The 131,660-nt window shown below is 40.0% G+C and overlaps 1 protein-coding gene across 4 annotated transcripts; it reads right to left on the bottom strand.

Moving 5' to 3' along the window:
* Positions 1 to 23,810: 23,810 nt before the first annotated feature.
* Positions 23,811 to 83,409, bottom strand: LOC131223612 (uncharacterized). Of its 4 annotated transcripts, none has more exons than XM_058219058.1 (12): positions 83,139 to 83,409; positions 76,384 to 76,648; positions 65,694 to 68,474; positions 62,438 to 62,567; positions 62,262 to 62,350; positions 39,985 to 40,229; positions 28,582 to 28,668; positions 28,013 to 28,112; positions 27,370 to 27,577; positions 25,848 to 26,109; positions 24,773 to 24,836; positions 23,811 to 24,677 (listed from the first exon to the last, which is right to left on the bottom strand). In XM_058219058.1, exons 2-12 carry the CDS (start codon positions 76,390 to 76,392, stop codon positions 24,612 to 24,614), a joined length of 4,041 nt encoding a protein of 1,346 aa, XP_058075041.1. In that variant the 5' UTR covers positions 76,393 to 76,648; positions 83,139 to 83,409; the 3' UTR covers positions 23,811 to 24,611. The 4 variants fall into 4 exon arrangements, with proteins under 4 accessions (XP_058075041.1, XP_058075042.1, XP_058075040.1 ...); XM_058219059.1 differs by having other exon boundaries at positions 76,384 to 76,549; XM_058219057.1 differs by lacking the exon at positions 76,384 to 76,648.
* Between the last annotated feature and the right edge of the window lie 48,251 nt (positions 83,410 to 131,660).

Genomic DNA, 131,660 nt, shown 5'->3' with positions numbered 1-131,660 from the left:
ATATATATATATATATATATATCTAGCATCCAACGTCCAAGTACGCTGGACGGACGGCCTGGATGAAAAATATACCCCATGAGGGTCCCACAGATGGACGGTGTGTATATAACACATCCGTCAGGGTCCCCTACCGTCCAGGCTATCTGGACGGTATGGATATAACATATACATGACGGGTGGGTCCACATGGTGTGGCCCACCAGAGATTTGGATCAACTGAAATTTGTGTTTTTCCTACGTCCAGCAACGCTTGCTGCTGGATGGTGCACATACAACACATATGTATATGGTGGGGTCCACATCTGTGGGCCACCCCACTGATCAAGCTGATATTTGAATTTTCCCTTCATTTGGACCTCTTCAGACGAATAGGTCAGCAGGCCTGCCGCTGGACAGTCTAGCAAGGTGGGTCCAACATATGGACGGCATGGATATAATACATGCTTCATGGTGGGTTCCATCTGGGTGGGCCACACGGCCTCTACATCACCATAAAATGAAAGAGAGAGAGAGAGAGAGAGAGAGAGAGAGAGAGAGAGAGAAGACATAATAGAGGGACCTCGCCACTATGGGCCCCCATTTGATTACAACACATACATAAAAATGGGTCCCATCACAAGTGGGCCCTCAAATGAAGATCAACAATGGAAATTCTAGGATCACATACTTATATCACTCCTTCTTTTGCTCCTTGGACTCCTTGGCTCCTAAGCTAACTCTTTAAGGGTGGACGATGAAGTTTGAAGGGTTAGATGGTGAGATGAGGGGGTAGGAAGTGGGCCTTGATCTTTTCTATTATTAGAGCTTTTCTCTCATGGAAGCTTGGGAAAGGGTGGAGAGAATGAGAGAGGAGAGTGTGTTGTAAGAGAGATGGGATGGGAGGATTGGATGTTGTAAGAAAGGGATGGGTGGAGAGAGAGAGAGAGAGAGAGAGAGAGAGAGAGAGAGAGAGAGAGTTGACTTTGGGAATGGGAGAGAGATGGGTAGAATATGGGTTGGTACTTAACTTGTGATGGGATGTGTACTTGATTGATTGATGTGATGAGTTGTAGAGATTCTCTTGGAATTTGTAACGCATAGCGTTTTCTTCGAAATAAATGTGAGCCCATAACTCCTAGCCTAGGTATCACATTGGATGCGAGATGCGGCGTTGGAACTGCGGTGACAGCGTGGTCGCTAGGGTATAAGTTTTGAGTTGAGCTGATTTAGGTTGACAGGGTGCAACTCAGGGTCGCGTGCAAATGCTATCTACATGTCGCAGGTTGCCGGAATTCGACCGGGAGGACCGTGGGATCCTAAGGAATAGTATAGACAATGTTACAGGCCTTACATATGTCCTAGATTTAATATGGATAGTTAGATTTGGTTTGGATGGATCTCATTAGTGCGAGATTGGATTGGGATGAAACTTGACGTATAACTCAATGATGATGTGTTGAGCGCATCCAATGGTTCAGATTGGTTCGTAAGAGGCCACATGATTGTGCATATAGTGATGTTTGTGAGATCATTGTGACCTTGCATGTTTAACCCCATGAATGTAATTCAAGTTATATCTAGAGGCCTCATAAATGTCAAAGGTGCCCTGGTTACATACATGGATGTACTATGGAATGCATGAGGGAGGACAAGACAGTCTAAACAAATGTCTTGCAATTTGTGCATAAGATTATGATACATGCAAGATGTAATTATGGTGCGAGTGTGAGTCTCTCCTGTGATGGGTGTTGTATTAGCACTCACATCTATAATATACAACTATCACCTGTACCCCATGATGTGAGGCTATGCCTATTATTATTTGCATCTTGTTAGCAGTGAGAGTGGACACTTTGGGAGGCTCTTAATGCCTAGCTTCAATACCGAGATTGCCTAAAAATTACTTATCCCTAGTATGAGTTACAATATGTCCACACATTAACTAGCACTCATATGCATGCAGATAAGCTGAGAAAGTAAAGCCCATTTAGTTGGCTCTAGCACCATGAGCTGTCTGTTAGACATTACACCGATGTTAGATTGCAGAAATTATGATCTAAGGATCAGCTCTAAGCCTATATTGTTACATGATTTTTACTTGACCCCTGATAATGACTTGTTTGTATGTGCGATAAACTATGTCTCCATATAATTAGATACCTAGTGCATAAATATTGTGATAACTGTATATATATGCAATACTTTTCCATTCTTGACTGAGATGTATCATGGGAGGATAAAATATATGTCTAAATGGATTCAGAAAGTAGAATTCGGGTGGAGGCGGTGGATAGGATGGTGTTGAACTTTGGCATAAGAAATATGATCATTCTTCATAATTATCTGTATAGCACTACAATCAAGAGAAATCTCATCTCCACATTTAGATTGTCAAAGCAGGGTTATTCCTTCACATTTGAGGAATCCGTTCAAATCAAATGTGAGAATACAGTCTTGGCAATTACTAGGCTCTTAAATGGGTTGTATCTTATTTATGGCCGCCCTAACACCTCCTGGCAGTTGGAGGCTTTACTTCGACAACAAAAATTGAGGAGAGAGCAAGGAAAGATGATAAATCTCTCTACCTTTGGTACTTGCAGCTGGGGTCATTCTAATGAGGACAAATTGAAGAGATTAGTGAATGACGAGATTATCTTTGATGTTCAAAGTAATCTCTATTAACTTGTGGGTCGACTTATCTACTTGGGAAGATCACTAGACAACCCATTCCCTAAGGATTAAGGACAGAGCTACTTAACCTCTTATGATAGTACAAACTGATATACATATATATATATATATATATCCCACTTAATGTAAAAGTAAGAGGTGGTTATGAATATTATGTCATTTTCATCAACAATGACTCCAGATTTAGTTTCCCACACTTGATACAGAATAAATAAAATGTCTTTTAGACATTAAAAAAAATAAGGCCCAAGTTTAAAAACAACGTAACAAGTGTTGTAAGACATTGAGATTGGATCAAGCCGGGAACATCGTTTGAAGGAATTCTAAGTGTTTTTAAATAAAGATGACATTATTATTTAATAGACTATACCTCACATTTCTTTATCAAGAGGAAAAGGCATACGTTGTTAGATATAGTAAGGTAGTAAGGTCCATGTTGAGGTTTGCTATATTTCATGTTTCCTTATGGAGATATGTCATAGAGATAGCCATGTACTTATTAAATAAGGTTCTAATAAAAGTGACACTCAGAACGCAATATGAGATTGGATATGCTGTCAACCTATCTCGACATATTTGGCAATATGGGATGTCCTGTAATCATAAAAATTTTGATGGTAGAAAGTTGGTCTTAGTTCACTGATTTGTGCATCTTATTTGTCAATCACGTGAGTCCTTGTGCCGTGTAGTTAGTTGAGCCTTTGGAAGCCGAAGACCAAAACCATAAGAGTACAAGAGCATCAAGGAGCAAAAAATAAGTAAATAAGGTGCCTTGATGACCCTAATCCTTGACCTAAAACAACTCTTGAACCTTTAGATGATCTTGGTCTAATAGGTATACTATATTGATCATCCCTTAGCCTTAAGAACTTATTTGGAAGATCATAAGTAAGGCTACAAATGCGAAGTTGTTGTGAAAATATATGCTTAAAACAACAGTTTTTTTGGGCTGCTCGATCCCATCGTGCAGACCTCGATGGGTCTTCGATGATATCAAAGACCCCTATGACGGCATCGATTGAGAATCAGATATGTCAAGCAAGAATTCACATTTTATCTAATTTTCTTGATGGCATCGAGGCATCCTTCGTGACATCAAATTTCATCTCGATGGCATCGAAGACCACTCGATGACATCGAATGGGTAACTCAAATATGTCTAACATGAAAATCTGATTTTTTCAATGGCATCGAGGTACCCTTCGATAGCATTGAAGGTATCCTTAATGACATCGAAACTCATTTGATGACATTAATAGATTTATCATTTGTCCATTTTTTTACCGTCGGAACTTGAACTTATTATAAAAGGCATTCAATTATTGGGTATGAGGATGAATTTTTGGTGCAATAGAAGCTTAGGTGAATTCATTTTTATATCCATCATCCTAAGCCTCTAAACCAAAGAGTTATAGGTCATCTTCCTTGAAATTAATACTCTAATGAGGATTCTAACCCCCACTTTCAAGATATGCTTGAACTCCTCCATTTTTTATATATTAGACTCAGCCTCTATAGTAGGCATATAATTGTCTAAACCCTTTAGAAGACCCATCTAGGTGAATTCCCTAAGAAATACAACTTCCCATTAGTTGTAGGAGATTCAACTAACCTTCCATTACTTTGGTCACCTCAAAGGAGCACTACATGTAAGGTGTTTAATTTTGGAGTTACAACATTGGCAAAACATCAACATCATGATCAGGGGAGGAAAAATGGAGTTGATTGAAGCATGGGAGAGCATTAATCAAGCTACCTAAGAAGGCACCACAAAAGGGGGTCAATTCGATAAGTTGTCAAGTGTAAGAGTTTGTGTACTCTCTTTCCTTGTGTAGTATTGATGGTAAGAGTTTGTGTGCTCTTTTTCCTTGTGTAGGATTGATGGTAAGAGTTTGTGACCCAAACTCGACTAAGTTCTTGTGTAGAATATTGGCTCTTATGAAGGGCCTAAATCAAGTCCTTGTGTAGGCCACTGGACACGAGTGCATACATGTTAGTCTCTGTGGGAGCCTCCAGTGGGAGTAAACATAGGTCCTTGGACTAGGACCGTGGTTGTTGGTTAGCCTACGAAAAATCAACTAAAATCTCTTGTGGGAGCCTCCGACATGAGTGTACGTCAGTAGGTTCTTGTGTAGGACCGAGGTTTGTGGCGAGCCTATAAAAAACCACATAAAGTCTTTTATGGGAGCCTTTCCTTGTGTAGGATTGTAAAGTTTCGAGGTTAACCTAATTTAAAACTTCCAATAGTGAAATCTGGTACACTCATGGATTAAGTGTGTCCGCCGGGAGTGGAGTATAGAAATTGAACCACTATACATGCTTATATTTGGAATTGTCATCTACGCACTTATTTAATTATACTTATGTGATTCAATGCTTAATTATTTGTATGTATGAGATGAATGTTAAGACTTAATAGTTAGCACATTCCACGCACACATGTACACTATCATGTTATAGACAGTTGCTGATGCAGGATAATTAACCAGTTGCTCTAAAAGATCGAACTATTAGAGCATGGCGAATTAATCCCTTTATTTCATAGCCCAGGCCCCACATCTCATAGGTTAAGACCTTGACCAAACCCCTCTCGTGGGCCCCAAATCACATGGGTACCACCTCACACGGGCGGCCCACCTTGAGTGTGTCCCCGCATCTCACAGGCTACCCCACTCGAGTCTGGTATGAAATACACATTAATCATCTCTGGTGAGGAGTCTCGAACACGAGACCTCCCTCGTGGGCCCGACCTACCTCGAGTGTGCCCTCGCAACCCACAAGCGACCCTACTAGAGCCCGGTGTGAAAATGCCCCTGCATTAGTTGCTTAATTAATTGACATATTATTTGTAGTCTATGTGATTGGACCCTCTATTGGCTTGGAAGCCTTAGAGTTAATTACCTCGTTTAACTTAATTGGTATATTAGCTTAAGTAGGCAATTGTGCTTTAAAATATGAATTTTTTATTTGGTCCTAATTAACCCCCTCTAAGGACATAGCCTTCATTTCTTAGCTCTGCCAAGCTTCCACACTTACAACCATGGTAATCTCATTACACCATAAGTGAATTTTCAGTTGAAACCATAGGCATAAGGTGTCTCTTTATTAGATATTCCAAGGAGTTGAAAGGTTATAAATTCCATGACACCATGGAAAAATGAGTTTGATAAGTAGAGATAGTCTTCCTAGAAGAGAACATCATGCGAGATAACAAATGTGACTTCATGGTAGAGCTTTTTATAATATTAAAGGAGACACCATCGAATACTCCTGAGATGCCTTATTTAGAGGACTTGACCTTGAGATTCTGATGACACCTGTCTTACACTGTAGTCATAGACAATGTTGGGAGTCTAGTTGCTTCGTTTATTTTAGGGAGACATTCCTAGCAGTGTTTGGTTCTCTTCTGCTCAGCTTGTCTTCTCACAAGGAAGCCATGGTGGATGTAGATGCATGACACTAGGTGGTGGTCCTAAACATTGAAATAAATATGTCTTTTAACCATGTTTAGACGCTTGTAGACTGACTTTAAAGGGTTAAGTTGATCAAATGCAAATGAATCTATAAGAAAAAGAGTAATGTGGAAGGAAATGAGGATACTTATAAGGCCATGCTCATTGTAAAAGAATACACCCAAAATAAAGGAATTAACTATGAAACATTTGCACATGTGGTTATGATGACATTTATCAGCATTCTACTACCAATTGTTGCCAAACTAGTTAACGAAATTTAGCAGATGGATGTGAAAATTGCCTTCCTCAATAGTTACACTGAGGAAGAAATCTTTACAGAGTAACTAAAAGGATATCGCTAACCTGAAAAAGTGTCAAAGGTATACAAACTCCATAGATTGATATATGGCCTCATGCAAGCATTTAAGAGTTGGAATCATAGATTTGACATGGCAATGTGCTCTTATGGCTTCGTGAAGAATCCAAAGGGACCTAGTGTTTATTTTAGATCCACTGGAGTGATGTTGTGCTCCCTTGTTTTATACGTGGATGACATCTTTGATATGGGAAATGACACTAGATTTATGGCAAAGGCTAGGGTTTTACTTTCCACCACTTCTAACATGAAGGACTTTGGGAGGGGTGTCTTACATCCTAACCATTAGATTCAATTGGAATTGAGCTAGGAGGACCCTAAGACTCTTGGAGGTAGCTTACGTAGGCAAGATTTTAGAGATATTCTCCACGGCCAGTGCTAAGATCAATCATCTACCATTTAGGCACAACATTAGTCCATCTGGGAATGATTGTTCCAAGAATCAAGAGAAAATATATGTGATAGAGAATATTCCTTATATATTTGCCATCAGAAGCATTACATGTGTGATACTATATATGATCCCAATATTGCCTTCTCAGTGGTAACGGTAATCAGATACCAAAGAAATCCTAGCTTGAATCATTGAATGGTTGTGAAACATATATTAAAGTACTTAAAGAAGACCGAGGACTTGATCTTGGTTTATGGGCATGAGAATTTGTCTATAATTGGGTACACTGATATAGACTTTCAGATAGGTCCTAATGCGAGATGATTGATGGGTGGGTACGTATTTTCTATGACGAGTGGAGTTGTTAATTGGTGTAGTGCTAAGCATAAGTGCATTACCAATTCGATTATGGAGGCATGAGTATGTGGCCGCTAGTGAAGCGCTCAATGAAGCAGTTTGGGTCATGAAGTTTGCCTTGAGTTGAGTGTTGTTCCTGGAGTGAATATATCATTGCCCATTTATTATAATGACATTCTAGTAGTTGCATAGTGCAAAGAGTCTCATTATCATGGTAACGACAAGCACATTAGCAGAAAATATCATATCGTCCGGGAGTATTTTGAGTGTAGGGTGATCGAGGTACTACGAGTTGCTTCAGCTGGGAATGTAGTGGATCCTTTCACCAAGTCTTTGCCGATTCATCTTTTTAATGAAATATTCTTAGTATTAGGTTGCATGTAGAGCTTGATTGGTTTTAGAGTAAGTGGGAGATTACTGGGATTGTGCCCTAAAAAATCAATTTTCAGTTCCTCCTTTTGGACCGTAGTTCCATTGACCTGCTTTGTGCATTAATTATTCATGTGGCAGGGTTATTGTGTATGTATTCTATTAAAAATGAGCTTATAAAGTTTAACCTCTAAGCACTTAACACTTTAAAGATTGGACACATCGACCGTAATCTTATGGAGAGTTGTCGTCCATGGATACCAAAACTTTTGTCATGGCCATAAAGGTACCAAGACGTACCTTTAATTGATAATAAATGGTCATCTAATGTAAGGAGACTGACATTGTAAGCCCCGTATCCTAGATCGTACTATTTCATAGACTTTTGCGGTCCTCCCGGTCAAATTTTGGCAACCTTCGACCCTTAACCGGTATTTGCGCACGACCCTGCGTAACACGCCGTCAACCTGAGTTGACTCAACCCGAGACTTGTACCCTAGCGACCGCACCGTTGTCGCGATTCCGATGCTGCGACTCGCGCGCCGATGCGATAATCTAGCCAGGAGATGTGGGCCAGCGTTTGGTGCGAGGAAAACGCCGCGCGTGCGAATTCCGAGAGAATCTTTACGAGATGTCACATCAATCCATCAACCCATCAATTCCATCATGTTAAGTACATGTCAAGTACATATCACCTTTCACCCATTCCCAAGCAACAACAAAAGTCAAAAAAGTTCTTACAAGCCCATACCTTTCTTACACCAAAAACCCCAAAAGTCAAAAATCTTTTGCACACCCATCACTCACCACATCCATCACACCATCACCCATCACTCTCTCTCCCTTTACAAGTCTCTCTCTCTCTCTCTCTCTCATTTTCAAACTCATTCCCAAGCAAGAGAGAAAGCACCATACGTATGAACCTTTCCAAGCATTCCCAAGCAACAAAGGTGGCCCACTTTCCTACCCCTTCATCTCCCATCTCAACCATCCAAACCTCATCTCCTTCGTTGGAATCGAAGCTAAGGAGCTAAGGAAGCCAAGGGAGCAAGAAGATCAAGCGGTGGGTGCTTTGATAGAGTAGTTTTAATATTTTTAAGATGGGCCAAGTGAGGCCAACCGACTAATGGTTTGGATCTCACTTAGGACCCTAATATGTGGCCGATGGCCCACTTTGATCATCATGATCTTTCTATGATGGGGCCATTCTCCATGGATCCCATTATGATGTTTATTTTTCTTGTATACCTAGGGTCATCTAGACCGTCTATTTTAATGGAGAAGGGATTTCCACCGTTAGATTTTAATTCAATGGGCCCATGTGTAATGGGACCCACTTGATGTATGATTGGTTGCAAGAGAGGGCCCATAGTGTCGGGGTCCCTCCATCATGCGTGTCCCACTCTCTATCCCTCTCTCTCCCTCTCTATTTCATTTTCTTTTATGAGATCATGATATGGTTGTGTGGCCCACTTGAATGGACCCCACCATGAGGTAGGTATTTTATCCAAGTCATTTATACGAGGGGCCCACTTTAAATGTGTTATACCCACACCATACTCCATTTGGTGGCCCACCTAAGCAGGGCCCACCTCAATGCTTGTGCAAGGCCAAACCGTCTAGCGTCTCTGGACGCTGGACAAAAGGGAAGACATAAATACCAGCTTGTTTTCAAGCTTATGGGGTGACCCACTTATATAGGCCCCACCTTGATGTATGTGTTCAATCCACACCGTCCATTCCTTTCCCGACCTCATTTTAGGAGTTGAACCGAAAAACGGAGTCAATCCGAGGTTCTGGCGGGCCATACCATGGCAAATGGCGATTTTCACCATTGAAATCTTCCTTGGCATTCCTATATATTGAAAAATACTCAATATTAGGCTCGTTGGATCTGTTATTAGTGGTAGAATCCAATGGCTGGAATGGATTCACTTGGAGTGGGCCCCACATATGAAAAACCTTGAATTTTCAGTTTTCAAAAAAAAATACAAACTACAGCAGCGTTGCTGCCGCTGCTGACAAAGAAAGGACGTCGCAGGCGTCCTGCGCTGCTGGCTCTGCGGGCGGACGGACCAGGGACCCATGGTCCCAGCCGTGGGCCCCACCATGATGCATGTTTACCATCCACTCCGTTCATTAGGTGGGCCACTTCCTTAAGTGGGCCCCCCTCCAAATTTCAGCCACGCCCAGCACTCAGGTGGCCCACATCACAGGAAACAGTGATGATGAACGTCTGCCGTTGAAACTTTTTTGGGTCCACAGAAGTTTTGGATTAGGATGAAATTTATTTTTTACTCTTCATCTAGGTCTACGTGACCTTATCAATGAGTTGGATGGTGTATAAACATTATGGTGGCCCCACATGGAGCCCACAGTGATACTTGTGTTTTACTCCCACCGTCCAGGCGGACGGTGGAGCCCTCTGTGATATATGTATTCTATCCCCATCGTCCAGGGGACGGTGGGTGTGTTCGTGGGCGTGTGTGTGTGGGTGTGTGTGTGTGTGTGTGTGTGTGTGTATAAATAAAATATTATATTATATATAATATTGTATATACTATATATAAATTATATATTATATTATATATAATATACTGGGTGGTGGGCCTTCATGTGGAACCCCCCCCCCCCCCCCCAACCATGATGAAAGTGTTGCATCCAAAACCGTCCAACCATCTTAAAAGCTCATTTTATGGCATGAGCTAAGGAATGAGTCAAATCTTTAGATCAAGGGGACCCTACCTTGTTATATGTATGGGGCCCATATTGAGTTAATTGTGGCCACCCATTGAGACCCCACCTTGATATATGTATGAGGCCCATCTCAGTTTGTTTGTGGCCCATTGGACTTGCATGTGGCCTAATTGGTGTGGTCCATTTGGTATACTTAAGGCCCATGTGATTATGCCCATTGTGATGTATTTTAAGGCCCATGGGCTATGGCTCATTGCGATGTACATAAGGCCCGTTGGTGAGGCCCATTAATGCGGCCCATTTGACGAATGTAAGGCCCATGTGATACGACCCATTTGATATATTGAAGGCCCAATGGGATGTACCTAAGGTCCATTACAATGTGTGATCCCAACATGGTTTATGTAATGATGTTTACGATGGACGATGCCTTGGGAGTAATGATGGTTTGACGTCCACATTGCAAGTATAATGTTGATTAAATGTCCAACATTACAACTCTCCCTAGGGCCCATTGTTAGGCTCATACTTGTTGTGTGTAGGCCATCTAGTCCATCTGCGTTGTAAGGATAGTACATTACTTTATAGCATGTTTAGTATAGTTCCATAATTCATGATCATATGCATCATATGTATGCTTGATATGAGAAGTGACTGATTATAGCATATGCCTTCAGGCAGATTGTTTAGGGGCTCCCGAATGAGTGGTGTTGCCCTACATGAGCGCACGATACGCGCAGGATTACTGCATGACTGGGTAGTGTGATTCATGCATTCGCATCGTGTGATATGGTACTGTATGCCTTAGCGACATCAGGGCCGTAGCCTCCACAGGCATATCATGGTTGGCAGGATTAGATACCGAAAATCTTATTCTACATGGGGTGCTATAGATATCCCTGAGTGAAAGTCCCCAAACCCTTATGGTACCAAGATGTTGCTCTAACGTCTAGACCAAGTGGGTGCATGAGCGTCGAGTGCCGATTACCAGATGGTTGTGCTTTTCACTGTGTCGTGGTCGGTTGGAAGGAGGTGCGGCCTTATCCGCCCGAGAGGAGGGGGCAAAGCTAGGCTGAGTCTGACCAGCTCGAGGAATGGGTTCGCTATTAACGAGCCGAGCTCGATATTGGCAGGCGGATAGTGAGGTCTTTTCCACTCACCTTATTGCGCGCGATGGGACGACAATCTGGCTTGGAGTGTACTAGACCCCGGTGATATCCCAGAGTTGAGCTATATTGATATGTGGACTTAGATGAGGATACGCATGCTTGAGTTACATTTTGCACCGCATGGCCTTGGTACGGCTAATAGCATTCATGGATTTATCAGCATATTTCGCATTACTCTGATACTGCATAACTACTACCTTGTGTACACACTTTCACCGCCCTCTAAGCTTTCCATAAGCTTATGCACGACCGTTGCGTGCAGGTGACGTTGGAGTGCAGCAGCGCTGAGGCAGGACCGCTTTGCAGATCATCTTGGAGCTTTTTGCTTATTATCATTGTATTTCCCTTTATGCTCATTGTACTTTTAAAGTTTTTTATCATAGTGAAAATGTGATGGAATTTTTGGTTGTTGTTTGTGGGTTATACCTCTAGTTATGCTTATTACGAATCAAACTGGTGTTGAAAATACTCCTCGTAGCATCTCAGGATTGGAACCTAGCGAATGGGCGCTAGGAGCCGAGAATGGGGTTTTAAGGAGGCTGTCGGCGCCGGATTTGGCGATCGGGAATTTTGTGAGCCCGGTTTCCGAGTTTTGGGCGTGGTAGACATTATGATAGATAGTTTATATAATTGAGCTTGACTTGGTATCAATGTGCTTTCATCCTACCTTGTATAAGAGTGTATTTGTGCCATGGATGATACCCTGGCATGGGACCTTGGTCACTTACATTGCCAGGATCAAGTGCAAGTTATTTAGACTAGAAGGCTCATCATATCTGGATTGGGCATTATGCTTATTATTTGCACTGGCTCCATCATATCCTTAGACCTGAGAATATGTGGGCTGGGATGGGTTGATTATAAGTGTTTTGTCCACTTTACAAGGTTACTATATAGCTACTAAAAGTTGGTGATTATGGGCATCGTCATCAAGTCATCAAGGACAACCTGATTCAACATGAGAACCACTTGGTTTGCATAGGACTCTATAAAGTTAGCTTATCTTATGGTTTTAACTGTCCATACAAGCTTCTCCAACACTTCTATGGTTTCCAATCAATCAATCATTTTTTCAATCATTAACTTTTCATTTTAAACATGAACTTTATTTATTTATTTATTTTATTTTTAAAATAAGGTCTGATGGAGATTCAGTGGTCAATATGTAATGGTCCAACTTTTAGATACCACAGATAGTGGAAGGAACTAGACAACCAGGTTGTGTGGATCAAGAAGGTACAAAAGGCTTCCTTCTCAAAAGGGTACATAAAAGTCCCATAGAGTGGCGAGTCACCATAATATGGTCCTTCGCTAAAACCTTAGCCTCCTCCTATTTAAGATCATATTGTAGTAGGGAGAAAAATAGAAACAAAGGAACACACAAGCCCCTTTGGACGTCCAAGCTATAGAGAAGAGAGGATTGTTAAAGAGAGAGAGAGAGAGAATAGAAGCCCCACCTTATCTCCTCATATGTGCATGCCCTCACATGTGTGGTCTACCTCTTTAACAATTGTAGTTGATCATTGGCCCCTATAAGAGGAATCAACATGGTTTCTCCATCATCTAATCCCGTGATAGATCTGAGAGAGACTGTTTACATTGAGAGATCATCGTCTAACGGATCCGTCTGCACTCTAGTATCCATCTTATGGATGAATGCTTATGCTTTTGAACATGGATTAATAATAAATCGAGATCTTAGAATCTAAACGCTGATTTTTTTTTTTCAAAAACTTTAATTTCATTGCATTTATTATCATTAAAAACTAACATATAAATTAGGACTAATAATTCCATCTTGTATGAGGAATCATTTTATTTAGTTTTAACTTTTAATCAAAGGTTTTTCCTAGGGATGTAATTAAGTGTAATGCCCCAAAATTTGACACCCAAGTATCGGTGACTCAGATCTCAAAATTGAGGGTGTTAGCTAAATAATTGATGAATGCTTCACAAGTACACATTTTTTTTTTATCAAAACACTTCACATTTGCATGGTATACATTGCACAAAAGTAAAATAAATCTAACTTTGTAAAATAGAGTTTCAAACATCACCATAATCAATTATTTGTCCACTCAGCTAGGGACTTATTGCAATTTGAAATAATCTATAAAACTCAAAGTTCTACTAAAAAAAGAACTTCTCTATTGATTAAGTTTTAAAAGTTTTACCGCTCTCATGTAAAACATCTCGCCTACTGGATCCTCAAACTGCTCCTTGGGTGTGTCTAAAACTTTCAATCATGCATCATCTGGTTAGTGTTTTAGAACATCGAAAGAATGAGTGACCAACTCAATAAAGACTCCCCTCCAAGATTACACATCCATCAACACAGTCAAGTATGATTGATAAACATAAGACAAACAAATAACACATTTACATCACAATGCGAATCTTAATTAATGCATGGATGCATGAATGCACATTAGTTTGGGGATGCACATCTAGCTACAACTTACAAGTAAAACCCACGATGCAAACGAACGGTCGTACAATGACCCGAATATTTACGCCATCCGACAAAGTTCAAAAAGTGAATGTCCGCACAATGAGACAGAAATCACAAAGTGACATATAATGGCATCATCGGGTAAGTTCAAAAAAAATGGACATTTGCATAATGACCTGAAATCACAGTAACATACATCGAAGACATCTGGTAAATTCAAAAAATGAACATTCACACAATGACCCTGTTGTGTAGATGCTTTTCATTGTGGAGTTCATGGTCGACCTTGAGAATCCACGGTCGACTATGACTCACTGTGATGTTCACGGTTGACTGTAGAATGGTCGACTGTGACTCGTTGTGATGTTCATGGTTGACCGTGGTGCAACTGTAAAGTTTTATGATTTTGCGCGAAATAGGGTATTTAAGTTCGATTTTTCATTAGGGCTTCATTCTATACGGGTGTTTTCTTTCTAGAAGCTAAGGTTGGCCAAGAGAGAGGGTTTACTACACTCATAAAGGGTGTTAGTGCACTAATTTGTGCATCTTGTTTTTCAATCACGTTAGTCTGTGTGTCATGTAGTCAGTTGAGCCCTTAAAACCTGAAGACTGAATACACAAGAGGACAGGGACATCAAGGAACAAAAACTAGGTAAATGAGGTGCCTTAGTGACCCTAACCCTTAGCCCCAAAATAACCTATCGAACGTCTAGATGATCTTGACCTAATAAGTAAACCTTGTTGATCATCTCTTCGCCTTAGGAGCCTAATTAGAACATGATAAGTAAGACTATAAGAGTGCAAAACTGTTGTGAAATCTTATGCCCAAAACAACAGACTTTTGAGTGGTACTCAATCTAATCAAGCAAATCTCGAGGGGCCTTCGATGGCATCGACCACTTAGTAGAATCGAGTAGGTAACTCATATATGTTTAGTGAGTTATTAATATTTTGATTTAAGTTTTTCAATGGAATTGAGTAACCCTTCGATGCCATCGAATGGTCTCGTCGATCCCATTGAATACCACTCGATGGCATCCGATAGTAGTGTGAAAATTGTCCAACAATAATTTTGTTAAAAATCTAATTTTCTCGATGCGAACGAAAGCACGTTTGATGCCATTGATAGAGCCGCTATCTTTTATTGTTGGAGCTCAATCTCCTTATAAAGGGCATTCGGTTCTTAGGCATTTGGATGCGATTTTTTGTGCAATAAAAGCTTAGGTGATTCTATGATCATATCCCTCATTCTAAGCATATAAACTAATGAGTTGTAAGTCATCTTCCTTGAGATTAATATTCTAATGAGGGTTTCAACCTCCACCTTGAAGATGAGCTTGAACTCCATCATTTTGTAGATATTAAACTTGAATCTGTAGTCAAAGCCTTATTTAAATCCTCTAGAAGACTCATTAGGTGAATCCCCCTAGGATTATAATCTTCCATTAGTTGTAGGAGATTCACCCAAACTCCCGCCACCTTGGTCACCTAAAAGGAGCATCACATGTAAAGTGGTTAATCTTGGAGCTTAAGCATTGACAACACATCGACATCAAGATCGTGAGAGCAAAGGGGAGCTGATGGAAGTACGAGAGAGCATTGATGAGACGGTGCTACAAAAGGGGCTCAATCTTGAATAAAGGTATATGTGTAGGGTGTTTGCGCAACTACCATATTTTTCTTAGATTTAGAAACTGTATGATTAATAAGATTCCTTTTGGATGATTGGTAATCTCCAGAAATTGATCAAGACATGTCCTGACATGAATTATAAACCAGTAGATTCGTTAGGGATCCTATATGGATTGCAAAGATGGTTATTGCACGATTTTTCGAGCGGCTCATTCAACGGATATGCTGGTGAGTCGGGTCCCAAAATTGATTATGTATGGTTCACTCAAACTAACTAAGCATTGTGTGAAATTGCATTGCGATCGGGTTCTTAGAAATCACTTTTCTGAGATCCAATGTTGGGTATGGAACATTTATACCGTATAAAGTAATGGACGATCAATGGTGTGTTTCTACCCATTAGAATTGAATTTCCACGGTAGGGAATACTCAATTATTTATATCAGGATCATGATCTAATATTCAGATTCATTGATGAGTGGGTCTTGAGACTTAAATTGCGACGAAGGTTAATTGCAGTATGATGTTATAGTTCATTTTAAGAATCAATGGTTGGATGGCTTAATCTATAAATGAAGAGTATTTCTAATAGTTATATTCAAGTTAGAGTGTAGAAGGATGGTTAAAGTAAGCTAGATTAATGGACGTGCAGGTTGTGTGTATTCTCACACACAAATATACTTCAAATTTTCATGGTAACACCCAAGGACTTTTAATACCCAAGTATTGAAATGTTCATAGTGTTACAGCATACCCCCTTAAAAGGGATTTCATTCTCGAAATTCAACACTTTTACTATGCACGCGAATGAGGATAATCTGTTTTACGGTGTTTCTAAATGTTCGCTATGTTCCTTGCGAGTTAGAATTGTGCGTACAAGTGTGTATATAAGTACTTATAACTGACTACATAAATTCGTGGTGTTACATTAAGGGCCTATACCATACCATACCATGAAATGTAATCTATTCATAGAAATTAATAAAAGTCACTTAATATGATTGTTTCTTATGCGCACAATATGCATATAATATTTGCCTTGGCGAAAGAATAATAAACACTTGAACTCCATAACTCAAATGCTCACGTACTCTAAAGAACATTGGCTACCTGACACCTTGTAGGCTAAAATGTTATTTGACCCTTGCAGGCTATACGACTATCAAACGCTATAAACTCTTATGGGCAAACTCATAACAGCAACTCCAACTATATGAAATGCCTAACGCTCTACAACTATAGATGATATCTAACGCCTAATGGCTAAAGAGATGCCACGATACCCATAGACAACCTTGATTAACAAATACTCATTTTGTTTTGAACACACATTTTCTCATTGATTAGTGAGTATTAGTGTTTTTTAGGAACTTATGTGTGCCTAGCAGATACCACCTTGCATTTGTGTTATAGTATGGGCATCCAATAGGCACACCCATTGGCCACACCAGAGGGTGTTTTAGACGATGGGGTATATTGTCAAGGGAACACCATTTGTGAACTTGAAAAACCCCTGAATTCATGAGAGTAAGCACGAGGGGCATGATGCATCATTGTTGCAGAGTCGGTTGTGCGATTGTCCTGATGGAGTTTTTAATAACATGGTTGTTGTGGGGGATTAAAAAACATTTCGATTACGGCTTATTGAGAAGGAGACTGGTGCATAGTCTTATTCAAATCCAACAAATGATGAATATAACGCATCCACAATGTGTTGGTGGTGTACCGCCATCCTTCTTCATCCCTCACTGTAAGAATACTCCTTCAAGTGAAACTTTTAAATCAGAAAATATTTTTGACTAAATGGAAATTATGATGGGACAAATTATGGTCTCAAATATCGATTTGGCTGCAACTGTTTTGAAGGATCAAGCCTCACAAATGGTTCACAGAGCGCCTCCATGAGAGTTTTGAAGTATTCCATCAACATTCCGACCTAAACCTTTAGCCCATGCATGACAACGATATTAGGGCATAAATCATTATGAGGAGAAAATGAATCCGGATGGTCACACACACGATGCACATATAACAAGTGTTGGATTAAAAAGGCTTTTAAATTAGATTTGAAAATTCTAAAAAAAATTGATTTTTCCCTTTGCCTTTGTTAACCAACTTGCTTTCATTGTATTTAGTTTTGTCCACACGATAGAAATTTGTTAGGAAAATGAAGCATTCATATTAAAATGTATCACTTATCCTTTGTATTGAAAAACAAAGATATGCTATGGGAGCAATCTTGCACGCATGCGTGGCTGTGGTCGTGGACGTGGCATGACGCGATGTGGTGTGTCTTTGATTAGACACTTGATTTTCTTGGCATATGTTTTGCACACACGCACATGAAGACAAAGAGTCGTTGCACACTTACCTAATAACTAATGAGCCGGCATGCGCTGACTTGTATTTATTGCACCGTTCACATGCACCTTGAGCTCCAACGACTATCTACTTTTCCTTTATAAATGCATCTCAACTCCCTTACAAAATTATCCAAAAAATCTATATTCTCTCTGGTTTTTTCTTCAAGTTCTCTATGGGCAAGTCAGTTCAAGCTTTCTTGAGTTCGTGACAACGATAGTAACATCCCTCAGCTCTCCAGATCTTTTTATTATTATTTTTTTATTTTTTATTTTTTGTTTTCATTTTTTGCTATATCTATGCATATTAAGACCAACAACATGTATCATGGAATCATCGGTTAATAAGGCTCTATGTCTTAAAAGAAAATCTGAGAGCCAAGTCCCTTCATTTAAAGGTAGGTATCCTTTCCCCATGCCAATGTATTGGAGAATTTATTATTGCTGGGTCTTGAGAAATTCCATGGACAAATCATGTCCCATTTTCCACCTATGTGTGTGCATTGTATTGAATTAGCCAATTACCTTGATTATAAGGCCATTCTAGTTCGCTTATTTAAGTCTTAAACAGTTTGTCTTAAGGATTTGACACCATTAATATCTTTGAGAAAATTGACTTAACTTTTCTTGGATCAATTTACCCATAATATTTATATGGGACCCAAGAGATCCGATTTATTGTTCTGAAAATAACATGATGATGAGAGTTTCCCGCATATGTTAGAAGGTGGAGGTTGATGGCCTCTGAAATGCAAGAAAAGAAGGCTGATGAGGAACAAGTACGATATATTGTCGAATCAATCCATCCTAGTTTGGTTGGGTAGCTTATGAGTTATTAATACTCAAATGTGCAATCGTCATTCTTGGAATATTTCTAAAAATCTAAAAAAAATCCCCATAATGATCCTATATATATATATATATATATATAGAGAGAGAGAGAGAGAGAGAGAGAGAGAGAGAGAGAGAGAGAGAGAGGAATGCTCACCTACGCACCTTCTTACATGAGCACTCGTACGCAACTTTGCACATTTGTGACGGGCATAGAATTTGAACGGTCCACGTGATCCGGCACCCCTTGAACCTCTATGGGCCCAATTTTTAGCTTGATCCAAAACTCTAGTGTGCCATAGCAAAGAGAAATGCAAATCAAGGGAGGAAACTATTTCCTTTTGCCATGGCCCACCGGAGTTTTGTATCGGACTGAAAGTTGGGCTTGTGAGGTTTCAAGGGGTGCCACATCACATGGACCGTTCAAATTTTATGCCCATGACACGTGTGCAAAGATTTGCATGGGTGCTCATGTAAGAAGAGCCCCCCCTGTGTGAGTGTATTAGGGCTGTACATTGAGCCGAGTCAAGTCGAGGTAAGCCAAGATTGGCTTGACTCATCCATGCTCTACTCTAGTTCAAGCTCGGCCTCGAGCTTGGCTTATTTGCCAAATCTTTCAAGTCGAGCTCGAGGCGAGCTAGTGGATTGAGTCAAGGCGAGCTTACCTCAAATCGAGTCGAGCCAGGTCGCAACTCGACCCCACCCAACACCCAATCCGCACCAAACCTGCACCCAACTCAACCCAGCAACTCGACCTAACCCACACCCGATTCAACCCAGCCACCCAACCTAATTGACCCAACTCACACCCAACCCAACTCCCAAATCAAATATTTAATATATATATATATATATATATATATATATATATATAGTCCCAGTCTCCTGCGCACCATGCCGCACGGTGCTTAAGTACGAGCTCCGTTAGGAGCCGTTAGATATAAAACAACGGCTGGGATGAAGTAGCCGTGCAGCAGGAGACTCTCTCTGTGGAGAAGACTCGCGCGGCTGTTTTTTCGGATGCACACCCAGCCTTCTGAAGTGACGTCTACAAGTTCTGTGGGCCACACCGTGATGTGTGCTTTGTATCTACACCGTCCATCCATTTAGACAGACTATATTACGGCATGGTGCAAAAAAAGAATCAGATGCAAAGCTCGAGAGGACCCCACCACAAAAAATAGAGGGGAGAATGATGTCACTGTTAAAAGTTTATGAGGGCCACGACAGGGTTTGTTCTAGCAAATATTTAACATTTAAGTTTTTCATGTCTGTTTTAACACATGATCCGGCTGGAATCTCAAATAAACATCACGGTGGAACTTTAGAAGGTTTCAACAGCGGGCATTACTCTCATCACTGTTTTCTATGGTGGGGTCCACCCTAGCCTTGGATCTGCCTCGTTCTTTGGACCATGCTCTAAAATGATCTCTCCAAATGTATGGACGGTGTTGATACAACACATACATCATGGTGGGCCCATAAAAGTTGGTGACGCCACAGCCTGGCCGTATCCAACCCCCGTGTCACGCACGAATCCTTCCCGGATTCGGATTATGTCCTAACCGCGCCCGGACGGTAGGGCTCTGTGGGGCCCACTGTGATGTAAGTGTTTTATCCACGCCGTTCATCACTTTTTTCATATCATTTTAAGGCATGATCGTTAAAATAAAGCAAGTCCACAACTGCAGTGGAGCACAAAGTGGGGATTGAATGTCCATCTTTAAAAACTTAATGTGAGTCCTACGGTCAGGATTGCATCTTTAAAAACATTATCTGAAAAAAAAAAGAAGGAATTGCATAAATATATAATACATAATCAATGTGAGTCCTACGGTGAGGATTGCACCGTGTTGTGTGGGTCGGGGCCTCACCTAATCCACTCTGGGGAAGACAGCCTTTCGTGTCATGAAACGTCAGTTCCTCTGTTAGACAGTCTGGCCACGTTACCAATGGAGGCGGATTGCATCTTACCCTCTCTAGGGCCCACTGTGATGTAAGTTTTTTATCCACGCCGTTAATCTTCTCTCAGATCATTTTAAGGTATGAGATAAAAAATGAATTAGGTTCACAGCTCCAGTGGACCACACCAGAGGAAGCTGCAATGATATGACACTCACCGTTGAAACATTTCTAAGGGACACCGTGATGTTTTTTTTTACTATACAACCTATTCATAGGGTCACGTAAACGTGGATGAAGCAAAAACATAAATATCTGCTTGATCCGAAACTTCTCCAGATCCTAAAAAGTTTTTAATGGTGAACGTTTAATCCCCAATTTGTGGTCCATTTAAGCCTTTTACGTGCCTATTTTTTTTATGTCATGGCTTAAAATGATTTGAGAGAAAATCTCAACGGCATGGATAAAATTATTACATCATGGTGGGTCCTATAGAGCCCTGCCCGGATGGTAACGCCATCCTCGTCCCGTTACCAATAATGGCAGATAAGCTTACCGACAGGGATTCCAAAGGAACTTCCTGTCATGGTAAGTTAGGTGGGGTCCACCGTGATGTTTAGGGAAGATCCACCACGTTCATCGGTTTTGAAAGATCAATTTAGACGATGGGCCAAAAAATGATATAAATCCAGAGCTTAAGTATGCCGTAGGTTAGTAAAAAGTGTGTAGGTAAATTCTTACCATTGAAATTTCTTTGGGTCCACCATAATGTTTATATCTCATCCATACCGTTCATAATGTCATTCCTACTAAGATAAACTTAAATGTTAAATATTTGCCAGAACAAACCCTGTCGTGGCCCTCATAAACTTTTAACAGTGACGTCACTCTCCCCTCTGTTTTTTGTGGTGGGGTCCTCTCTAGCTTTGCATCTGATTTATTTTTTGCATCATGCCGAATTATGGTCTGTCCAAATGGATGGACGATGTAGATACAAAGCACACATCACGGTGTGGCCCACAGAACTTGTAGACGTCACTTCAGAAGGCTGGGCGTGCGTCCGAAAAAACAGTCGCGCGAGTCTTCTCCACAGAGAGAGTCTCCTGCTGCACGGCTGCTTCATCCCAGCCGCTGTTTTATATCCAACGGCTCCTAACGGAGCTCGTACTTAAGCACCGTGCAGCACGGTGCGCAGGAGACCGGGACTTTCTCTCTCTCTCTCTCTCTCTCTCTCTCTCTATATATATATATATATATATGATAAAGCAATAGATGTACCTTGTTGTTGGTGCTGAGAGAGAGAGAGAGAGAGATACTGTGGAGCTCGGGTGTGGCGAGTTGGGTAAGGAAGGGAAAGGGTAAAAAAGGGACGGACGGGTAAGGTTTAAGTTTCAAATTTTTTACGTTTAAATTATATATATAGGAATGCTAACCTACGCACCGGTGTGTATATATAGGAATGCTCACCTGCGCACCGGTTTGCACGACCTTAAGTGTGAACCTCAACATCATTGGATCCACCAAACGGTTGAGATTAAAACACTTTTGGTGGGCGTGCCTGCTCTCTCCCAATTCAGTTGCCGGATTTCTCAGTATCTCTCTAGCTTTCCCTCCTCGCCTCCACTCTAAAAATGAACTTGATCGTGGTGATGTGAACGGTGATTGCATAGTTATGTATTATATCCACTTTAAAATTGAAATTGAGAGGCCTCAATCATCTATGACAGGACCATATTCTGGGTGATCATGCCCAGCCATTTTCGCATGCCACTGGCTGGACAATTCGAAAAATACAATCAGTTTGATTTTTTATTTTATTTTTGGGCAGAGAGGGTCGACCCAATCAGACCGTACAGATTGAATATACGAATTGTCCATTTCTCACTATGCAACTTTTAAAAATGGTGGTGACTCATTCTTCATACGTAGCAATCATGTACAGCTAAACGGACCATCCAAATCATGGGGCATGACATGGAGCATATCTTTAAAACCACACGGATTTGGAAAAAAAATAAAAATCCTAACCACCCAATTGATTTTATCAAATGAACGGTTAAAATGGAAAAAGAAAAAGTGGATAATCCACATTACAAGGCACAATCCGATGGTTTCTACGATATTGTTCTTGTAATTTTGGGCCATGAATAATCCAATATGGGTTCAGAGATTTGGGTAGGGCTGTCAACAGGCCGGCTGGCTTGGGTTTGGTTTCAGCCCATATTTTGAACTGTTCGGGCAGACATGATGGGCTGGGCCTACTAAAAAAATTGATCTCGCCAGGCCCAAGACTGACAGTGGACGATTGAAGAGTCACCGCCATTTTTAAAATGAAGCTGCAAGACCGTTGCAGCATCTTTTGATTTTGTTGGTGAAGTTGAGTACTTCTCTACAAGTTAGATAAGGGCTGTCACTGGATCAGGCTGGCCTGTTGGCCTTTTGAGATTGGCCTGAAATACTAGGCCAAAGGCCACACATGGGTCTAAAACTTATGCCTGTTCAGTGCATCTAAAAGCCTATCAGGCAGAACCCAAACATCCCAGCCCGTTTAAGGTTTCAAGGGCATTCTGTCAATACCAAGCAGGATTGGGCACATGCGAAACGAACAGCCTAGATCGTGCACAATAGAGGGTGGCTGGATTTGAGCTTGGGCCAGACTCAGGCCCAGGCCATGCATAATCACCATGGCTGGGAACAGACCTGTTTGTCATCGCCTATCACATGCCCAGCCAAACTTGGGCCTGAGTTTGACCCTGCAAGCCAGGCTTGGACATACTTCAACACGCCCGGACAACCCTAGGTTACCAGTTCATTGGCTTTGTGAAAATATCAAAACTATCCTTTTAGCTCTTATATATATTCAGATAAAGAGAGCAAATCTTAATCAGTAGGCTTGGGCTTGAGCAGCTCCTTTGTCAGCACTGTGCATTTGTAACCCTCTTTCGAGTTTGTGCCGAGGTGGGAGATCAATCATATCCATATTCAGAACCAGCAGCCTGAAGGAAGCAGGTAAATGATAAGCAATTACAAGGACCCAATGCATTATTGACAAAAAAAAAAAAGTATGGAGAAAGTGAAATGACTAACCTCTAATGTCAATGATTTTTTTGAAACCTATGACGAGTCTCATCAAATCAGTGGTCTAGATCAACAAATCATAACCCACTTGTATATAATTGGCACGCCTCGTGGTCCAATGCAATGATGTCACAATAGAAATTAAATAAGCATATCCTTACAGATTGCTGGCTCAAATCAATCACCCTTATGCAAATCCAGAAGGATTGCATGAAGCCATGGGTTTGCTCAAATGAAAGCTTTCTTATGCCTAGTAATAAATTCAACAAGAAGGAAACTAGAAAAACAGATGAAGAGAGGCCACGCTACCATAACATAAAATACCGCCGTGCTTCCTGTCCAAGAAACAAATAGTACTTCATACACTTGAGATTTAACAAACTCTAGCATGTACCATCCTCGTACTAAAATACACTATTCATGTACTATATGTATACTACACGGTACTATCGCGACCCTTTTTTCTCCTTGTGCTTCTCTTTCTATAAAGAAAGTGAAAGGACTAAGATGTAACATGGTACCAGAGCCAGGTGAAGAGTGCATACGGCTGTCAACAGGTTGGATCTTAGGCTTGGATTTGAACTATTTGAGCCACGCCTATTCAAAATTCCTAGTTTGCTAGGCCCAGGATTATGGACAGCTGCAACAGTAGTGTAGTATGCATAGAGTCTAGCATAGTATATCTATTAGTACAAGGATAGTACAAGCTATAGTATGCTACACCTCAAGTGTACTGAATCCTAGAGTTTCTTTTGGACAAGCTTCATCGATTGCTCCCAATCAATTCAATTCTTCCACACAATCTCTCTCTCTCTCTCTCTGAGTCTACTCCAGTCATGTTACTTGAGAGAGTCTTCAAAGGCTCCCTATCTTCTTGCCACTGCCCTTGTAACATAGGGCTCGAATCCTATAGCTGTCGTCTTTTTCTCGTTCTGCCAATGGACATGAAAAGAGAATAAACTGCCCTGAAGCTAACCAGTGAGGATAGGTAACAGTAAGCTCTCCAAAAGGAAAAGGGCGAAGATACCTTGACAACTGGAGGTGCCATCTCAATGAAACCACAGATATTGCTTCCCTCACTTGCACCAACACTGTCCAGGGCACCATGCTCATTAATAAGGACCCCAAATCTCAAAGGACTCAGTACTAGAAAAGAAGACATGCTGCCCAGTTATATATGGAGGAAATGAAGTGTTTTTCTTCCTTCGATAGGTAGGCATGTGGCTTTAACCAGAGTGACAAAAATCGCCAAGATTTTCATATTCTAGTGAAAATACTAATGGAAGGGTATTATCAAAATAATATTGCAAGATTTTCAAAATATTGCCAGTTATCAAAATTTGCAATTTTATTGTGGAAAAATCTGGATATTAACGTGAAAATTATTTAAAGTTCTAACTGAAATTTTTTTCATGGTCAAAGTTTTAACTACTTAATGATTATGTATTTAAAAACTTATCTATTTATCATTTTATAATAAAGATTTTTAAAGCAAGATTTTCCAGATAATATCCAGAGAAACACCTCAATTTTGAAAATCTCCTGATAAATTCCAGGGAACAAACTTGTCACTATGGTTTAACCCCTGACCGAACATTGCATGCTTGAGGTGTCCCAACGAGGACAAAGGCACAAGTTTGGGAAATACACAATGTTCAACCAAGAGATTCGCTGGCTCAGCAAACTATACATGTGTGGGACCACTCCTTGGAGTGAAACAAGGTTCGGAAACATCCAGAGCACATCACCCATCAGACAATCCTAACCATTTGATGGGGCCCATAACTTTCCCTTTGTTAAACATATTGTTGGTTGACACTGTTGATTTGCAAAACACCAGTCAGATGGGAGCAGCACATCCCATGATTGGGCCACCAAATGAATGGCTTAGGTAATCAAGGTGGTTCCCCTGAACCATTGGCTAGATCATCATCTAGGGGTTATACATCCCAGAATTGGCCTTCTAGATGAATGGCTTAGGATGTCAAGGTGGTTTCCCTGCACCACAAATGCTGGGCCAAACAAAAATGTAATTTTCTTTCGATTGGGCATCATTTATTACCTCTCTTACATCAGTACTTGTGAAAGAGGGAAAAACATACCCTATTGATACTGGTTGCATCGTTTTGCTCTGCTCAATTTGTTCTGCTTCTTGAATAAGCACTGCAGGGCCTGGGCAATAGTCACTGCCCAGAGAAGAATACGTGCTAAGCTCTTCGCATGTACCAGCTTCACCATGCAAAAGATATACCTGGACATCCTCCGAGGGTAATATTGGCTCGATTACTTCAGAAATGCTATTGCATCCTTCATGATCCATTTCTTCATTGCTTTTGCTGGACGACCCATCTTGGGATTTATCTTCTGCAACACGGGCATAACTATACTAACCATAAATCAAATGAATTGTACAGTGAAATGGAGAAAAAAAAGGGGGGTTTTACAATGAGATGAGGAGATCCACTACTCTCAGAAGCACAAAATCTGTCTTCATTTCCAATGTGTACACCTACGATACCTAGATACAAATAATGATATGGACCATGGTGACACATCTTGTTCTTGGCAATTTCTCCCCTGGAATTTCTTGAAAGATTTCAAAATTCTGTGTTTTCCAAGTAATAAAAAAAAAATCCCACTAATGATTTCAAAATTTTGAAAATATAGGTATGAGATGATTTATTAACCATTAAGAAAAATTTGCTTTTAAATTGCAATAATTTTGTGATAAAATCAAGGAAAATTAAAACCACTTAGAAAATCTCATGATAATATTGTTTGATCAAAATTTCATGAGAAAATCAGGATATTTTCAAAATGTCGATGATGTTTGTCATAGTGATATGGACATGGATACTCCATTTCTCAAGAATCCAGGACATGGATATGGATATGAATAATTTGTAATATGATGCTAAGCATCTCATTATTTATTTATTTATTTATTTTTTTGTGATGAAATATTTGATTCTTTTAACTATTAGTTTGATTAACAAGGTGATGTTTTTTAATCTTTCAAACATGCTAAGCGTAACCAAAATTGTTAATGTTTACAATTTCTACAGTACATGCACAAATGTTATGACATGAATGCAAGAAAATTGGAAGAATTTCAGAAAATAAGAAATCCAATACAAAACATTTCATACCAGTATCCTAGAGTATTCGATAGCAATATTGGTGACTTGTCATTCCTGACAGGATACACTGAGTATACTCAAGTACTGGGGTATCACAAATGTACACATGGGATGTACATGATGAACAGGAATTGCTCGTTCATAATACGGTCACAACTGAACCACATATACAAAATCACTATTATTGGATAATCCTAACATGTAGAAAATGGAGCTAAAAAATCACTGACCAGATTTCAGTGCTTTTTGTTCACCGCCTTTAAATGATTAGGACTGTCTGGTCATTGTGAATTTGGTTATGAACCATTCAGGGTTGTTCCAAATGAAATGATTGGCTTGGATTATCATATACATGTCCCATGTGTACCATATAGAAAGACGCATGGAGGTGTGAAAGCATAGTGCTTGTACGAGTATTGTATCTCTTCCTGTTGGCATTAATGCACTTTACTGTTTGCACATGGAGAAATGGGATGGCATGTACCTCTTGATTCCAGTGTTTTGGTTGTTGTATATTTCACTAACAGTTTCTGGCACATGATAGTATCTTGAAAATCCAAAAAGTTGTACTCTGATAAATTTAATTTGTTAGAACGCGTCATCTTAGTAAACCCAAAGGAATTTGTCCATGTCTCTAGCAGCTCAGGAACTGCAGGCACCAGTAACCTCTCCACCCCTAAAGTAGAAAGCACCTGGTTAACAAATGAATGAAACAATGTAGTGAGCAGGCATTGCCAAGTATCAATTTCGCACGTACTGAATTATTGCAGTGCATTGCCCACAGAAACAAGCAAGCACATTGTAACTATCTTGCACATAGAGAAATTATAGGGCCTTGACACATCATGACATGCATAAGAGTCCTGATTTACCAAGCCTACTAAAATAAAGTTAAAAGGAGGGAAATGATAACCCTGTACATAACTATAGATGATTTGTGCATATACTCCATACAATATAACATACACTGATACAAAGCAAGCAAAACTCAACTCTCTCTCTCTCTCTCTCTCTCTCTCTCTCTCTCTCTCTTTCTCTCTCTCTCCATTGCAAAATAGAGAATACTGTGTTTAGAAATATATCTTAGTGACAAATTTTTATTGTTAATATTATATTAATGACATTACCTTCTCTACTTCAGTCATTAGAAGGCGGCACATTCCCCGTCGCCGGTATTTAACACAGGTACCGATTAGTGGAATTTCTGCAACCTTTTCACCAAAGATTCTGAAACAAGAACATGTTAAACCAATTGAAAGTCATGCTATGTTCTAAGATTCCATAACTACAAGACAGTTTTTATTTTTTATTTCTTTAACAACCCAGTCATCATCATCATTTAAATCTTATCCCAACTAATTGGGGTTAGCTTCACAAATCCTGTTCCTCCATTCCACTCAATCATGGACCATGTCCTTTGTTAAACCATAGGACTTCAAGTCTTTTCTTACTACCTTACCCATGTACTTTTGGGCTTTCCCCTTGCCCTTTTAGAGCCTTCAATTTGTACCATCTACTCCTAACTGGCGCAGTTCTTGGTCTCCATTGTACATGGCCAAACAATATCAATTCAACTTGTCCTCATCTTATTACCTATTGGCGCTACTCCTAAGTTCCCTTGAATGCATTCATTTCTAATTCTATCTTATCCTTTTAACAACTCAGTCCAGTGTACAAAATAAATCATGAAGCATACCTTACTGTAGCCACAGATACTACTTCGTCCCCCCTCTCCAAAAGTAAGGTATAGAATCCCCGAAAATTCAGTCGGTTTAGCTTCGACCTGCATTAGAAAATTTCACAACATAATGGATACAAGAAGCATTCATCAAATGGTACAAAGAGCCAATTAACATTAACGTGTATAAGTTCCTATGAGTACCAATTAGCCATTTTGATTAATTGACAAGCAGATAGTTGAAAATGCCAATAAAAATTTTCATTTGGAGTCGAGTAAAGCTGGGCATCTGACCCTTCCATGCCATCATTCTTCTCTTATTATACTAGAATCTTTCCTACCCTCCGAAAGGTTCCATCACCTAGAGAAGAGAAAATTAACGTTATTTATTTTATAACTTTAGGCCCTCTTCTCATCTAGACGTGACAACCAGCTTTTTAAATAGCAGATAATATGTAGCCTGTACTATATGCTACATAGTGTAGCATAGCCTTCGCACTAGATAGCGCACTAAAATAGTGAAACTAGCATGTAGCATACACTACACGCTACATAGGGTATATCATCCTTTATTTTTCATTTTATTTTGTTTTTACTATGTGCTCTGCTTTTCCTGTTGTTTTAATTAAAAATCTAGAAGTAGCTTTAGCTAACACTATAGGCATGTAGCTTACGCTACACACTTTAGAGGGGTGAATCCTATATAATACATGCTATTCTCTATTTAAAACATTGGTGGCAATAAACCTCATATCAGGCGACAAAATTAGTTTTTTGGTTGTTGTTGACTACACTTAATGAAGAGATCCTTTCACACCTTTTGTATCCTTTTGCAAATGGAGAATTTACACATAACAAAAAAAGTTATAAACCAAAACAAATAAGCAGCAAAACGCAGTGACAAACGTTAATATTTTAACAACTATGATAAACGGATCATGTGGGTTACATATAAGATATTCTGTGGCATGGGTATTGGATCTACATTGGATATGTTAAAACCATAGCCAAATAATTACATTTAGTTTCAAGAAGAAATCTGGATATTTTTTTAAACTTAAGAAAAATATCTTAACAAATATTTTAATGACTGCCTCCATGCCTTGAGATTTGGGGGTCAACCAAGTTAGGATTCATGGCTTCACCACCCGTACTTGTTCCTGGGAAAACATACGTTATCATTCATGCCCTATATTTGTTAGAGTTGTGTACCCTAAAAAGGCAATTTGTTGATCTTAATGGTTGGATTGATGATCTTGCTCGTCGATCATGATGACCACAGGTCTATATGGGTATATCTTAATCATACATGTATATGGGTTCAATGAGAGGGGTTCCTCTGTTGTCCTTGGGAACTTAAGTTTGGACATAATGGCCACTGGTCTAAGGAGAGTTGTCCCATTAGTCTCGGTACCCTGTCGTTCATAACTACCTAGTAGGTTTTAGGACAATCCTATGGTTAATTCTTATGTGGTCATCCTAGCGAGGGAACTAATGACGAATCGGGCTAGAAGATCTCCACCACTGGGTTCAACGATTAGTCAGTGCCAAGGTATTTAAAATCGGTTATGTAACAGCCGTAACGTGCATTATGTAATGGTAACGATCATAACCGTTATGCGTTATGGGGCTGAAACAGGCGTAACGGTCCTCAAAGAAAAAAAGAGCCGTAATGGCCCTGTAACGGTCCAAAAACATATTGTTTAAAGGGGCCATAATGGCTGTAACAGCCCATATCATAAATGGTAGCAGCTTTGACCGTTATGACCACCATTACCCTTATGGAACACCTCAGTCAGTGCCTTGGCCTTACCCCACATAGTAGTGTTAGCATTCATGTATATGGGATCTTGGAATTAGACCTGTTGGGTACTTGCATTGGAGGATCAGTTCAAGTCTCTGGATTGAGAGACTCATCATGCTTGGTCCATATAACTAATCCCTGGACTCGAGGATATTTCAAGTTCCTAGTAATGTAGTTTGGCCCACGTCATGGAGTTGATTGCAATAATTCAAATGGGATTGTTGTTGGGATCATGCATTAGGATATAGTTGAGGCTCTTATGATCCAACGAGGGATTCAATGGTTACCTACGAACATTCTTATGGCTAAGATTCGGTAGATTAGACCATCCATCAAGTGATTTTTCATTGGCATCGATATGCAAAAAGGTTTTATATGGTTTTAAGAATGCTTTTAGTCGTTGATATATTTTGTTTTAATCATTAAAGTGTTTTAATTGCACTTGATGGTAATTCTAGTGGTTAGGTCTTATGGTCCACCATGGTTTGTATGGGAATAAGATTAAGGATGGATGCCCATGATAAGTGGAGGTGATGTAGGATGATGGAAACTACCCTAGGATGCAAGATTAGAGATCAATTTACACATTAATTTCAACAATAAACTTGTAAAATCAAACATAGTCATGTAATAGATTCAGAAATTCAGATTTATAACACGAAGGCCCTAGGCTATCTATCACATACACGGTGAATGAAAATATTAAATAATTTAAGAGTCACCCACTTGGGAGTAGAGATTTCCAATCTGGCGTGAGTAGTGCGACAACCACATGGATAAATGATGATGCAATCAAAATTTTGATTTGGGGAAGGTTTCACAAAAATTCAGATTTTCATTAGGGTTTTGGATTCATAGATGGAGATTTAGGATCGGGGTTTATTTTTGGGATTCAAAGGATCTAGGGATTACAGAGGTTTGGAAAGAAAACAAAGAGACCCATACGAAAGCACGTGCGTGTGTGAGTGTGCACGTGCGGGTCCACACGTGGCTAGGTAAAAGGGGAAGAGAGAGAGAGAGAGAGAGAGAGAGAGAGAGAGAGAGAGAGAGAGAGAGGATTTAGGAGGGTTTGATGGGTTGAGAAGGTGATGCAGGACTGATGCATGAACCAAATAACATGTGAGATTAAGTAGCTGAATTAAGATATTTAACAAAAAACACAAACATCACTATAATTGTCACAAATATCATGAAAATCAAAAGAACATCATGCACAATCCTAGCCTAAGCTACCAACATCATAACACAAGATCATTAAATAAGAAGAAACTAGGATCTAATGGATGTAGGTACATCCAATTAAGATAAGCCTACATCTAATTAAGATAAAGTATAGTCTATTTCAAAATAGAAAACCTAATACAACCTGGGGTGAAAATTAGGTTTGAGTAATTTGGGAAGGTAGGAAAATTAGAAATTTTAGGTTTAGGGTTAGGGTTTCGGGGATGGAAGAAAGGGGTTTTGATATAATGATGATAGGAAACCAAAAAAGGGGTGAGGTGGGATTCACATGTGTGGCCGTACGGTGACATGTGTGGCGTGGGGTGGAGGGGTTTAGGTCGGTTAGGGTTTAGATTGTGGATGGGTATGAGAAAGTTGGGTTTGGCAGAAGACAGAGATCTGGGATGGGAGAATGAAGAACCTGAAGAAAATACCTGGATGTGTGTGTGTCTGTTGGGGGGGGAAGAGAAGATAGTGTGGGGATAGATAAGACCTCGCACGTCTGTTGATGAAGATTAGCCTCGCACATCAATCTCCCTTCTAAATCGCATGGAAGTATCTTCAAATCACATGAAGATGGAAGAAGAAAGCAAGAGCTTTTCTCTCTCTCTCTCTCTCTCTTTATTTATTTATTTATTTTTATTATTTTTTAAATCACAAAATCCAGTGAGGGAGAGGTTCACACGCCCATCCTTTTTTATAGCTTCAAGAAAGTTCAAAAATTACAATAAACACCCTGTTTTGTGAAATTTGACGAAAATAGCCCTAATCTAACTAAAATCAAATAGAAACACTCATAATGGTGTCAAAACATAACATAAACAAAACTAAATCCTATAAGCTGATAAAATCTAAGAAAACTAGTGTGCATGATCCATGATCAATGGGCCGATCATGTGATCCAATGGCTCGATCGTCACATCCCTTCAATCCAATGGTCTGAATCACTCCATAAAGTAGCACATGTGCATCTTCCCAGTGTGGGGTCTTCCAAATGCTCGCACATGCACATGGGGTCTTCAACATGATCACGAGCACTCGCCTAGCCACAGGGAAATTGGTGTGGCTCGCCTCCTTTGATACATACGCAAGGGTGTACGTGACGTGATGTCCTCATCAGAAGGTTATAATGAAAGGGGAATGAGGAAGACGAGAAGAAGAAAAATACCTTTTGAAGAAGAGAAAGAAGAATGATGCACCTTGGAGAATCCACCACCAAACAAGCCTCTACCCTTCCACAATTCAATTGGAATGGATGGTTTCTCACAAACCCTAAAACACAATGAGGAAAATTCCTTCACACAAGAGAGCTTCTCTCTTCTTTATTCTTCTCAATAACTCCACTAGGGTTGGACGTCCATCCCCCCGTTGTGCTTTTATAATTAAAATTTTAGGATAATTACAATTATGCCACTCACTTAAGTGAAATGACCCATCATCCAAAATAAGAAAATTAAAACACTTATTATCAATCTCAACCATCAAATAGATTCTAAAAATAGCAAAAAACATAAAGGAAACAAGATCAGAGTTCAAGGGGCCCAGATCCGGAAGATTTGGAGGCTCGATGGCCTGATCGACAAGATCCAACGGTCGAATCGACATGAAATACAAATTTTATGACTGAAATGGTCTCCTAAGCAACCCACGTGCATCATCCCAAAGTGGGGCTTCCTAATGTACCTCTAATGCATGTGGGGTTTTCAAAATGTCCTAATGGGCCCCATCTAGAACTCGTCTCCCATCCACAAAGAAAGTTGTACTGATGTGGGTGGTCATCTTCGTCTCTGGTACACCCGAGTAGGTCCTCTGATGTCTCCATTAGGAGGGATTGGGTCAATTTGCGTACAATGTTAGACATGATAATAGACCTCACACATAACAAGGAATACTAGAGTTTGTAAGGTGACGGAGCACCATACTAGCGTCTCTCCCTGAAACCCTAACTCCTTATAAATAGATCCTATTGTAGAGGGATTGAGAGAGAGCCTTTAGACATTCAAAATCCCTTGGGATTCACCTCATAGAGAGAAAAGAGAGAGATTGCTTCTCTTCCCTCCACACACATGCGTAGGGTTCACCATGCAGATAACTCTTCGTGTGTTGCCTAGCCCTACTTTGAGGTTGGTGTGTTGGCTCATCTCCCCTCCCCATCTGGGATATTTCTGGAAGAGAACCTTCTTAGTTAAAGGTGCGACATTGACATACTTCGCAGTTTTCATCAGCAGTGATCAAGAGGTAATTCTAAGAGTAGAATTCTCTGATTTTCTCTTTTGTTATAAAATTTAAAATATCTAAACAATGATCCTTAGGTCTTAATACTTTTTCTAAGGTTCGTATGGCTTTCCTTAAATATGAACTTTAAAATATATATTTTTTTAATATATTTTCCATTGCATTTCAAAAACCCTAACAATTTTTGTTCACATGTGGCTCACATCTACGCAATTCATATTGTCCATATGTTGTGCCCTCCCACGGATGGGACACACACGCAAAAATCACAACAATGGATTCTCCTAACCATTCATTAGAGGATTTATCCCATTGAACGTCCACTTTTGGTTGAAAGTTTCTTATGATACATTCTATCGATAAAGCGCTCCAAACAATAAGTAGGATAGGATGGTGTGATTTTTGGGGTATGACCCAACATGGTAGGCGCACCATTGCCGTCAGTTGTTGTCATCATCTAAGTCATATTAAAACTAATTGGGGTTGACTAGATATTAGTCAAAAGTGATAGCAACAAATACTTTTGATGAGGGCATCAGAGCACCATTCAGGGTTTACCAGAGGAGGAGATCATCACCAATTTCCCTCTGGATGGATGGATGACCATTACGTGGGTTCGAATGGGTTGAGTGGACTGTTTTGAAGAGCACACATGCATTCGGTGCATCTTCGACGACCCTACACTAGGAAGATGCATGTGGGCTACATTCTTGAGGAGTCTAGACCATTGAATTGAGTGCATGCATCAATCGTACTGTTGGATCACACACGATGGGCCTTTGGACCACTCTTGATCGTGGATCATCCTATTGGACACGAATAGTTTGGGATAATTTAGATTTATTTGTTTTGAGTAGGTTTTTTTTTTTTTTTTTTTTTTTTTTTTTTTTTTTTAAATTTATTTTTATGAGAATTCTTTCCTGAGAGAAGTTTTTTTTTGTAGAAGTCTCTTTTTGAGACTATAAAAGGAAAAAGGTGTGTGTGTGGAGGGGGGGCTAATGCTATTATTTTGAAAAAAGAACTTTGTATTTTCTCTTCTTTATGTGATTCAACGGAGGTGTGAGGCTTCCCATCTATCATCTTCTTTCTCTATTCCTTTCTATCCAAAAGAGATATGTTCATCATCTAACTTCAACCCCAATTGAAGCCAACCATTGAGGATCCCAAAACCCTAGCCAACGACCAACACGTGGGACCGTACAACCACACGTGCGAGCCCCTAGGCTGACTGTACGAACAACCTCTCAATCACTTGATTTCCCCTTGCTTCCCCCATCAAAGCTCCCTGATTCCCCATCCCTAACCCCACCCTATACCCTAGAATCCCAATTTTCCTAATTAACCTAAAACCTCAAACCTCAAACCACTTAAATCCCTAATTCCCCTCAAGTAATACCCAAAATCCTCTAGCCAATTAAACCGTCTAAACCCTAATTTTACCTTTTCCCCTAAATTCCTCAAACCCTAGATTAGCCTACTTTCTAATCGAGCAAACCTAGGTGGTAATAGTCCTTCCCTTTTGAAATAGACTTATTCCTATGCTAATTGGGTGTTCTTACATACATTAGATCCTAATTTCTACTATTCAATGATCATGCATGGCGTAGTTACTTAATTGTGGCCTAGACTATTCATAGTTTCATGTTGGATTCTTGAGGTATTTGATGATTATGGCGTGATCTGTGATTTTGATTATTTAATTTAATTTAATTTGCTGATTGATCTCACTTCACCACTTATCCACATGCATGAGTCCTGCAACAACTTTCCTTCAAAGAAATTTGCTAATGTAACACTAAAGTTGAGATTGAACTAGAAATGTGCATACCAGAACTAAGACCTCTTTTGGCGATTGATTCCACATCTAGTCTAATCGATTTTCAATAAATCCAATAATCAGATAAAAATGATAACTATATGGAAATAATCCAAACAAGGCTCTATGGAGTTGCACTCAATTGTTCTAGAAAAATCACTCTTCTAGGGTTTTGAATCTCATCATGGAAAATAAAGAAAAGCAAACTGTTTTTCATTCCATAATCATCATCACAATCTCTCGCATGAGTAGGGGCTATATGAGACCTAGGAAAATTCTAGAAAGAAACCTATGGAAGCTCCCTTTGTGTAATCTCCTATTGGCTGAGAAGTTTCAGAAAGAAGCTTCGAGTCTCTTATAATAATGATAATAATCCAATTACATCACTTCTAATAAGAAAACCAAAAGCTATGTTGTTTTTTGTTTTTTATAAGATTAAACCAAAATCTACGATTGATGTTGAACATAAAAAAGAAAAGCAAAAAGAAAACTAGATTAAACAGACTCAACACCACTGTAACTATAAGCAGAGCAATCTGATAAGGTATGTGCAAGGAAATGATGTGTTTAATCTATGATGATCTATATAACCCTCCAATTTACCACAATCAACAACAAATAGTGCATCCGTGAATTGAGGATTATTTAACACCCAATGTGCAAGGACTCCATTAATCAAGAACTCCAATTGCAAGGGTTTCAAGAAGGAAACATCGTAAAATTCTTTCATGGTTTTCAAATGGGAAAACACCCAAAATAAGAAATAGTTGACTATCTAACACCCAGTGTTTGAAATATCGGTATCGTGTTACGTATCACACCCTTGGGATACTAATATGTATCGGTTATTGCATGGGATATATTGGTTGTCTCACGTAATGTATCGTTGTTGTTGGAAATATGGGGAAACATTGGGAAATTCGTCAAATTTTTCAATGAAACTTCAATGATTGTTTAAAAAGACATCGACACACACTTAAAAATCAAAACATTACATAAAACAAATGCACATAATAGGTTTTCTTTGTATAAGGTCCTAATCTATGCGTTGTCTAATTGAACTGAGGTAAGCATATTCAATGTGTATTCGTATAATTTATAAATGTATGATGACATGTGGAAACACAAGCAATACATTCAAAAGCAAAAGAAGAATCACTAGATCAGGTTACATACATGTTTGATTTTATGTTTGGACACAAATTGTAACCGATTTGCGAGAAATTGGAAATTTTTTTATTTTTTATTTTTCAATTTTCTGCAACTCGGCCCATCTCCTCCAAATCTCGAAATCGAAGCTCCCGATCCATAATTTACAGAAAAAATGATTGAAAATCGAAAATGCTCATCGGATCGAACATGTGGGATATATCCCACTCCTTGTGCGTTTTGTATTGCACAGGTGAGATACAAGATATATCGTGGGATATATCGGCTGATGTCATTGATAATTAAAACACTGCTGATACCATATGCAAAGCAAATACCTCTATCTCAAATAGTGAAGTTTCTCAAACCTAACTCAAAGGTCCTAATCGTAGTTGAATGATGGAATAATAAAAAGACAATGTCCCACTACATCCATGCCAAAAAGACGTGTTACCTTTTCTTAAACATGTGCCATGTTGACATGTGCCTAGCATCTGAAACTCACAATTTGTTGTTGTTGCTCTTTTGGATGCAAGAACATAGATTTTATTTTATTTTATTTTGGATTGGCGATAATAAATTTTAATATTATGTGCTTACTTATGTAATCAATTATTTATTTACATGCTTATTTATTTAAGAATTGCGCTCAAGCTTTACAGCTCGCATATGGAGGTCGCTTTGATCGGTCAGCTCGCCATCCCGTGAATGTCTCCCTCACTCTCCTAACACACCCACGCTCTACTGATGCTGTGTAGAAAGATGCAATGAGGAAACCGAAGGTTCATAGGGTTCAAGAGCTGACAGGCCACGGGAAGCTCCTTGGTGAATGGATGGTAGAAAGGGGAAACGCTATGAGGTATCCGGATAAAAGTCTCTAGTCCTCTCTCTTGCGTAAATGCATTCCACGAAGATAAATAATTAATATACACTATTAAAAGATAATAACAATGGATATGATGTCTTGCTCACTTACCAAGTACTGGGTTGCAGATAAAAATGAGTGGCAAAATGAGATCAACAAGAGACCAATTAGCTAGGACAACTCTACAATGATGGTTATCCTATCAAACTACTAGATTTTATCATTAAAATATTTGCGCAACGTGTCTGCGAATCTAATTTTACTAAGAATTGATATAGTGTATTCATGTTTGTACTGACACACATGTTCGTTCAAGTTACATAGCATTACATAAAGAATGAGTCACACAATGCAACTCGTTCAATATGATGTAAAACAAAAATGTAGTTCTAAAAACTCCATTTCTCATTTCCTTCACATATCCAAGTTTCTTAGTGAGGGTTATTGTTTTAGCACATCCATTGCCATCACGCAAGAAAAGACTAATCAAATATGAGTCAATGAATTTCTCTTTCTAGTGCTTGTTTTTGTTTTGCTTTGCATAGATCTAGGGTCTACTTGTTTCACTAATTACTACAATAATGTAAAGGAAATGGGCAATGATACAAATTACTTCACCCATCTCCTGACAACAACTACATTTGACCGTTGATTCCCATGTTTGTTTAATCGGCCATAAAAGTGGCATTTTCACATTACCTCAATGTCAAATCATCACCAAAATACACTGATGTTGCTGTTTGGATTCAAGATTTTCATGGCAATGCCATGAAAAGGTGCAATGATTACAAATTACTTTACATGTCTCTTAAATGCATCTGCATTTGACAGACGATTCTGACATTTGGTTTGGGGGTGGTAAAATTGTAATGATGACACATTTCCTTTACTGGGGTAATTGGCGAACATACAAGCCCCTAGTGTTTTAATGCTAAAATTATATGCACATAATACATTCATAGATTAATCATGATTTTTATGGAAAATTTTAAAAAAACTGAAAATAAGCATTTTTATTTTAATTATTTTTCTTTTATAAGTGATAATGAGATATTGTTTAAAGGGAAACTCCGAAATAGGAGAATAACAGCAACACCTATAAGAAGACCTTGCTTTACAACACCCCTTGAAAGCTTCCTAGGTAGAACGCCCAAGCAATAACCTTGATTTGTGATAACTTAGATATGGTGTTTTTATGCTAAACTCATATGCACATCATGAATCCATAGATGAATCATGATTTTTATGGAAAGATTGAAATAGTGAAAATAAATATTTTTTTAATTTTATTTGTTTTTTATATTCTATATTATTTAGTTATTTATTTTTTTAAAGGGAAACACAGAAAGAGAAGAATACCAACAACACATATAGGAAGACCTTGCTTTACTACACCCCTTGAAGGCTGAAGTAGGATGCCCAATCGATGACGTTGGTTTGCACCAAACGTAATGCATCTTCAACTGAGATGATATCTTACAAAAGAGATTTGCCAAGCATGGATGCGTGTGCAATAAAGCTCATGTACATGATTCACATGTGCCAGCATGCTACGATAGGATCTAAATGATCTAGACTGTTTATCTGATGGGACCCACCACATGAACCATTCCAAGACCACTCCCAGCTATCCAATCTTTAGCTATTTTCTATTGGATGCCAGCTGTTCATTTTTCTCCCCTTAATAATCAATTAGCAGGCCATAGATTTGATGGTCAGGATTGTCCACTGGGGATGTTTCAGGGAATGGTCCACCCAGTGTGGGGCGCGCATGTTCAATGGTCTAGATCACAACCTTGAGCTCCACTTCTAAAACTCAGAACCCAAGGCAACAATACGTATCCTAAGGTGGATGATCATACAGTTCCTTTATATACCTATCCTAAGTTGGATGATCCTACAATCCTTTAACATTTAGACATGGCAAAGACAATCATGTACGCCAAGTTTTACTCGAAATTCTAACATTGTATTGAACATGGGGTTATTATGGAAAACAACCGATTAACCAATAACAGAAAACCAATTATAGAATCTTTCTTTGATGGAGATAAGAAGAGTGATTTTTATACCAATCCTTGAACCCCTGATCTGATGGGAGATCAAGGTCTGAACCACAAAGGTTTAGGGAGGAAATATTATAATCTTCAAAAGTGCCAAACATCAAAATTCCTTCAAAGTTGTTATCAGTTAATAATTTTGGGAGGGAGGGAGGGCTTACATATATACTAGACAATAGTCACAACTCACAAGACGAGGTGGGAAATATACCAATTATGGACTTGCTAATGATGGTAAAAATTTCGAGTGTAGGAGAGAAGTAGATCTCACCCTCTATTGAACAGAACACTTGTGAAGAAGTCTTTCTCGGTACGGGGTTCAATGAAAGGTACAAAACACTCGTGCAGCACGCTAAGTGCAACATAGAGCTTACTATGTTGCGCAGTCATGGCCTCAATATCGGATGTATCAAGATCTGGATCATTTCCTCTCCTTGATCTCAAAATAGTCCAAGATAAGCCTTCTACGGCAGTTGAATTTGATTTCCCTAGAAGTTTCTGGAGATGCACAAATATCTGCAGAACAAATAAACATATTATCAACAATGTATATTGTTTTAATTGAGAGACTAAAAAATGGAATTAGTTATATTATACAAAATAAGCTATTTCCAAAAAGTAGTAAGTACTAGATCATGTGCATGACCAGCTATTTGAAATAGACATACAAATGAATAAGAGTTCCCACCCCAGAGCAATGAAACACTGAAGTTTTACTACAGCACAACCTACAGAAATGAAATCCTAAAAGCAGATTAATGGATCTCCAGCTGTTGACGGTACTAAACTTGGCACAATAAAACCAGAACCCCGTGTGCGCATTGCTGAATATGTATGTTAGACATTAATGAACACTGCAAACAGGTAAGATATTTCTGAAGTCATGTATAGTTTCCACCAGTGAAAAGCATATACCATATGATATAGAGAATATACATAAAAAGTATATAAAACATAATATTTATGATGTTATGCTATCATGTGATCCCATCTTCAATATGACAATGTATGCTCTTATTATTATACTATATCTACAAGTCATACAAGCAGCATATCACAGAGATGCTTATCAAAATTATTTTTATTGATTTTTCTTGATGGCTTCTATGGATTGTTTTGAAATAACTGATATTCAAATAATAAATGACCATTATTCCTACCATACTTACATCAAGTTTGAAAAGAAGCAGCAGTAACTTCAACCATGGAAGCAGGAAGCATCTTTTGAAAATGTTAGCAAGCATAAACAAGGAACTGCGAGCAGGACAACAACTGGAATCAAGAGCAGCACCTGGGCACAAGGTTCATGCATCTAAAACTCCTATGTGTCCACATATGGTCAATGCTTGGTGTCCATGTCCAACCCCAAACATATCCATGTCCAGTAACTTGATTCTGGTAGATTGATGGAATTTCCATGGACTGTCTGCCCAACAGTAGAAGGCAAGCCCACTAGGAAAGTCACTATCATTTTCAATTGATCCCTCACCCAATCAAGGTAGCACAAAGGATGAACAATTTCTGCCACATGTTACCCAGGCAATTCTACTTTTTTGGTTTTCACCATGCCAACCCTTGGGACATTTCAATACTCAACATAATACGACACTTCAAAATTTGTATTGAAAAAGTGTCCCGATGATGTCATTGAGAAATGCAACATGTTGGACAGTGTAACATTTTCTTCATAGAGTTTCCTTTCTCCTTTTGATGACTTTCAAGATGCATATTTTTTTATAGAAAAGCTGAAGATGCAGAACACCATTTAGTTTGCACTACGGTTTAAATTAATCTGTATTCGGAACGTATTCAAAGAGGGACTGTTGCATAATATCATGATGCAGCAGCATCCTACCATACGTGAAGACTCCACCTTCACTGATCATTATTGTTCACTTGGTTGACCCAACCCTGGAATGCCTACCTCCAGAAAGTTGCATTAATTGTAACAATCAGATGCATCGATGTTTTTGGCTGTTCAGTGCAGAAGATCACATACATTTCTTTTCTTAGCATAAGTTGCACTTCGCAGGTTCTTGTTGTTCAACAAATAAGTTGGATTGGAAAGAGTAATTTTTGGCCAACAGTAGATGCTGAGCAATCAATATAATTGTCACCATCACTCCTAGTGGTACTGGCTATGGTTTTGGCTGAGCACCTCCAAACCCATATCCATATGTTGGATACGTTTGTCCATAGCCATACCACTGTCCCTAAGGTGTAGTCATGACCATAGCCATAGCTGGATGGAAGTGAATGGGTGTTGTAAACAAACTTTTCTTACCTTTAGGGTTCTTGCCTGAATCCAATCTCAGATCGTGTTTTCCCCACCAAATTCATGTTTTGATGAGAAACAAGTCAAGTGGAGTTGTTAAAGCACACCAAGAAAACAAAATCCCAAACATTTTTGGCCCAAAAATGTTTCATTTTTCTTGATTTTTTTTTTCCTGGATTACATTGATGCTCATGTAATAGAGAAATTATCGATTAATACAGCATAAATATATAGCATGGGGCTTGTCGATATATCACGATAAATTGAATACTGCAATCCGTTGGCTGGTGTTGACAGTAATATCATCAATACAAAATATCTTTTGCATTCCCATAATGTATCATTTCACACACCGACAATACGAATGATACCAACTGATACCATCAATACATAGAACATTGCTGATTAGAAACAAATTTCTCAACCCTGCACCTGATCCAAGTGGAATTTATCTTGACATGCATTACAAATGATTGGTAAATAATTAGAGTATAATTCAGATATTGAAGGGTTGAATGTGATCCTTCTTCATGTCCTAAATCACTGCCTCATAAAGTTCTAGGTGATCCCTCATTGAAAACCATCACAGGCAACATAAATGATAAAACATGCTTGGAAAAGCCCAACAAGGTCATAACACATTAGATGTAATTGACTCATTCCCTAGTAGCTGCAATTCTACTTGAGGTTGATTTACCACCAACCTAAGATTTACTTGAAGCAAATGCTACGAATCAAGATGAACACTACCAAACACTTGTTGAAAAATTGTCAAAAAACTCATTCAGCCAATGATCGATTTGCATGAATTGTTTTTTTTTGGAAACCAAGTGTGATTGATTTTATAGATGGTATGTGGATCCATGCTTCGTATGGTCTCTTCCCCTTATGTTGGGGTGACAGCTAATCATAGACCAACGCATGACAATTTCCATTTCCTGACAACCCTGACATATGATGGCCAATGCTACGTATATGCAAATAAGGTATCAAGAAACATCGTGTTGGCCTCACATGTCTTGGTAGGGATTGTCAAGCTGTCATGCCATGCAAAATGCTCCCTTGCCCCTGCCATCTGTGAGAGAATGCTCCTCCTAGTCATTGACATTAAATGAAAATTACCAAGAGGGGGTGGGTAAGCGCTGACCACCTATGAGAGTGGGTGCTTCTCCCATCACATGACTTCACATGTGAAGAATAGGAGGGAGGTAGGAGCAACCAACAGCGACAACACTCTAGGATTGGTTCTTAGAGAGAAATCTAGGGTCATTGTTCTTTAGTGGCCATGGTGGTTGCTTGAACTAACTGGATCTTATCATTGCTGTCTATCAGGCATCATGAGAAAGGTCACAACACCAAAGGTTCTGGTTACTTGTTAATCGAAGGACATTATGAGGATAAGAAGTGCAAGGGCCAGATGGGTGGGCCCATAGGATCGGATAATATTTACACAATCTTAGGGACCTTTGCACAAAGCCGAAGACGGACAACCTACATACAATGGTCAGCCTTGTTGGGTGCATGCGAACAATGTGGCATGTTATTATTATTCTTATCATCATCATCATCATCATCATCACTATTATTATCATTATGGATTGAGCGACACGATTACACGACCGAGTTGGGGAGCCGAGACACAGAACTCAGTGGCCTACTTAAATCAACCACATGTGAGAAGACAAGCCAATTCACCTTCCTGATCCGACGGCAAAGATGGTATGCCGATGACAGTCCTAGTCAAATGCGAGTGGATGGAACCTACATCATATGTCCCATCTCTCATTTGTATCACCTCTTAGTGAAACAAGGCCAATTAGGCAGTCTCCCTTAAATGGAGGCGCAAGGCTCGAGGTGGAGCGTGTATTGTACACCAAGGGGAGGGGCATGAGGCCCAAATGGAAGATGCATCGGATGGTCCGGAGGAGCTCGAGGCAGGAGGTAGAGGCACGTTGCATAGACCGGAGCACATAAATACTAAAGGGAAGAGAGAGAGAGAGAGAGAGAGAGAGAGAGAGAGAGAGAGAGAGAGAGAGAGAGAGAGAGAGAGAGAGAGAGAGGTTTATATAAGGGGGAAGCCACCACCTCTCATCTTGCACCCATCCTCTCCTCCTGCCATGTGTGGGGGACAAGTGACCCCCACTAGGGGTTGCCAACTATCCCACTACCAACACGCCTAACTACTATGGGAGCGGAAAGGATCTGATCTCCCACTATAGTTAGGTGGCCTCCGGACATGAATAATGGTTTAGATCGTTTAGAGGCAATCCTAATGGACAATGGGTATTATTCTTCTCTCGATTTTCTCTTTAGAAAATTCTCTTGGTTGGGATACCTTTAACGAGGGTATGCCTCCCTTATAAGGGGAGGGATTGAGAGAAAATGGGAAGAGTTTTGATGTGATAAAGCCTATCCCTATCACATTTGATCTCTCTCCCATCTCAATCTCCTTATATTTAAAATTCAGAATCTAAACTCCAAGAGAAAATGGAAAGAGGAATATTGGAAGGAAAACTACGCGAGACCTACCCACTAGAGGTTGCACATAAGTGGGGCCATCTCACTTAATCACATTGTGGGATGGGCACAATCAATGTTCGAAATATCGGTATCATGTTACGTATCACATCCTTGGGATACATATATGTATATGTTATCTCATGGGATATATCGTTTGTATCAGGTAATTTATCTCATATTTTGGGAAACATTGGAAAAATTGTTGATTTTTTTAATGAAGCTTCAGGGATTGTTAAAAAGACCTTAATATACACTTTTAAATTATAACATCTCAAAAAAGAAGTGTATATAGTAGGTTACTTGTATAGGGTCTTAAGTTATGCGCTGTCTGATGAGGACATCTTGCGCATACGCACGCCCCCCCCTTCCCCACGCACCTACGCAAGGAGGAGGAGGGCCCCACCATCGATCTGGATCGATGACGATATCCATGGAGGGCCTCCTAGTTAGAGGACTGTATTTTGGTTCCTTGGAGTGGACCCGATCATCATGCGGATCCCACCATTGGATCTCATGATCGTGGCCCACTACTCTAGATGATATAGGACTTTGAGTTTTGCTTATTATTGTTATTAGGAACATCATGAATAGTTTAGATTGTATTGATTAGTTGTTATTTTTGTTACTTCATCTCTAAGTAATAGTGTGCGCACATGGCGCGGCTTTTGAGGTATAGGGTTTTCTTATAAATAGGCAACCCCTTGTAGGTTTTTTCTCATTGAATATTATGAATAAAATTCTGCGTTTTCCTGCTTTTCTAATTCTTTGAGTTATGGAAATCCAATTGGATGCGAAATCCTCCCTTTTTCGAAGGGCTAACTACCGTGGTGCGAAGCCACACCCATCTCAAATCGCCCCCATCTCCTACCATCAATATTCATCATCTACCACAACTAGGGATGAAAGTTGGGTGGGTTGAACCCGACCAACCTCTGACCGACCTGACGTTGGGTTGGGCTTGGGCAGGATGTATTGAGTCTGATCTCATGCTTGGGCTATACGAACACCAACCCGATAAAACTTGGGTCGGGCTCTGGTTGAGGTCTTGGGTTGCCTGACCCAACCCGAACCCGATCAATATATAAGTTACTTATAGATTATAATTGAGTGTGGATCGTATGTGTTGAAGACATAGGAAATTTCAGTGTTGTCGGGTCTCATTGGTCCACATCATTTTCGATGACTCAAGCTAACAAGAAATGCTGGATTTCTCTCTCCCAAATAGATTGTGTGCTACACAACACGACTTTTAAATGTGTAGTTGTCCTATATTTTAGCTTGTTTGTTTAGAATAAATGAAGTTCTTTATGATAAATAAGTACGTATATGATTAATAAAATTATAGATATAAAAAATAACTTGTATTGAAATATAATAAACTAATGCCATCATTAAAATATTAGCATGTATCTACCCGACCAACCTGACCGAACCTGCTTGGGTTGGGCTTGGGTTGAGACTTCCCAACCCAAGGTTGGGTTAGGGTTGAGGTACAAGAACCTTGGGTTGGGCTAGGGTTGAGCACCAACCCGACCCAACCCGCCCGACTTTTAGCCCTACCCACAGCCATCCACACTTCAAATCCACCCCCTTTTGCAGCTAATCCTTCCTCTACAACAAATTTGCAGAATCAGGCCTTGCAGGAGGGCTGAAACTTCAGCGGAGCACCGTGCACAGACCGAACGTCGGATCAATCTGAAATTTAGTGTGTGTGTGGCCTACCCCTGGTTGACCAGACCCAAGCTGTCACTTTTTGGGTTTGTGGGCCCCACACACGTGCGGGCAGGATCACACACGTGTGTTTGGACCCAGCTGCTGTCCACACGTGTGGATTATCCCGGTTTGTCTCTCCTCTATTTCACTCCTTTCTAGCCTTATTTCCCTAACCCTAACCCTAGATCGTAAATCCTAAATTCTATTCCACTTTTGGAACCCTAGGTTTTCCCGAATTGAAACATGTGAATCCCTTGGATTGGGAAATAATCCTTTGCATGTGTGGATGAATCTACTCTCCTTTGAGCATTGTTTGGTCTATAATTTTTAATTGATCCAGCCCTAACATGTGTAGGCTTGGACTTTCGTAGATTCCCCTTGTTGAATGCTTGATCTTATGTGGGATGTGGAATTTCTGTGATTGTTCTAAATTAGTATGATCTTAAGCCTGAAATCTTACATATCATATTTAAATTTCACGTCTTGCATCATTGTCTGACTGAACTAATGCAACTATATTAAAATTGATTGCATAACATTTAGAGCGTGATGATCATTTCGTCAAACACTCCTAAGTATTTTGAAATTAGTCTTGATTGACTGCTGGTTGAGGGGAAATTTTGAATTTTTTAATTAAAAAAGATTTTTATTGTTTGAAAATTAATGAGAACTTAACAAATCAATAGATGAACCCTCATACATGCTTGATTTCATGTTTGGAGTGCACCATTGCAAGTAATTTAGGATAAATTGGGGAAATTTTGAATTTTCTCCAAAATTTCCCAAATAAGACCACCTACACTCAAAATTTGGAATTAGAATGTATGTGATGGTTATTTCATCAAATACAAATTAGTCTCGATTGATAGCTAGTTGAAGAACCAATGGATATCGAAATTAGAGCTCCAACTCCATGATTTTTCATGCAAAACATGAAGAACCAATGAATTTGTAACCATTTGACACTGATTTAACATAATTTCAACAAAAAAAGGATCATAAATTGAAAATGCTCATCAGATTGAACATGTGGGATATATTGGCACTACCTGTGCGTTTCGTATCCCACAGGTGGGATATAAGAGATATCATGGGATATATCAGCCGATATTGTCGATATTTAAAACATTGCATATAATCAAGGTGGGCCCTACAATAAGGGTAAAATTGATTGAGGTATTACCCGGGTAACACCTAATCCGTGCCCCTGGATTTGGTGCGATTCGGCTCCACCAAAGATGGTGTAGCCCTTATAGTGGGGCCCACCTTGATTATGTTTTGTATATCCATTCCGTCCATCCATTTGGATAGATCACTTTAGCTCATGAGACAGAATGAGACAAATCAAAATCTCAAGTGGACCCCACCACAGAAAACAGTGGGGATTGAACGTCTACCATTAAAAACTTTGTGGGCCAATAGAAGTTTCGATCAAGCTGATATTTGTGTTTTCCCTTCTTCCATATCTATTTGAACTTATGAACAGGTTGGATCTCAAATAAACATCATGGTGGCCCCCAGAAATAGTTTCAACAGTGGGCATCATTGTCCCCACTGTTTTCTGTGGTGGGGTCCACTTGAGCTTTGGATCGGTGTCATTATTTGAATCAAGCCCAAAAATCATCTCTCCGAATGGATGAACAGTGTGGATACAACACATACATCAAGGTGGGACCATGATGGCAGGGTCCCATTCACACGGATGTTTCGTGTAGGCCGCAGATTAGGTACTACCCACATTAGGACGGGCGTGGATCCAACGAGGTGGGTGGGATCCTTGACTGCGGGACCCACCCTGATGTATGTTCGTTACATCCACGCCGTCCATCGGTTTTAAATACTCATTTTAGGCATAATCCCAAAAATGAAGCAGATTCAAATCTCAGGTGGGACATAATACATGAAACAGTGGTAATCGACCATTAAAAATTTCTCATGGGCCAAAAAGGTTTTGGATCAAACTAATATTTGTGTGGTCTCTTCATCTGGGCTTTTGTGACGTTATCAACAGTTTGGATGACAAATAAGTATTCTGTTGCCCCCTATGAAATTTATAATGGTGAGGATTCAATTAAGACTATTTCCTGTGGTATGGTCCACCTAAGACTTGGATCTACTTCATTTTTGGGATCAAGCCCTAAAATGAGTTGTAAAAGTGTATGGATGATGTGGATGTAATACACATACATCAAAGTGGGCCCCATAGTTACGGATCCATCGACCTTAGTGGATCCGGGTCCACCAAAACCGCGCTCGGACATGGATTGCCTACTGACTTGAGGTGGCTACTAGACAGTGCTTTGTGGGCCCCACCATGATGCATGTGTTATATCCATGCCACGAATCTATTTTTTCATGTTATTTTACGCCATGATCCAAAAAATGAGGCAAATCCAAATCTCAAGTGGACCACATAACAAGAAAATGATTGTGATTGAACGAACACCATTAAAAACTTCCTAGGGCCCATTGTAATGTTTATTTGCCATCCAACTTGTTGATCATGTCACAAAGACCTGGATGAAGTGAAAACAAAAATATCAACTGCATCCAAAACTTTTTTGGCCTTGAGAAGTTTGTAATGGTGGGCATTCAATTACCACTGTTTCTTGTGGTGTGGTCCACATGAGATTTGAATCTGCCTAATTTTTGAATTATGGTATAAAATTATCTGGGAAAATGGATGAACAAAGTAGATTAAAAACATACATTTTGGTGGGGCCTATAGACCACCATCCAGAGGCTATTGACTACTGACGACATCAGTAAGCAATCCGTGTCCGCCGGGACCTAGCAAGAGACGGACGGTCTGTGGGGCTCATGGTGGGGCCCACCACGATGTTTGAGAGAAATTCACTCCATTCATCCATTTTCCAGAGCATATTAAGGCATGAGCCCAAAAATCAAGAAGATCCAAAGCTCAAGTGGGCCACACGACATGAAACAGTGAGGATTAAACGTCCATCATGCCCATTTTTTCTTGTGGTGTGGTCCACCTAAGAATTGGATTTGCTTTATTTGTGGGCCCATGCCCTAAAATGAGTTGGCAAGAACGTTTGAATATAATTGCATTAATTTAGTTAGACGGCAGATAGCTTAGGACCCTATACAAAGGAAACCTATTATGTGCACATTTTTTTGAGATGTTATGATTTAAAAGTGTGTATTTAAGGTCTTTTTTAACAATCCTTGAAGTTTCATTGAAAAATTCAACCATTTTCAGAATGTTTCCCCATGTTTCCCAAAAAGTGCAATAAATTATGCGATACAAACGATATATCCCAAGGGTGCGATACTGATATTTCGAACACTTGAGTATCACGGTGTTCGGGAATAGATTATAGTTATGGATCCTCTTCCTTCTCTGACCGTTATTTATGCTATGTATCAGAAGGTTACAACCTCATCCACCGTTACATTCGTCCCTCCTGATCGATTTGCATATGCAGTTGGAGACCATCCCTCTTTTAACCATCGACTTAGAGCGTCGACATGAGGTACTGGGCCTAGTAATCAAGGCAAGGGTTGTGAAAGTGAGCTTGGTGGTCACGACAGTCATGGTCGTAGTGAACGAGGACGTGGTTGTGACAGACCCCGCACTTATTCACATTGTGGGAGCACACATCACATCGTTGATCAATGCTGGGAGCTCGATGGACGTCCCTCATGGGCTAGTGCATCCTTGGCTAGTAGTGTCTCGGTGTTTTTGAGAAGTCTCCACAGATGACTACTCTTAAGAAGCCTTCTTCAAGTGACTCTGTTCTCTTGTCGCGTAAGGCCTATGAGACCTTGATGAGATTGCATGTTAGTGATGTTCCTGATACTTCTAGAGTTGTTACAGCGCAATCAGGTATTGCCCTGCATGTGCCTTTCCCTTCTTCTTCCTGGGCCATTGACGTTGGAACCACATCGCATATGACTAGTAATCCCTATTTGTTTAGCTCTTATTTTCCTTCAAGTCAGTCTCACTTTGTCACTATTACAGATGGAAACCAAACTTCAATATTGGAATTTGGTTCCATCTCTCTCTCTCTCTCTCTCTCTCTCTCTCTCTCTCTCTCTCTCTCTCTCTCTCCCACCATACAACTATCATTAGGGGTGTACATTGAGTCGAACCGAGTCGAGCTGGCCTCAGCTCAATTCGGCTTGGCCACTAGCTGACATCAGCTCAAACTCGGCTCGGTCCTCGAGCTTGACTGGCCAACTTGGCTCGGTTCTGTTAGCAGCTCGGGCTAGTTCGAGCCAAGATCGAACCGAGTTCGCCATTGCAGCATTTTCACAAACACCTGGACTGCACCTTTAAAATCTCACTGTATTTAAGATAACAGTAATGGTTTTACGGGTATTTTATCAAACACCTTTTAAGTAACATAAAAATCAAGAAAAAAAGGGTGTTGGTTTCATATACATACCTTCCTTGCCACCAGCCACACTTCTTTGAGTCATTTCATCAAACACTTGGTGAGTAACATCAATATCAAAGTAACCGAGTTACCGAACTAGTTCGATCCGAGTTTGATTCGAGCTGGGTTCGATCCGAGTCGAGTCGAGCTGGAGCCAGCTCGAACTCATTTTTTGAGCTCAAAAAATCAGCTCGACTCAGCTTGAACTCATCTTCGAACCAAGTCGAATCGAGCTTTTTTGAGTCAAGTCGAGTGAGCTAACCAAACTAGCTCGGTTCGTGTACACCTCTAGCTATCATTAGTCCTACATATTCCCAGATTTCCTCATAATCTCTTATCTGTTAGTTCTCTTACAAAATTTTTAAATTTTTCAGTAACTTTCTTTCCTTCTCACTGTGTTTTAGGACCTACGAACAAAGCATATTATTAGTGGGGCCATAAACGTGGAGGAGTCTGTTTCCATGATGATGCACCTGTGATGACATCTAATGATCTGGCCGTAGGTCAAGAGTCTGTCTCTGGATGGCATTGTCGCTAAGAACATCCATCACTGTCTAAGTTAAAACTTTTGTTTCCTTCAATATCTGTAACTAAACCCCTGTTGTGAGACTCAGGAGTTCTCCAAACATCACCGAGCCGTATTTCCTCTTAGTTTATTTGACAGGAAATCCAGACCATTTGAACTTGTTCATTCTGATGTTTGGGGCCCTATACCTATTATATCTTTTCGGATATAAGTATTTTGTTACCTTTATTGATGATTTCTCTCGAATGACTTGGGTTCATCTTCTCAAATCCAAACATTGTTGTTTGATATATTCAATTTTTTTTTAAACAAGTAGTCACTTAGTTTTAGTGTCTTATTAAAACTCTACATTCTGACAAAGGGGGCGAGTATATGTCGAATGCCTTTTTCGCCTTGTTGTACGATCATAGTATATTATCCAGTACTTCATGTTCATGAACCCCTCAACAAAATGGTGTGGCTGAATGAAAGAACCATCATCTTCTTTAAGTAACATGTGCCCTCCTACTTGGCATGAATATTTCTAAACAGTTTTGGGACGATGCTTTGCTTATTGCTACATTTCTTATTAATTGCATAACATCTCGAATATTGTCATGTAAATCCTCTTTTCAAATTTGCATCCTCATGATAAACCTTTTTCCTTACCTTCTAAAGTCTTTGGATGTATGTGCTTTGTTCAAGTCCTTGATGGTAGCAATGACAAGTCATTGAGCTATTAAAAATGTCTTCTTATGGTACTCTCAATCTCAAAGGGGTACAAATATTATAACCCCCTGACTTGGAAGAGATACGTCTCAGTATAAGTGATCTTCTTTGAAGAGATTCCTTATTTTTTTGATGAAGGGCAATCACTTTGCAAGCCTCTTATTCATAAGGGGAAGCTTAACTCTATACCTCTTCCTGTCTCTTGTCCCGATGATCCTCCTACATCACCTGTGTCCCCTAAGCCCGTTCTGGTGTAACATCGACGGATTAAATCCTCCACTACTCAGCCACTTATCATCCCATCTGCTTTGGCTGATAGCCCAGGTACTATCTTTCACCCTTCATCTTATGATGATCTTGCCATTGCCTTGCGAAAATCTTCTCGCTCCTATATGAAACATCCCATTGGTGGCTTTGTTTCTTATTAACCTTTTTCACCCTCCTTCCAATCTTTTGCAGCTACCATATCCTCGTTGGATATCCCTCGTACTTTGAAGGAAGCCATGAGCAGCTATGACTAGACTCAGGCTATGATGGAAGAAATGCAAGCTCTTGAGAAGCACAATACCCGGGAGTTTATTTAGTTGACTATAATAAGGCATGGTTGATCGCCAAGGGTTATATCAAACCTATGGCGTGATTACTTTGAAATGTTCTCCTATGGTAAAAATCAACACTGTTTGAGTAGTGATTTCTTTGGCTATAAAAATGTCTTTGCCTCTCTTCCAATTGTATGTGAAGAATGCTTTCTTGCGTGGTGACCTCGTTAAGGAAGTTTATATGCATCAAATACTTCACTAGTTTGTCGATTGAAAAAGTCCATCTATAGCCTTAAACAATCCCCACGGGCTTGGTTTGATAAATTTAGTCATGCTCTCCTTGAGTTTAGATTTGTTCGAAGCCATGCGGATCACTCTCTTTCAATTTGTCAACGGCCCAATTATGATGCTTATGTCTACGTTGATGACATTGTTTTATTTGGTAGTGATACTGAAGGTATGGTGGCTGTTAAATCCTTTCTCAAGACTCGGTTTGAGATTAAAGACCTTGGGACTCTCCGGTATTTCCTACAAATTGAAGTTGCTCGATTAAAGATCGAAGTTGTGCTCTCTCAGAGGAAATGCACGCTTTATCTTCCCTCCAAGACCGAGGATGCTTGGATGCAATCCCACTGCTATGCCGACGAACAATACCAAAAAAATCACCCCTGATGACGGTGAACTCCTCTCAGATCCTAGGATGTATCGTTGGTCGGTTGGTTGGTTGACTTATCTATTTAACTATTACCTCGCTAGACATACTGATGAGGACATCTCGCACACGTACGCGAGGAGGAGGGCCCCACCTTCGATCTGGATTGATGATGACGTATAAGGAGAGCCTCCTAGTTAGAGGACTGCGTTTTGGTTCGTTGGAGTAGACCCGATAGTCATGTGAATCCCACCATGGGTTCTCATGATCGTGGCCCACTATTCTAATTAATCTAGTACTTTGGGTTTTACTTATTATTATTATTAGGATTATCATGGATGGTTTAGATTGCTTTGATTAGTTGTTATTTTTTTTATTACTTCATCTTCAAGTAATAGGTTGCGCATATGGCGTGAGTTTTGGAGTATAGGGTTTTATTATAAATAGGCAACCCTTGTAGTCTTTTTTTCTCATTGAAGATTAATAAAAATTTCTGCATTTTACTGCTCATCTAAATTTCTGAATTGTGGAGATTCAATTGGGTGTGAAACCCTTCTTTCCTCGAAGGGTTGACTACCGTGGTGCGAAGCCACACCTATCCCGATTCTCCCCCACCTTCTTCTAGCCATATTTCTCCTCCTACAATTATCTACGCTTCAAATCCATCCTTTATTACAGCCGTTTTTCTCTCTACAGCAAATTTCTAGAATCTAGCCTTGCAGAAGGGTTGAAACTTCGGCGAAGCACCACGCACAAACTGTGCATCGGATCAAGCTGATATTTGAGGGTTTTAGAGTCCACCCTTGGCCAACCAGGGCCAAGCTGGCATTTTTCTGAACAGTGGGCCCCACACACATGCGGCCGGGATCACATGCATGTGCGTCTGAGCCATTGTTGCTGTCCACATGTGCGGTACTTCTCCGGTTCGTCTCTCTCCTCTCTTTCACTCCTCTTTTACCTAAAATCCCTAAACCTAACCCTAAATTATTCAAATCCCCAATTTTATGCCCTTTCTTCAATCTTAGGGTTCCCCGAATTGAAATTTCTGAATCATTTGAATTGGGGGAATTATTTCTGTGCATGTGAGGATGAATTTACCCTCTGATTCTTGTTTGGTCTATAATTTTGATTGATCCGGCCCTATCTTGAGTAGGCCTGGATCCGCATAAGATTCCCCTTGATTGAGTGTTTGAACTTTTGTGTGGGATGTGGAATTTTGTGTAATTGTTTCCAAACTAGTGTGATCTAAAGCCTGAAAATCTTGTACATCATACTTGAATTTCATGTCTTGCATCAAATTTGGTATCAGAGAACAAGGTTTTTATAGGGGAATGCATTGTATGTTTAGGGTTTAGTTTATTTGTGTCCATCATGCATCAAGTATCATCATATAGATCTGTTTAGAGGTCCATAATTCCTGATATAAGCTGCTGAATTTTCTGCTATCAGAAAATCCCCATATCTCTTTGTTGGATTTTCTGTTGACAGATTCTTTGGGTAGATAAGTTGCTAGAAATTGAGTAGTATTGTGTCATTTTCCCCATATAGAGTCCTATAAGAGCATTTAGTCCCATCTAGGTGCATATAGTCGTATTAGAAGGTTCTTAAGTTGAGTTAGTAGTTGTATACCCACACGTACGAGTCGTGGTTTTGGCTTGCACCCTACACTAAACATGGAGCAATTGCAAGAGTCAATGAACAAGCTGACCTAGTAGTTTGAGTCTTTGGGTAAGCGCTTGGAACAATGTATGGACCAATACTTCAAGCAGCTTGATGTGCGCATTACCCAACTAGAGACCTCCACCAGGGCAGACCCCACTATTGGGGAAGATGTCCAATCTCAGGCAGGTGGTCAGGAGGATAGACTAAGGAATAGAGGTGACCAAGGAATCGGTTATGGGCGCGCACCCGTGCACGCACCTCGTGAAGGACATCGAGACCACTATGACCCTGATGTGCAACTTCTGAAAAGATTTAGAGTAGATGCCCCCATGTTTGATGACCACTTGGACCCTAAAGCTTTTTTAAATTAGTTGGCAGACATGGACCAGTATTTTGAGTGGTACAACATGTACGACCTTGTGGCTAGAGAGAGTGTACTAAAGGCTAGTGTAGAGTTACCCATTGAGGCCATTCTGGTAGTGGATGAATTTCGTGATGTCTTTCCTGATGATCTACCAAATGAGTTTTCCCCTATGAGGGATATATAGCACACTAGGACGTGGAACACCGTACTACCTATAGCCAAGTTTGCGTTTAATAGTTCTGTTGATAGGTCCACAGGTCTAAGTTCTTTTGAAGTCATTACTAGTTATAAACCTAGGAAACCTATTGATCTTGTCCCTATGTCACTGTCCCATAGGCCATTAGAGTCTGTAGAGTCTTTTGCGCATCACATTCACTCATTGCATCAAGAAATCAGGTGAAAGATTACTACTAATAATGAACATTACAAAATTTCTACAGACCAACATAAGCGATTCAAGGAATTCAATGTAGTAGACTGTGTGATGGTTCGTATTAGGCCAGAGCGGTACCTTCAGGGAGTTGTTCATAAATTACACGTGTGTAGCACTGGACCATTTAAATTTATAAAATGAAATGGTCTCAATGCGTATGTGGTAGATCTTCCACCTTCCATGGGAATTAGTTTCACATTCAATGTGGAGGATCTAGTTGCATTTTAGGGGACCACTGATACATTGTCCGGCTTTTCACCTAACCATCCTGATTCACCAGACCTTTCCCTTGATCCATGGCCCCCTCTCGACCCATCTTCCCAGCCTCTATCTCCCATACCTATCCTTCCCACATTCAAAGAGGATATAGAGGATATTCTGGACCATCAGATAGTATCGATGTCGTACGGCGGATTTAAAAAATTCTTGGTAAAGTGGAAGTCACGCCCAGCTTCAGACAGCACGTGGCTCACTGAGGAGCTTCAGAGACTTGATCCTGACATCTCGAAGCGGTTTAGGAGTTTTATTTCGCCAGTGGCGAAACCTTCGCAACCGGGGAGAATTGATGGGGACATCTCGCGCACACGCATGCCCCCCCCCCCCCCACGCATGTATGCGAGGAGGAGGGCCCCACCATCGATTTGGATCAATAACGATGTCCAGGGAGGGCCTCCTAGTTTGAGAACTGCGTTTTGATTTGTTGGAGTGGACCCTATAGTCATGTGAATCACACCATGGGTTTTCGTGATTGTGACCCACTATTCTAATTAATCTAGTACTTTGGGTTTTGCTTATTATTGTTATTAGGAGTATCATGGGCGGTTTAGATTACTTGGATTAGTTGTTATTTTTTATTACTTTGTCTCCAAGTAATAGGTTGCGCACATGGCGCGAGTTTTGGGGCATAGGGTTTTATTATAAATAGGCACCCATTGTAATTTTTTTTCTCATTGAAGATTAATAAAAATTTTGCATTTTTCTGCTCTTCTAAATTTCTGAGTTATGGAGATTCAATTGGGTGTGAAACCCTCCCTTCCTCGAAGGACAAACTATTGTGGTGCGAAGCCACACCTATCCCGATTCGCCCCCACCTTCTTCCAGCCATATTTCTCTTCTCGTACAATCATCTACGCTTCAAATTCATCCTCTATTGCAGCCATTTTTCGCTCTATAGCAGATTTCCAGAATCTGGCCCTACAAGAGGGCTGAAACTTCGGCGGAGCACCACGCACAAATCGTGCATTGGATCGAGCTGATATTTAAGGGTTTTGGAGTCCACCCCTAGCTGACCAAGGCCAAGCTGACCTTTTTCTAAATAGTGGGCCCCACACACGTGCGGCCGGGATCACACGCACGTGTATTTGGGCCATTGTTGCTGTCCACATGTGCAGTACTTCTCTGGTTCGTCTCTCTCCTCTCTTTCACTCCACTTTCACCCAAAATCCCTAAACCTAACCCTAAATTATTCAAATCCCTAATTTCATGCCCTTCTTCAACCTTAGGTTTCCTGGAATTGAAATTTCTGAATCTTTTGGATTGGGGGAATTATTTTTGTGCATGTGAGGATGAATTTACCCTCCTTTGATTCTTGTTTGGTTTATAATTTTGATTGATCTGGCCCTAGTATGTGTAGGCTTGGATCTGCATAAGATTCCCCTTGATTGAGTGTTTGAACTTTTGTGTGGGATGTTGAATTTTGTGTAATTGTTTCTGAACTAGTGTGATTTAAAGCCTGAAAATCTTGCACATCATACTTGAATTTCATGTCCTGCATCACATATCCTATGTTGTGGGCATTGTTGGTCAATTCATGCATGCTCCTCATACAACACATCTGATTGCAGTGTATCGTATCCTTCGATATCTCAAATCTGCTCCGGTAAAGGTTTATTGTTTCAACCACATGGTCATCTCCATCTTTCCGACTACTTCGATGCTAATTGTGCTAGTAGCTTACATGATAGGTGATCTACATCAAGGTATTGTACATTTCATGGTAGAAATCATGTCACTTGGAAGAGCAATAATCAGTCCATTGTAGTAAGATCTTCTGTCGAAGCCGAGTATAGGGCAATGGCCCATGCAACATATGAACTAGTTTAACTTCACACCCTTCTCCGGGAACTTGGCTGTTCTCCCTCTTGCATTTTGACAATCAAGCTACCATCCACATCTCAAGCAATCCAGTGTTTCATGAGTGCACGAAGCACATTGAGATTGATTGTCATTTTATTAGGGAGAAAGCTGCTAACAAGGAAATTGTAACCCCTTTTGTGCTCTCTAGCAAGCATTTAGCCAATGTTCTCACTAAACCTCTCAGTCGAGATGCTCTTCATCGTATCACCGGCAAGTTGGGCATGATCAACACCTATGCTCCAACTTGAGGGGGTATTTTATATGTATGGGTCTTTAGATGTGTGCATGCACATCATGCTCGGTTCTCCGGAGTATGTATTTGTGCTATAACATTATTATAAAAGAGTGCGTTACAGTCTTAGGACCTAAATACACACATGAAATTTTTCCTTCAAAACTCTCTCTCTCTCTCTCTCTCCTCGTTTCTTCTTTCCTAAGATCATCCAACCTCAAATATCCTAACAATCCAAAAATAGAAATCAATCTTTGGTGTATACGCAGTATCACGAAGGAATATTGTTCGTCCAACACAAGTACAAAGATGGTAAATGTTAATCCCTAAAACATCTTCAGCAGCGTTATTTCCCATGTACACCTTGTGACTCCCCATGGCTACAAGCCAGAATTCCTCAAGTCCTTTGCAACCTCATGTTAAGCTCTTTGTTGTCCCCTAACTTAAATCCACTTGTTAGATTAAGTATCAACAAAAAAGATTTTAGAACAAACGTCTGGAAACAAAACATCAGGTGACATTGGAAGTACTTGAAATTGCGGTAGAACCGTTATTACTGAAGTGTGAAGTATGTCCAAATGTCCTAGAGGGGGGTGAATAAGACTTTTCAAAAATTATTTTCTAATAAGAACAAACGATGCCTAACTTTTAATGAAAGAGTAAGGCAAAGTAACTCTATGGCTTCCAAGCCAATAGAGGGTCCAAATCACATAGGCTTACACAAGGTTTTCATATGAAGAACAAGCCTATTAAGGATACTTTATACGATAGTATGTGGGATGTGATCTTTATCAATACTTATGCAATAACTAAATCATGCATCATAAGAATCATTTGATAAACAATGGCATAATTAGAACAAAGCACAAAAAACAATCCCAAACACAATCATATATAGTGGTTAGGCTACTTGCCTACTACACTCCCGATGAATGCACTCTCTCTTAGAGTGTACTAGATTTCACTATCCAATGGTTTTAAATTAGGTTAACCATGAACCTTCACAACCTACGCAAGGTTACCTAAGGGACCTACACAAGGTTCCCTTAAGTGCCTACACAAGGACACAACTGGGAGCCTACACAAGGCCACTCGTCCTACACAAGGACCACGTATTCTCCCATCGGAGGCCTACAAAGAGGTCTTGGTGAGTTTGTCACTCAAACTTTGAATCCCAATCCTACACAAGGAAAGGGTTTTAGACTCGACAGACTCTGTATACTTACAAATAAGTGAGTGCGCCCCTTTCTCACACGTGTGAAGATCTTCAATGATGATGAAGAGTCTTCAGCTCCCTTGAACCGCAACCGCTTTTGATGCATCGATCAATGCTCTGAGGTTGTGAGGTTTAGGGTTTTGTTCTTCTCTATTCATATGATATGATCTTAAATACACATAGAGAAGGTTCCCATGAGCTATGCATTCGAGAGTTCCAATACTAGGATTTAACTTCGAAGAGGTCAATTGGAAACTCAATGAATGTTAGAGTTCATAATTCAATCTAAGCACTTAAGATGATGAGTTAATGCTTATGCCAAGATTGAATGATGAACTCTAATGAGAAAGAGGGAATGAGGATGAGGGTATAATATCTTGAAGCAACTCTCTCAAACTCTCTCAAATTCTAGCTACTTATCCAAGAAGCAACACTAGTGTATTTATAAAGTTGAAATCCCAACGGTTAAAAAACGGGCAGAATTCTAACATTGTCGATGCCATCGAACCTTCTTCGATTGCATCAACTACCTACCCTTGATTTTCAAATTGATGTAGGGCAGATTCTGAACGTTCTCATCGAGCATCCTTCGAGGTCATCGACGTGCACTTCGATGCCATCGATGTGCACTTCGATGCCATCGACGGATGTCTCAATGCCATCAAGATTTCTTTTTAAAAATACACAAAGGTTGCTGGACAGTTTTGTCCCTTGTTTGATGCCATCGAATAGACCTTCAACCCATCAAAATTTGAATTTCGATGCCATCGAACGGTCTTCGATGAGCTCGAAGAAAAGAAGATTTTCTTTGAAAACTTGCTGGACAAACTGCAGTTAGTTTCGATGCCATCAAATAGACTTCGATGCCATTGATAACTTACTCTCGATGCCATCGAGAAGGGTTTGATGTCATCGAGGAGCACTTAGAGTATTTTGGATTTTGGAAGAAGTAAGTCCAAGGTCAATGCGATCGAATGCCATTCGATGTCATCGAACCATAAGTATCGATGGCATCGAATAACATTCGAGTAATCGATAATTCCAGCATTTCTTTCATTTTGTTGCTGGAGAGTATGGACGTGTATTCGATGCAATCGAATGGTTGGCATTGAAGATGTCCTCGATTGCAGTTCGATGCACTCGACAAGGACTTGTAATTTTTTTTCTATTTTGTTTCTTTCTTCTCGTAATACTCAAGGTGCACTTTACTCAAACTTACCAGACAATGTTTTGAAATAGTTTTTAGGGTAAGTTGGGTATTTTTGTGGGGGCATTTACCTGTTAGGGTTTGTTGTGGGTTGATGAGGCTATAATTTACCTATTGAGCATGAGCATGTGCCTTCATCTTTGAAGAGTCTTGGTCTTGATGTCTTCATCTTAGGGCTCACTTGACTGACAGACTTAACACATGTATATTGACAAACAAGGGCACTTTCAGTACTGTCTTTTTATTGGTACACAGACAGGTATAATGGTCGGAAATGACGTTGGACATCTTCTGTGTTTTCTTCCCTTCTCCTCAGGATTAGAAGGTATCGTGGATTTATGCTCTCAATTGTTCTTCTTTGCCTTTTTGCAACCTTTTAATTGTCTCCAAGAAGCCTTTCACTTGTGGGTCTTTACTACCAGGGCCTTGACTTCATCTAGCTGAATGTTATTCATTTCAACCTTACATATCAGATGGCCACAAAAGTCTCTGAGCATTATAAGAAAATTAGTGTGGTTCAAAATCCTTTTGACTGGGGTCCACAACTCAGGCAAAGAACAGTGCATGATGATGATCTTTTGATTCTCTGTCAATTTGCACATGATGTTACTATGGCCACCTATCATTTGCTCATTTTTTAGATGATCCTTGATGAAGTAGCAAAGTAGCATCTTATAGATTTATTATACTCATGGAACTCTAGTTATGTCGCCCTAACCGTCTGACTTCTTCACATAGGCATTAGCTGGTGCGTTCCATATTCCTTTAGTGGCTTCATGCACCTCATGCATAGGTATGAGCTCCTCATGCATGGTGGTTATCAAGACGTTACATGCTGAGAGATTCTATTTACGCCACTTGTCATAATGCTTCATCGCATCCCTATGTTGTGCCAAGTTCCATTTTCAACCAATATAAGTGTTAAAAGTCATATTGTCAAGTGTATTTGGGCCTATGGGCCAAGGGATTCTTACCTCAACATGAATTCAGGATGATTGGAGATCCATTGTGGCTACTCTTATACAACTTTGAAAGGCACGAATGGGTGGCCCATAGGATTTAACGGTATTTACGCGATCTCAGGGAACTTCGCACAATGTTGAAGATGGATGTCTTATGTACAACTGTTTGCCTAACTACAAGAGTAGAAAGGATTTGATCACCCCTTTGACACCATGATTAGGATAGTCCCCGGACATGATTAATGGTTTAGATTATCTACAGATGGCCCTAATGGACAATTGGTATCATTCTTCTCTCAATTTTCTCTCTAGGAAATTCTATCGGTTGGAATGCCTTTAACGAGGGGAGGGATCAGGGTTTAGGAATGGTACAAGCACACAACATATCTTACCTTAAGAAGAAGAAGAAGAAGAAGAAGAAGAAGAAGAAAGAAGGCATTTGATTTCTAGATTTAGGCAAATGGCACTGGTTGTCTAGAACTAGATTTTTTTAGGCATTTGATTTCTAGATTTAGGCAAATGGCACTGGTTGTCTAGAACCAGGAACAGTTTAAGTTTCAAGCATACCATAACATGCAAATTGATATTCATATAATTGAACAATCTAGATGCACATTGCGAACACAACTGAATATTTTACTCGCATAAAAAATGAAGTTTGCAGTTACACCAAACAAGATATAATCAACAATTGATTCAACATAGATATGGATAATCAGACTGCAAGTTAGCAAATCAAGAAGCCTAATAAAGTGTCACGGAAAAATATCCAAGATTTATGTTCCGATCTACAATATGATTCATGGAAAATGATCCTTCTGGATAGTTGATCTATAAAATATCCAATAATACAACTATACCAGTGTAAATGAATCAAGCTGTGAGTTCAAACAACTGGCACGTCAAAGACTTCAACATATAAAACATTAGGGTTTAACCAAAACCACGTATAAGAAGAAAAAGACCCAATACGGAGTCCTGCCCATAAATATCAGAGTACCTGTGAACATTTTTTACTGCAAAACCAGTTTCCTTGTGGACAACTTCCTAGGTTTGCCAGTCTTGTTTTTCTCAAGCATCCAACATGATCTATGGAAATTGGAGAAAAGCACACTTCAGAATTTTTAAATTATAGTTTGACTACATAAGAAAAAGAAAAGATAGAACCCAACCCACATTGACAGTCGCATTGGTCACAATAAAGAATTGTTTCTGATGTGAACTGTTTTATGTCAGAATTGAATTCACTCTGGCCACATATGCCACATTGACAAGATGGGCAAGACCATCTTCCTTCAGGCACACCCTACATTAGCACCAAAGTCAAGATGCATGTTATGAAAAACACAATTTCCATTATAATCTATATTAGCATTCCAATTGAAACAAGATAAGCCTTAAGTCAATGATAAAGTACCAACAAAACCAATCAACAGATGTTGTCAACGACCACACTGAAATCAATTGCATGCATGCTTCAAGAAACTAACAAAAGTAAAATATCATGCAAACAACTACCAAGGAGAATTATTCCGTGCATGCAGTTTTATCATAACCTTTTAAATTTTGACAATACTTATTTTCACATTATCTTTGGTGGTATAAATGCAACTGATCAATCAAAGAGCATGTGATGGTGCTATGGGACATCCCACCAACATGTGATTCGTCCCATTTGATAGCCTATCAAGTTACCATCCCAACGGACCCAAGATCCAACAATTTGGAGAAGAATTCAGCAAGTTTTAACTGACACACCATCCTTGTTGGGTTTTGCATTATTCATCTACATGTTTCCAAACTTCTAATAGTTTCTAAAGCCAGTTGGAGTCTCTATAGCCAGAAAATTTTCCTAATTTAGGTTGGTTAGCTTGATTGCCAATACACAAGTTATTAATTTAAGAATTATTTAGTTAGTTGTATAGAGATCTAGAGAGATCTTCTGGTATCCCACAGCACTAGACAAATATAAAACCATAGTTATGTTTTTTTTAGGAAATTAGAGATTACAAGCTACAATTGAGTGGCAATTAATACAATAGATTGAGCAGCAATTAAGGGCTCCAACTGATTTATAACTAAGGGCTGCAATTGAGTAGCAATTAAATGCTGAATTGAGTAGGGTTTTGCTTTGTTCATATATACATACATACATACATACATATATATATATATATATATATATATATATATATATATATATATATATATATATATATATATAATGTAAAGGGATATTCTGTTAGTGCTACTGAAATCCTTTAAAGAAAAGTTTTCTTTTGTTGTGGATGAGATTGAAAACAAATCGTCCACTTCTGATGGTGCATCCTTCTCCAATTTTCTCATTAGTGAATTTGGATTGCTCTCAGGTTTAGGAGGAACAAGAGGACTGATAATAAAAATCAGCCCTAGTCTGCACTGAGCCCTAAACAGGATAATCATGCACCAGCAATCCAACGGTGAATTGTAGTATCTGCAGACAAATTATTCACGTTTATGCACTCAATGTATTAATTATCCATAAACAAATTTCAAGACTAAATCACTTTGGCTGATACAGAAAATAATGACTAGGTGGATTTAAAAAAGGATCCAGAAAAATTCAACTTTAAACCAGAAAAATCTGCCCCAAATTTGTCTTTTGTCTTCCAGGATTTTGGTTTTCAACTTTAATTCAGGGCTTAAATTTTCAATTATACAGTAGGAAAAAAGTTTCCGAAAACAAAAGGAAAGGAGAAAAGAAAATCCAGCAACGAGAATTCTAAGATTAAAAAAGAGAACTACAAATAGGAGAAGTGCATAGAATAGAGGTTCACCGAATTAGAAATTGGAAATAAAAGAAGCACATGGAATAGCAAACAGCACCATGATTGACAGAAAATTTGATATGGATGACTAAAAAACCGTAGACCACAAATCATAAGAAACAGGAACTATCCTTAGAGGAAAGATGCTCCTTATTCTGTGTGTCATTCCTTGTTCCCTGTGGCATTGGTAGAGTTAATGAATGATTTGGAAACTCACATTTATCAGATACTTAGAGAGAGCAACCAAATGTCTGATGCCCCCGCAATCAATCTTGTGATAATTCTCCAGATCATGACTTTTCGAGTGCTGCTAATTTCCCGGCAAATGAAAACTGTGAATTGTTTTTGGATAAGTCTGGAAAGTGGAATCCCAAACCCTATATTCTAGTAAATGTTATTTCTAGGGTGGTCTTGCAGAATGCTTTGCATGGATCACAACCCCCCCCCCCCCCCCCACCCCCCACCCCTCTGCCTTCCACATTAGTTTGTATCTTCGTTATATTTTTGTTGTTCTAAAAATATCCGTGGCAGCATCCACCATTGTTATTAAAAAATTAAAAACAAAAACAAAAACAAAAAAGAAGAAGAAGACGAAGAAGAAGAAGGTTTTAAAAAAAAAAAAAAAAAAAAGGAACAAGAACTCTCTTGGCGGGCCCAAAAAATAATTAAAGAGAGCAAACGGACCCATCCATCAATAGAGGATTGATCGGTCACATAACCTAAATGGATGGTATATATAACTAATGCCTACCTAGAACACATGCCAGGGCACTGCATGTGTCCCACATAAAGGGTGGTAAGTAATGCCGCCATACCACACATGCCAAAGTGACACTGTTTACGACATTTGAGTAGTTTGAAAGGTGAGCCAACCATCCCCTAGCACACATGCCAATGTTCCACATGTATACAATATTCGAGCAGCCCAAAAGGTGAGAACAACCATGAAATGAAGATCACCAAGCACAAAGAATGAGGCTGGTCCAATCATCGGGCGACCCACATGTGTGTTGAATCAGATCCATAGCACCCTCCATTATTTTCATATGTGTGGGTGTGGCCACCTTGATGATCTGTCACCTCATTATTCCACTGGGTGATCCTTATGGCAGGGCCCACCTTTTGCACAGGTCGGATGTCACACACAAGATAATTCGGCAAAAGGATGGATGGTAACTCACCATCCATTGAGGTGTATGTGATCACTCTCCACGTGAGTGTATATAGAGGGAGGGAGACAGAAAATTCACAATCCCACATGTACTTTGGCTGACTTATATGGTCAACTTGGTAGAAACAAAGATGCCACACTTGTATGAATTACAGAGAGAATATGAACTAATCAAAGGATGTTTAGCAAGTTTTCCTAACACAATTGTGTAATTAGCAGAATATACATGCATACATGATGTCACCCCAGAAATAACAAAATTATAAATACATATATTACATACATATATGTATGTATATTATGCGTGTATGTATTTATATGCTACAAATATAACCAGATTAATAAAAAGTTCATTACTGAAGCATGGGTGAAACTGCCCGCAGAAAAGTCCTAAAATAATTTCAGTGAACAGAACTATGTATTAGAATATGGACAACAGAAACAGATTACGCACCTTCAAGCCGATGCAGCTTAAATGAAATGATGACGGGCAGTGATCACATAATATTAATTTACCACCATAGTGACAAATAGAGCATATGTCGTCACTTTTGTAATGAGAGTAGTCACTCTTTATTCGCACGCATGGATCTTGTCTCAAGCTCTTAAGCTTCTTACCACGTACTAACTGTGTTTGGCATTGTAAAAGAGACTTTCCATCCTTTAAGAAAATATTGGCGGCTGATTTGTCATTGGTTCCACCGGCATGAACTGCGAAACCGGTAAGACCATATACCTTTTTGCAGCACTTGCACCTGATTCCCTTCAGTGTTATCCGGCCTTCCGCCATAACATGGCGGTCCTCATTATTCATGTAAAATACCTTCTGTTTCGGACACACTGCCCCATTATCTATCAACCAAGACAGGACAGTTCGAACCTGTTCATGTTTCCTCTTCTTTAGTCCACATTTACTGTTTTTTCTTACTGCTTGAAGATCATTCGGTTTGGTGAGGCGTATTTTGAGATTCTCTCTGCACAATGGAAAACAGTCACCTTTATGTTGCTGTTCCTCAAGGGTTTCTGGTGAAAAAAGGCGTCCAGCACTGGAAATAGATCCACCATCTGGAATTAGAATAATTTCATTGGAGAGTAGGGATACATCTCTGCACATCCCATTATTCATTGAATCTTGATTAGCACTGAATAAATCAACAGCACAGCTAGATTGCTCTTCTCTAAACTTTATCTTTTCTAGCTGCGTGGAACGTTGAAGAGGACCTTGTGAAAAATATGTTTGTTCAGGATTAACTTTTGCTACAATTCCATGATCATTTCTGGAGCCCCGAACCTCCCCTTGATGCATCCCAATATTCCTTGAATCTTGATTAGCACTGAATGAATCAAGAGCATAGCTGGATTGCTCTTCCCTAAGTTTCATCTTCTCTATTCGTGGGGAACGTCGAGGGGGGCCTTGTGAAACATAGACTGGTTTGGGAAGAAATTTTGCCACAGTCACATCATCATTTTTGGAGTTCTGGCCATTCACATCTTGTTGCATTGAATCCACACAGGCCTTCATAAGATGATCATAGCGTTTTCCACTAGGCGAAATATAACGAATTCTAATACAGATATCAGATTCTCTATATTCAATCTTCCAACCCAATGCCAACAGATGCAATTTAGCTTTCAATGATGCACAGGCTTTATCAGACGCAGAAACTTTCACTTTCTTTCGATCAGGCTTCTTTTCTGCTGAATGAAGTGCACAATAATCTATCACTGCTTGAGAAGAGAATTTGGCTCTAGAAAGTAACTCCCTGCCCCAACATTGCCAAGATCTCTTTGTCTTCAAGGCTTTAGGAGCCTTATTTTCCGAAAATGAAGAATTGATGCCGGCTGCAACACCCCCATCATCATGAATATGATTATTTTCACCTCCATGACCATTCATAGTATCTTGAACAGCTCCAGCTTCCTTTTCTTCTTGCCATGCTTTACAAGCTTTTGCAAAAGAATAAAAACGTTGTCCACTGGGTGAATCATAATGCATACGGCAGGGATTGCATTGGGCACTCCCAAACACCCAACCTGCAGATAAAAGAAGTTGCTTTGCTTCCAGACGTACTTTTGAGCGTGTTAGGCCAAAGGCGTCATTACGGCAGGCAAGGAGGAAGTCTGATAGTGTTTGATGGCCCTTTTTCTGTTTTGAAATTAATCTATTACCAACCAATCCCTGACAAACCACTCCTTGAGAAGCGCATTTCCCATGAGTACCTCTATTTACAGCTTCTGATGTATCATCTTCTCTAGCTGCAGGATGGAAATTTCTACCATTTTCTCTTTCCTGATAGGAGTCTCCGATGCGTTCTGATAGGTGATCCTCCATGTGAAGAACAACAGCATCCTCTGATCTACAATCCAAAGCAGGCTTAAGAGGAGCAGCATGAAATTCCGAAAGAAAAGCCAAAGGAGGCTTGCATGCTTGTTTATGTTGATGAATACATTCATCTAATCTTTGCAGACTGCTTGCCTCTGTTTGATCACCCAAATCCGCTCCACTTGCAGAAACTTGTGATTTATTTATTTTCCTTCGTTTTTTACTCTTTGGGACAGCAAAATCTTCCTCAGCCACAAAATCTGTCGCAGAAAGCGCTAGCCCAAGGGCAGCATTTATGTTCTCTTGAATGGCTTCCAACACCAACTTACTCCACAAAGACCTCTCCCCACATGTCCACTCCAAAATTCCGTGACTAAAACCAACACTAGTCCTCACGTCATACCAAATCTGCCTGACTGAAACAGGCAGGGACCCCTCCAGCTCAATTTTTTCAAGAAGCTCGAGAAAAAACCAGTTCCCACGAGGACACCAATTTCCCGAAACCTCATCCCAATCTTGGGTGATACGCAAGTGATTGACATTGATCCTCTGTTGATCACCTTGGTCAGGGAAAAAAACCAGCCTCTCCTCTGAACCTTCTTCACGGTCGAAAATGAGACCTTCCCACCATGCATCATCGACAAAAGCATCAACACAGAGTTTGTAACAAAGTTCAGATACCTGGATACTAGAATCAGGTGGAGACGGTCTTATATTGCCCCGGTAATATTTAGCATTCCCAGGAGCATTCAGGCCTTCAACAATAGGTGATACAGTGATTGATTCTATGAGCTTCGAAGAACCATCTTCAGTCAGAAGATTGGTGTATTCAATGATACGGTTAGATTTCTCATAGCCAATAACAACTCCGGAATGCCATGATCCTTTGAGGCCCTCCTCAAACTGTCGAACCTACAAAATATGTAAATCCGAGTGATGCCCATAGACCAAATGAATTTTTACTAATGGGAGAACGATGAACATAAGATAATGACAGAAAACCAATCCGAAGATCAGGGGAGACAATTTGGTTGGAATACCACATGAAAAGCACAAGTTTGAATGAAAAATGGAACACAAAGAAGAAAAGAAAAGGAAGCATAGAACTAAGTGGCAAGAAAAGGAATGAAAAATAATCAATGAGAGTTCCAAGCTTATTTACGCACTGTGAGATTTCAATGTGTGGAGAAAATTCTTATCTCTGTTAGGAGTCCCATGGGTTATGCCTGACTCAATTGACAACATGCTTAGGGCATGCTACTGTATGGGAGCAGAGGGAACTTGCTGTGGAAAATCTCCTTCCTAGCAATGGTGCGGTCGTTATGATATGATCACAACAACCACATGTTTAATAGAGCTGAGTCCAAGAAGGCTAAATTCCATCAGGTCAAGTGTACCGTTTCTTGGGTTTTGTGCCTAAGCCCTTTTGTGGGTGTAATAGGGAAGTATCTTACAAAGGATTGGCTGAATAAGTTCTTTTGGAATGGTCTCTCACCTTTGTTAATATTGAGTTTATTATTATTAATTTTTGCACGTTTAGTAATATCTGTAGTTACCGTTGAAAAAAAAAGTATGAAGTTCTTGGCTTTTGATCTCATTGTAAAATCTTTCTGTCCTTGGTCTTGTTCACGTGTGTACGTGTATATATAATGCTGTCTCCACTTTCATAGGAATGTTAACAATGCCCTTAAAGCTTTAAATTGACATGGGACAGTATATATCATCGATCTATGCTGTTCATTGATTTCCGTACTGCAGGGGCAAGCCACAATGCAACAATCACACTGACTAAAGGATCCTAACCTTTTCAATATTGACAGTTTGCTATAACTATCTAATAATTTTTTTTTTTTTTTTTTTTAAACACACACACACACACACACACACACACACACACACACACACCATAACAGATGGCTAGGATCATCTAGCCAAAGTCATAGTAAGGCCTATTGAATAGATGTCTGAAGACGATGATTGGAACTATTTTGCCTGTCTACTTGATCTTGGTTGTCCATTTTTTCATGTGATTGATAAGAAAGTTTTGATCTTCTGACCAGTGCGGCTTTTTGCATCACGGTCTGAGAATAGGAATATGGAACAAATGAATAGTCCAAGTTGATAATTGGTCATCTCATCTATAGTTGCACAAAGCATTACTAAAGTGGCACCAAATTTGGGTGTGGGAGACGGAAACTCACAAATTTGGTAGTAAAATCGCAATCAAAGGGAGGTTTTAGAGCATATTTTTGACTGAGCGTAGTGTTATCACCCAACCAATGAGAAATATTATGCATAGTTTTTTTCAGTTTCTGAGTTCTAGGCACATAATCATGTGTTTTTTTAACATCTCTCGAGGTTCCACTGAAAAAAATTAACATTGTTCCTAATGTTTCCCCAATGTTTCCCTCATATTGTGATACAATAAGCAATACAATGATGTTTTCCAATGTTCCCCAAAATATTTCAGTATCCCAAGGGTGCAATAGATAGTGTGATACCAATACTTTAAACATTGATCTACATAGACATACACTCACAAACATATATGCATGTAATAACGCCTGTGAGAATGTTGAGCTCTCATTGCTGGTCCCAAGCCCAAATAATGGAGGAGAGTCATGTCAAATTGGCAGCTAGCATAAAACTTTTGCCACAACTTTTATCATTAATCCTGACAATTGCAAAACAGGATCCATGTAGCTGACCCCAATTAGTGGGGATAAGGCTTAGATGATGATGATGTATGCATATACTACAAATTGTATGCATGTGCACACATATTCTATAAGAAATTTTGAAATAAAAAAAGGTGAATGTGGTTTCTTGATCTCAAGAAGGGGAGTTTTTGGATGGTCTTTATGTAAAAGCAAAGGAAGAAGTAGGAGAGAAGAATAAGAGGAGAACAGATTGAAGAGATGTTCTCCTTTTTTCCCTCTTGATTTTCCTCTTGATTTGTTGCATTTTTAGACATTGTGAGAAAGTTTTTTTAAGGATTTTACAAGTGATCAAATCTAGGATTTTCCAGCTATATACAAGCAATCAAATCTAAGAAGTCAACATATCATCCTAGCCATTCATTGGATGAACGGTCTTGATCGTCTAGACGTCCAAATGTCCAATGCTTCAACACTCTCCCTCAAGTTGGGGCAGATATGTCAATGATGCCCAACCTGTCAATGAATTGTGAAACCTTAGTTTTCCAACTGCTTTTGTGAGGCAATTAGCTAGTTGATCTTTAGTTCTTACAAACGGAGTAGAAAAACCTGAACCTTCTCTCCAACAAAGTACTATAGGATTAGATGCGATATGAATTGTTGCTTGATTGTCACAAACAATTTAATTGGATCTTCAATAGACAATAGGAAACCCCATCTCTTTAATCAGTGCTTTTATCCATATTAGATCATAGGTAGTTGAGGCCATAGCTCTATATCTGCTTCAACGCTGGATCATGCAAGGACACTTTGTTTTTTACTTTTCCATGTAACTAAGTTACCATTGACAAAGGTGCACATACCAGTTGTAGACCTTCCTTCAAGTGGACAAACTACCCAATTAGCATCTGAGTAGCCTACAGTCTTCAAATTTCTATTACACTTCATTAACACTCCTTTTTTCTAGGGGAACCCTTTAGGTACCAAAGGTCGAGGGTTCTATTTACAGCTTCCATGTGAATTATGCACGAGCTATACATGAACTAACCAGAGCAATGGCTTCAGTAATGTCTAGACAAGTAAAAATGAGATATATGAGTTGTCCAACCAGCCATTCATTTGCCCATTGTCTATAATAGACTTTTCCATTTTTTTGCAAGACATATTCTAGGCAACTCGTGTATTAACAGGCTTTACAGCTAACTTTCATGTTTTCTTGAGCATATCTTGGGTATATTTCCTTCATGAGAGAAAAATACCCTTTTTTAAAGGGTTACTTCTACATCTAGAAAGTATTTTAGCTTATCAAGGTCTTTTGTGCAAATTGGGCTGTAAGATCATTCTTTAGCTATTTTATGGTTTGATCATAATTGCCTATGTCTATAGCATCATCGAGATACACCGAAGCAATCACCTTTTTATATGCTCTTTGCTTGATAAATATAAGTTGGCTCCACACTATGTTCATATCTAGAGTTGAGCATTGAGTCGAGTTGAATCGAGTTAGGGTTGACTCGACCCGACCCAGTTTTAAAATAGACCTGACCTAAACTCAACTTGACTCGATACCAAGTCCAGCATGCCTGACCCGATCTGAGTCCGAGTTTGGCCTGGACTAACTCGGATGGAGTCCAACCCGATCACAGGGACCAAGTCGGGTTGAGTTAACCTTTTTTTTCTTGTTTGTATCCCGATTTAGTAGTGTGCTTGAGTTGACTTGTTCAGAATAAATATTGTCAAAAGTAATTTGTAACAGGAAAAAAAAAATGAACAAAGTAAATAAACATTGCCAAAACTCAAAAGTATGTTCAGATGGAGTTGCACATACAAACCATTCATTCATTTAATATCCTTTGTACGATGAATGCCTTGTGGCGTGTAACCTGAGTAACCTTGTCCATAATAGTAACCCCCTCCTCCATCTTCATCGCCAGAATCATCTTTTGGTTCTCTTTTTATGGCTTGGACTGCGGGAGAACTATGGGCTAAGTCTAAGTTGGAGGTGTCTAAAAAATGGTTGTTTACCTTTTCTAAATCAGATGGTATTCATAAATTTAACGAGTTTTTTCAACCTCTTTTTATGATCCGATTTGCACGAAATTCTCAACCACTTATAGAATGCAATGGGACTTTTAAGAAACTTTTGATGATTTATCGCTTGGCTCATGTCCCGTACTTGTGCCTGTTTCAGCATCATGTTTCTCGGAGGGGGTTGATGTTGTCTAGTCCTGGATGCCAATTCCATGCTTTGTTTTACGACTTCTTTATAATCTCATTCTTCTTATTCCATTAATAGTCTGTCTTCTTCTTCTCCACTAAGTATGGGGACTCTTCCTCTGTTTGACCCTTGTTCATTTATAATAGGCCTACTTCTAAATCTTTTGTGCCTGATTGTATTGGCTATAGGGGAAGGGGTGGAAGCCTTTGTATTTGAGTTGAGAATGACTCGAAATAAATCCCGTACTTCTGAAGGATCTTTGCTATATGGGGCAACATCTCCTCCCCGACAAGCCAAAATTAATTTTAACCAATTCGTTTTGTTTACAAGTTGTTTTCCACACAACTTGTATTACAACTTTATCTTTCCGTTTGAGGAGTAGACTTGGGCTCTATAATCCCAAATATCTTTTGATGGATCATCTTCCGAAGACATATCTATAAGTGTGAATTTTGAACGAAAGAATATTTGGTTAGGCTAAGGCAACATAAATAATTAAGAAATGAATATAAACAAATGCAACGAGCCAACCATATGAGATTTATGCAACATTAAGTCATTTAAAAACATAAAGGAAAAGAGGAGAAATATATATATATATATATATATAAACATCAAAATACATAAGCTGATAAGCATAGAGAATATCCATCCACCCATCAAATAATATAATTCAAGTCCACAAATAATAATTGTCAAATTGTCATAAGAAAACGCAAGGAAAATAGAAGGTATTGTCTTATCCTGCTTCATACAATTGTTACAGGTACTGTCTCATCCTACTTCTCACTCTCCTCTTCCTCAAACTCCTCATCAACAAAGTTGCCTTTTCCATAGATCGGACACAGCCATTCCCATGTACAAATGAGCGCTTCAACTGATTCTAGTGTAAGTGAGCTTTGATACTTGTTCATGACCATACTCCCCTTGCTAAAAGAAGATTCTGATGATTAAATCATGAAATGGGTCAGCCCGAGCCAGCCTAGATGCACTATAGCTAGCGTGACCGCACCTGAGCCAGCCTAGATGCACCACAACCAATCCAGACCAAATATAACACCCAACCCATTCCAATTTGGACATTCAACCCTACCCGACCCCAATTTCACAAAACCCCCAAATTAGAATAGATGAAAATCATGAAATAGAACTATAGAAATAAACTCAATTAGTTGATTTTGAGAACTGGGTAGCTGTCAAGAGACGGCGTAAGTGGGTGGGTGCGGACGGGCTGTTGAGTTGAGACGAGTGGCCGAGCTGTGGTGGCTTTCGGGTCGGGATAGACGGATAATCGGGTATGGCCATGTGGCAGATGAGGGAGGGAGTGGAGAGAGACAGAGGAGGGTGGCCTGGTGGTGGTGGGTGGCTGTCAGGCTCGAGGGAGGAGGGAGGGAGGGAGAGAGGTCAGGTCAGGTGCGGGTGTGCAATAGGTGGGTTAGATTAGGTTTACACACACACACACACACAACCTAAACCCGAACCCGAACCCGAGTGGAGTCAGGTTTCAGATCGGGTCAAGTACTGAGTCGGATTTCGGCTCGAGTCGAGTTAATGGGTGACCGGACTCGACTTGGTTTGAGTTCGGATTTGGCGAAGTCTACTTGTTTCGGATCGACTCACCCACTCGGGTCAAGTTGAGTCGGGTCCGAATGAGTCGGACGATTCAAGTCTACCGAGTCCACTCATCCTGTGCCCAACTCTATTCATATTTAAAGGGATTTAGGGCTGAACTTAGCTTTTCAAACCATGATCTTGATGATTGTTTAAGCCCATAAATTGCCTTCCTTAACTTACTATATTGCGAATCTTCAACCACCCCTCTGCCCTTTTTCGGAGAAGCAACTGGATTTTCGTTCAAAATTTGAGAATGAACAACAAGTGGGCCTGATTTTCAAACAATGAGAAAATTTTCAATTTGTAACCCATTTTTCTGTAAATCACTTGGAATCGCTAGAACCAAGATGGAAATCCATGATTTTGCATGCCCACTCATGTATTTCAGCCTTCGATTTGGAGATTGGGGGAAATTGGGAAAATCCAAAATTTTCCTCATTTCACCCTTTTAAATTGGATAGATTGGAAGCCGATCTATAAATTGACAGAGGTTTTTGTGTTCTCTTGAAAATTTTATTTATTAAATTAAAAATATAAAAAATAATAATGAATATTTTTTTTTTAAAAAAAAATCTAGATTGATTAGCGATTAGTTAGCCTTAGCTTGTGAGTGTTTAGGAGTGTTGGTCGAGAATTTAAAAATGTTAAAAAAATGAAAGTAATTTTTTCAAAACAAACTGGATTGATTGGTGATTAGTTAGCCTTAGCCAGTGTTCGAAATATCAGTATCGCATTACGTATCGCACCCTTGGGATATGGATATGTATCGGTTATCGCATGGGATATATCGGTTGTATCGCGTAATGTATCGCTATTGTTAGAAACATGGGGAAACATTGGAAATTGGTTGATTTTTTCAATGAAATTTCAATGATTGTTAGAAAAGACATCAATACACACTTACAAATCAAAATATTACAAAAAACAAGTGCACATAATAGGTTTTCTTTGTATGGGGTCCTAATCTATGCGTTGTCTAACTGAATTGATGCAAGTATATTCAATGTCTATTCATATAATTTATAAATGTAAGAAGACATGTGGAAACACAAGCAATACATTCAAAAGCAAAAGAAGAATCACTAGATTAGGTTACATACATGTTTGATTTTGATTTTTTTCCAAATTTCTGCAACTCGATCCTTCTCCTCCAAATCTTGAAATCGAAGCTCCCAATCCATGATTTTTCATGTTAATCATGGATTTGTAACAAATTGACACTGATTTAACATGATTTACAGAAAAAAGGATCGAAAAAAATGCTCACCGGATCGAACATGTAGGATTTATCCTACTACTTGTGCATTTCGTATCGCAAAGGTGGGATACAAGATATATCATGGGATATATCGGCTGATATCATCGATATTTAAAACACTGGCCTTAGCTTGCGAGTGTTTACAAGTGTTGGTCAATCTTAATATTAGTTACACTCTAATTTGTAAAATTGGAGAAAATTAAAGAGAGAGAGAGAGAGAGAGAGAGAGAGAGAGAGAGAGAGAGAGAGAGAGAGAGAAATTTCCAAAATTTTCCTCATTTCACACATTTAAATTGCAATTAAAGTATGGAAAACAACATACTAGACATGTTGGAGGTTGATCTACAGATAGACAGAAGTTTTTGGATTTTTTGAAAAAAAATTAATTAAAAAACATCATGGGTATATTTCTACTTCTTTGGCTTCTGAATGTATTACTTGTGTTTTCATACATGCCGATTTATAGATGATATGAACTGATTTTGAATATAGTTACATCACTTCTGTCAAATAGGGCATGGTTTAGGACCCGTATACAAATGAAACTTATTACACGCACTTGTTTTTTGTGATCTTTTTATTTGTAAGTGTGTAATAATGTCTTTTTTAACATCCCTAGAGTTTCATTGATAAGGTCCTATACAAATGAAACTTATTATATGCACTTATTTTTTGTGATCTTTTTATTTGTAAGTGTGTAATATTTGTCTTTTTAAACATCCCTAAAGTTTCATTGATAAATTTGACCAATTTCCCAATGTTTTCCAAAAAAAGAAGGATACATTACACAATACATCTGATATTTCACATGGGATGCCAGATATGGTTCCATATCCCACGGGTGCGATACGGTACTAATACTGAAACCATTGGACATGGGGTGAGATAGAGCTTAAGAACGCTACACGTTATTTGGAGAAGTTTTCGAAGGAAACGCATGATTGGAAAGGATAAGCAACTTGACATGATCAATAAACGAGGGACAGGGCTTGTGACTCCTTTTTTTTTTGTCTTTTCTTTTCATAAGGTAATATTCAATAAGAATATAAGGAATGTCATAAGAAGAAGGTATACCTGACACATGAGAACTTCTCATAGAGGAGTCCAATTGATGAGTAGCTTCAGGACACAAGGTCCGTGCTTGTAGATTCAATTCCATCAGATACTTGGTTCCCAACTGGATAGATCGAGTCTCATTCTTTGTTTGATCTTCATCTTCTGCTTGGTCTTTCTGTTGGTTCTGACATAAGATGGGTTGAATAGCTATAAAAAGTCTTGATGACCAATTTCTACTTCTTTCCCTCAATGAAGACTTCTTTTAGCATGGGATCTTTGGATCCTGAGTAGTATGGAACATCTTCAACGAACTGCACATTTTTTGTAGCATGCACTTTTCTCTTTATTGGATCGAAGCATTTGAATCCTTTTCTATTAGGTGAGTAACCAACTAAGACATATTTTATAACCCTTATATCCAATTTGTTCCTAGTAGATTCAAGTACATGAACATAATGTACACATCCAAAAATAAGTATGAGGTGTTAAGAAGTTTTTCTTTCAAAACTTGGAAGGGGCTTTTTTTTTTTCCTTTCAAAACCACACTTGGCAATCCGTTAATAACATAGCAAACAAACAAAAGAGCATTTGGCGACAAGAAACATTCATTTGAACATAAATGATCTACCAACTTCTAATAAGTGATGATTCTTGCGCTTAGCCACTCCGTTTTGTTAGAGTGTGTCCGGACAAGTAGTCTGATGAATTATTCCATTGTTCCAAGATATTCATCAAATGTTTTACTCACGTATTCCCTTCCATTATTAGATCTTAAAATTCTAACATTGGCATCATACTGGCTAGCAACCATCTTAAAAGCATTAACTCTCCTTTTGATTTTAATAGATAAATCCATAACAATCTCGAGACATCACTAATAAAGGTAAAATATATATATATATATATATATATATATATATATATATATATATATATATATATATATATATATATATATATATATATATATATATATATATATATATATTTAAAACCAAATAATGAGTCCACCAGTGTAGGGCCCCAGGCATCTGAATGAATCAAACTGAAGGGCTTATCGCATGAGTTTTTGCTACACTTAAAAAGTACCTTGGCCTGCTTAGCATAACAAGTCTCACACCTACTAAATGAAGAACTAATAAAAGGTCATAAATGTTGGAGTGTTAAGTCCCTTGTATACCATCATCTAACTGCTCGAGCTTTTAGAGAAAGTAGTTGTTTGACAATAAACAATGTAGCACATGTTCTCTAATGGATGTCCTAATCTCCAATTCCAGATCTGATCCATGTCAACTTTACTTTCACTACTTAAAAGAGCTCTTGTTGGACAAGTCTCATCCTCTATCAATCTCCTTCCTCGTGATCAAGTCCTATAAAACACAGAATACTCGAAAGAATGTGACAGAAACAATTAAGGGATTGAACAGTTTACTAACAAATAGAAAATTTAATGGAAATGTGGAAACTCAAAGAAACCCTGATGGATTAATACCAGAAAACAGAGTGGCCTTGCTAATTCCATAAATTGGAATTGGCGATCCATTGGCAATAAAAACCATCATATTTCCTTCGATATATGTTATTAAAGATAAGCAATTTGATGTCCACATCATGTGATCAATGGCATCAACTATAATCCAAGAACTTAAAGGACTATAAGTCATAAAAGCAAAGGAGAAGATACCCGAGTCTTGCGAGGGAAGTTGGATGGTTGTGGTAGGAGGAGCAACCTTGAGATTTATTTAGCTACTCAAGCAATTTAGAGAGCCTTTCAAGGGAAATTATGGTTGTTATTATCGAAATTGTCTGATGTGAGTCAAGGTGGATTGTTTGTTGGGGAATTGTGTCAAGGACATTTTGATGGCGTGCTAGTCATGCTAGAAGCAATATTGGCTAGGTGAGTAGTATCTAGACCTCTCTGTTAATCATGGAGCATTAAACGTCTCATGTAGTTGTGGTAGGCGTCATGGGTCGACTATGAGAGGCAATGACGTCAGATAGTCGATTAGCCAACAAAGCGTGATATAGGGACGGTTTAGAGCAAAGATTCCGGAGTTCCTTGGTTGCATTGAAGGATTACTGTAGTTCTAAAGGTTTATCGAGTGTTCGAAACTCTATCTTTTCATGAATGCAGATGTCTACCCATTACGTTCCCCACAAAAGTCAGATTGCGTAGCTTTCGTTAATGTTTGGGGCTTGTATACATTGCAGATCGTGGTTTGGCATGGGTTCTTAATTACATCTATGAGGAAAACCCTTGGTTAGATCATCCTGTGGCGTGGCCTTGAATGTTCCTAGGTTCTTTGGTTCTTCGTCTTCAAAGTGTTTAAACCAAGGTGGTCGTAATAGCTTGGGGCGTACCACGAATGATTGGATAGACAATGCAGTGGAATAGAGATGGCTCTCATTACTCTCACCCGAAGACGGCAAGACGTTTGCGCCTGGTGCTTGGATCGTCGGGGTATGCACTTGGCTACGTGCATGGCAGTGCAAAAGGCTTGTCACGGGCTATTTGCGCCCATAGCCATCTTAATGACTAATGGAGAACTCTGCACCTAGGAGCAGGTGTTATCAGAAGTCTTGGGCTTGGGCGTAGAGCTTGATCCGATTAGCACATGGCATAGGGCTCCCCAATGAGATGGGTGGAAGGTTCAAGCATATTGAGAATCACCTTTGAGTATCGAAGTTTAAAGGTTCGAATGATCCTCTCTCTTTCTCTCTCTGAAGTCTGACAGTGTACAAAAACCAACTATGTTTGAAGTCCACATCTTTGGATCCAACGTGTTTGAAGTCCAAATCTTAGAATCCCCTTTGAATGAGCGTCTTGGGGTATTTATAGGCATAGGAAGGTCCGAGATTCATGTATCTCAACATTGGGGTATCTGCACTGGCCGCAAAGTGGTTCTGCACATGGTGCATGGGTGCATGGCTTCCATCTGATTTTGTGCTTCTCGTGATGTCTTGATGACATCATCTTTCAGCATAGTGCTGTTGGGGCTGAAGTAATGTGGCGCAATGGTGCCTTTAAATGCATTGAGCCTCATTCTGGCTAAGTACTAAAATTCATGTGTAGAGGCTTCGAAATCCTTTGATTTTACCACAGGAGTTAGTTCCAAAAAGCTTGGTGTCTTGCGCCCTTGGCGTATGAAAGGAAATAAGATTTTAAAACGGGGAGAAGCATGGTGGATAATACAGCCAAGGACCATCTTTTTTTCCATATGCAATACCAATCTTGCCTCATATCTTGACTGCGTGAGTGGGCTGATCAGCATTGCCCATTGCAGTTAAGCATAGATTGTAGGTAGTAAAATTCAGGTATAAACATTAGCATTAACTATATTAATTTTATTCACAGAGTTGGTGCTACTTGTAGCATCTTACGGTTTACCATAGAGGATCCAACACTTGTTTTTAACATGACCAAGTTTATTGCAGTGAGCACATCGAAGCCTTTCACCTGAGCCCCGACCGGTTGCTCCTCTTTCTCGGCCTCTACCGCTACCACGGCCTCTTCCTTCATCTCCACATCCAATAGATGATTGAGCATCAGAAAACAAGGCAGAAGGTTCCATCAAGTTCCTGACATTAGAAACTCCCATAACCTTTCTTCTTGTTTCTTCTCTTTGAGCACACACATCATTAAGATAAGGAAGCTCAGTCGCCATTAATATTTGACCACAAATGTGTTCGTAATCGATAGGTAGCTTTGCTAGCATTTGAAATAATGTCTTGCTCAATTTTTTTTATTTAACTTTATCATATCAGTCGTAATGGGGTTTAGATGAGAGAGTTCTTCCCATATGCCATGGAAGTATCCAAGATATATAATTTTTTGCTCCACATACTATATTTCGAGATATCTTGTTGAAGTTGGTAGATTAGAGCAAAATTGTTATTCTGCTTAAATCTCATACAAAGAAGACAAAACTTCATGGACCGTCAAGAGAAAGAAGAAACCTTTAGATATATCCAATTCCATGGAATTGAAAAGACATGACATAATGAGAGGATTGGTTGATACCCAATCAAGATAACTAGGATCACTTTCTTCTAGGATTGGAGTTTTGCCATTGACATATCCTAGTTACCCTTTTTACGAAGAAAGAACTTGGTTGAATGAGACCAGGAAAGAAAATTATTTCCATTGAATTTAAAGGAGTTGTTCTAGGTACTAGGATTTTTCCTGGGCAGAATGATTGCTCTTGGAGTTTTATGGTCTTTTAATAGTCAGCAATAAGAAGATCAAATGAGATGATTGATTAAAAACAAACAAAACTTGTACCAATGGATTTAGATAGAGACATTGCGGATAGATCAAGTGGTTAAAAAAATTCAGGAGGGGCCTGGTGGATGGATCAAGCCGGTTCTGTAACATGGAGGATGTAAACAGAGGCGGCAACGCTATGGAATCGACACCAGAATAGGTGTTGTTCTAGCGTCAAATCACAGCTAGGATGCAATAGAGGAGGAATCCAAAACAGCTAGGGTCCAAATCATGGCAGCATGTCACTGTAGCAGATAACTGCAGATGAGGTTGCCAGAATCAATGGAGACAACAGTGATGGTGGGTCTGGGTGCCGATGATAGATGAAATGGCGAGGGCCACTGGAGATCGCAGGATGCGACTGCAAGAGCCGCTATCGGAGAGCAGTGAGTGGTGAAGACAGCAAGGGGCGGCGGTGAGAGCCACTGTCAAAGGGCAGTGAGCAGCAACTTGCAGAAATGCAGATCTATCAAGAGATGAGGGCAACTGATAAATCTAATCAGAGATCATGCTCTAATACCATTTAAAAGAAAAAGAAGAAGAAAGAGAAATAGAAAGAGAGAGAAGAAGAGGATGAGAGAAGGGAAATGATTAAGGAGGAGAAGATTTTCTCCTTTCTTTCTTCTTGATTTTTCCTTATGATTTGTTATATTATTATACATTGTCAGGAAGCTATTTTAGGGATTTTACAAGTACTCAAATCTAGGATTTTCCAATTGTATACAAGCAATCAAATCTAAGGGGTCATTTGGATGCCTATAAATGGTTTAACTGGTAAATGATTTACAGGTGTAAATCACTTACAGCCCGTCCTGTTTGGCCGTAAGCTGTAAATGGTTTAGAGATAAATGATTGTCTGTGTTTTGATAAACTGTAAATTATTTAAGTCTTGTAAATGGAGAGCCTGTAAACGAAGTCACAGCTTTTTGCAGGGAAATCAAATGGGCCCAAAGCTAAATGATTTAGAGGCATTTTTCAGCATCCAAACACAGACTGTAAACCATTTACAGGCATCCAAACATCGGCTAAGAAGTCAACATATCATCCTAGCCATTCCTTCAATGAATGGTCCTGATTGTCTGGATGTCCTGTGCTTCAACGCTTCAGCCTTTAATGTCACACGTTGAATGTGAATTTTCTGCAATTAGCTTCTGGGCATTCTCTTCCAATAATAATTTTTTTTTTTTTTTTTTAAAAGAGTTTTTCTCAGCATTCTAGTTGCATCACAAAGCCAGAATAAAAAGGCAGCTTTTGGACAAAGGAAAATAAAATAAAATCAGAAACCTCACAGACAAACGAAAAGTAGAAACAGAACAATCCCAGCTGATGACAGCTCCAAGAATGAAACTGAATAAATGATTTAAAGGCATTTTTCAGCATCCAAACACAGACTTTAAACCATTTACCAGTAAATCATTTACAGTTAGCCCCATTTACAGGCATCCAAACGTCCCCTAAGAAGTCAACATATCATCCTAGCCTTTCATTCAATGAATGGGCCTGATTGTCTGATGTCCAGTGCTTCAACGCTTCAGCCTTTAATGTCATACGTTGAATGTGAATTTTCTGCAATTAGTTTCCGGGCATTCTCTTCCAATAATAATTAAAAAATAAAAAATAAAATTGTTTCTCAGCATTCTAGTTGCATCGCAAAGCCAGAATGAAAAGGCAGCTTTTGGACAAAGGAAAATAAATAAATAAATCAGAAACCTCACGTACAAACGAAAAGTAGAAACAGAACAATCCCAGCTGATGACAGCTCCAAGAGAGAAACTGAATAAAGAGAAATAAACGCCCACAAAAAAAGACGACATCTACAAACCATAATCAGAGCAATGGCATCAGAAGCCTTCAACAGGAGACAGAAAAAGACGTGTTTTTTTGAGTGATTAAGCCAAGCAAAGAAAAGACAAGAAACGAATAAAAAACCATCAATAGAGCAATGCCTGAAGAATGCAGCTGAGATATTAAAACCCTGGAAATCCACAAAATTACAGAGAAGCCAAAAGAGAGAGAGAGAGAGAGAGAGAGAGAGAGAGAGAGAGAGAGAGACTTTAAATGCTACCATTCAAAATCGGAGCAATGGCATCAGAAGCCTTCAACAGGAGACAGAAAAAGATGTGTTTTTTTTGAGTGATTAAGCCAAGCAAAGAAAACACAAGAAATGAATAAACAACCATCAATAGAGCAATGCCTGAAGAATGCATCTGAGATATTAAAACCCTGGAAATCCATAAAATTACCGAGAAACCAGGAAAAAAGAAAAAGAAAAAAAAGCCAGAAAGAGAATTCCAAAGCCAAAACAAAAACGGACAGTGAAATTCAGAAGAGAGAGAGAGAGAGAGAGAGAGAGAGAGAGAGAGAGAGAGAGAGAGAGAGACTTTAAATACTGAATTACTTCTCAGAACTCCCAACAACATCATAAAATGAAAATGAAAATAAAAACAGGAAATGAGAACAGAGAGAGAGAGAGAGAGAGAGAGAGAGAGAGAGAGAGAGAGAGAGATACCTCGACTTTCGATCCAACCAGAAGCTTTCTGTCACCGTCATTCGCTCTCTTCTTCCTCTTCTTGACAGAGGGCATGGCGGGCGCGCGCAAGATAAGAAAAGCAACCGGATCTCTCTCTCAGTGAAATGCGCACAGTAAGAAGAATTCTCTATCTCTCTCTCTCTGGAGAGGGTGCGCACGATAAGAAGAGGAATCACCTCGTCCCCCTCTGTAGAGGGTGCGCATGTTAACAATGCGGAATCATCTCTCTCGCTCTCTGTGAGAGTAGAACAACAAACCCCGCTTTTAATTTGTACGTCTGTTTGGTGGGAAACGGTGCAGATAGATCCGGTAGAACCGGGAATATCGTAGAGCCGTCGACCCATCTCTCCGTAATACACGTGGCATTGATATCTATCGATCGGAACCGTCCATCTACTGTGAAATATCATCGATAGCTTATTTATTAAAAAGGGTCCTATATTTCATTATAAACTGCATATCGCCCACTGGACTTTTTCCTTTTTAGGCCTTGCACCGTGGACCTGATCACCACTGATCGGATGGATAGGATTTTCCGATCTCTGTTTATTTCAAACCATCTTCTATGCATTGAAAGGTTAACTAGATGGACGGTTCTGATTGAAATGGTTTACCCATCGAGAGATGGCGTTACCGCATGAGAAAAGCTTCGATCCTTACCAGGGAAAGATACGCCGAACCAGAAAAACCGTAATATGATCGAGGCAGATCGGGTCATCTCTCCGTTGTATACGTGGCACGGTTATGTATCGATCTGGTCCACCCTGTGTACTGGCACGTGGACGGATGGCTTACATTTTAAGAGTAAAAGCTATCAGACGATCCATCCATACTTTTTCTGTGGTTTATCACATAGCACATTTGACCGTTAATACTTTTGTTTTGCACCGTTATTTTAATGGTTGTAGATTAGATGGGTAGGATTGTGTAATACGTTTGATTTTTGATAAATAAACCATCTATGATAGGGACATACGTATGGACGGACCCGATTAGTAGATCAATCTTCGACGTGTATTGTAGAAAGACAGATGTACCGTTTTATGGTTTTTTCTGCACAACGTATCATCTCACTCCTGTAAAGAGATGGTCCATGCACATGCACTCAATTATTGATTTACTATTTTACACGTGGCGCTCATGTAACTTGTAAGTTTGAAACTCCATATAAACCGTGGAAATGCTCCCTTATTTAGAAAGGTCTGGTTCAACGATTACACTGAAGCGATGTACTAACTGGTCCATTGGTGGCATCTAGTGGACGGTTGATCTATGAATTAACCAACGGTGCAGATTCGACAATCATAATCAGAAGTTAGGATCATCTAATTAGGTTGATTTTAAGGGTGTGATTTATCTACAATGCTTTTCAAGGTTTAGACGGCTTAATTTCAGTTGGGTGTGTGCCACGTGTACAGTGTCGGAGTGCAGTTGTATGAACCATGACACACTGCACGAGTATTGAATCATTTTCCGTAGGATACGGTTTCCGTATCACTGCTTTTCTTTGGTACTAGGAAAGATGCCATGTAAGGCTCTGTAGTCGAATAATGTTGCCTGTGTTAAATCCAGTCCGTCCATTGGAAACGCTCCGGTCCTTGGGTGAAAATCAGCCGTACAGACAACTAAGGTAGGCCACCTGGTACTCCGATTGCCTGCGACAACTGTTGCATGACGTTCCTGCAGTCAAAAGCTAGGTGGAGCCCACCGTAATGTTTGTAAGAAATCCACCCGTCCATCCGTTTTGGGCCACACCAGAAAAAGGTGGGTAGGGAAATTCCCGCCGTTTAAACCTCCTTGGCCTACCGGCATGTTTACATGCTATCCAAACCGTTCATGAGGTCATTCCTACATGGATAAACTGAAATCACTAAAATATTAGCCTAATCCAAAACTTAGGTGGCCATTGAATGTTCCAATGGTAGACGTTCAATCGTCACAGTTTCTTATCGTGGATCCACTTGAGTTTCAGATCTGACTCGTTTGATGTCATTTCTTAACATGATCCAGAGAAGTGGGATGGATACATCTAAACATCATGGTGGCCCCAACTAGCTTATGACGGCAGGAACTTCCTGCAATGGGGTGTGGCATGCAATCCGGGTGGGAAACAATGGAACTGGCTTCTATGGATCCTTGACTGTGAAGCCCACTGTGATGTGTGTGCCTTATATCTTGTTACGGGTAAAAATGGACTAACCAATAAAACAAGGTTAAGTCGGACATCCGCACACGCTGTGTTGGTCAACAACTGATACGGCAAAGAGCCTGAGCAAGAAATGAGATCGACTAACGGTTTCCGAAAGCAGGTTAACCGATTGTTAATCTACCTGACGCTAGAATGAGCTCGGCAACGACTCGACAGAAGAACCTAGGTCAGCTGAACCCCTCCTCGGAACAACTCCCCACCTCAACCTGCCATTGTGCGCTTCTACTAGTTCCGACCTGGGGTTGACTGTCCAAATCCTACCAAATTTACTCATATGAGATTCTAATCAAAGATCTAGAGAGAAGTTTGCAACACGGGTCTGTCCGAGATCTCCGTTAAAGATCTCGATGCAATACGTCGAGGATCCAAATCCCACTACAATACACTCTTATTAAATAGGGAAGACCCCTCTACGCCATCGCCTCTCCTCACCTGTAATATATAATGGTGAAAGGTATGTAAAACCTTACGCATGAATCACTTTTCAAAACCTTATGTACTATTAAACCCTTTTTTTTGGTTTTTTATTTTTTTATTTTTTTGAGTTAGCTTGTTCGTTCACACCCGTGTCAGTACACACACTCCATGTTAGCCACCCCCAATAGGGATCAATGCTAAGATATTGGGTGTTGAAACGAGGTATCTCCACTCGGTCAGCCAATTGAGCTAGCCAAGGTCTCCATCTTTATTCTAACATGCAAGTCTCAGGTGATCTAAGGAGAATGTGTAGATTTTTGCATTAACACATTCATTTTCAGGCATGATCTCAAAAGTGATGCAAATCCAAATCTTAGGTGGACCACACGACCGAAAAAAGTGGTGATTAAATATTCACCATTAAAAATTTCTTGGGATGAACACCAGAATGTTTATTTGTCATCCAACCAGTTGATAGGGTCACAAGGAGGTGGACAAAGGACCACACAAATATCAACTTGATGCAAAACTTTAATTTGCAGCCTAAAAAAGTTTTTAATAGTCAATCACTACTGTTTCCTAAGGTATGGTCCGCCTGATATTCAGATCAGCTTCATTTTTGGGATGTGTCACAAAAACGGATGGACGGCGTGGATGTAAGGAACATGCATCATGGTGGGCCCCACATTCAGGGATCCATCGAATCCGCTTCCGGAACAATGGGACGGGGATTGCCTGTGCCCCACGGCGAAGGAAGTTTCCTTGGTCGGAAGCTGCCCACTCAGAAATCCACTCCTTCCATCAGTTTTACATGACCACAATGGAACATGAATTTGCAAATCAGGGAGATCCAAAACTCACGTGGGCCACACCAAACGAAACATATGGAACGGAAACATCCACCGTTGAAAACTTCGTGAAGCCGACCATGATGATTATATGCCATCCAAACCGTTCGTTGGGTTCCTTCCCACTCAGATAAACTGTAGGAACAAAAATCATCTTGATAACAAAAAGAAAAAAAACCCTTAGGTGGCCACCCCATAGTTTCCAATGGAGGCCGTTAAATCTCCACCTTTTCGTGTGATATGGCCCACAGGAGTTTTGGAACCTCCTGATTTGACTCCTATCGTAATGTGGTCTTGCGAAACTGATGGACGGAGTGGATTTTTCACGGGCATCCCTGTGGGCCCCACACAGTTTCCGACTACACGAGCTTCCCGGGAACACAGGCATTCCCCGTCCGTAACAATGGGGTGCGGATTAGGTGAGGTAGGAGTACCAGCTTAGCTGGCGAGGCCCTCACTGTGGGGCCCACCTCGATGTACGTGTTGTATTTCCATGCAGATCATTTTAGGGCATGGTTCCAAAAATGAGGCAGATCCAATTCTCAGGTGGACCACTCAGTACGGATTGAACTAATAAGCTGTTATCTCTGTGATCTACAGATAGGTTGGATGGCAAATAAACATTAGTGGGCCTTAAGAAGTCTTTAATGGGGCGTTCAATCGCCACTATTTTCCTGCGGTATGGATTACTTGAGACTTGAATCTGCCTTATTTTTTAAACCATGCCCTAAAATGATCTAAAAAAACAGATGGACGGCATGGATATACAACAGATGCACCGCGATGGGCCCTGTGGTCAGGGCCTCACTCTGCCTCACTTAATCTATGCCGGAAACAATGGGCATGCGATGCACGTTTGTGTGTGGGGCCACCATGGCCGTTCATCAGGTGTGCCTCGTAACGACCAAGGAAATATACAAAAATAAGACCATGCACAAAACTCAGGTGGGCCACATCACGTTTTAGGTGCAATATATAAATTGGTTGATGGGAAATGTCTCTACTAAATCCAACAACTAAAGAATAAAGTAGCTATCATGCCTTTCTCATGATGGATCTCAGTCCTTCGATTTTATAAACTAATAAAGTCATCAAATGAACAAGTTTACATTTATTTATTTAATTTTCCATTGTTGTGGCCCACATGAGCTCTTAATCGGCCAATCTTTTGAACCTGTGGTGAGCATAAGGGTTCTCATCCGATGGACGGAGTGGATTTCAAATATACAAATTGGTGGGCCCATAGAGCTTGGGATGTTTTATGCATCAGCCGTGTTGCGTGAAATAGGTGTTGTAAACGATCCCTGTCCTCTTTACAATAAACATTGCTTTCAATGGGTCGGGTTGACCCATTGGGCTTTTAGGCTTAGCCCTCTTCGGGCTAATCTTGGGCCAAAATTCCAGGTCCAAAAGGTGAATCTGATCTTAAACCCATTTGTTAGTTTTGCCGGAGCAATGGCTACATCTAAGTGGGCTCAAGTTGGGCCTTAGTATATATGAACTTGGAACTAGCCCACTACTAACTGGGCTTCAAAATCATCCCAAAGCCCAGTCATGGGCTCCAAACTTCAGCCTACATGTAGATTAAAATAGCTTTGACAAGGGTCGAGCCCTGGCTTTTTGGCCCAAGTTCAATCTTACGACTAGCAAAGAGTATATGAATATAGGTGGAATGGCTAATTGATCACAGCCAACTTCGCAGCTTGAAAGTTGGGCTCAAGCCCAAAGAATTATCTAAAAATGAGACGGAAAAAGAAAATCTCCCAGTCATACAAATGAAGACCAAGGCTGAAAACTAAGGGAGTTTTTAGGGCTATCAATGGGCTGGGTTGGCTCGATGGGCTTCTGGGCCTGGCCTACATCAAGTCTGGCTTGGGTTGGAGTATCAGGGTCGAGGGTTGGGTTCAGGCTTAAAAATCTAGCCTTGGGTCAGGCTTGGACTTAGTTGTCCAAAACCTCGTTGGCCCGCCTTGGTCCTTTAATATTTTAAATTTATTCCCCCTATTGGACGTAGGCCAGTGGAGCCCACTGGTGAGCAATCACTAGTGGGTGGGTCCCATGTTTTTAGGCCTCTTCTGGCCTCCTCCTTTTCTCTTAGTTGGTTTTTCAAATTCAAAACTGAATTTGATTTTGGATGGGAGATAGGGAGAAGACCAAATAATCTGGTCTCATCCCATCTCCATCTTTTCCTATAAAAGGGATAAGGCTCTCTCGTACTATTCATGAAAAATAACGAGAGAGAAAGAGGAATAGTGGTACATAGTAAGTTGTCCATTTAGCTTGTCGTGTGACGATCTAATCCATAGATCGTGATCCAGGGCCATCTCTACATTGCATTAAGTATCACTACTTATCTATGATCTAAAGTATTGATACTAATCATTAGCATTTTTACGTGTTATTTAAAATTTCAAAGTATAAAAGTAGTCAACACAATCTTAGCGAGATCTGAAAGTCCACATACCCGAATGGGCGGTGTAGAACAATCAAGTTCTCTTTTTAAGATGAGATTGATGCTTTTATAAGAATATATTAGTATAACGTGTAACCTTCCATTACAGGTTGCATGCATCATTTGGTGGAGGAGAATTAACTCCCACTCAGGTTATGCACAACATATTTATATAGGGAGCATTCAAGTACTAAGTTTTCTATTTTCAAATGAAAAATGGGCTTATATCTAATCATATCAAGCCTAATAATGTCACACATATAAACATTATCATTAAATTTAAAAATGAAGTGCTTAGACATAAAGAGAGTTCAATCATCACCTGTGATCATGACCATTAGTGATAGATCCGATCATTATTGTTAATGATCATTGTTGATGATGGATCCTATCATCAACATTGATCATCATGGTTGATGATCGTTTCGATCACTAATGATCTCTTGATCAACAGTGAATAGAATGATATAAAGGAAACTACATTTACATGCATGAATACATACTTGTAATAATCCCACCATGTCTTGTAAGCTGACGGCCAACAAACATTTTTATGGGCTTAAAAAAATACGCAATACGGATTGGGCACTGGAAGCCTATTGTCATATTCCAGAGTGTAACTCATCCGGAGACCACTGGTATTACTTGTCCAGGCACATCCCTACTCGATCTGGTCTCGGATGTTGAGTTGCATGGAACTCATAAAGTTGCCAAACCATAACCAAGTGGCCGGAGTCATATTAGATGATCTTTAGAACCATGGACCATAAGACAACTCTATGGACCCTGAGCAGGGGCAATGGGTGGTGATGGATGGCTGACTTTGCTTTGTAGAGTCCGACCCATAGGCTGTGAAGCTGGCCCGCCTGTTTGAAGTTGGGTTTATAAGCTGAATCGTGTGGGCTAGGTGAAAACCAAGACTACTCAGTTCATAGAGAGGAAGGCACCGCGTGAGGGTGGTTTCACACAGCAGTGACTACTTCCCTCTCTCTACAGCGAAAGGAAAACGGGCCGGTGCAGCCGTTGGCCCAACATGCTCTTTAGGCTTAGTCCAGTTAAACCACCACCTTTTATATTTATTTATTTATTTATTTTTTATTATATGTATCAGATGCATGCCATAAAAACTAATGTTCTCTTAAGGTGATTTAGGTGACAATAGGAATTATCCAATGCCACACTTACTGGCAGTATAGGTTATATGCATTTGCATTGGATTGGTGAGCCCTTCCTTGATTGGTCTGAACCCCTCGGTAAGTGCTCCCCTAACTCAGAATACCCATGGCCGAAAAAAAAAATACACAATAATTGGGTGATCCTCTCAACAGGTTGCAGATGAAGAATCACAGATAAAAAAATGCAAAAATCCACATGCATTGAGCATACACTCAAAGCGTTAATCGCTGAATAGCTCAAAGGACAACAATTTGATGGTAACAACTATGAAAACTGGTCCTCTGCATTGCGAAGCCTTCTGGACGAGGACGACATATCGTACACACTTGATGAGGTTCAAGAGGAACCCATATTGGCTGAGAACGAAAATTTAAAAAAATATAAGGCTGCAATGACCTGCTATAATAAGTGGCGTAAACAAAATCGTTCAGCCCGTAATGTCCTTATTAGTACTATGCACAAAGAACTCATACCTACATATGAAGTGCATGAAATCGCTAAGAGAATCTGGAAAGCACTGATAAATGACTATGCGCAGAAGTTAGATGCGAAAGTTCAGATAATGAAATTAGAATTCCAGGAGTATAAGATGCCAGTTAGCTGCCCAATGAAAGATCATATCCGTAAAATGGAGCAGATGATGGATGCCCTTAGGAATGTTGAGTGTAAATTGACTGAAAATTAAAAGATAATAGCAAAGCACCGTTTATTGCCTGAATCTTGGGCCCTAATCAAAAGAATTCTAAACTATACTGATTCTATTACTATGTTCAGAGACTTTCGTGGCCACTTGGTATGTGAGGTTGAAATAAATGCAATTCAGCCAGGTTCGTCCAAGGCCTTTGTAGCAGAAACCCATAAGCGAAAAACTAATAAGAAACGGTTCAACACTCGCAAGAAGGTAAAAAAGAATAATTAAGAACAGAAGTCCAAAGCACCTACTCCGAATCTCAAGAAGGGAAATAGAAAGAAGCAGAAAAGGACAAATATAGTTTGCTTTGCCTGCAAAAATTCTGACCATTATGCTCAGCAATGTGTCCATAAAAAAGTGATAATTCCTACGTCACTAAATACTTTGTATGTAGGCATTTGTTCTGAAATCCTTTCTATTGATACTATATCTAACGAGTGGATTTTGAATTCAAGCGCAACAAAGCACGTGACACAGAGTCGTCAAGGATTCGAAGAATTTTGGCTTATAGCTATGGGAAGTTAGAAGGTATATATGAGAAATAATGCTATCGAAGACGTACTAGGGATTGGTGTTTCTCATCTCTGTACTCACATAGGGCAAATAATAATCCTTCGTAATACTCTTTATGCATCGGGGATGTGTCGGAATTTAATTTTTGTATCTAGGTTATTATTTAATGGTTTTGATATTCGTTTTTCTGGGACATGAGTTTTTTTTAGACTAAATAACCTCATCTTTGTATGAAGAAATTTAATTTCAGATTTATTTATTATGGACGTAGAAAGTGACAATGCACTTCTTGCTTTATCTGCTATGTCAAATGAAACTATAGTTTCTGACTCTAAAAAATGGCCGCGAGGTTAGGTCACATCGAAAAGGATCGTATGACAAGATTAGTACGTTCTGGTTTGTTAGACTCCTTATCCAAAGTTGATTTGCCATTTTGTGAACATTGTATGTTTGAGAAGACTTTGAAGAAACTATTTCCTAAAGCGGCTAGGTCTAAGGGCACACTAGAGATAATCCATTCAGATATCTGTGGACCCTTCAATGTACATGCTAGAAATGGATGTCAATATTTTGTCACTTTCATTGACGATTACTTGCGCTATTAATATGTACATCCCATCTCACATAAATTTGAGGCTATTAATTATTTTCTTAAATATAAAGCTGAGGTGGAAAATCAGCTTGAGAAAAAGATTAAAATCCTTCGATCTGATAGATGTGGCAAGTATAAATCTGAAACATTTAAATTATATTGTGAAAACGTTGACATTATTCGGCAGTACACGATGGTTTACACTCCATAACAAAATGGTGTTGTAGAGAGAAGGAATATGATACTATTGGACATGGTAAGATCGATGATGGCACAATCTAATTTCTCTACTACATTTTGGAGATACGCACTGTTAACAGCCGTCTACATCCTTAATAGAGTCCCATCTAAATCCTTTCCTAAGACCCCATATGAGATGTGGTCTGGGAGGATTCATTTTCTAGCCAACCCATGTATTTTGCTACCTACTTCGCATAAAGATAAACTTAATAGTAAAACCATTGAATGCGTGTTCATTAAGTACCCCATGCATTCAAAGGGATACGTTCTAGTTTATGCGGACCATGGACATTGGATTGAGATAGAATCCCGGTACGTGACCTTAATTGAAGATAGATACCCCAGCTGAATAAAGCAAAAAGTTCCAATATATCTTCGGAGAGTGGGAGTTCTGCTTCTGAAAATGATGATGATCCTATAGTTCATTAGGACAGTGGGAGAACATTTCGGCAGGCTCCGGAGTTACGTCAAAGCGAAAGAGGATTGATTCTCCGAAGATACTTTGATATTAAGGGGCAAACATTCTCTTGCGTTGCGGTTGATGTTGATGAACCTGATTCGTATCAGGATGCATTATTATCTTCTAACTCGGCCATTGGGTAACTGCTATGGATGAAGAGATCGCTTTCATGGAGAAGAATAAAGTCTGGGAACTTGTTGATCTGCCTTCCAATCGCAAAGCGATAGGTAATAAGTGGGTACTAAAGATCAAAAGAAAGGCAGATGGTACAATAGACAAGTATAAAGCACGATTAGTTGCTAAAGGTTTTACACAAAAAGAAGGCATTGATTACAAGGAGACCTTTTCACCTGTTGTAAAGTTCACCTCAATTTACATGATCTTGTCTATTATCGCAAGTTTAAACTCAAAGTTATATTAGATGGATGTAAAGACCGCATTCTTAAATGGTGACTTAGATGAAGAGATATACATGCAACAACCCATGGTTTATGTGGACAAAAAACATCTAAAGAAAGTTTGCAAGTTGTTAAAATCTATCTATGGGATAAAGCGATCTTCAAGACGGTGGTACATGAGATTCCACTGAACCATCACCACTTTTGAATTTACGATGAGAGAGAGCATTCCTTTCTCTCTCTTTATATATAGATAGAGAGAGAGAGAGATGCTCTCCCGAGAACTTGTTCTCATGAGAATTTTGGAAGAACTTTTGACGCACATAATTTAGATGATCCACTGGATGAGTCACCTCGTGAAACCCCTACGACTAAGTTTTTTGTCTAATCCAAAGATCAAGCAAAAAAAATCAGCCTATGAGTTTCATGAGGTGGCTCATATAGTGGACGGTCCGGATTATGTGCCCACATGACGTTCCAAAAGTTCTCACAAAGATCTTGTAAGAACTAGTTCTATGAGAGCATTTCTATATGTGCGTGTTGATTTGCCTCTAATTACTTTGCTATGGTTTGCCAATTTTTTTGATCAACTTAAAGGTTTGTGATAAACAAAATTAAGGTTAAGTATGGTTTATTTTCTCAACTCCCCTTTCTTATTTTAATAAAATACCTAAAAATAAAAGATGTAGTTCGCAGGACCACATAAATACAGTGTCCTCACTCTAACATTACTTCAACGGCTAGCCCGTTGGGTTTCATGAGTGAACTCATGTAATAGACTATCCCTAGATTTTGTGCTCACATCACGTGTCAGAGGTTCTCAAGAGAGCATTTTTTTCTGTGTGTGGCTTAATAGGGTTGACAATGAGCCAGCTCGAGCAAGCAAAATCAATATTTTGAATAGGCCCAGCCCAATACACCCAATTCAACTTGATCAAAATCTACGCCCCAACTCCCACCCATTGTCAAGCCCTGGAGTAAGAAATTCTTTATTATTTGTAAAAAGAAAATTTTGTTCATACTTTTGTTTTTTTTTTGGTACTATTCACCAACTTTCCTTTAAAAAAACACTTATTGTGCTTTTAGACTTTTTTTTTTGGGGGAAACCGATGGATCAATTAAATAACATTAAATCTTTCCACAAGAAACACCATTTCAACTCTTACATTTCCTATAACGTAAAAACCCATGAATGAATTCATCAGCAACCAGTCACACAAGCTTGTTTAAATGCCACATAAAAATGAGTCTTAAGGGTATGAAAACCTTCCCATGCAGCTACTAGTATTTGGACTCGTTGTCATCCAAGCCTCTTATCTAAATTGCCCATTAAGTCATGCTCTTGGTAGGCTAAAATATTCCAACAGGACTGTCCAATTGCTGTGATTTATACATAGATAAATTAAGCCAAGAGAAGAGTCGATTTGAATATATGGACAATCCAAATAGGCAATGTGGATGGGAAAAAAAAAAATACAAATGCAGTGCATGGATGGTTTTCATGCACTCAGTCCAGCAGATCTTTTCTCAGTCCTAATTATTCAATGGAGATCATATTTAGACACGATCATTTCTAAGTGACACCCAAAAACGCTCTAAACCTTTCAGAAATAATAAATTTCACCATTTTGATTATTTGTGTTGATATCCAAATATAAGTAAGATATATGGGCGGGTTGGGTCAGAAAGAAGGCAACCTGGATCTAATCTGCTTTTTAAGTGGGCCACATTTTTTTTTTTTTGCTAGTGTTTGGGTGACGGGATTGGAATACGATGAAATGATGATTTGTCTGAATGGTGGTGAGGTTTTCATGATTCTTCCAGGACAACAGGTGAATCAAGGTGGACATGAGTGCAAGATCTGAGAGATTCATTTAGAAAGGCTCATTGCCTTATTGCCTTACCAAACATGCAAGCTACCCACTTATCAACTAGCCCTTACATTTGGCGTGATGCTAGTAATCTACACCAATGTCTTTGCACATTTTTTAATTTTCAATTTCGACAAATGGGTTACATTCTGGTAATTCAAAGAATCCGTCTATTATGCAGAGATAATGTATTAAAATATATGTTTTGTTTTGTTTTTCGTTTTTTATTTTTTTTAAATTTTTTTTATTTTTATTTTATACCATTGATGCTTTATTATCCTGCATTCATGGAATTTGATAGGGAGACCTGTAACTCTTAATGTAGCCCAATGAAAAAATGTTACATACATGCGTCAGTGGGCCTAAAGTGAAAAGCGTGGAATATCATTTCATGTAGGGAAATCTCTAAAGTATTTTGTAGGTCCCTAATTGAATACGTAAATGAGATATGTTTTTATTAAATCACGTCAGAAGTTACAGGGAATTCTTATCCTCACGTGTTATAAGTAAATCAAATTAGTTTCTTTTAATTGTCCCTTATCAATTGTGAGATTTGCAATTGGACATTTTGGACGTCTGTATGTGCAGACACGTGTAATCCAACCATACACGTGTGCACGGACTATGCCAATGTGGTTAGTTTTCTCTTCTTCTTTTTATATAGAAAAGCCAAACACAAAGAATAATTATGGTTAGGGTTGGCAAAAGGTGATTACTTGGCTCGTTTGGGCTTTACACTAGACTTGGACCTATCAGGTAAACTGTGGGCTAAGCTTGGGTTTGTATGGTCAGATCAATTTTTGATCCTGGCTTGGCTCAAGTCGGTTTAGCCCAAACCAGGCCAGCCCAGCTGTGTTTGGCCCCGGCCCAATCAGTATTTCATTCTTGGGCTTGGACTGGTCTGCCCAGCTCATGCCGGGCTAGAGCCTTGGGTCTTTTAGAGTTGGGCTCTGGCCGGGCATGGTCCAGATCATTGACACCCCTCGCTGAGACGACCACAGGTTAGACTAACCTGGATCCAACCGAACAATAATCCAATACTATATGGCTAGGAGATAATGCTGTGGAGCCATAAAAAAACAGTGCATGTTAAAGAAATCTCTCAACCGGACACGTGGAAGGGTGATGTGCAAATCGGTTCTGTCCATATGCGGAGCCCAGCATAGACGTTTTATATATGTATAAAAAATATCACCCACAAGATAATCCTGCCCATCTGATTTGTGGCCATCGAAGTGACGGTGGAGAAGTAAAAACACTTAACGGTCAAATTAATAGCTGAATGAACTATTAAAAAAATAAATTAACGGATAGGATTATCTTATGGGTTTTATTTTAAAACATCTGCCATAAGGCAGTGCCCCTGCCATGTTTCCTGTGGAGATGAGCGTCTTGGATAGGATTAGATTTATCAGGAGATCCTTAAATCTGATTAATGGACATTTGTTTGTTGAATTTAGACCATTGACTACTTTCTCTTTTAACCGTCCATCAGATGTCACCAGATGGTCTAGTTACGATCATACCTTAGAGTTCATTGTTGGTTCAGTACTATTTACTGTGGGGCCCACAATTTGGATGGTACATAATGAACATGTGTAAATACCATTCTGTTTTTTGCCATCAAATGTAGTACATCGATCCATATGCATGTACAAGGGTCATATTCCACATGGCATACCTGTAGTTAAATCCCGACTGTCCAATGTTCAGGCCCAATTTATTAAGGTTCATGATTCAATCATGGCACTGAAGTAATGATTCTTGTTGTCTAAAAGAATGCCCATAAATAGATGGATAAAAATGAATTAAAAAAATAAAAATGAATGGTTCATATTCAAGGAACCAATGCCCATTAACAGAGGTTAGGATTGGTTGATGGTGGGCTGCCATTCCCATGACTTAAATTGAGGAAAGCAGTTGACAGGTATAGAGTAGTTATGCGCATGTGAAATTTAGAGGGCCCACCGATTAGGTGGACCGATTTAAACCATCTGCTTTTTTTCTTCTTCTTCTTCTTCTTCTTCCTCCGAGGTGTTGAATAATTTTCAAGGGCTTAAAATGTGAAACCTAACAAAGGCATGCTTGGTATAGGCAAAAGTAAAATCACGTAGGTGTTGAATAATTTTCAAGGGCTTAAAATGTGAAACCTAACAAAGGCATGCTTGGTATAGGCAAAAGTAAAATCATGTAGAGCTCAGTTGCATGGTAAGGCTCGTGTTATGTATGTGCATATGAAGAGTGTTTTTTTTTTTTTTTTTTTGAGAAAGGTGACTAAATATTATTAAAGGAGGGAGAAAACACGAGTACAGGAAAAGCAGTGGACACCTGCTGAGAGGGCAAACGCCACTACACTAAAAGAAAACAGAAATGGTAATCCTTCGACAATGGAACATTAACCGCCCATTCTATTATTAAACATTTAGCCTTATCTGATATCGATTCCGCAGAGTTTGAGGAGTTCTCAAAACATCTCTTATTTCTTTCAATTCAGACGTACCACCAGATTGTAAGGATGGACATTCTCCAAATATGCTATCTTTTTTTCCAAACTAACCCCGTGCCACGCTGGGAGCAGACTTTCCGCCGATCCAGTAATAGACTAAGAGAGGCCGAACCGCGCACAGAAATCTGCCCAGATTTTGGAAATAAATGAGCAGTGAACCAGCAAATGGTCTATCATTTCTTGTTATTCATACAACATAGACAAGTGTTTGCAAGCTGCATTCTCCTTTTTTTCAAATTGTCCTCAGTTAGAATTCTCTTTTTGCTGACCTATTGCAGAGATAGATTGAGAGTGGGTATAGAGAGATTTGACAGAAAATTTATTTGATTTATCCAGCCTCCAAACCAGCGAATCTGCAATCAGATGATTAGGCAAAGATTGGTAGTTGCAGTGGAGAAGATCCGCATATTCAAGTATCTCCCAATCTTGGAGGTTCCTTCTACAAGCCACATTCCAAACAATCTTGCCAGAGGAAATTGAGAAACAGTTAGTGACAGAAACTGATTTGATGGGAGCTAGCCTGAAGATACTCGGGAAGCAATTTTTGAGGGGCTCATCTCCCACCCAAAGATCTCCCTGGAATCTGATATTTGCGCCGTTACCAACCTCGAAACCGGTTCCTCTAAGAACTTTGTTTGTCGTGCTTAAGATGCCCCTCCAAAGATGGGACACCCTGTAGAGAGATGAGTTTTTGGTCCACCATCCGCCCTCCGATGAGCCGTATTTGCTTTTAACGATGATATTCCAAAGCTCATTACTCTCAGTCCTCAGCCTCCATATCCATTTCCCTAGGAGAGCACGATTCATTTTCTTCAGGTCTTTGATCCCAGTGCCACCATCATGGAAAGGCTTGCACACCTCTTTCCAATCCAAAAAATGGAAACTCTTTTTGTCTTCCTTGCTGCACCAGAGGAAATTACGTCTAAGGCCCCGTTTGTTAAATCTGAACTCTAAAGCCTGAATCTGAAATCTGAAGCCTGAATCTGAAATCTGAAGTCAAAAAACTTGTTTGGTAACTATGGCTGAAGTCTGAAAATTAAGTATTGAATTTGAAACAATCTGTTTGTTAACAAACATCTGAAATGTCTGAAATATGTTAATTTGACACATTTACCCCTATCTATCTCCTGTTTTGAAATGCTTTATATTATAAAGAAATTATTTTTTATTAAATGAAAATAAAATTATTCTATTGAATTCAAATAAACTATAAAGTACTTAATAGAAAATTAAAATATCATTATTCATAAAAACAGATAAAAAATTAATGATTTGCATGTATAAGTGTGACGGCAATTTCTTCTCGCATATTGGACATAATAGTTTGTTCAAAGTTTCCAAATACTCCTTCCACTTCAGGCATATCATTCTCTGATTCGATATTCATCTCTGAAAGAACATTTTCATCATTGTACTGTTGGAAGAGTGGATCGGAGATGGATTCTTTTCTGATGTAGTTGTGTAGTGTTATGCATGCAATAACTATGTCTCTTTGCGTCGGGAAAGAATATGGTGCCATCTGCTTCAAAATTGCAAAACGCGCCTTCAACATGCCAAAAGACCTTTCGATTACATTCCGTAACTTTGCATGCATATGATTAAAAACTTCTTCTTTACTAGTAGGCCGCCCACCACTACGAAAGTCACCCAACCAATACCGAACATTACGGTATGGTGCCATAAATCCTCTTGTGTGAGTGTAAGCAGCATCAACAAGATAATATTTATCTACATAAAAACAAATGACAGTTTAGCAAAATTTCAAGTTATAATTTTACCAAGTTATATGAAAAAGTATATTAAATATTACCAGGAGGGGGCAACGGAAATTTCTTTGTTGGATCAAGTACAGCATCCATAAGTACCCTTGAATCATGTGCCACCCCTTCCCATCCAGCTATGACATATGTAAAAATCATATTAAAGTCACAAATGGCCATAACGTTCTGGGCACATTCACCCCTTCTTCTTCCTCTGTAAGGTATTTGTTTATCTATCGGGATACATGCAGGAATGGGGGTTCCATCTAACACACCAACGGCACCCTAAACATTAAAGGTAAATTGTTAACCCTTAAGTAGGATGATTCAATTATAAGTAAATATATTTATATTTTTTTATATGAAGTTTTACCTTAAATATTTGCCGAAGATGTCGGTGTGTTCTGATTTCTTGGACATTTTGATCAAATGATGGAGTGACAATCATTTCTTTGGCAAATTTTAGCATAGCAAATAATACCTCATGAAAGTACTTATGCACCGTTTGTGTTGAATGTACAAATCGATTTCTTACCAATCTATTCCGAAGGTTATGACTAATTGTCATTATAAACATGGCAATCTTTTCCTCGAGTGATACATATCTACTATCAAATAACCACCTTCGAATGCGAAACAAGTTACACAAACTATTGAATGTATCTTTCTCCATTCTAAACAATTCGTAGCAAACTGAAGATGGACCATTTAGTAATTCTTTCACAAAATATGATCCAGGTAATGCAGGAGAACTTGCTTGTATTCTGTTGGTAAACGTTTCTAAATAATTAAATAGCAGCTTTAATACAATAATCTTCAATAATTTCTTCTATTCATTTGTTAATGCCATAATTCTGTCAACATCGAAAGTAAAGACTTCAATTAGATGTTTAAACAATTAACTAGTTAAGATTAACAAATCTCTTAAATATCTTATATCGATAAAAATCGATATGCTCTATATAATAATCTTCAGCATATCGATAAATCAAGAGTTACAGTGGAATTAAAGACATGTGAAAGAAATAAAACTATTAAACTAATATTAAAATTATTCAAACTGAACAGCACTAATATAAAGTCTATAAGCAAAGCTAATGTCAAAACATTAAAGAAAAAGAAATAAAACTAATGTAAAAAATGTGAAAAAATAAACCACACACTAATCTAAAGTCTCTATCCAAAGCTTCATATCCTCTTCTTCTTCTAGAAGGATCCACACTTCTCTGTTCTCCTTCTTCTGGGTAAACGATTTTAGAGCTTTAAAGTATAATGGATCTGGTCTTCTTATTGATAACATGCTGTTTAATTTCATTAAACATTCTTTGATAGTGGGTCCTTCTGCATCTGTCTTTTCCAACTGATGTATGAGTGCATCTCTGGATATCCTTCTTCCTATTTGGTTTGTGCCGTTTGCGTTGATGAGCTTCTAAATCGACAAGCGGTGCCTGTTGGCATTCTTTAGTAGCTGAATTTATATTAACATCGAGACTGCCTAAATTGATTTCATTTTCACTCCTAGGTGTATTTGAAGGTATTTGAGATGACGACCCAAAATACTCCTTGGGAAGATTATCGCTATGTGTTGTGTAGGCTTCAGCACCAGTTGCAACAAAACCTTCAAATAAGGCCCTCAATTCGTTCTCAAATGCTAGTGGTCTATTTCGGAATTGAGCTGCATTCTTATTTGCTTACAAAAAAAAAATCATAAAATCATGTCTTAATTTGATGAAAGGCAATTTCTTATTTAACTATATAACAAAATTTCATAATTACCTTTATGTACTCATCCCATCTTTCTTCAGGCCAATCGAATTGGCCCGTCAATGCATTGTACCCATGTCCCGTAATGCTTATCAATTTTATCCACGCAGTATATTGTACTTTCAAATAATCCCATAAATTCTTCAATTGCTTTTGATTAAATTCTTTTCCTGTACGCTTTTTCAACTTAATTATTAATTTATTCCATGCTTGTTTGGTCAAGCTTGAACCTGACCTACCACCCTTATGTGCTTCTTCAAGACAACAATCAATAAATATTTTTTTCTCCAAATCACTCCATCTTGCCCTGCCACTATCCCTTGAAGTCATCGCTACAATAGTCTACTATAAACTGAGAATTGTTTAACGAAGAACAATTGAGTAAAAATCTTTTAATAAATTTACTTGATTAAAATAAATAGAAAAGACAAAAACTCATGAAAATCAAGTCAATTTTGAAAGATAAAGAGACTGTAATACCTGTCGAAGAGAAATATTTATAATCTTTTATAAAGATGCTGAAAAAATAATTGATGATGCAGTGGAGAAGTAAATGAGAAGCCTGTTGTATTTTAGAAAAAACTAAACGTGAATTGGTACTACACCAGATTATTTCCCGCCAACTTTGATCTCCTTAAAACTGTTCATACAACTTGAGTTCGATGAGCCCCATATAGGCTTCCAATGTAGGAACTTCGTGCAAAGAGGAGCATACGCGGATTTCCTGCTAAAGCCTTTCGTAGGAACTTCGTGCTCTGTTAGCCCCTCCATGATGTATGTGTTTCATCCATTCCGTTCATCCATTTTTACAAATCATTCTAGTGCATCACCCCAAAAATTAGAGGGATATAAATCTCAGGTGGACCACACCATAGGAAAATAATAATAATTGGATAAGCATCATTAAAATCCTCCTAAGGCCCACTGTACTATTTATTTGACATCCAATCTTTTAATTAGGTCATACAGGCCTAGATGAAGGGAAAAAACAAAGATCAGCTTGATCCAAAGCTTTTATGGTCTCCAAAAGTTTTTTCATGGTCGACGCTATTCAACACTTTTCCTGTAATGTGGCCCACTTGAGATTTTGATATACCTAATTTTTTGTCCCATTCCACAGAATGATCTGAAAAAATAGATGAATGGCATGGATGCAACACATACATCATGGTAGGGCCCACAGAGCACCGACCATCAGCTGCTGGCCGGTGGCAGTGGAGCAGCCAGTCCGTTCACGTGTTGGAGCTGGACGGGGATTCCTTTCCCAGGAAGCTCCCGCGTTGGGATGCATGGTGGGGGCCACCTTGATGTTTATATTCCATCCAAGCCGTTTAAAAGGTCATTTTCACTGGGATGAAGTGAAAATACCAAAAATTAGACCCCTTCGTGGCCATATAAATGTTTCAACGGTGGTCACTAAATCTCCCTTATTTCCTCTCGTGTGGTCGATTAAAGTTTTGAACATACCTGATTTGCAGGTGCATCGTAAAATGATCTGTAAAATAGGATGGACGGTGTGGCTTTCACACAAACATCTCGGTGGGGCCCACCAGATTCCCTGCGCAGTAACTTCCTACGTAAGGCTTTTGCAGGAAATTGCGCCCAAATTTGAGAGACGGATTGGCTACTCCCCCTGACACCAGCCCCGTGGCTGGTGGTCGGTGCTCTGTGGGCCCCACCATGATGTATCTGTTTCATCCTTTCCGTTCATCCATTTTTACAGATAATTTTATGGGTTAATACCAAAAATGAGAGGTGTATAAATCTCAGGTGGATCACACCACATGAAAACAATATTGATTGGACATCCATCATTAAAATCCTCCTAAGGCCCACTGTATTGTTTATTTGATATCCAATTGGTTGATTAGGTCATACAGCCCCAGATGAAGCGAAAAAACAAAAATGACCTTGATCCAAAACTTTATGGCCCCAAATTGTTTTTTAATGGTCGACGCTCATTCAATGCTGTTTCCTGTAATGTGGTCCATATAAGATTGGGATATAACTTATTTTTATTCTCAGATCGTAAAATGATCTGTTAAATTAGATGGACGGCATGGATGAAACACATACATCATGGTGTGTCCCACGGAGCACCGACCACCAGCCATTGGCTGGTGTTAGGGGGATTAGCCAATCCGTTTCCCCAATGCAAATCGTCCATTGAACGGGCAGTTCTGTGGACGGGCCCACCGTGATGTATATGTACATCCAAACCGTCAGTCCCCTTTTTCAGATTATTTTAAGGCTTGGATGCATAAATGAGGCAGATTCAACGCTCAAGTGGACCACACCAAATAATAATTTTGGTTGCATTAAAATGCACCAGTTGCATTAAATGCAAGAGTCATTTATGATGTGGTCCATTTGATTGTTGGATCTAACTCACTTTTTCCTTGATGCCTTAAAATAATATGAGAAAAGGGATAGAGGGTTTGGATTTAAAGATACATAACGGTGGGCCTGCCCACAGAACAGCCCGTTCGGAGCTAGGGACGGGCGGGGGTAGTACGCAATCTGCGTCCGTTGTACGAACGGTTCAAAGAGATCAAAGTGACATGGGCCACTGTGATCCCCATTCTCGGCTCCCAGCGCCCATTCGCCAGGTTCCGATCCTGGGATGCTACAAGGAGGATTTTTAACATCCGTTTGATTCGTAATAAGCATAACCAAAGGCATAACCCACAAACAACAACCAAAAACTCCATCACATTTCCACTATAATCAAAAACTTTACAAGTACAATGAGCATAAGGGAAATACAATGAATATAGACCAAAACTCCAAAAAGAAGATCAGCCACGGCCTCAGCGCGGCTGCGATCCAACGTCACCGCTTGATCTTCTTGCATATATAAAGCTTATAGGGTGGTGAAAGTGTATGCTCGAGGTGATAATGTAGTCATGCGGTATCAGAGTACGGAACATGCTGATGAATGCTAAGAGTCCCATTAGCCGTACCAAGGGTCTGAAAGAATGATGTCGGCCATACGAGGCCATGCAATGCAAGTCAAGCATACAAATCCTCAACTAAGTCCACATGTCAATACGGCTCAAATCGGATATCACCGGGTCTAGTACACTCCAAGCCGATTGCCGCCCCATCGCACGCAATAAGGTGAGTGGAAAAGACCTCACTATCCGCGCCAATATCGGGCTCGGCTCGTCAATAGCGGACCCATTCCTCGGGCTAGTCTAGCAATTGCCCCTACCTCGGGCGGGTAAGGCCGCACCCCCTTCCAACCGACCACGACACGGTGGAAAGCGCAACCGTCTGGTAATCGGCACTCAGCGCTCATGCATCCACTTGGTCTAGGCGTTGGAGCAACCTCCTGGTACCATAAGGGTTTAGGGACTTTCACCCAGGGATATCTATCGCACCCCATGTAGAACAGTATTTCCGGTATCCAATCCTGCCAACCACGATACGTCTGTGGAGGCTACGACCTGATGTCGCTAGGGCGTATAGTAACCATATCACTCAATGCGAATGCATGAATCACACTATCCAGTCATGCAGCAATCCTGCGCGTATCGTGCGCTCATGTAGGGCAACACCCTGTACAGGGCCCCTAGACAATTTGCCCGAAGGCATATGCTATGATCAGTCGTTTCTCATATCAAGCATACGTATGATGCATATGATCATGAATCGTGGAACTAAGCATGTTATATAGGATGGATGATAATCATAACAAAGATGGGCCTAGACGGCCTACACATCAGACGTATGAACCTAACAATGGGCCCTAAGAAAGTCATAATGCGGACATTTAACCGCACTATACTTGCAATGTGGACGTCAAACCACCATTGCTCCCAAGGCACAGCCCGATGTAAACATCATTACATAACCCATGTTGGGATCGTACATTGCAATGGACCTTAGGTACACCTCATTGGGCCTTAAATACGTCAAATGGGCCTTATCATATGGGCCTTATATTCATCAAGTGGGCCACATCATTGGGCCACACCAATGGGCCTTATGTGCGTTGCAATGGACCATGACCCGTGGGCTTTAGAACGTATCAGTGAGCCTAACCTTATGGGCCTTACATGTGTCAAATGGGCCTCGACAGTTGGGCCCCCTATATGCATCAAATGGGCCTACTCACATGGGCCTTATATGTATCAAATGGGCCTCGCCAATTGGGCCCCATATGTGCATCAAATGGACCTAAACCCATTGGCCCCAAACACTTATTAATGGGCCATAACCCATGGGCCCCTAATACATCTATGGGCCTCGACCCATGGGCCTTACATCTACATCAGGGTGGGCCTCAATCACAGGCCACAACAACTAAGGTGGGCCTCTAAACATGATATAATATATATGATATTATATATAATATGATATTATATATATATCTAAATATATATATATATAATATTATATATAATATGATATTATATATATCTATATATATATATATATATATATATATATATATATATATATATATATATAAATATACACACACACACATACACCACACACGCACGCACCCACCCATACACGCACGCACACACACACAGTGGGCTCCACCGTCCAGGCGGACGGTGGAGATAAAACACTTGCATCACTGTGGGCTCCATGTGGGGCCCACCATAATGTTTATATGTCATCCAAACCCTTAATAAGGTCAAGCAGCCCTAGATGAAGGGTGATAAAAAGTTTCACCTTGATCCAAGATTTCTGTGGGCCCAAAAAGGGTTTCAAAGGTAAATGTTCAATCCCACGGTTTTATACGGTGTGGGCCACCTGCGTCTTGGATCAAGCTGATTTTTGGGGTGGGCCCACGTCAGGTAGGGGCCCACCATATGAACGGTTTAGATAGAATATAATCATCAAGGTGGGGCCCACGGCTACAGCCGTGAGAAGCTGTCCGGTCGCCCGTCGCCCGAGCGCAGGTGCGCAGGCAGCGCCTGACACAGCAGCAATAGCTGCTGTGATCTTTTTTTTTTTTTTCTTTTGATTTCTATTTCATTGAGGATCTTACTGGTGGGGTCCATATCCAGGCCATCCACTCCATCCAATGGCCTTCCATGGCCCTAGACAAGTTAAACGAGCCCAATATTGGACCTGTTTCGGTGCATAAAAACAATAGGGAAGGTTTTAATGGTAAAGACCACCATTTGCTACGGTATGGCCCGCCTGAAAGTCTGATGGATCCCATCTTTCAGGTCAACGGCTAAAAAGAGCTAGGGAAGGGAATGGATGGTGTGGATTTAATACATGCATCAAGGTGAAGCCTACACAAGTGGGCCATCCCCAAACCAAGTAAATTCCCCTTTTTTTTTGTTGTTTTCATGGAACGTCCAGCGTCCCTGGACGCTGGACTCTGCACTATTATAGAGGTGGGCCTTGCTTAGGTGGGCCACCTCATGGAGGATGGTGTGTATACTACACACAAGGTGGGCCCCACTCGTAGGTGAGTTGGATGGAATACATGCCCTATGGTGGGGTCCATTCAAGTGAGCCACATAACCTCATTAACATAAAAATAAAAATAAAAATAAAAATAAAACAATTAAAAATAAAAAGGGAGAGAGATAGAGAGTGAGACCGTGTGATGGAGGGACCCCGGCACTATGGGCCCTCCCTTGCACTAAATCATACATTAAGTGGGTCCCATTACAAGTGGGTCCATGGAATTGAAATCCAACGGTGGAGATCCCTTCTCCACTAAAATAAATGGTCTAGATGACCCTAAACATGGAAGGAAATAAACATCATGATGGGGTCCATGGAGAATGGCCCCATCATGGAATGATCATGATGATCCCAGTGGGCCATCGGCCACAACTTAGGGTCCAAAGTGAAATCCAACCATTAATCGGTTGGCCTCACTTGGTCCATCTTAAAAATATGAAAATCTACCCTATTAAGACACCCACCACTTGATCTTCTTGCTCCCTTGGCTTCCTTGGCTCCTTGGGCTACCCTTTGATGGTGGAAGATGAGAAATGGATGGTTGAGATGAGAGATGAAGGGGGTGGGAAAGGTGGACCTCACAAATGAAGTTTTCTCACCATGGGGGACTCATGGTGCTCTCTCTTGGATTTGGATTTTTCTTTTGAAAAAAAAATAAGAGAGATAGTTGTAAAGGGAGGGAGAGAGAGAGAAAGAGATGGGTGATGGAGTGATGGGGGATGGTTTGGGTTGAAAATTGTGAAAAGGTGTATGGTTGTTGTTGAAATTTGGAAAAGAGGAGTGGTGAGGTGGAAAGAATGGTGGACTTTTGTAAAAGGTGGAGATGGGTTGATGTACTTGAGGTATGGGATGCTTTAATGGTTGATTGATGGGACTAATAGTAGAGATTCCTCGAAATCCGCAACGCGCGGTGTTTCTTGGAATAAACGCAGCATCTTCTGATACGGGTATCGGTTCAATGCGCAAGTCAATTGTTGGATCTAACTCACTTTTTCCTTGATGCCTTAAAATAATATGAGAAAAGGGATAGAGGGTTTGGATTTAAAGATACATAACGGTGGGCCTGCCCACAGAACAGCCCGTTCGGAGCTAGGGACGGGCGGGGGTAGTACGCAATCTGCGTCCGTTGTACGAACGGTTCAAAGAGATCAAAGTGACATGGGCCACTGTGATTTTTTTTACCATCCAACCTATTCATTAGGTCATGTAGACATGGATGAAGTGAAAACACAAAGATCAGGTTGATCTGAAACTTCTCAAGCTCTCAAGAAGTTTTTAACGGTGGATGTTCAATCCCCACCTTATAGTCCAATTAATCATTGGACTTGCTTCTTTTATTGGATCACACCTTAAATTATTTGAAAAGGTTGATGGACGATGTGGATCAAACACATAAATCATGGTGGGGCATAAAGAAGATCTGCAGGTTAAAGGTTGATTTTGTATTGCGCAAGCAATTGAAAAGAAAAACTTTCCGTAATAACTTGAAAAGGGGTACTTTTGGAAGTAAAAAAATTTTGCTTAATGAAAAATCACGGAGCGCATTCCCCGTTCACCATTAAGCCAGACTCCTATCACTGAAAGAATTCAGTGAAAAACCACTTAGCGCTTTCCGTCTTTCGCGTTAACAACGCATTAACAAACACTACTAAACACGGAAAATTTTCTCCATTCCGCGTTAAGTGCAAAAATTCAGCGTTAACAAACACGGCCTAAGTTTGTCAATAGAGGCTAAGACAATCGATGGGCACCTGTATATGGACATGAAATAGAGAGGCAGATTGGCGAGGGCCGCCTTTATCAGAGTCAGACGACCTCCCAGGGAGAGGTAGCGACATTTCCACCTAGTGAGGTATTTTTCGAACCTTGCTATAATCTTGTCCCATAAAGACTTAGGAGGTTTACCGATACAAAGAGGAAGACCAACAAATGAGGACGGGAAAGAGGCTGGGACACAGTGGAGCGTTTCCGCATATGTATCGATCTCGCCGTCTTCCATATTTACCCCTATCATCTTGGATTTTGCCAAATTCACCCTCAGACTTGACACCGCTTCGAAACATCTGATTGTTGTACACAGGTTATCAATCTTGTCTAGGGAAGCTTCAAAAAATATGAGGGTATCATCAGCGAACTGAATATGGGACAACGGACTTGCCAAACCTGGGATGCTAATCCCACGAAGAATGCCCTCGGCTTGCCCTTTATGAAGCATTCTTGAAAGGGCCTCTCCCACTAAGAGGAAAAGGAACGGGGATAGGGGATCACCTTGTTGCAGACCTCTTGAGCTTTAAAAAAAAAAAAAAAACCTTTAGGAGACCCGTTGATGAGAACTGAGAAATGGGCCGACCTGATACATTCACCTATCCATCCTCTCCATTTAGAACCGAAACCCATCCTTCTTAGCATGTACTCGAGGAAGCCCCAATCCACATGGTCGTAGGCTTTCTTGATGTCGAGCTTGCAAAATATGCTCTTCGTGCCCGATCGATGACATGAGTTAAGACACTTGTTGGCAATGAGTGCACCGTCAATAATCTGCCTACCCAGAATGAAGGCATTTTGGTTTGCTGAAATGATTTTCCCCATTACTAACTTGAGACGGGAGGTTAATACTTTGGCTAGAATTTTATATGGACCCTCGATCAGGCTAATGGGTCTAAATTCTTTGAATGTTGTCGCACCCACAACTTTGGGATGAGAGTAACGAAAGAAGCGCTTAGGCCAGCGGAGAGTCTGCTTCTATCATAGAATTCGTGGAAGAAATCCATAATGTCAGGATGAATCATGTCCCAAAGGTAATGGATGAAAGAGATGGGGAAGCCGTCTGGGCCAGGGGACTTCTCTCCACTCAATGCTATGACTGTCTTCCTCACCTCTTCCACTGAGAAGGGGGACTCAAGAAATCTGGAGTCTGCTTCAGAGATGCTGTCCATTTCGAGGAGGTCCAAATGGGGTCTATTCCACTTTTGTCTTCTATACAAACCCCGTCAACTATGATGCTATTGATTTTGTTGGATCTGGCCCGCATGCTAGCGATGCTGTGAAAGTAGCTAGTGTTTTTGTCACCCTCCCTGATCCACTCTTGATTTTTCTTTCCAAGAGATTTCCTTTTTCAAGACCCTTGCGGAGATGGATTGGATCAGCTCGATTCTTCTATTCTGAGTTGCAGTAGACATAAGAACTTGTTCAGAGGAGATATCGATCTTTTGCAAATCCGAGAGCATGGCTTCCAATTCAGCTTCTCTTTTGCAAAGCTTTGTCGTCTTCCACTATTTCAGCTTTCCTTTGAGGAGTCTGAGTTTGGATAAAGTCTGTAGCCTGCGTACCCTTCAACTTGAAATTTTGACCACCAATCATATATCAATTTTTTAAAACCGTTAATCTTAAGCCAAGAAGAGTCAAACCGAAAGGGTTTTGGGCCCCAATTTTCCTTTACAGTTGATAAAAGAATCGGGCAATGGTTTGAAGTTGTTCTCGGGCGAACAGACTGATGAATCAAGGAAAAATCTTCCATCCAGTCTGGGGAGAGTAAGAATTTGTCCAACCTGGATTGGATTGCGATGGTTCTTCCGTTAGTCTAAGTGTACTTGGCCCCAAGGAGAGGCAAGTCCACGAGCTCTTGGTCTTCGATCCATTTTAAGAAACCTTTCATGGTTGGGGAGACCTTCCTGTCTCTCGAGTGATCATCAGCTAATCTGCACATGTTAAAATCTCCTACTATACAACACAGGCCTGAGAAGGACTGTTTTGAAGAAGTCAGCTCCTCCCAGTATTCTGCTCTGCAGGAATCAAGAGTGGGGCTATACACAGAGATAATGAGGTACTGAAAGCCATTCGATTTATCCTGTAGAATTACTGACACCGAAAATCGGCTTACCCATGACTTCTGGAGATCCCACAGAGCCGATCTCCAGGCCACCAAAATGCCTCCTGCACTACCTTGAGAATCGAGGGTGATCCATTTAGCGTCTGTAGCGTCCCATAAAGTGGCCATCAGACCATCTTTGAATTGAGAGATTTTGGTTTCCTGAAAGCATATAATCTATGGATTCTTTCTACTCACAGAGTCTTTAATGAGCCTTCTTTTCTGCTTGGACCCCGCCCCTCTGATGTTCCATGAGATGATCTTCATTGAGGAACCAAACTGCCTCGAGTTTCTTGCTTGACTGAAATTTCGGTAGTGCCATACTTAGAATTGGGGGATGATGCCAAATGATGTGATTCCCTGTTACTGATTGATTTGGAGGTCCGCTTTGCTGGAGATTTGGACACTGGAAGTGGTCTCCCTTTGTTTTCGATACACTGGAAGAGTGAAATGTAGTCCTCCGGACAGTCACCAAATGACAGCCCTATAGATCTCCCGACGTGACCAACTGTGTCTCTAATCCATTTCTTCTTCTGGATTGTTTGAATAAGGTTAGATCTAATAGAGTCTTCGTCTTGATTCTTATCTGGGGCTACATCGTGAGGCCGGGGGAGGTCGGCTCGCATCTGCAGTGGTTCTGCCTCTATTATGTCTTCTTCAGAGCCTTCATGGAAGAGCGTTAAGGGGCCAAGTTGGGTCCAGTCATGAATGGAAGATGAGTGGGAGGAAAAGGGGGAGTCGGGGGGAGATTTAGGGTCTGCCGAGGAGGATACATACTCTGATCCCTCTATCTCAAAATTCCGATCAGCAAGGTGTAATTCGATGTCGCTTTTAAATTGTAGGCTAAGTGGAGCCAGGACTCCCTGTTGTTTGGATTGGATGGATGAAGGGATCCGCCAGACCATCGTGGGAAATTTTGTTTTTTGGGAAGGTTTGGTAATGTTATGGTTGGTTTGGGTTAACGGGGTGAATTCTCTTTCAGGTTGGGTATCAAGTTCTGAGGGGGTTATAGAGTTGAGGTCGAGAGAGGTTAATAGGTCCGGATCCGAACTTAACGCTGGACCAGACCCGGCGGGAGGGTTCAGTAAAAGGGATGGGACCACGTGCTTACCTGTGGCGCTCCCGCCGCTCTCCTTAAACGAATAAACAGGCTGCCTTGAGATCGGGGCTGTGAGATGATGACGTGGCTCCATTTGAGCCCCTCTAAGACCGAATTTAGCGTCTCGATGGGCGCGGCTCTCGAGGTGCATTAAGGAAGGTTCTGTAGGGCGACGCATGTCCTTTGATAGGACTGATGAGGTAGGGTAGTAGCTGGAGTATGGGGAGGCAGACACTGTGTTCCGCTGGAGCACCAATTTCATACTCCTTGTTCCCTTAGCCCCGCTGGACGGAGGGTTGGGAGAGGATCCCTAACTCTCCAGATGTCGCCCCATTTGGGAATAAGATCATCATTTGCCTCTCGTTGCACCAGCAGGGAAATTGTTCTGTGATCTGCTAAAATCTGAATGTGGGGAGGTAGAGGATCGCCTTTCTTTCTTCTAATGCGTACTCTTATGACTGCTAGCTCCTTGCCTATCTTCGTCTTGGGGTCCAGCTCTATCAGTGAGCCCAAAAGATTTGCCATGGAGATGAAGAACTCCTCCTATCATAGCTCCATAGGGATTCCCCAAATAAGGATCCAAACTTCCTCCATGCCAAAAATGGAGATTTCATCCCAGCTGAGGACCTTTGATACTGGGCCATCTGAATGAATGGATCCTACTATAATCAAAAGATCCGAATTGAGACCCGGACAAACCTTTAGCCATAGTTCGTTAAAACCAATAGGTTTAATGTTGTAGTTTCCTGGTTTAAATCCACAACAATCATCGATCCAATCACAAACTTGCGAAATAGAGACCCCTTCTTTACAAATCACTACTGCCGACTCCTGTAACTCATTTCGTTGACGATTGATCTTTTCTTGCTCAATTCCAAGGACGCAGTTTAAAGCTTTGCCGTTTGGGTCTTCATTACTTGTCCCTTGTTTCTTATTTGAGTCCGTTAATGAGTTGGGAGATTTGGGATTAATCTGTTTCAACGTTGCAGAGCGCTTGGTTTTCAGGAGGGCGTCTCTGAAAGAGTAAGCTTTAGGATGAAGTGGGAGCTTAGGTTTGTATTTAGCCCAAGCCTCCATAGGGGTCTTTAAACTGATCAGATTACCTGGCGGGGGATTTCGATTCGAGCCAAATCTCGCTCTTTGGACAAGTAAGGGCATCCCTTCAAATCTCTCGCCATGTAACATCTCAACCGCTCTGGCCATTTCTACTTCTAAGCTCATTTTCACCAGTGTAAAACCTCTATAGGTGGCCAAAAATTCTATCTCTGGGCATTATGACGTCTATAACGGCTTCTACTCGACCAAAAATTCTGGAGATGTTGATGGGAAGCCACCCTTCTGGATACCCTCTAACAAAGAGAGTCGGATGTGAATGTTTTGACTCTCCAGGTTGTTTTGTGGAGGTTGCTTTCCTCCTTTTGCACGATATCTCTATCCATTCTTCCTTCTCCAGAGGTGGGAGGATATGCTCCGCACCTATTGCTTCTCCTTAATGACTCTGGATGCCAATGAATCGTGGGGATCTCTCCCCATATCTCTGGGCATCATTAGGTTATCTGCACATAAAAGAAATTTAAAAGGCATTATTAGGTTATCTGCACATAAAAGAAATTTAAAAGGCATCATTAGGTTATCTGCATATGAAGAGTGTTTGAAGATAGATAGTGATGTGTAAGGTAAATGGGGATACCTGACAATGAACAATGTCATATAAAAGGAATTTAAAAGGTTAAATGTGATGCATATGCAGTACTTAAAAGGTTAAATATGAAACATATGCAATGTTTAAAGGTGGATGGTAGCACCCATAACGCATGTATATATCAATTGTTGGACTTTTTTTTTTTAAATGCAATGGATTTTTAAATATTTTTAAGACTCTATATTTCAAGATTAATCCTAGGGATCTTTGTTTTGATGTTCCAAGTTTCTAAAAAACATAAAAATAATGAAATTAGAACATTTGTAATTCCGAACTGATAACAAACTTGGATTTACCACAGATATTAGAAATTTGGATATAATACTACTGTCAATTCTACGCTTTGTAGAAGCATGTTAAATGAAGATAGAACAATCAAAATTAGAAACAACTAAACAAACAATCATAAACATAAGATTTTATGTGGAAAATTCTTACAAAAAAAATCACAGCACACAATGATAAATATCTCCAATCACAGCACACAATGATAAATATCTCCACTATAATCAAAACCTTAGAGTTACACCACTCGCCTTTTTTAATTATAAAACAACTTGATCTTCCCTTGCAATGCGCACCCTAGGAAAAACTCTTGCCCATGAGAAAATCGCTTCTTAAGCCCTCACAAGTGGAGAAAACCCTCTTAACCTGCAGAACCCTTGCCCTATAAGAGAAAAAAACTCGTTCCTTACAAAGCCCTAATAAAAACCAGACTTAAATAAACTTAAATAACTTGACTTATGCAAACCATAATTGGACTGAACTTATTTTTCGGAAGGACTGATAGTGACCTTCAGTTGGACTGATAGTGACCTTCAATCGGACCGACAATGACCTTTAGTCGAACCGACAATGACCTTTGATCGGACCAACAGGGTCCTGTTATGCTTTTGAGAAAACATGCACTTTGTAAGTCGGACCAACCGACATAACCCTTTTTTGAGTCCCAAATTATATACAATCAAAGGCATCCAGATAACAATCTCCATATTGATTTGTATTTTGCATAGTCACCCTAAAAAGCTCTCATGCTAGCCTCCACCTTGAGCGTATACCGCTCCCTACATCCTTTACCTGAAATGTAACTTCATCCTCACCCTTATGTAAGGGTGCCCAATCTCATCAATGACTGGTGAGATTGATTAAGCCTAAGTCATGTTTGAACTTGTTTGTGGTCATCGGCTTCGTCAGCATGTCCGCGGTATTCTCGTTCATGTAAATCTTCTGGGATAGAATCTCTCCTGAAGTAACGAGTTCTCATATCTTGTGGAACCTCACATCGATGTGCTTGGTTCTCGCATGATTCACATCATTCAGTGCTAGATGAATAGTGCTTTGAATATCATAATGTAACCAAATCATTTCCTACTTCAATCTGAGTTCATCAATCAGACCCTTCAACCACAACACCTACATTGACACCTAGTAATATATTCCGCCTCAGTTATAGACAACACTATAGTAGACTGTAGCGTAGATCTCTAACATATTGGTCTGTCTACTAATGTGAACACATATCCTGTAGTGGGCTTTTTGTTGTCCAGATCTCCTGTCTAATCCGCATCCACTTAGCCTACAAGTCTATAGAGCTCCATCGGCTGGGTTAGCATATGATCCTCAAAGTGGGCTCCACACCAGTGTGTCCTAAACCTACATCACAAGAAAAGGAATTCAAGGAAACAAGGAAAAGAGAAGGTGAGGGGTCTACTCACATTGACAGTTTTGATCAATGGTTAAGATTGATGGCCCACCAAGATCACCACACACACTCTCTCTCTCTCTAGAGTGAAATAGGTGAAAATGATTAATGGTTAAGGGAGGGGGATTAGTAGAGAATAAACTATGGTATATCTCTTAGAGTGGAATGGATGAAAGGGGGAAATAAACTGCCGGTAGGAGTGTGAGGTTGGGTTAGGTTAGATATTTATTCAATATTGGAATTAGATTAGAATTAAGGTAGCTAATCCATAATTAAGCCTAAATGATAGATAAAAAAGTATGAGAGGGTATGGATTGCTTAAGTTATAGGCATGGGGTGACATGGAGAGATAATGAGAGAGTTGACTTTCTTTAATATGTGATGATATCATGGGAGATGGATGCATGAGATGTGACACCATTGGGTATGGTAGAGATTCTCTCTCACACATGTGGGATATGGTTCATACATAAGAGGTAGGTGTGGCACACATGTGTGCATACAGGATATGCAACATATTCGTACATGAAATAGAATGGGTTCTTTACAGTCTATCTCGTTAACGGAGCGTTGCATGGACGCGCGGGTGGTGCCTCTGCAATCATGTTGATGAGGTGGTCAATATGGTAGGAGTCTCGGGATTTTGATCACTCGGATGCGCACTGGGCACAAGTAGTCTGGGGCTTGCCAAAGGTGCCAACATCGTGTACATGCTCTCGTGTCACGCTCCAAATTTCAGGGGTCGAGTACACACTCGATCCCCAATATTTTAGGTTTGATTTTTTTTTTTTTGCATAAGCATGATTTAGTTTGTATGGTTATATTAACATCCAAACAATCATAAGAGGTTAAACTAAACAATGTATAAATGTCTAAAAATAAGTGTAGTCGAGTCAATAATCCAAAATATACATACATCCTTCAAATCAATGAAGTCCACTCAGTTAGGGACTCCAATATGTACATGTTTAGAATGAATAAAGTGTATAGTTTTCTAATTTTGTCCAACGTTTCAAAAACATTATGGCGATGGTATAAGTCAGTCTAAGTGCGCCCGTCTGAGATCTTGGTGGTATACCTGCATCAATAATATTGTTTGGTTGATGTTTTAAGATACCGTCCTATGTGATAGTGAGTGATCAACTTAGTTATTCCATTTTCCTAAGTTACACATGTTATCAATATAATCAAGCCCAATTAATAATAGCAGAACAAAACAAACAAAACTCTAAACTAGTTTATTAAATGCATGGATGATATGATATGTGGATGCATATTCCAGGAATAACAACAACTGTAATACTTCTCATCAACATAATTATCCACAAAATATCGATCCTGTTATAATGTAACACAATATCATCAATACCATCATTCACAAAGATATTTATCCTGTTATAATATGGCCCGTGACCACCATTATCAACATATGCTATAATATGCATGATTTACCGAGTTTTTATTAATACCAATTCAAATAGCAGATTGACAAAGCTAGAATATCACCATTATATCACGAGTCGCTAACCAATGTCCCTTGATCCAATTGAGGGCCCATCACCCTAATGTCCAAAGTATATGATCGTTCAATGGTAAGGGTTCTTCATCTTCACCCAATTACAATTTCAAAAGGTAAGGGCGCATCAGTCAAAAATCAAATGCGAAGAAGGCTCATCACCTAATTTTATCTCCAAGATGGTAGACTAGACCAAGTATCAAACATGGAAGGGGCTCATCACCCAATTTTCTTCTCCAAGATGATAGGTTGGTTGTCTCTATTAGTGCTCAGTGGTTACTACGGGGGAGGGATCATTACCTAACGTATGCCAATAGCTTAAACACTATATCCCATATCACAATTCTTGGCTCATGAGTCTCTATAGGATCATAATGTACTAACGGTTATGAATGGACTTAATTTAATGGTAATAGAGGTAGTTGAGATTACATAGAGTATGATTCAACAATAACATACAATCAACCGGTCATGCAGTAGACTGATCCAATCGATTATAGAGAACCTCAGCGAAACTGGCATTAGTTGCAAAGCATCTCGCGTAGTTCCAACTACTAATTGTTGTTCGTGTTCAACCTTAGTCGACCATATAAATTTGAGATAGATAAACCAAAGCGGGCCATTCACTTAAATATTTTACAGTTCTTGATCCATCACAAGAACAATTTAAATTATCAAATACATAATAAAAATTTTGAAGCAAATTAATTCCAAACTAAGGTATATCAATAGAACACTTGTACGAATTAGTGCAATCCAATGTATTTCAATGTAATCTAACATATATCAATAACACAAATTAATACCACACCGGGGTATATTAATAGAACACATGTACACTTCAGTACAATCTAATGTATATTAATATAATCCAATGTTTATCAATAACAGAAATTAATAGGACGCATGGGTGTATCAATAGAACACATGTACACATTAGTACAATCCAATGTGTATCAATATAATCAAACATATATCAATATCACTTATTAATTGACATAAAAGAGTTCTAATAGTAGTAATTTCACATTGATCAAGCATTTCATCAAACATGTTGGCTACAAACATCAAGTAATATTAAAGATGTAATAATAAAGCAATTCAAACACAAATAGTATATAAAATTCTAACAACAACTAAAAATCATTATTTGACACTATCATGGGTTGATAAAAGGAAACCTAGAAGAATGGTCCATATCTTAGTAGAGTTTCACGTGATTTAATCGCACTTAGGGTTAGGGTTTTGGGCGGCAACCTCCAATTTCCTTGTCGAATACAAGGAATGCATATAAGGTTCATAGAATCTAACATTAAGTGACTTAATCGAAAGATAGGGAGTGGATCTTACCTCAAACTCTAAGTAGCCGGTTCGATGAAGGATTTGGTGGCTCCTAGGCTGTGTTATAGCAATCACTCCCCATTAGAATAAAAATCAGTCAAACCCATGTTCTCTCTCTCTCTCTCTCTCTCCCCCCTCTCTCTCTCTCTTTTTCTCTTTTTTCTTTCCCTCATTCTCTCCAAACCTAGAGCAAATTTGTATGGGGAGAAGGGGTGGGAAATAAATGGGTATTTATAGTGCCGAAAATGGTGCAACTGCTCTTAAGGGTTAGGTATTTGATAATATAACCCTATGGGAGGTTTTTTGTCAGGCCTGTGTCCTAGTGACCCTTCTATTCTGTATGATCCCACGGTCCTTCCGGTCAAATTTCGGCGACCCGCGATGAGTAGATAACATTTACGTGAGACCCTGAGTCGTATCCTGTTAATCCGAGTCAGCTTGACCCGAGACCTATGCCATCACGACCGCGTCATCGCCGCGGTTCCAACGCCGCGTCTCGTGCATCAATTCGACGCTTAAATCATAAGATGTGGCCCACACATTATAATGGTTGTGAAAAGCACGTTGCAGGACCCACCTATCACAATGGCACAATTTTCTACGCCATCATGGGGTGATATCATCACCCCATGCTAGGTAATCATTTTCTCTCTTCTCCATAAGTCAACACCCCCCTTACCAAGAAACTAATGATGACCCTACAATCATCATTTCAAGCCATGATTTCTTTCTTTCTCCCTCTTATCTCTCTCTCCCTCTTTCTTTCATTTCTCCATTGTTAGAGAAGCTTGAGACGCCTAAGCAACCCTAAAAAATCTAGCCCCTTTCACCTATATTCCCCATCAATCCAACCATCAAGACCTCATCTTAACCATTGAATCTCATCTGAGCTCTAGAACATAATGGTAGAAGGAGTTTAAGATCCAAGGTGAGTGCAACCTTAGGTAGATTTTTTTCTATTTTCTAAGCTTGGGACAAGTGGGACCCACCAATCAATGGTGGAGATCCCATCTTGGTCCCTAGGTGTGGCCAATGGCCCACCTTGATGGCATGCATGTATTGTAATGCAGGAGGGGCCCATAGTAGCGGGGCCCCTCACACAACCGTCTTCTTCTCTCTTTCTCTCTCTTTCTCTCTTTTATGGTGATGATGTGTATGGCCCACTTAATGTGATCAGCAAATCTACACGGTCCAGCATATTGGGCCCACTTTGCTGCCCGTTTTAGGGCTAGCCTGGAAGCAGGGAATCATAAATATCGGCTGATCCAAAGCTTTGGTGGGCCACCACGTGGACCCACCTTTGATGTATGTGGTGTACTCACACCAGGGGTCCCACACAGCAATACAATTGCTGTATTTGACGTCAGCAAGTTCTGGGGCCTGATCATGAGGTATGTGTTATACCCATACTGTCCGTCCATTTTTCTGGACGTGGGGCCCACCCCACACGTGCGACACATGTTGGGGGGTGGGGCCCACCTTATATATATGTATTGTATATCCAGGCTGTCCATCTAGGGGCCTGACGTGAGGCAGCAATGATGTATGTGTTTTCAGCCACGCCGTCCATCTTTTTCTGGACATGAGACCCACCCCACACGTGTTGCACGTGTGGGGGTGGGGCCCACCTTGTGGTACGTGTGAGATCCACACCGTCCAGGCCATGGGGCCTGCTGAGGTATATGTGTTTTATCCACCTGTCGATCTAGATGGGCTGGACGTGGGCCCACCGTGTTGTGTGTGTTTCATCTATGCCATAAAATTGTGCGGCCTACCATGATGTATGATCTACCCCCCCAATGCTATATGCATTGTTTATCCTAGCTGTCCATCCGGTGGGGCTCATATGGATTGTACAGGCACACCTGCTACTTGTGTAGGGCCCACCTTGAGATGTATGTTATTCATGGCTGCCCATCCATCTTGGTTGAACCATGGGCTGCCACAGGAGACCCATTTTGTGATATATATGAGGCCCACATGGTCGAGCCCAATATGATGTTTTTGTGGCCCATATGTGTGGCCCAATATGATGTTTGTATGGCCCATATGTGCGGCCCAATATGATATTTGTGTGGCCCATATGTGCGGTCCATTGTAATATATGAGAGGCCCATATAATGAGGCCCACCGTGATATATGAGAGGCCCATGTGGTGAGGCCACATTGATGTATGAGGTAATATGAGAGAAGTCCATTTTATTCCCAGCCATTTGAGGGCTTTGAGCTGTTTCATTAGGCTTTTATGTGAGGCCCATTATGTTGTGTATGAGGCCCTTGTGTGAGGCCATGGGCCCATTATATGTTAGGCTCTATGTGGGCCACTCCTTGGGAGCAATGTTGGTTAAATGTCCACATTGATAGGCATTGATGGTTAATGTCCACATTGTAACCTTCCCTTAGGCCTTTGTTAGGCCCATTCTCATCATTCTCTAATTGGGTTGACCATAATCATTGGGTACCATTGATATTTGCATGATCCATCTATTCGCATTGGCTAACCCAAGATGTTGAGCCCCCATTGGTTGCTTGTAGGATTGTTTTATTTTGGAGTCCATCTAAGACTTATTTGGGCCCCCTAGGGCATCTAGCGGGTCATATGATAGTATGGAGAAGGAAGTCCGTTTTGGATCTTTAGGAATTTAGGTAGGCCACATAGGCCCAACCTTGATATGAGGAGAGTTCATCCTCACCGTAGACAGAGGGATCCGTGCTATCAGATTAGGTATATCCACAGTTGAGGACTGACCCTCCATGTTATGGATCTACTGTCCATCTATGGACCCTACCTTGTAAATAGGTCAATTATCGATACCGATTATGAGTATGTGATAGCATAGCATCATGATACATGCTCATATGCATCATCTGCATGCTTGTTATGAGATGTTGTTGACTATTGCATATGCTATTAGGCAGGTTGTTTATGGGGCTCCCTGATAGGTGGAGTTGTCCCACATGAGTGCACGGTATGTGCAGGATTAATGTATGATTGGACTGCATGACTCATACATCTTGCATTGTGTGATTATGATTGCTATATGTCCTAACGACATCAGGGCTGTAGCCTCGGCAAATATAGCGTGGATGACAAGATTAGATACTGGAAATACTTGTTAAGTACGGGGGCGCGAAAGATGTCCCAGGGTGAAAGTCCCTAAACCCTTATGGTACTATGGAAGATACTCCAATGCTTAGACCAAGTGGATGTATGAGCGCATGAGGGCCGAATACTAAGAGGTCGCGTCTCCCACTGTATCGTGGTTGGTTTGAAGGGGGTGTGGCCTTACCTGCACGAGGGTAGGGGCAATTGCTAGGCTGAGTCTGACCAGTTTGTAAATAGGTCTGCTATTGACGTGCTGGGTAGATATTGGTAGACTGCTAGTCAGGCGGGTAGTGAGGTCTCTTCCGCTTGCATGGTTATGCATCCAGTGTAGGGCGGCAATCTGGTGTATAGTGTACTAGACCCCAGTGATTATCTAGAAAAAACTGTACTGATATATGATGCTCTAGAGATGAGCTGGAATGATATGTGGATTGGTATGCTTGAGCCGCATCTTGCACATGACATTGGCTATGTAGGCCTCGCATCGTATAACCTTGGTACGACTGTTAGCATTCATGGACTTATCAGCATGTTTTCGCATTACTTTGATATTGCATTCTTACATTTCTACCTTGCACACATACTTTCACTACCTTCTAAGCTTTATATAAGCTTATGCATGATAAATGCGTGCAGGTGACGCCAGAACACAATCGTAGCTGAGCAGGAGTAGGAGCATGCAGTCGAGCTTCTGGAGTTTTGTTATTATTATCATTATATTTCCCATTATGTGCATTGTACTTAAAGTTTTTGATCGTAGTAGATTTTGTAATGGTGTTCTGGTTGTTGTTCGTGGGTTATGCTTGTGGTTATGCGTATTATGAAACAAAATTATATTGAAAATCCTCATTGTAGGATCCCAGGATTAGAACCTGGTATATGGGTGTCAGGATCCGAGAATGGGGTACTATGGAGATTGTCGGCGCCGGATTCGGCGATCGAAAATTTTGTGAGCCTAGTTTTCGAGTTTAGGGCATGACATTTTTTCTACCCATTAGGGCTACTAGAAAATGTACAGGTCAATTTACACCGTAGGATAGTTGTCTTTAATGCTAGTTTACGCATGGATACGATTACCCCACAATTTAAACACGACGATCAATGGATATGATCAAAAGTCAATTCGATGATTATCATTTATCAATCGGGGTCGTGGCTCTACGGATATGTGTAGGATATTAACTTAGGTTAGTGTCCTTAATATGATTGTGATGTAACGGTCTAAAAGCCACAAATTTGGCAAAGATCAAACGAGGACATTTAGCTTAAGTTCTTAACAATTTTATGGGCATACGCACACCTTATGCGCTGGCCTTGCGAGCCCAAGTTGAATGATTCAATACGCAGTCTCGACTCAATGTCCTGCGATGGATATCAAGCCTGTTAAAATGAATTTCTTTATATAGTTTCGGGTTTAGTAGTCCTATAACAAATGGTCTAGAGCTTGTTTAGTTAATTTGGGTATTTCTGGAATAAACTAGATAGCGAGATTTCTTGTGCACGATGATTAGAGTTTTGATTAGCTAAGTTCGTAGCATGACCTATTTGTAATTAGTGAAAATGATTATTTGATATTAATCACCCGAAATCATTGATTTTTAGGCTAAAAGGATAATGTGCTCAATTTGATTTATTAAATCAATATTCGACCCCTAGTTGTCTTGGCTTTAGACAGGTCTTAATTTAGTTATGACTATCTTGATTAGTCAGTGATAGGTTGGCTATATCGGTCCCTTAGATGGTCATATCACAAAACTAGACTCGAGATTTAAATGATCGGGCCAATTCGATAGCTTCCTAAGGGTATCTAATTGAATTTGTATGGTTCAATTTATCTCTGAAGGCTTTGTTCGAACTTTTGTCTATGTCTAATACTTAGAAATAGGTTTCTATGTGTAAGTTTTTAAGAAGGTCATGTGTTGACACGTATATACATTTATATTTATTTTAAGTCTCAATGGTAATGCGCGAGGACTTCCAATACACGAGTATGGAAAAATCCAGTGTGTTATAACTCAAAAGGGTATAGAAGACATGTGATCTTATACATAACCTAAGTAGATCAAACGTTGTTAAGTAGCTTAAGCATAACTAAATAGTTATAAATGGCTAAGAGGCTCTTTCGCTAACAAGGTAGTCATTTCATTAGCCAAATGGTTGTTTAATTGATGGTATAATTGTTAATTTAATCATGTTATTATCTGTAATGCCCCATGTTTTCAGGACCCGAGTATATGACTCGTTTCCCAAAAAACCAAGTGTCAAATTCCATATATATTTTTCTTTATCTTTCAGAGTTAGCAGTTTAGTGTAGAATGTACAAATCAACATAAAGGAATATTTACAATTACATTTAGAATATACAAGAGGCTGCCCATAATGACTTATACAAACCAATGCCCCAATACTTATAATTACAAAATGAAGTAACCTCGTATGTTAAACAAAGTAAATCACAACAAATCTTGAACTGTAAAAGCGCGTAGTAGCTCTTGGTAACACAATAAGGCATCTGCGACAATGGTACCTTGCTCCTTATCAACATGAACACGAAAGTCACTTAAGCCACCTGTGCTACCTGTACGGTTAAATATTTGATGGATGAGTGGCCAACTCAGTGTGAATTTCTCTCAAGATTACATACCGCCGCCTTAGCTAAGCATAGTTAAAACAACAAGGCAATCAAAACAATACATGATACAGTCGTTTTAAATGCATGGATACGGGAATGCAAATCGACCTGGGGATGCTCATCCAGTCGGACTTGGGCTCATCACCCATGCATAAGACCGGTCACCAGCATAGCATATCTCGTATAGTATGGTGCCAAGTCATCGTACATATCATGCACGTAGGTCACTAGCATAACATAACTTGTACAAGATAGTGACCAAGTATCGATAGTCGGTGGTCTGGGAGCTAGCGAAATGATACCCCAATAAAAGGGGACGTGCTATAACATCCAGAATTAGCCACCCGTCATTGGCAATATGCTATGAATGCATGATTAGCGAAACTATTATTATTCCAATTACAATCAGCCATTTTAAGTAGCTTAATGGTCACTACGGGAGGCTCGTCACCCAGCGTAGGCTGACAGCTCGAGCATAGTGTCTCATGACCACCATCCCGGTTCATGAGAATTTTCCATCTTAGGATGCTTAATGGATGCCCAATGACCAGTGGCCAATCAAATTCGATAATTAAGGATTGCCATCGTATGGTCATAGGCTGTTAAAGCCACACAAGACAATCATTAAAAATATGGGACCGGTATTAAATCACAACAGTAAAAGGATGCTCGGAACGTTAAATTGAGACGGCAAAGGGGTTAGGTAAGGTTAAATCAGAGCGATTAAAGGGATCATTTTCAAGTTACGTATGCCGTATGACCTATGGATGATAAATTCCACATAAATGTTCCGTGTCCCATATAACCTCTAATTAAGGGCCCATTCTTTACCACACTCTATCTTGTTACATCCTAAGCATGGGTTCACATACATAAGGGGGATCACCCACCATTAAGTGCAGTGAATAGAGATCCATAAGCGACTTACAACAATCCATGATAAAACATATAGTTATGGCATGCCAGACATAAGTTGATTCATAATAATCGCAATAAGTCACGAAAAGAACTATCAATTGAAGTTCAAATGAAAACCATCATGTAAGTAGTTATTGTCTGAAATCATAGTGCATAACTGTCAATATAATTTAAGTTAAAGCCATGCATTAAGAATTAATAAAAGATCGCATGCTATGAGATAACATTTGTGATTCTAATAAAGACTATTACTTAAACTAATTTGGAAATGGAAAGCTTATGGGGAAAAGTCATCACCTTATGTTTGAACCGCCTGCACCCTTGTTAAAAAATGCGTGTTCCCTTAGAATCAAGTCTTACCATAAATCGTAAAGTTGTACGGTTAGCTCCAAGCTTTACACATTATTTAGGGTTAAGGTCTTAACCTAAGGTCTATATTACTTAGATTTAGGGTTTCATCCTTAGAGTTTATATCTAGGTTTAGATTTTTGAATTCAATCTCTAATGGGTGTAATAACAATATTAATAACGTTATTAAAAATAGTAATCCAATAATAGCTAATGATATATAGTTGATCGTAATGCTAATAACACTAATAATTTCAAAATGACCATTAATATTAACAATATACTTAATATTAGCTAACGTGACACTAATAATCATTGTGATGAAAATAAATAGTGTTCTCTAATAATAATGATATTATTTAAAGATAACCAAATAAAACACTAACAATTAATAATGACGATTTTTGTATATAATAGGTAATATTAGTATAGATAATTTACTAATGGTTATTCATATATAATATTAATAATCATACTAATGATAGTAATGGTAACAATGATAATTGTAAGCGAAAGGATTTTGATCTGGAAGGAGGATGTGGACTCACCTTAGCCGACTCGGTAGTCCAACTCGACCTCGGTTCGAACCGTCAATATTATCGCTAGGAAGGGAGTGCCCATAGAATTAAATTCTCCCGGGTGGGACTTGATCCGAACTCAAGCCCAATCGCTCCAATAAAGCTCAATCAAACTGGATTGATCCAATCCAATTCAAGCCCCATATATACCATACTAAGCTTAGTAGGTGGTAACCATTGGGGTGTTTTAGGGGCAATTCCAACGTCATTTGAATTCAAATTTGAATCATCATAGTCCATCTTTACACATGGAAAATTTAAGATTTCTCATGCCCTTATAATATAAATAACTCCTAATTGAACACAATTTACCATTATAATAAGTTAGGTCAACTCATGTAACATCCTGAATTTTCACTGTTTTGGATTTTCAAAAAAAATCCATCAATTTTTATTTTTTATTTTATTTAATTAACCTAAATATTACTTAATAACCATTAGCACTCAATGTCAGTGTATACAGGGGTGGTACCAATAAAGAGCCGCACCAGTCTGATTAATCATGTAATGTTCCGTCCAACTAGAACAGTGTACTGAGGCGTCCATGTAGGATTTGCCGCAGGACCGTTCATTTAAACTACTCATGGTTTGGTGCCACAACTAAATTAAGTTAGGATTAGCCCATTAGAGTAGACTAGTCGGGTTGTGATTGGGCCAAGTGCAGGCCGTCAAGCCAAATGACCATTTACACTTGGCAGCAGCCCGTGCGGGCTATACCGCGACATGGGAAGGTCAGAAAATTATAAAAATTCAAGGGAGCATAGATCTCACTGGGCTTGGGGACCATCGCGGACCACGGACCCAGTGGACACCCAGAAGTAGAATCTGGCCCTTGCCAGATGCGCCCCACCAATGCCAAAATTAGAATCTGGCACGTGTAAATAAAAACTGAAATGTAAGATATTTCAGCCGTCAGATTTCTTCATAATTTACGATGAGGGTCTAATGTATTTTTCTACACCCACCCACAAAAATCTGGGTCCCGATCGTGGCAAGGTGACCGTTGATCGCGAATCAGACCCGTGCGACCAAACCCCATATCTGATCATTTTTAAAATTTTGCATGGCCCTTCATCGGGCCATGGAGCACCTATCCTATAAGTTTCATGGTCAGAGGACCACCAGAACTATCTCGGTTATTCAAACAAGCTCTAGACCGCTCGTTGGTGGACCACTAGTTCCAAAACTATAGAATAATGTCCGTCTCATTAGGCTTGACGTCCATCGCGGGAATCAGACCTGGGTACGGTCCAGAACCGGTCAACTTGAGCTGAAGAACGAGTGCATGAGAAGTGCAAATACCCTAAAGGAAGGAGTTGGAACTTAAGTGAATTGAGTCATCCACTCTTATGGAAAGTTGAGGATTTCGGACCGTCGGTTTGCGACCAAACTTTACCCATGGAGTAAGGATATTTTCCTACTCATATCCGTATAGCCGCGGCCTTGATCGACTATCGGTGACCTTTGAACAGACTTCTTATCATATCTGTCGATCCGCGCATCCAAATGGCGGGTCGATCATATCCATATGTAGATCATCATTAGGGCAAGCTATCCTACAGTGTATATTGACTTGTACACCCCATAGTGGGCCCTAGAGGCTAGAAAGACCCTCTCATAGGTCTAGTATAGTAAAAACTCAACACTTGGGGCCATTGTCACCAAATCTGGTATTATAAAAGGGCCTCATTTGGGGCACCCCTCTCCCCATACGAATTTGTCCTAGAGAAGGAAGGAAAGAAGAGAGAAAAGGGAGAAGAGAAAGAGGAGAAAGGAGGAGAAAGAGAGAGGAAGAAGAAAGGAAAGGAGTATGTGGTAGGAGGTGGGGCCCAAGGAAGCTCAACCTTGCAACTCTCTACCCATTCTCCAAGGAAACCTCCACCAAACCCACCCATGACAAGAAGCGGAGGTAAGAATGGTATATTTCCCTTCAATAGAGCAACTTAGTGTAGATTTCTAGGCATTAATGTTGTCTTTCTTGATTTTGATTTAGGAAAGGTGGTTTTACCCAAATCCCCAAACCCTAAGATTTCAAAGAATGGAAATCTCCTCTTAAGGTGCGGACTATTACTCTTAGGTGACCTAGCACCAATTTTAATACAAGATTAATGATTTTGATTGCTTGGATGTTATTTTTGAAAGTCTAGGAAATCTTAGGAATTGTATGTTGGTTGAAATGGTATGGATTTATATGTTTGACTCTCTCTCTCATGATGTCGTTTATGTTTCTCACATGATTCGATGTATAGATGATCATATGCTCATGCCGTGTTGATTTTTATACGTTGTTGCTTCATATTTCGTATGATTTCATTACTCTTGTGTATATGATTTCTCAACATGGAGGAACTGTTAACTTCCTCAATAACCCACACCACATACATACACTTTATTTATAATATTAATGATTTGCTTGTAAACAAATTTGAATTGTATATTGAGTAACATGAGATCATGGTGTTGAATATGCTTGATGTGGCATTGGTGGTTGGCATGCTATAAGTCACTATTCATACCCTTGGGTTGGTCAGGAATATGAGGAGAGCGAAGGTGGTTCCGTTAGTAGGACCACCTTGAGGCTAAACCCATGGGTTTGGACGAGTATGTGTGGGCGGCAGTAGTCAGGCTACATGGGTCGCTTGTACCCGATGTCGTTCCACCACATACTTTCCTGAGCTTGTGCGGTTTAGTCCACTGGCTGACCCACCTAGTTTGTTAACTTTGTTTGCTCACATATGTATGGAAACTGGAACACCCCACCACCGTTGTAGCCCATCGATACCGGATGAAATATTGATCCACAGTCTCGTGAGCCGGGCATGGTGGAATGAGACACTATGTCCGAGCTGTCGGCCTACGCTGGGGTGACGCGCCTCCCCGTAGTGACCGCGAGCGACCCCACATTCAACACCCCCATGTGCTTGAAGTCGGGGATGGGGGAAACCTGACGGGGTCAAAGATCGCAGGGTCTCGGCCTCACACATTGGGGGGTCTTGGCCTCGCAACTAGCTTAGGGTATTTGATACGTGGGGTGTATCAGATTTTCAAATCTACTGGATGAATGGACATAACTAAGAATCCGGTTAACATCATCATTACATGACATTAGCTAGGTTGGCGACTCGGCAGTCGAGGTCGCACTGAGGGAGTGTTGGCATTGGCGATCGTTAGATGTTGTCGCATGAGGGAGTGTTGTGGTGAGGGCATACATCATATCATCCTGCATGCATGCATGCACATTAACAAGACTAGATAGATGTTTATGATTGCTTGCTTTTCATTAAATTCTTATTATAATTGATGCTTGTTGCAACTTAAGGCTAATAGTACCCACTGAGTTGATCACTCACTCCCACTCTGGGACGGTGTTTTAAAACACCAACCAGACCCGTTCATAGATGCAGGTGATACAGATTTCATGGAGCCTGACGATGCGAACCTCGAGGAGAAGGACGAGTTCCCTTACTTCCAGTTGATGAACAGGACCCCGTCGGATCAGTAGATGGGTCGTTGGATCGCTGCGCAGAGGGATCATCTTTATTCTTTTTTTTTTTTACATATTATTCTTTTGTGATTTTGTTGGGTGACACCATGTGCGACCTTTTATTATTTTTTTCTTGGTCATGTATATGTATGTGTGTGTGTGTGTATATATATATATGCTAGTTCTCTTTCATTTCAGTCGACAGGTGCATTTGTGCTTATGTTTCAGGAACTCCAGGCTGAGCATTTAAACCTAATTAAATGGATATTAATGAAAACCTATTATAACTGACCCCGGGAACTTGGGAATCGAGCGTATGCACGACCCCCGATTTCCAAGGCGTTACAACTCACTTACCCAAGTGAGTCACTCAACTCGGTTTTAACCTGCTAAGATGCAACTCGGTTGAAACAATGCGGTTCGGGCGATGAGTGAAACTTCACTACCAAGCTGGAATAGTTGGATTCAGCTGAGTCCACTCGAACTCAACGACTCGGTGAAAATTTATCGAGTTGACTCAACATTCATTCTGCTGCCACCCTCCTCCTATCTCTCTCCTTTCTTCCTTTCCCTATTTTGCTCTCTTTCTTGCTGGAACCCCAGCTGGAATCTTCAGCCCGAACTGGAGTAGACCAGCGCCTGCATCGCGCTGGAATCAACGACGAGCTGGACTCATTCCAGCAGTTGGATGCGGCACCACCCTCTCTCTCTCTCTCTCTCTCTCTCTCTCTCTCTCTCTCTCCGAGACTCATTTCACAGCCATCAAGGGCCTGGACTTGGCCCAGATTCGGACCGAGGCTCGGTGTGGCAGTAGCAGCCGATAGCCAGCAGGAAAAGGAACAACGTCCTCTCTCCCTCGTTCATTTTCTTTTCTCCCCCTGTTTATCTCTCTCTCCTTCTACTTAGACAAGTCCAGCAGCGTCTGGACTTAGGCGACGTTCGAGCAGATAGTGTCGGGGCAGCAACTCAGGCTGAGTCGCCCCACCCGATGCGGCAGCAACTCGAGGAAGAGACCGGCGTCCCTGCTCCTCTCTCTTTTCTGCTTCCTCCTTCTTTCTTTTCTTCTTTTCTTTCTTCTTCTAACTCCGAATAGTGGGAACTTCGAATCTGACCAGCAATCGCCCTTAACTGGTGCGACTCGATGCGGCTCGAACGGAGAAGGAGGAGAAAGCCATTAATGGCGTCTTCACCATCACCATCTCTTACACCAATCCGACTCTTGCAGTCAGACCGTAGGGAACCTAGAGAACTTTCAGACATGACTCATTGAAGCTTGGAGACGTTTTGGGTGGTGGGTTCGAGCGAAGGAGAAGGCGGCCGATTCTCTTTCTCTCATTCTCTTTCTTTTATAAAAACCAAACTTTGAAGGGCTAGGATTGTATATCATGGACGGCTGAGATGGAGGTATTTCACCTCACTTGGATTGCCAAGTTGGCATACGGAAGGAGAAACGAAAACTTTCCATTTTTAGGAAGTGTTGTGTTTTCGGGACCCGCTTGCAGCGAGAATCGTGTGCATGTACGCGTGTGTAATAGTGCGAAACCTAATGGGTTTTGGTCACACCTGGGTCCTCTATCGAATGGACGGGTCAGATCATGTACCTGGGCCGTGATAGTGGGCCATAGATCCACGTACATGGAGACAGTCCGTTTGAAACAGACGTTGGCAGAGAAAGGAGGTTTCCTTCTTCAGAATCCTCGGTCAGACCCGATTTGACCGTGCAGTATTGTCCAGTGCACCGCGGGTGCTCGAGCACCGGTGTACATGCACACTAATGTGGGGCCCACCGTGACGTGTTTGGAAAATCTACTCCATCCATTCCACTTGGTGGGCCCAACCATAGACCCAAGATCAGGTGGGTCCAAAGCTCGGGTGGGCCATACTCTTAAATTTCTAGTTCATATGGCGGTTTTTCATCGATCTAATAGCTGAGTCATTCTAAATTTGAATATCAACGCTTAAAATGGTCTTAGGGACCGCTTAGTTGAGAATCAGTGGTTGAGTTAGGGAGTAGATGACCTAATATGTATTTAGAATGTGGAATATTATTATTATAGTATTATTATTATCATTTATATACATTTCTATTATTTTATTTTATTTTCCTCTAATTTGTTGTTGTGGGTCATGCCTATTCATTCATCCACTCAGCACCCATAGAGTTTGAATAAAAATAAATAAATAGATAAATTAATTTAGTTTGTAAGTCGGTCACATTTTAAATTAACGGTTAGACTCAAAAGTTTAATGTCCCAAATATTGAAACTAAGTGGTGGTTCACCCTCTGGGAAATTGGAAACCTAATGGATGGTTTGATCCATTTATCAAAGTGATTGAGATCCTAAAATAGACGTCGCTGGACTATTTTGAAAATCAATCGAATGAATGACTTGATATACAAATGAATGTTATACTAGACGGTTGAGATTGATGAATTAAGGATCACTGGATGTTGATGTGTAAGGAAAGATACGTGTGTTTCCACACATGTGTAAACTAATGTAGATTTTCATGGTAACACCTGAGTACAGAAAAGTACGGGGTGTTACATTATCATACACAATGTACTTCACATATATTAATTCACTCTACATGCATTTATGCTGACTCATACACATTACAATGTACTCTATACGCACTATGATGCCACCTACTTAATTATGATATTATCTCAAAAGACCATCATATCTATGAGCTAAAAAAGATATTTTATACTATCTCACCATGTGAGGAGCCCATGGATCTCATGTTGATGGCTTCAAAACCAATGTACGAAGAATTATACTTGTACTCCATATTATCTTATTATAGTGAAAGCCCACCGAGGCTACATTATGGAGTAGGTATATGCCAAATGGCATATCTTAA

This window comes from Magnolia sinica, chromosome 13, assembly GCF_029962835.1.
Source record: "Magnolia sinica isolate HGM2019 chromosome 13, MsV1, whole genome shotgun sequence".
NCBI lineage: Eukaryota > Viridiplantae > Streptophyta > Magnoliopsida > Magnoliales > Magnoliaceae > Magnolia > Magnolia sinica.
The sequence above is the reverse complement of the archived record's forward strand: the minus strand, read 5'-3'. Positions and strand labels throughout refer to the sequence as shown.

What these genes read in the sequence shown, in the direction of transcription:
- LOC131223612 (XM_058219057.1), bottom strand. Translation starts at nt 83,213, where the DNA reads ATGCCCTCTGTCAAGAAGAGGAAGAAGAGAGCGAATGACGGTGACAGA. An exon ending in AGTGTTCTGTTCAATAGAGG is followed by an intron (nt 28,669 to 39,984) that starts GTGAGATCTACT and finishes TTTCTAATGCAG; the next exon opens with GTCGAAGCTAAACCGACTGA. An exon ending in CAAAACACTGGAATCAAGAG is followed by an intron (nt 26,110 to 27,369) that starts GTACATGCCATC and finishes CCCGTGTTGCAG; the next exon opens with AAGATAAATCCCAAGATGGG.